The sequence below is a fragment of the Crinia signifera genome, chromosome 4 (assembly GCF_055691185.1).
Source record: "Crinia signifera chromosome 4, ASM5569118v1, whole genome shotgun sequence".
Classification (NCBI taxonomy): domain Eukaryota; kingdom Metazoa; phylum Chordata; class Amphibia; order Anura; family Myobatrachidae; genus Crinia; species Crinia signifera.
In genome coordinates this window covers 182,564,053-182,703,623 of record NC_139220.1, presented here as the reverse complement: position 1 = coordinate 182,703,623, position 139,571 = coordinate 182,564,053, and the positions used below count along the sequence as shown (strand labels likewise).

The following is a 139,571-nucleotide window of genomic DNA, read 5'->3' as shown; positions in this document are numbered from 1 at the left end:
GTTCCCCCCCCCCCCCCCCGCTCCGCATCACCTAGCAAGCCGCCCACTCCCCCCTTCCTGGTGAGCATCGCGTCACATCCCAGCGACCCGCATCACCCACCAAGTTCTCCCCCCCCCCGGAACATCACAGCGCCGGACACCCCCTCCCCTCCCTGGGGAGAATCACGGCGGCCAGCGCCGCTACGCACGGCAAGAGACACCCCCACCCCCGAACGTCACGGCGCTGCATCACTGGACCCGGCAGGCGGCCCCCCCCGGGTAAGTGGTTGATCGCCAGGGCGCCCGCCCCCCTGCCTGCCTGGGGCGCTCCGGTGCCTAGAGACTCAATATAGTATAAATGGCACTATAATGGAAACTACTGAGGAAGAGAGGGATCTAGGTGTCACTATTTCAGGGGACTTAAAAGCAGGTAGGCAATGTAACAAAGCAATGAAGAAGGCAAGTCAGATGCTTGGTTGCATAGGGAGAGGTATCAGCAGTAGAAATAAAGAAGTAATAATGCCATTATATAGGTCATTGGTACGACCTCACCTAGAGTATTGTGTTCAGTTCTGGAGGCCATATCTCCAGAAGGATATAAATACATTAGAGACTGTACAAAGAAGAGCAACTAAAATGGTGCATGGCCTACATCACAAAACGTACCAGGAAAGACTAAAAGATCTTAATATGTATACTTTAGAGCAGCAAGAAAAAACAGGGGGGTTGAGCAGCGCTTAAGGAGAATTGATTTTGAAATAATGGTAAAATTTCAATGTAAAAAGGTAAATAAAAGATTGGTTGATCTAGTACAAAAAGTGATTTATTAATCTAAAAGGAATAGATATAGCCAGAGTACATCAATATTAAAAATCAACAAGGTTATAAAATTCATATCTCACCATACCAAACTGGAGGATATATATAGCCTAGAAAGTCCCATCAGTCTTGTATTGGGCGATGGGGATGAGCCCAGATGGGATAGTAGGGAGGGAGGACCAGGTGTAATGTTCAGGAGCGGCCCAGGTTGGCACGGATAGCCGACTCCCTCCGCTGGATGTATAAAGCGGGGTGGGGTCCTCAACCTCTACCTTACTTGAAGATTTGTAATCCAAATTGGGTGCACAGTGGGATGGTATTGCCACCAAATTGCAGAGAGTGTGCAGCCACGAAAATCCCACAAATCCTGATGGAGCTGGATCGGTGTCCCCGACGGGGCACTTTAGAGCAGAGAAGGGAAAGGGGGGACATGATAGAAACTTTCAAATATATCAAGGGTTTTAACAAGGTACAGGTGGGAGACATTCTTCACAGGAAGAGGAGCAACAGAACACGAGGACATGCACTGAAACTAGAGGGAGGAAGATTCAGGGGAAATGTGAGGAAGAATTACTTCACAGAAAGAGTAGTAGATAAGTGGAATAGCCTACCATCAGAGGTGGTAGACGCAAATACAGTAGTACAATTTAAACATGCTTGGGATAAGCATATTGATATCCTTACAAAAAAATAAGGATCAAATATGGTTTGAGGTAACATGTTTAAAAAAAAAGGGGCAGCCTAGATGGGCCAAGTGGTTCTTATCTGCCGTCAAATTCTATGTTTCTATGTTAGCACTGGCCCTGGCCATACCCAATCCTGATACACAGCCCTGCGATGTCGAATTCAAAGTAAAAACAGACTAATAGACTGTGCAGCACAGTCATGCATCCCACTGCGGGTAGTCTCATCATCCCTGCCTGTGGATGACATCACCAGTGGCAGTTTTTACCGATGGGCTGCAGCAGGGCTGATGTTGTTAATTACATTGGCCATGGAGGTTATTCTAATATGCACACTCCCCTGCGTGTTCGCACAGGGGAGCCATGTTTAGTTACTGTACATGCGCATGTGCAGCCTCTTTGTGCGAACGGGAGCAGCAAATTGATTATTCGCCGGCCTGTGTCCCAGGTGGGACATGGGTTGCGCCCATGCATTTCATGGGCGTTCCCATGGTAATTTGCCGGTGATGGGCAGCTAACAACACGAATGTCAGCTGCCCGCCCTCTTCCCATACAAGGGTGCCACAGATTTACGAGCGCTTCAGAAATCATTAGATGGTAGGCGATGTGAGAGGGGTATCACTGACAGATTTCTTGCACATACCATGGACTTGATGCGAGTGCTTATACTAATGATGACATTTGCAGTGTGTGGCATCACATCAATGGATGTCACCCCTCCATGGCACCAGAGCATATTGCAGAGGGCAACTCTTATAGGGACAACTGCCCTTTGCCTAGCCAGTTTTGAAGAGGAAATGTATGGTGAGAGGGAGGACGCTGGATGGAAGTGAATGCTGGGTGAAAGGGGGGGGGGGGGCACGCAGGTTTGAGAGGACGGGTATAGGTCATAGGGTTGACATGAGCCAAGGTCGACACATGGGAAGGTCAACATGGGCTTAGGTTGACATGACATTGGTCGAATGTCCAAAGGTCGACATGTTTTTTTTTTTTTTACATTTCCACCCAAATGTCAACACAGTCGACATGGACACCGTATCAGTGCACCGCTGCGCTCGCCATGCTTTGGGCAAGGTACCTTACTATTCTTGGCACACTTTTATTCTCCCAGCACACCATAGTGGGTGGTATGGAATTAAATACCGCCTGTCACAGGGTGAGAGAGGGATGCAGTGTGGGAGGAAAGGTCCTAGGTCCCCCTTTTCTTCCACATGTAAATCTCTTTCCTGGGTGCTCTCACACACTCTTTTGGCCTTCAATACTGCCTCTATGCTGACTACAAGCCTCTTGTGTATCTAGCTGCCTTGATGCGTCTCCTCCTAAATGTCTGAGCCCACTCTGAAACTAAACATGGACAAAACCAAACTTCATCTCTCCCCCATCTAGAGCCCCCAACTTCCCAAATATTCCTATCCCTATTGACAAATCTTCCCTGTAACCCAACACAGCTGCAATGGTTTCATTCCTGACTATCCTTCATCCTTCCATGTCCAATCTCTGGCTATATCTGGTCAGTCAATACAGGCAGCTCCTTTCCCAGTGTGACTAAATTTATTATCCACTCACTGGGCATCTTATGACATGACCATAGTAACATTTTCGTCACTGGTCTAACACACGCCCACCTCGCTACCCTCCAAACGGTTCTCAATACCACAGCTGGATGTCTCCTGCTCCACTTCTACCACACCCCTTCAACAAAATTTGCACTGGCTCCTGTTCCCCTACAGAACACTTCATATTCCTGCCCTTTAAAAAAATTAAAATCAATAAAAAAATTAAAATAAATGTAAAAATAGCAGCAAGAAATATATATATAATTGTTATCATTATAATATATTGATATATATTTCTTGCTGCTGTTTTTACATTTATTTTTATTAATTTTCTTATTTGTGTGTGTATATATATATATATTTTTTTTTTTTACTTTTTTTTTTATATACACATTTTTTCTGATCCCACCTTGCAGAGATATTCGTATGTATACATGTTGTTACTTTTAGATCACTGCAATGTTACTGTGTTTGATGGAATTAATTTTTAAAATAAAAAATAAAAATTTTGGTAAACCATTTCAAATTGTGGTTTATGTATGTAGTGATTTCGTTTTTTGAAGATTAGCGCAGAATTCGTAACATAGCGTCATTTTGTTGGTTCGGTATACATCCACACAGGTGTATTTTTGGTTTCTGCTGCTTGAATTCATTAGGGAAAATGGTTTTCCTTTTTATTCTACCATACTATGTTGTTTACAGATTAGTGCCTGAGTAGTAAATGTCTAATCAGTCCTTTCACTTGCACCTCATGTCCACGGTCTCTAGATTGTAAAATGCGGAGCAGTGTCCTTTTCTTTTGCACTTAAATTATAGCGCTCTCCTATTCAGCAACCCTCTATACCCACATCTTTCATCTTCCAATGACAACCCTCCCTACAACTCAGCTATTTTGTGTGGTGCTAATTGTTACTTATGCCAGTGGTTCCCAAACTGTGTGCTGTGGCTCCCTGGGGTGCCTCGGGAGACTTGGATTGGTGGTCTAGTGGCAACTGAAATTATTTATGGTCATTGTGAAAAGGCAAAAACATTGCTGGTGGGCTACCAATAATAAAATGTGGACAAAAAGAAGCTAATATTGTCCCTCACCCATAAATAAACCCATGCATGACATACAAATCAATTTACAGAATAAGAAACTTTTGGCCTAGGCGTGCCATGAAAAAAAATAGGATTTTAATACCTACCGGTAAATCCTTTTCTCAGAGTTCTTATGGGATACAGGGAAGTCGTTCAAGACGATGGGGGAAAAGAGGGTATCCGCAGGAGACAGGCACATATAAAACTTTAGGTACTTCTTTACTTTCACGGCGCCACTAGATTAGGACAGATAGGAAATCGCGGTCATCGCGGGCATTGAATGCACTAAAAAATCGGGTGCGACGCGATGCCCGCGATTTCCCATAGGGACCAATGTTAAATTTCTCAATGGACACGATTTTCTGTTCAATGCCTCAATTGACACGATTTTTCCATAGGAAACAATGTTAAATGGCCCACAGAGGCCAAATAGGCACCCTCAAGTTGTTAACGCCACCCCACGATCAACGTCAACCCGAAGCGTGGCGAGCGCAGCGAGCCCGCGAGGGGCGGCGGTACGCGTCCTCCGACCTTTTCATGCCCTACTATCCACTAGGGCGTGGAGTGAGAATAGAATAGTGTGGCGAGCGCAGCGAGCCACCGAGCCCGAAGCGTGGCGAGCGCAGCGAGCCCCGCGAGGGGACGCGGATACCTGTGAAGCCCGCGAAGGGACGCGTTTACCTGTGAAGGTATCCGCGTCCCCTCGCCACGCTTCGGGCTCGGTGGCTCGCTGCGCTCGCCACACTATTCTATTCGCACTCCACGCCCTAGTGGATAGTAGGGCATGAAAAGGTCGGAGGACGCGTACCGCCGCCCCTCGCGGGCTCGCTGCGCTCGCCACGCTTCGGGTTGACGTTGATCGTGGGGTGGCGTTAACAATTGTGGGGGTCATTTCACACTTGAGGGTGCCTATTTGGCCTCTGTGGGCCATTTAACATTGTTTCCTATGGAAAAATCGTGTCAATTGAGGCATTGAACAGAAAATCGTGTCCATTGAGAAATTTAACATTGGTCCCTATGGGAAATCGCGGGCATCGCGTCGCACCCGATTTTTAGTGCATTCAATGCCCGCGATTTCTAGTGGCGCCGTGAAAGTAAAGAAGTACCAAACTTTATACTGGGTGTTCTGGCTCCTCCCCTCTGCTCCCCTCCCATCTAGCCAGTTAATAGGAAACTGTGCCGAAGGAGAAGAACAATATGAGAGGAATATGTGTAATATTGAATGTGGTGAGATTCATCCAGCACACCCAAACATAACTTTCAACAATACAGAGGCAACTGTAGCGACCACATAACAAGTGGAGGCCTCAGTGCCCTAACAGAATATGTCAACTAACCTACAACTTTTTAAAATATTTATGTCCCAAAAGGGACATCTCAATAAAGAAACATCACCAAAGTGACAATACCCACTCGTGAGCAACTGAGAGACACGAGGTGAAAGATAAAAGGTCACCTAGGTAACCTCTACGCTTGTGACTACTGAATGAACACAGGACACTGGAAGGACACGGTAGTGGCCCACAGCTCACCTTAGTGAGACAAGCAGAAACTCCGCACAGAGGCGGGCACCCTGTATCCCATAAGAACTCAGTGGCCAAAGCGTAAAATTTGTAAAACTTTACAAAAGTATGTTGACCTGACCATGTAGCGGCCCTACACAATTGTAAGGCCGAGACTCCTCGAGCAGCTGCCCAGGAGGTCCCCACTGAACGAGTAGAATGGGCTTTCACCCCAGCAGGTGTTGGAAGCTTTGCCACCACATAAGCCTGCTTAATAGTTGCACAGATCCAGCGTGCAATAGACTGCTTAGAAGCAGGACGCCCGATTTTTTTGAGCAACATATAAGACAAAAAGTCCTTCTGTCTTACGAATTCTTGCCGTACTCCGGACATGCACACGGAGAACCTGAACTACATCCAATGATGCCGGAACCTCAGACTGAAAGCCACTAGCCGGAACCACGATTGGCTGGTTCAAGTGGAATGCCGACACCACTTTTGGAAGAAAATGCGGATTAGTGCGTAATTCCGCCCTATTTTCATAGAAGATCAGGTATGGGCTCTTGCAGGTTAACGCCCCTAGTTCAGAGACCCACCTAGCCAAGGCTAGTGCCAATAAGACCACCGTCTTCCACGTGAGATGTTTCAAATCTATTTCCTCCAACGGTTCGAACCAAGAGGATCGCAGAAACGTCAGGACGACATCCAAGTCCCATGGTGGAGTAGGAGCTACAAATGGAGGTTGTATGTGCAAGACGCCTTGAAGAAACGTCTGCACCTCAGGGATATTAGCCAGCTTTCTTTGAAAAAAGACAGACATGGCTGATACCTGCACCTTTAAGGAGCCTAAACGTAGGCCCAGATCCAAGCCAGACTGTAAAAATCTGAGGAATCTTTCAAGTTTGAACTCAGCCGGAGCAAACTTCCATTGTTCACACCATCCCACATATCTCCTCCAAATATGGTGATAATGTGCTGCCGTGACCGGCTTCCTAGCACTCATCATGGTCTTAATGACGGATGTGTGAAATCCTTTTTCCGTTAGGATCTGCCGCTCAACCTCCAGGCCATCAAACGAAGCTGCTCTAAGGCCTGGAAGACACACGGACCTTGCATGAGCAAGTCTCTTTGCAGAGGGAGAAGCCACAAGTCCCTTTGAAGACTTAGAAGATCGGGATACCACGTTCTTCTTGGCCAGTCTGGAGCCACTAGAATGACCTCAGCTCCGTCTCTCCTTATATTCCTTAGCACCCGACCCACGAGGGGAATCGGCGGGAAGATGTATATCATGCTGAACTCCCATGGTATCGAGAGGGCGTCCACCCCCTCCGCCTGTGGGTCTCTCGCCCTGGAGAAGTATCTGGACACCTTCCAATTGTGTCTCGATGCCATCATGTCTACCAGTGGGGTCCCCCACCGGGCCACCAGAGCATTGAACACCTGGTGGTATAGTCTATTCCCCGGGGTGAAGGTCGTGGCGACTGAGGAAGTCCACTTCCCAGTTGTCCACCCCGGGTATGAAAATGGCAGATAGAGCCTGACAGTGACTCTCTGCCCAGGACAAGATCTTTGTCGCTTCTCGCATGCAGGACCTGCTTTTGGTCCCACCCTGCCTGTTCAGAAAAGCCACATTTGTGGCATTGTCTGATTGGATGCGGACCGCATGCCCGCTTAGAAGAGGGGCCGGCTCCAGAAGTGCATAATACACAGCACGTAACTCCAGGTTGTTGATATGGAGACGTGTTTCCCAGAGGGTCCATTTGCTTTGGAAGGACTGACCCATCGTTACAGCACCCTATCCCAGGAAGCTTGCATCCGTGGTGACTAGGACCCAATTCTGGATGCCAATCCTCAGCCCTGCCAGCAGGTTGAGTATGTGGAGCCACAACTGGAGTGACAGTCTTGTCCGAGAAGACAACACAATCTTCCGATGCATCTGAAGATGTGAACCGGACCATTTGCTCAGGAGATCAAGCTGGGAAATCCTGCTGTGAAACCTCCCGAAATGGAGGGCCTCGAAAGAGGCCACCATCTTCCCTAGCAGTACAATGCACTGATGCACCGATACCTGGGGGCACCCCAGCAAGTCTGTGACCAGTCGTTGAATGGCCACAATCTTTTCTTGTGGAAGGAACACTCTCATGAGAACTGTGTACAACACCATCCCCAGGAACAGGAGTCTCTGAGAAGGGATCAGAGAGGACTTTGACAAATTCAGGAGCCATCCGTGACCCGACAGGGTCTGCATGGTAATCTGCAAAGCCACCTGTAAGTCCTCCGACGACCGAGCTTTTACAAGCAGGTCATCCAAGTACGGTATGACACAGATCCCTTGTTTTCTGAGAACCACCATCATCTCCGCCATCACCTTGGTTAATATGCGCGGGGCTGAGGACAGGCCGAATGGCAGTGCGCAGAACTAATAGTGATCATTCTGCAATGCAAACCTCAGGAATTTTTGATGAGGTGGTGAAATTGAGATGTGAAGGTAGGCATCCTTCACATCCAAAGATGCCAAGAACTCCCCTTCCTCCAGTGCCGCTATCACGGCCCGCAAGGACTCCATCTTGAACTTGGTTACAGTCAAGAATGGGTTCAGGGATTTTAGGTTCAGTATTGGGCGAACCGACCCGTCCGGCTTTGGGACTACAAATAAGTTTGAATAATAACCATGCCCCCTTTCTAGGGGAGGAACAGGGGTTATTACTTTGGCCTGCACCAGCTTTTGTATCGCTTGCTGCAATACCAGTCGATCCACTGGAGACGCTGGAAGGCCTGATTTGAAAAACCTGTGAGGTGGTTGTTTTGCAAACTCCAGCTTTTAGCCGTGCAAAATAAGACCCCGTACCCAAGAATTTAGGCACGAGGCCTCCCAAACATGGCCGAAGAACGCCAGTCGGGCACCCACCTCGACCAGAGCTAGTGGTGGAGCCCCACCGTCATGCTGCAGGTTTACTTGCAGCTGCCCCAGATGGCTGCTCTTTGGTGGCCGAAGCAGAAGGCTTCCTGAATTTACCTCGGGAGCCTCTGGCTGCATTGCAACCACCCCTGGCTTTTGGGCGGAATTTACCAGTCCGAAAGGACTGCTGGGTGTGAGTGGGAAAAGGACGCTTGGGCGCCTGTGGGGTCGAGGGAAGGAAGGTGGACTTACCTGCAGTAGCTTTTGAGATTAAATCATCTAAATTGCTGCCAAACAACCATTCACCTGTGAAGGGAAGGTTTTCTACACTGCGTTTGGAGTCAGCATCAGCCATCCATTGCCGGAGCCAGAGGGATCTGCGACCCGATACCGGGCCGTTAATGGCCCCTAACTCTTTCTGCGCCTCATACAGAACTTTAGCTGTGTCCTGAATGTGGTGTAATTTTTCGGACACCTGCGCCACTGTCATATCACCCAAGAGGCCCTCCTGAATCTGGGAGGCTCACGTAAATATAGACTTTGCCATATAACAACTCGCTAACACTGTACGTTGGCACGCCCCACTAGCAGTGAAAATGGACTTAAGGGTGTTCTCAACCTTTCTGTCTGTGGTGTCTTTCAGAGAGGAAGACCCTGGCACCGGGAGCACCATCTTTTTTGCTAACCGGGACATCGAGGAATCCACCGCAGGTGGCTCCTCCCACACTTTCCTTCCCGCAGGATCAAAAGGAAAGGTGGCTTTAAATCTCTTAGCAACTTTAAAGCTCATCTCTGGGTTTTTCCACGCTGACTTAAATGTATTTTCCAAGTCAGTCTGCTCAGTATAAACAACCTGCTGCTTTTTCTGAGTGGCAAAGAAAGAATCCCCTTCAGAGGACTCAGCTAAGGGAAGGTCAAGCACCTCCCTGATTGCCATAATTAATGGCTCCGTGCCCCGAAGTAGTGACTGTGAAGCATTAGGCTCCTCACCATCCTTGTCTGCTTCTTCATCCCCCCCCCCCCCCCCTCCTCTGCACCAGACTCGGGGGTTTGGGAGGGTGCACCTCTCTTACGAGACACCCCAGGAGTAGGAGTTATAATATCAACTCTAGCAGATAAGATAGCAAGCTCTCTCTGCACTCTCTGGGTCTGTGCTGTAGTAGTAGCTAACTGTGTAGTCACAGTCTTCAGCATGGATTTAATCCCTGCTGCCCAGGCAGGCTCCTGTGAGCTGTCCTGTGTGCTACTTTGCTGCCCTGTAAGCTGTGGGGGGACCCCACTACTTTGAGGGGGCATGCATGGCCCACAAGTAACTTGTGAGGAAGAAGCAGGCACAAACTTATCACTGCACACCATACAAGTAAAGGCCCCCATACACTATACGATTTTGGGACGATTTCATCCGATTTCGGCACTTTGGGCCGATAACCGGATGAAATCGCCCCAAAATCGCAGGTGTGTGATGTATGATCCGATCCGATGCGCGGTCCCGTGCGCATCGGACCGGATCAGGGAGGTCGGACGGTCAGCACATAAGATTATCCGACCTCCCTGTATGCTATGCATATGCCTGCCCACCTGTCCGGCATATGCATGCAGACACCGGGGGGCGGGGGAGCACGGCGGGCAGACACACTGACCTGGCCGGGCAGCTGTGATCACAAATAGCAGCGCTGCCGCTGCGGGACGGGACGCACAGTGGCGGCTATTAGATTTTTAAAATCCCTGTCAAATGACCGGCCGTTCTGTGATTGGCTGAGAGCTCTCTCAGCCAATCACAGAACGGCCGGTCATTTGACAGGGATTTTGAAAATCTAATAGCCGCCACTGTGCGTCCCGTCCCGTCCCGCAGCGGCAGCGCTGCTATTTGTGATCACAGCTGCCCGGCCAGGTCAGCATCACTCGCCGCCGCCCGCCCCCACTACTGCCGCCGCCCGCCCCCACTACTGCCGCTGCCCGCCCCCACTGCTCCTCACCGCCCTGCAGCTCCCCATTTGTTTTACATGTGATAAATCGCAATCGATTTATCACATGTAAAAACTGGCTCATCAAGTGCCAAATTGTATGTGAGCCTCCCGGGGAGCTGCCGGGCGGCTCACAGGAGAATTGGGTCCGACTTGTCCTAAGGACAAGTCGGCCTAATGTATGGGGGCCTTTAGTTTCCTCACCATTGTGACAAAACAATCTCCCCACAGCCACACAGAGCAAACACAGTGGATATGCAGTGTGAATAAGACACAGATAATTACTATGTGCAGTACTATCTGTAAAGTCTGTAGCTTAAAAAGCTAGTGGGGTAGTGTACAGAGGGTAATGGAGGGGACCAATACACCACAACCTTAGCTCTCCAATTGTAAGAGCTGGTAATACAGTACAGTTAAACAGTACTTTAAGTGTATGCAGGCAAGTGCACAAGGTACACAAGCGCTGAAAACCTGATGCTGTCTCTGCTGCAGATTCCCTCCGTTCCAAACCGCTGAGGAGTGTCTGGAGCAGTATAATGGCGTTTCCAGCAGCCAGAGAAGAAGCAGGAAGCAGGTTTATGGCGCCCTTACAGAGCTCTGGTCCCGCTCTGGGTAAGCTCCGGCCAGCGTAATGGCGCCGGAGCTTACCTGTATTTTTATACTGGGACTGACATTGAAAAATGTCCAACCTGTTGGTAAACTGCCCTGGCCAGTACAGAAGGCAGTACCCTGTCCCAGTGTAGGCAGGGGGTTGCGCGGTCCCTGTGCAGGGCACCGCCGATACCGCCGCCTCCATCTTGCCGCACAGTAACCCGGGGTTCCCACGGCGGGGGACCCCGGGGTAGTACTCACCACACAACGTCTTCAGACTAGGGGTGTGCGCGCCTCAGCGCAATGCCCGCGGTAACATCACCCACGCAGGACGGTGGTCGTGTGGCAGGGACAGCTCGGTACCATGAAGTGGCCTGCAGCTGAACCCTTCCCCTAGTCTCCCACAATGCAGGGCTGCTGTTAAGTCCAAAACAGCAGTCCCAAAACAATAAAGAAAATAAACAGAAGAAAAACTTTCTGGAGCTCTTCCTGGTGCGTGCTTCTCCTGAGGCACATTTTCTTAAACTGGCTAGATGGGAGGGGAGCAGAGGGCAGGAGCCAGTACACCCAGTATAAAGTTTTGGTACTCTTTACTTAGCATGGCGCCCATCGCGGGCATTGAATGCACTAAAAAATCGGGTGCGACGCGACCGACGCGATGCCCGCGATTTCCCACAGGGAACAATGTTAAATGTCTCAATTGACCCGATTTTCCTGTTCAATGCCTCAATTGACCCGATTTTTCCATAGGAAACAATGTTAAATGGCCCACAGAGGCCAAAAAGGCAGCCTGAAGTGTGAAATGGCCCCCACAATTGTTAATGCCACCCCACGATCAACGTGAACCCGAAGCGTGGCGAGCGCCAGCGGTACGCGTCCTACAACCTTTTCATACCCCCACTATCCACGTCGGCGTGGAGTTGAGAATAGAATAGTGTGGCGAGCCCCGCGAGGGGACGCGGATACCTGTGAAGCCCGCGAAGGGACGCGTTTACCTGTGAAGGTATCCGCTGCGCTCGCCACGCTTTGGGCTCGGTGGCTCGCTGCGCTCGCCACACTATTTTATTCTCAACTCCACGCCGACATGGATAGTGGGGGTATGAAAAGGTCGTAGGACGAGTACCGCTGCGCTCGCCACGCTTCGGGTTGACGTTGATCGTGGGGTGGCGTTAACAATTGTGGGGGCCATTTCACACTTCAGGGTGGCTATTTGGCCTCTGTGGGCCATTTAACATTGTTTCCTATGGAAAAATCGGGTCAATTGAGGCATTGAACATGAAAATCGGGTCAATTGAGACATTTAACATTGTTCCCTATGGGAAATCGCGGGCATCGCGTCGGTCGCGTCGCACCCGATTTTTAGTGCATTCAATGCCCGCGATTTTTTTACCTGCGATGCCCACGATCAAAATCGTGGGCGCCGTGCTAGGTAAAGAGTACCAAAGTTTTATATGTGCCTGTCTCCTGCGGATACCCTCTTTTTCCCCATCGTCTTGAACGACTTCCCTGTATCCCATAAGAATGTAAGAGAAATTCTGATACTCTAAGGTGCCGTGATTTTTAAAAAGTTTAGGAACAATTGACTTATGCTGTTTTAGTTTTCATTTACTGGAATATTAAGTTTGGTGTACCTTGTATTGTTCTGATGTGTGCCATATGTATGATGCTATGAACCACGTGACGCCTTATAAATAAAATGTAAATATAATGAGTCTGGATTCAAAACTTGGCAGACTTTATGGGCCAAATGGTTCTTCTCTGCCATCCAACTCTTTGTTTAAGACAATGAAGAGGGAAAAAAATGAATGTTCAATAAAACAATCGTTACTTGTTCAGTTTCACGGCGGCAGCTCTACCCTACATTGTCAGCGTTGCTGCCGCCGTCAAACTACACTGGGAGCAGGGTGGTGGGTGCTTGGTTTTATACTTACTGTCCCCCTCGGGCGACTGTCACTCCCGGCGGCAGCTTTCAGGTCCCCCTCCTCCGGCAGTCACTCCGCCGGCACCAGCAATGTACGTAATTCAGCGTACTGCCTCTGTGGGAGCATCACATGGTTTCCCTGCTCCCCCAGCAGCAGTACGCCAATTGCGTACATTGGGGCAGATGTATTAAGCTTTAACAAAAGATAAATGCAAGGGTGATAAAGGAGAGATAAACGCCCAGCCAATCACCTGCTAACTGCCATGTTACAGCCTATGTTTGAAAAAAGTCAGTAAGGAGCTGATTGACTGGACGTTTATCTCTCCTTATCACCCTTGCATTTATCTCTTGTTAAGGCTTAATACATCTGCCCCATTGTCCGCTGCCAGTGCCGGAGGAGTGGGACTGAACGCTGGCGCCGGGGAGTGACTGAATGCTGCCCATCGGTGGACTTGATGGACGCGGTAGCCTGGCTGGAGGAGGGCAAGTATAATGCGCAACACACACACACACACACACACATTTCCCCCACTATCCACTTTGGCGTGGAGTTGATTTTATAAAGTGTGGTGAGTGCAGCGAGCCCATATCCGCTCGCCACACTTCGGGCTTGGTGGCTCGCCACACTTTATAAAATCAACTCCACGCTGCCGTGGATACTGGGGGTATGATGTGGAGAGTGGGGATATTAACCATTGTGTAGTTTCAGGGCTCCAGAAGCACTTACGTAGGCAGCGTAGTGGTGTATTGGTATTCCAGCACTACGTAAACTACACAGTCATGTAACAAAACTTAAACGTTAACGGTTAACCACTTACAGCATTCACATCTGTCTAGCTGTCCCATTAAACATTTGTTTGCAACAAAGTTAGCGGTGAATAGAAGTCATGCGTGCTATGAATGCTATGGCTGGCTGCCAGGAGGACCACGACCCCAAGGAAGCAGATGCAGCTGGCCATAGCCTGTGAATTTTCCATAGAACCAATGTGTCTTACACCTGTATCCTGCGACCAAACTCCAGCTGAGGCAGTGGGCAGAAATGGTCTCTTGCACTAAAGATTTATTAAAGAGCTAGCCAATGGCATTCTTCCCAGGTCTTTGTGATGCTTCTAGGAAATCAGATGGCTGGTTGGGGCAGACCAGACTGTAACGGAAGTCCTTTATAATGGTAGGCTGTTTCTTAAAAGGGGAATAATGAACAGCCTTTATGGAAATATTTTTGCCTAAGTAGAATTTGGACTTTATACATTAGTTACAACTCATACATGCCTCTAATACCTGGTTTGAGGAATCTTCTTCATAGACTGCATTCACATCAGTTGATATCCTTCCTTCACCTCAAAGCCCACTACCTCCCAGAGGTACTTTCACAAATTGGGAGACAGACCTTAGTCAATTTAAACTGGGCATACTTTAGACCATCACATGCCCAATATGTTTTGGAACATGATGTTAGCCTGTCCTGGGGTCTATGGAATTGTATTAGGACTACTACCTCTGGTCAATGCTCTGGAGCCTAAACCCTGTAATTATGGTAACCTGCTGGAGGAAACGGTTAACATAGTCCATTATAAATAGGTGGTCAGCATCTGCACTGTTGTTATTATTATTGCCTGCACATGTTTATCACTCGCTCACATTGATACGACAAGTGTTCTATACTGTAGATCTTTGACTGACATTATTTTACTGTTCTCATGGTTCTCTCTCTAATGCTGGGTACACAACAAGGTGGCTGATCCAGGTAAGCCTATACACTTACTGATCGGCAGCTCAATGCGTCAGTCTTGCATCACAGCCAGGAGGGCATTTGAAGTCGCTCATCCAGCTGTGATGTCAGTCCATATAGCCATTGTTTGTACTGTTGCCAACCCAATAGCAATCAAAATTTGCTATACAAAGTCAATAAATAAAAAAAGGTTTTCCAGTTCTGTAATTTCTCATTACACACATGGCACTGGACACAGCTCACTTTAGTCTTCACACACCTGACAACTAACAGAGTTAAGTTTATTCCAAATAAAATATATTCTCAACTTCCTCATGTGATCACACACCGTATGCAACAATCATTACAGCACTTCAAGTCATAGGGGCAGTGTCAAATAATCAATGGTCAGCTCTACCCAATACAATTAGCTGCATTAATCCCAAGCACTATTTGCCAGAAGCTCCAGCATTGTATTGTGTGCTCAAACAGATTATTTTCTGCATTTTAATTAAGATTAGTTAGCAACCAGGTAAAAGCTAATTAAAATTTCCTCAAAAGGCAAAAATGTATTAAAAGGTGTGGAAATCACACAGCTAACTACTATATTTCCACTTTAAGGGACATACTCAAACAATTATCATGCAGAATTTGTAATGTGATACAGGTTGAGCATCCCTTATCCAAATTATACCGAAAACCATAGTCTCCAAAATGTACTTTTATTTATTTTTATTTTGCTAAAAACCTACTGGGGACATCTGTAACTTGCACTACTGGGGAAATAACATGTAACTGGCACTAAATATGTGCAAGGCCGTGATTGCTTGGCAGATAGTACACAAACTTTATTTCATGTTGTGAAACCTTGTTTCATGCACAAATAAAATATAGTTGTGTGTATTTTATGTGTTTGATGTGTTTATACAACATAAATGCAAGATACCTCATTCAAATATAAAAATATTCCAAAAAACCGGAATACTCCGCTATCCAAAATTCTTCTGGTCCGAGCATTCTGGATAAGGGATACTCAAACCTGTAATAGCTTTATTGTACTTTTTTTTTTTTCTTGGCTGACAGTTGGAAAATAATCTAAAGTGTTTATAAGATGACATTTTTTCTTCAACAGTCCGCATTTAGTGCTCTGTACAGTATGCCTAGGAGGGTATTCATCTATAAACCAAGAAAGTACCATAGTTTGAATAAAAAACACATGACAATACATTTAAAAAAAAATCTATGCCTGCAATAAAAGGGAAAGTGAACAGCACTGCAGCATTGCTGCTGGAAACTCCAAATACACTATGTAGACAAAAGTGATTTGACACCCCTTGTGCAAGGGAAATGGTGTGTTCCCACTACAGACACGTGTTTAAAAAAAAAAAAAGAATGATCGGGCGCTCCTAGGTAAATAATTCTCTTTCCAGCTGAACATGTAGCAAGAAATTATGTGAAGCATATATATTAACCACTTTGGTGGTATGCCCGGAATTTTTCTGAGCTGAGCTGTGCTGCAGGAGTGGGCTCTCACGTAAAATTTCCAGACATGCCATTGATAGGTAGTGGTGTGCCAGTGGTGCCTCCAGCTGTGCACCACCATCTGGGAGCACAGTTCCCCCCCGCCCAACGGTGATCGTACACATGAATGCCTGAGGACGCCAAGTGCATCCGATCCCCCAGAGCGGTTACAAACAGCTGAAGCCAGGGGAGCAGGGGCTGCTGCAGAAGAGAAGATGTTGTTGCACATGAGCCCAGCACCCCTGCCAACAGGAGCGGTAACTATTTTTTCTAATCTCCGCTTGAACTAACCGCTTTGCAGATCTATAAGGCTACTAACAGTGACTCAGTCGGTGAACGTTACTTTTAAAATATCCACGAAGTTTCAGTTTATATCTGCTCTACTTGTGATGGACAGCTATACCAATACTCAATACACTAACCATCCAAACAAAATCATCTACAAGGGCAATTCATTTAAACAAAATTGAAAACTGCAGCTTTGACAGTTTTTTTTCTTTATTCCTTTTTATAGGAAAAGTGTGTCTAAAGCATTTTATGTTTAAAAATATTGATAATTTGATGTGTTTGTTAGGTATAACTTTAGATCAGACAAAATGTTTTGGGTTTTGCATATTCCAGGAGAACAATAAATACAATAAAGCATTATGGTGTCGGTGTTATGACATGGGACTGTTTGAGCGGGATACGGTCACTAGGTCGACCCTATTTAGATCGTCATGTATTGGGTTGACCACTGATAGTCGACAGGGCTTAGGTTGACAGGACTAGGATAGGATACAAGCATTAGTTTGACAATGGGAAGGGTCAACAAGTGTTTTTCACTTTTTTTTTGAGCAGACAAGCAGTATTCCTGTGAGTGAGAATTTTGGGGCTTACATCCAGACACCTGCCTATGATATTTGTTAATTGGTTTGCATTTAAATCCTCACGAAAACATTTATATAAGGTGGTGTGTGTGTGTGTTGGGTAACTTGGGCAAACTTACGCCACTGGTTTTAAGGCTATGGCCATGGCTTAAATCAGAATGGCTGAGGTACTGTAGACTACTTATTAATTTGCCTGTACTGAATCATGATATCCCTAAACCCTAACGTGTAATGGTTCGGTTTGGGAAAGATGAGTCTGATTGGTTCAACTATTGGCCATTGCTAGACAGCACTTCCCTTATAAAAATGAATTCATTTTGACAACGGTCACATTAAACGTGAAAGCTTTGCTATGTTTCTACTGCTTCAGTATTTTACTTATCTTACATATCTGTAGTAGGTATCACAGGAATCAGTTTGCATATTTGCTAATAATAAGAGCAGTATGCTGAAAGTGAATTTGGGACCATAAATCATGTTTGAGCATTGATATTCATTATAGTTAGCAGACCATATGCTTCCAGCAGCAATGCAACACTGTCTCCCTAACCACACAGCAGCACCATCTACTGGCTGTCTAAAATAACTAATGTGAAAGAAATCTAAGCAACACATTCATTAGCTACAGCATCATTCTGCAGTAATTAACCTGCAAGGCGATGTTATTCCCTGCATGTAGGAACATTAATAAATGTATTTGTAAAATCTTATTACTAATAAAGAGAACCCCTTACATTTTTAATTACATTTCCACAATAAATAATTAGTATGTATTGGTTGACCACTGATAGTCGACAGGGCTTAGGTTGACAGGACTAGGATAGGACACAAGCATTAGTTTGACATTGGGAAGGGTCAACAAGTGTTTTTCACTTTTTTTCGAGCAGTCAAGCAGTATTCCTGTGAGTGAGAATTTTGGGGCTTACATCCAGACACCTGCCTATGATATTTGTTAATTGGTTTGCATTTAAATCCTCACGAAAACAGTTACTTGTAACCAGGAGCGGCCATTTTGGGAGCTGAACCAACAACCGTAAGGGGCCTACCAACCCCTATGGTGTGGTGGGAGAATAAAATAGTGTGTCCGAAGCATGAAGAGCGCAGCGAGTCATGGGAGGGGATGCAATACACTGACGGTATCCATGCCGACTAGGTAGACATAAAAACGTGTAAAATGAATGTCAACCTTTTGACTGTCCCTGGGCATATCTAATGCTTGTGTCTATCTTACAACCCTATCTGAGCTGGCCAGTCCATTCTGATTACCAAATATATTGTAAAACCATCCGAGAGTCCAGCTTTTAACCCTGTTGAGAACCTCTGGGATGTATAGGAGTTACAGGTACATTCTAGGCCGACTTGACCTCAGTTTTTCACTGTGGAATGAAAATACTTACCGCCTGCTGTTGCCAAGAAAAGTGTCTGTTAAAGTCCACAATGTGCAGCGATTACTGCAAACTACAGGCATCAATATAATCTTGTTGATCTATTTGCTGTCAATGTCTAATTACTTCTGTCTGCATAGTTTATTTTTCTACTCATTTCTCTAAAGATACCAACAGATGCGAGGAAAGAAAACAAGTACAGGTTGTACAAGAGCAATAAAAAAAATTAAATATTTATTTGAATAACAAGTTTGGAGTTTAAGCTGCAATGTTGGCAATGTCAATTTTCTTATTTATTAGATCACAAACTCATGCACCAAAATTAGAAAGAGAGCTATCAACTACTTAACAGCTGCTGCTTTATAAAGAAAAAAAATATATATAAAGGCATGTAATCACTATACAAAATATAAAAATGTATGAAACACTATCAACCACAGAACAGAAAGGTTATTGATTATACTTAAAAAGTGTTTTGTATTGATGTGTGCGCGCACATTTATACTGTAATTATTGAATTGACGTGATTTAGGCAATTTTTACATTTCTTTGCATGTGGTTTGTACTTCGAACACCTCTAACCACCATGCAATTTACATGTGCTATTAATAAGAAAGAACATTTGTTAATAATATGGTAAATATCAGAATTAGAGAAAACAAATCTTCTTATACAGAAGTGCTTTAAGCATAGTGCCGCTCCTAAGACCCCACAATTTAGTAGCAATGAATTTACAAGGTCAGGGAAGGCACTAAATGTAAAAGAGAAGTGGAGGGTACAAGTCCAAGCCTAATGAAGACTAATCTAAAAAAGAAAGCAGTCATGCACCCTCCTGCCAGGATCTGCAGCCAATTTATTGCCTTGCCATAATACCTTCCAAAGGCATCCAACATTGTCAGACCAATAATGATAAATACACATATATAAATGAAGACACTAACTGCTTGTTTGACACTACTAATGGCAATGTCTGTGCTGAATGAAAGCACCTTTAAAAAAAAAAAAAAGCCTATGCGGCAAGAGATAAGTGTCTATAGATTCAAAATGAATCAACAGTATCAGATAACAATTCTTCAACTTAGAAGCTGCCTCATTAATGGATGCATCTTCAGATAATGTAACAGGAAGAAGGGAAAAGAAAGATTTAAAAAGGGGGAGAAAAAAAGGCAAATGTCTTTTTACTTCTTAAATCATACCCATTCGTAAACTGACACAAGGCCACGAAATGGGCAGACACAATGATATATATTTATATATATATTTATATATATTTTTTCTTTACAATTATTTAAATTGTATGATGGTAAAGTATAAGGTCTATTTAAAAACAAAAAAAAACAAAACAAAAAAAAAGCTAGATAAACCTAGATTAAGAGGTGGCACCGGGTGTTGGATTTACATTTTGAGTAGCCACCTGTGGAGCAACTTCTATGATTCGTGGTTTATCTATAATTCTAGCGGTGCGGTTGCCTTTTTCTACAATGCCAATAATCCATGCTTGATGACCTTCTCCATACTTGGGGGACTTAATCTCTGCACAGAATCTTGCAGCCTGTTCCCGTGGCAGACAGATTAAGAGGCCTCCTGCAAAGACAAGATATTGTGCCATTTATAGAAAACTCCTTAGCATTAAGCAAGTTAGCCATCCCTAAATACATGGTTTTGAGGTTTTGCTATTATTTTTCAAACTGGCAATTGTATACTTCAAACATTAACCTTTCCTTCAAACAGTGAATTCAGCATTCCTACAGTGCCTACACTTATTATGAGGCGTTGGTGTGCCCAACTTTAATACTATTGCACCTATCAACTGGCTTCATGTGTTTTATGGCATGCTCCCCCTAGCCAAAGACTATATATGTCTATAGAAGCTACTGTATCTCTACCAGTCTATTCTCTTTATAGTCTCGTTTGGTGCTCACCTCACCACTGCGTGAAGATGATTATTTTGTTCAGAGGAAGTATTGGTGAGTGTTTACGGTAATTCTGTGTCACATAGATTTGTTACAATTTTGGCTTTTCAATTTGGCCACTAATATGCTATGAGGTGCGATAATTAGCGCACTGTGCCTTGCTTGAAACACTGAATGCTTACATACAGGGAAATCTCTTGTGATTGTATCCCTCTGATCGCATAATTAAGAAACAGAAATGATATAAAACTAGAAGCTGTATGCGATCAGAGGGATACAATCACAAGAGATTTCCCTGTATGTAAGCATTCTGCGTTTCAAGCAAGGCACAGTGCGCTAATTATTGCACCTCTTAACATATTAGTGGCCAAATTGAAAAGCCAAAATTGTAACAAATCCATGCGATACAGAATTACCGTACACACTCACCAATATTCCTCTGAACAAAATAATCATCTTCACGCATCCTTAAAGTAATACAAAAACTCAAGGAACTCTGCACAATAAAGGGAATTATACCCCATATCGATGAGATTTAAACCAGCCCAGTGGAATGTAGTATTAATTAAGAAAAAGGATACCAAACAAACTGTCACAATTCTGACACATTGTTTAAACATATGCGTAATAACTACATCATATCCAATGCTGTCCTTCATACAGATATGTCTTTCCAACAAAAACCTGCAGTATAAACTCAAAATAGAGTTTTGGGAATCTCTAAACGTATTTCTTCATTGTAGTAAACAAATGTATATAGACCTCCTAAATGCACCACCTTGTGGAATACAGCTCTAATGACACCAAAAAACTTTCAAAGTTTTAGAATAGGCAGGAAAAACAAAATAGATGTCACACGGAGCGATCCCACATACATAAAATTGACTAGTCCTTACTGAGAAGATTTCTGGGTAACTGAAACAGTTCACAGAGTCCTGATATTAATCTGAAACAACTCACAAAGTTGAATGAACTTAAATGAAGCTTAAACGCGTTTTCGGACCTGGAGGGTCCTTCCTCAGAAGCAGGTCCGAAAACGCGTTTAAGCTTCATTACACCATCTCATTTGGACTCCTTGGAATAGTCTTTGGACCCTGCTTGACCGCTATACCACCTGCTGTCTTTTGGTGGAACCGGTACCCCCATCTGGAGCGAGCAGCAAGTATTGTCCTGGGCTATTATCCATCCTCTTTCACACCCGCTGTGGTGTTTACGGGATGCGGTCATTCGTCAGACTGCATTTAGGTCTACAGTCATTAGGTCGACCCCACTAGGTCAACTTGCAGGAAGGTCGACCTGACTTAAGGTCGACATGGGCCAAGGTCGACATGACTTAAGGTCGAATTTGCATAAAGGCCGACATGAGGAAGGTCGACTGGTCATAAGGTCGACATGGATTTTTCACTGTTTTTTGAGCCGACATGTGCCGACAGGCGGTATTTCATGCCCTACCATCCACTAGGGCGTGGTGGGAGAATAAAATAGTGTGCCGAGCGCAGCGAGGCACCGTGCCCGAAGCATGGCGAGCGAAGCGAGCGATGCGAGGGTCCGATTCTCATTGCCAACTGTGTCCATGTCGACTGTGTCGACATTCGGATCAAAAAACAGTGAAAACCCATGTCGACCTTATGACCAGTCGACCTTCCTCATGTCGACCTTTATGCAAATTCGACCTTAAGTCATGTCGACATTGGCCCATGTCGACCTTGGCCCATGTCGACCTTAAGTCAGGTCGACCTTCCTGCCAGTCGACCTAATGACTGTAGACCTAAATGCAGTCTGACGAATGATCCCATTCCGGTGTTTACATGCTTGTTTTTTTATTTTAAATGTGAGTGTACACTTGTAATAAAATGTATTACTTTATCTATACAGTGTTGCACTATATGCTTTTTCTAAGTTCTAGGGATCTCCCTGAACATTATCATCTGAGCCCAGAGTGATCTTTGCAGGACTTGAGTGTCCCCATTCTGCTGTATATTTAACATCGAATATGTGAGTGGGATATCAAGACATATCTATTTTCCTCTGGTGTTTAAATCATCTGCACTATGTCCGTCTTTTTTTGAGTTGTTTCAGATTAATATCAGGACTCTGTGAACTGTTTCAGATTAATATCAGGACTCTGTGAACTGTTTCAGTTACCCAGAAATCTTCTCAGTAAGGACTAGTCGATTTTATGTATGTGATATTTCTTCATTGTGACAAACTTATCATACTACCCCCAGAGGACATATAGCTGCCAAGGAATAGTAGCCAAAAATAGAGCAGCATATACCTATATTCCCCAGGGAAATGCCATCTGACACTTTCATTGCTGCACGACCCCATTGGAGGGGATAATAGAGCAGTTTATCTGCCAATAGAACAAGTATATTGCTGTAAACTGAGGAAACTACTAATTTGGGATACTATATATCTGCAAATAGAGCAGCACATATGTGTGTGCTGCCAAAAGCAGTCTAACTCATAACAGCCCACTCGCAAATTCAGCAATATACACCGGTGCACCAATGAGACTTTTTGTCTGATGCACTATTTGTCAATATAGACACCCCCTGGCCATACAGCTGCCAAAGCAGTGTATCTGCAAATAGAGCAGCATACAACAGGGATCCGCACAAGTGTCATATGAACAAATCACCATCAGAGATACATCCAGAGTCACATAGCAGCCACAGCAGTGTACTTGCAAATAGAGTAGCACGTTATTAATACGTACAGAGTCCCACATCATCAGTGTATTATCACACTAATAGCAGGCTCATTAGTAACACTGACAGCACCTACTACTACCACAAACAGTACTGGGGTACAGTGTGGCATCCAAGCATACATTAACAACCAATATCCTGCATCATTCACACAACACGTGCCTCTCGTTTTATTGTTCAATGTTTGTCCAATGTCTTTATGTGATTCATATTTTCACCTAAATGGTTTTAAGTAAAATAATATTAAAAGGTATATTTTATATAGTATTTTTCTTCTTCTCTCCAAGTGCGCCAGCAAAAAAGACAAGCCTTTTTCTGTCCTTTTTCCTGGCTACTAGGAAATGCTGGTCACGATCTGCTGGTGGATTCTGGTAATCGGCTGCTGGTGAGTGTCTATAGTCTGTCAGGGAGGGAGAGTGCTAGTTGCCATTTTTATTCTGTTCTGTAGGCACTTTACAGGTGAAATAAAATCATCTGGAAGGTATGGCAACCATCCTCTTGACGCGTTTCTCCACTGTAGCTATTATAGCAGTTTCTGCAGAATAAAAACAACGGCAACTGGTAATCTCCCTCCCTAACAGACAACTGGATTTACCAGCAGACTATTACCGACACGTAACAGCAGCTTCTTCAGTCTTTGTAAAATGTATATCATATACATTTTGGTACTTGTGAGTTATCTGGACGCCCGATTTTTTGATTGTATGCCTTAAGTTAAGGCATACAATCAGATACGATGCGATGCGATATCGCATCGCATCGCATCGCATGCGACCATCGGATGCGATGACCCGATTTTTCCATAGGAATCAATGTTAAAATGATTCCTATGGAAAAAGGGGTCCTTTTCATACCCCTACTATCCAAGTGGGCATGGAGTTGGATATAAACCTGTGGCGAGCGTAGCGAGCCACCAAGCCCGAAGCGTGGCGAGCGAAGCGAGCCCCGCGAGGGGACGGTATTCCGTGTCCCCTCGCGGGGCTCGCTAAGCTCGCCACGCTTCGGGCTCGGTGGCTCGCTACGCTCGCCACAGGTTTATATCCAACTCCATGCCCACTTGGATAGTAGGGGTATGAAAAGGACCCCTTTTTCCCATTGAATTCCATGTTAAAATGGACTCAGTCCATTTTAACATTGATTCCTATGGAAAAATCGGGTCATCGCATCGCATCGCATCCGATGGTCGCATGCGATGCGATGCGATGTGCCCGATCCGACCCGATTTTGAAATCGGGCGTCCGGATAACTCACAAGTACCTACATTTTTCTTTTATCTAAAAACAATATTTATATTTCTAGAAATTCTGCTTTGGTAAACTCACCCGATGTCTCAGGACAAGATCCATGCATGAGGCCAAACATGTTCCCACATGCTTTGCTGACTGCAGCCATCTTGGCCAGGACAGGCAAGTTATGGATGACAAAAGAAACCTCATTTCGTTGCTGTTTGGCTAAGTTTTGTGCATGTCCTAAAATCCCGAACCCAGTTATATCAGTAGCAGCATGTGCATTAAACGTGTGCATTAGACCAGCAGCTACGAAAAGAGAAAACATGCATATATTAAGCAAAAAGAGATCAATATAAAATGTATACTGGTCAAGATTACTCACATGTAATTAGATATTTATTAACAAACAAAAACATCCATATCTTTTTGGCATGTATATATATCTTATCTTGGTGCATTCACTTGATCCATGAACAGCAGTTACAGCAAAAATGAAGTGCAACGGAGAAAGTAAGGAACACATCATGACATCTCATGCCATGCATAGAAGTGGAAGAAAATTCTTAATGTAATTAATGATACAGTACTTTAGGACGACATTTAAACATTCTTATTGATACCCTGGAAAGACTCTTGTGCAGGTAATTTTATACATAAGGAGCACTGGCAGTCCTTCTAAATAAATAAATAAATTTTCATTTTAAACACCGTAGATGGAAGAATTGCAATAAATGTGGATATAAATAGATAGTTTAGAGTTTAATGTACAAAGTTTCAGGGGTGCACACTCCCATCGTCAGGTAACATAGGCTATGCTGCTCTCCATACGCCACCTTCATCTTGCAATACATTTCTGGAGCATTATTGCCTTATGCACAAGGAAATTGGATAACAGCTCTTTGCGTTGATCTGGAGGAATCCATCGTGTATTAGACTGCGCAAAAAAAACAAACACCTACTTTCCAGAAATGAAGAAACAGGCAAAGTCCTTCCATACACATATGCTCAACTGGGAAAAATGCAAAAACATTTCACACATTTTCATGTTTTTTTTTTTTTTTTTTTTATATGAACACGCATAAAATAAGAAAAAAAAATACATGAAAATAGAGAGAATTCAATAATTACCTCAATCTATTATTATTATTATTATTAACAGTGTCTTATATAGCGCACACATTTCACAGCACTTCACAGAGAATATTTCATAAAGTTCACATCAGTCCCTGCCCCAATGGAGCTTACAGTCTATATTCCCTTCCATATGTACATGCATACACACTCTTTCTAGGGTTAAATTTTGTTGGGAGCCAATTAACCTACCAGTATATTTTTGGATTGTGGGACGGAAACCAGAGTACCCAGAGGAAACCTACGCAAGCACGGGGAGAATATACAAACTACGCACAGTTAGAGCCATGGTGGGAATCAAACCCATGACCTCAGTGCTGTGAGGCAGTAATGCTAACCATTACACCATCCGTGCTGCCAACTACATTGATAAGATTAAGAATGTATTTTTATTATACAAACTAACAAGACTAAAGGTCAACTTTCATACAGCTACCAACAGGAGAGAAAAAAACATGATTTAATGTTAATCCGTTAAATAAACAAACAAAAAAAAAAAGACAACAATCATAGACTATAGGCTCCATAATTACACTACATTCCTGGAAAACTCCATTTGTATGTGGTACACATAATGCTGATTCATGATTATTCCAATTATTTTAAAGGTTTAATCAATTGTTATATGTAAAAACTCAGGGGCAGATTTAATAAGCTCGATGAAGTGCTCAAGTGTGTGGTTTTTATCACCGGCCAATCAGCTCCTAACTGTGAAGTTACAGGCTTGGATTGAAAAAAAGACAAGTAGGAGCTGATTGGCCGGTGATAAAAACCAGTGACTTTATCACTTCACCGAGCTTAATAAATCTGCCCCTCAGATAAGCTGATCATCCACTCACTGGTCATCTCACGGCTCGACTACTGCAATGTTCTCCTCACTGGCCTCGCTCAATCCCAACTGGCTCCTCTCCAATCTGTCCTCAATACTGCAGCCAGGCTTATCTTCCTCTCCCGCCGCTCTAATTCTGCCACTCCCCTTCAACAAAATCTGCACTGGCTTCCATTCCCCTACAGAATCCTCTTCAAACACCTCACACTCACATACAGGGCCATCTCTAATTCCATTGCTCCATATATCTCTAACCTCATCTCCATCCATACACCCCTCCCGCCCTCTACGGTCGGCTGACGACTGTCGTCTCTCCTCCACCCTGATCACTGCTTCCCATGCTAGAGTACAGGACTTTGCCCGTGCTGCACCCCTTCAGTGGAACGCACTCCCTCGCTCCATTAGACTCTCCCCGACCTTCCAAAGCTTCAAACGGGCACTGAAAACTCACCTATTCATCAAAGCATACCCTTCCACTACATAAACCAGCTGGTTCTCCGACCCCTTGCCTTTTTACATCCTGCTATCTAACCACCACCCACTCGCGTGCACCTCTTGTAATCTGTCTGTCTCCCCTTCCTACTAGATTGTAAGCTCCTCTGAGCAGGGCCCTCTTCCCTCCTGTTGTCAAAGCCCACTTCTCTTCACATTTCACTCACAGCTCTCCTATACTCCAACACTCAGTGACCATCTTTGTCCGCATACTCATCTCCATCATTGGCATCTAGCCTCTAGTTGTATGTTGATTGAGTCCTCACTACTTATATTTAAGCTGTAATGTGTATTGATCTGTGGCGCTCTTTATTTGTACTGTATTTTTGTTATTTATTCAATGTTATGCCAAGCTTTGTCTCCCTGTATTGTTCCTTTGTACGGCGCTGCGAAACACTTGTGGCGCCTTATAAATAAAATTATAATAATAATAATACTTACACACAACATAAACCGTAAAGAAAAGAAAAAAGCTGCTAGCTCTGAGCAGTTCTTCCAAAACCATCACTTAAAGCCATAAAATATATCAAAAGTTGCAGCTCTACAAAGACATAAAAAGGAGCTTTGTGAATGATAAAGCAATGTAAATGATAAAGCATTTTATCATTTACAAAACTACCAGGTTTTAGATACTAGGTAGAGGGTATGGGATTAGGGTTAAAATGTTTACCAAAACCGCTTTTCCCTCAGAGGTCTGCACCAGAAGTAGCAGTTAAAGGACTAACGCAAAATGGAAGCTGCTGCAGGAACCCGAGATTGTAGGTTGACATTCTATCGCGTTGACACATCCTCTGTGTAGACATGATGAATGTTACATGCTGATATTTCTAATATCTATTGTAAAGCGCAACGGAATCTGCTGCGCTATATAAGAAACTGTAAATAAATAAATAAGATATGATGACCAGACGCATGTTGACATGATAAATGTCGACTTCATTTACCACACCCGTGATTACCATAGCAAATTATCAGACACTAGCTATCATTTATCCATTAGTCTTGCCACTTGAGTCCTGTTGGGCAAAGAGTGCTATATAAATAAAACTATTATTATTGTTATTATTATTATACTGTCTACAAAATAAAAAATCTGATTGGATCCTATTGTCAACCTTACGTATTTATTTTTTCACTGGTTTTGCAAACAGCCCGAGTGCTGCACCCTCACTCAACCTTCAGTTTATGTTAGAAAAAAAACACAACAAAAACTGTCCCTCATTCAGATCCCAGCTCTTGACATAGTAGCGATGTCTACCACTTTGCTTCCTACCTCAAAAGACCCATGTGCACACATGCAGAATGGGTCCTGTGCATTCACAATGGCAGTGATTGGCAGTCTGATGCCATTTTGGTGGCAGGGGACCTGGCCTCTTTATGAAAACAGAGGCATATTGCCAACATTTAGAGGTAGAAAAGAAGCCAGGGATCTCAGTCATTGAACAGAGATCTCCTGGCCTTTGTGATGGGCAGCCAGTGTGTCCCCATGGGTCCTGCAGCAGGAGGAGTCTACTTTTTAATAGATGCCTCCAGTTGCATTAATATACAAAACGACCATGGCTGATACTAAAGGGACAACAGCGATAGCCACTCCAACCAATCTGAATTCGCCACAATGTCATTATTCCAACAAGTCGTTCATTAACACAGGTATTGACTTGGTGTAGTGTTTAAAATATTGAATCCTACTATAAGCCTTGACTAGGAAAAAAATATGTTTTTAATGCATACTGTATTAGCCACTTAAGGCCCATACAGAATTGACGATTTTCAGCTGAAAATCGGTAGAAACTGCATCATCGCTAGGAAAGTGGTTCATCTGCTGGTTTTACCAGCAGATGTGGCGATGATGTATGGTTTTTCATCCATCATTAGTGTTCCTTCTAGGAACCAAACGTGGCAGGGCGCTGAAGGGGCGGACCAGGCACGGCGACGGCACATATGGGGGCGTGCCCGGGCCGGCGCGTCACAAATGGGGCGTGCCCGGGCCGGCGCGTCACAAATGGGGGCGTGCCCGGGCCGGCGCGTCACAAATGGGGGCATGCCCGGACCGCCGTGTCACCGAAGGAGGGGTACCCGGGCCGCCGCATCACCGTAGGGGGCTTGCCCGGCCGTGACTATGTCCCCGAGCTGCCGGGAAAGCGTCGTGCACCGCAATCTATGGAGGCGCTGGGCTTCACTGATGCACTCCGGCAGGACAGGCAGCAGGCTGTTTTAGCGGGGCACTGCTAGAGGGGCAGGGCGCATTTTGCAATTTAAAAATCGGCTAAAACAGCCTAGCGGGAACACTAATCATCACCATGTGTGTACGCCTGCCGGGCTGAAAGATTAACCACTTTGAGCGGACCGCCCCATTTCCTCGCCCTGCCCCCCCTGCCTGTCATACTCACGCAGCTGGTCCGCGCCGTGCTGCCCCGATGATCAGCTTCTGTCTGGCCAGCTGGTGGCTGCTGTTGTTCCTTCTCCCCCGTAACGTATACATTGCTGGTCTGTGCCAGCAATGCATAAATTAGCGCCAACACTGCCCACCAAGGTATATTTTGTTATTGCGCAGGCCAGTAATGTATCCATTACCGCCAACACAGCCCACCAATGTTCATATATTTATATGCCCACTGCCACCAATTTACTGTATATATGGCACCCTTTGAATTCAAACCCAGACCATTTATAATGAAAGATTTTCAGCAAAGACTTTCGCCTCCTGAAAATCTCTTGCGCTTTGGGGAAAATAGCTCACTTTGGTGAAAGATATATCTATCAAAGATTTGGCAAATTCCTTTGAAATGAAAATCTTCAAGTGTGTATGGGCCTTTATAGAATGATGGCCACTAAATTAAGGTTAGTGCATAACTAGATATCTAGAAAATCTGTGACCATTCCCAAGAACTACTGGCAAAGGTCAAACTATAAAAAAATGGGCACGGGTGAAGAATGTGAACAGATGCTTCGTCAAATAAGGAATTTATAATTTTCCGAGGAACATGTAGCGTATTAAGAACCTAAGGCTGTTCTGCTGCAATTTTCTAGGGTGCAACATCGAAATCAAAGACCGAATCTGATTGGACTGCTATGGGCAACATCACCTCTCCATTTTTAGAAGCTTTAGTAAACGTAAGTGGTGAAAGGATGGTGTAGGTGACATGGTTAACCCAACATTTAAACATGGCAATGCATTCTATGGCCACTGTCCAATGCTCCCGATTCACCGGGTTTTTTTTATATTTTTTCGATTTTCACTCCTTGCAGTGAATCTTTTTCACTGAAAATCTGATTCACCCTATTCAATGTTCACTGTTTGCAGAAAGCGAAAAGTGAATGCCGGCCAGTTCTCAGTTTCATGCTCGCTGCAATTCGCTGGTGTATTTCAATGGGGTTTTCACTGGGATTCGCCGAGAGTGTGTTCAATGATAGGATGGAGAACTGCTTTCTCCCTGATTTTTGCCAGGATTCACCGTTTTGCATTGGACATCTTTTTTTAGGTGAACTGGAAAGTGATCTTTTAAAATAAAAGTTTTTTTGTTTGTTTTTTGGTGTCAAAAAAAAAAAATCAGAATTTTTTTTCTGTGAAGGGGCATGGTATTTTTATTAATTAGCTTGAAGCACATTAATATATATATATAGTAGATTCGAGGAACCGCACTCTATCCATTTTCTATGGACAACTTTGTGGTGCTCCGCTCTAGAGGAGAATATCCCAAATATAGCAATTTTGTGGAAGCAGGCACTCACCATAGACACCAAACGTAGTTGAAGCAAGGATTTATTGCATTGTATTGGTCGACGTTTCGGTCCTCACAGGGACCTTTGTCAAGACACGAATCTGTCACATCAAAGGACCAGAAACACCAGGCAGTGTCACACTGCCTGGTGTTTCTGGTCCTTTGATGTGACAGATTCGTGTCTTGACAAAGGTCCCTGTGAGGACCGAAACGTCGACCAATACAATGCAATAAATCCTTGCTTCAACTACGTTTGGTGTCTATGGTGAGTGCCTGCTTCCACAAAATTGCTATATATATATATATATATATATATATATATATATATATATATATATATATATATATATATATATATATATATATATATATATATATATATACGTTGGTAGTGGTATTCTAGCGCAAAACTAAGTCCACCCTCAATAAATGTCACTGAATCCTTGAGTCCAATTCGACTCTATCTGTACTTTTTTAATGCACTCTCCCTCCGTTTCAGGGTGGCAGCACTTCTCCAATAGGTTTCTGTTCGTGGAACCCCTTTCAATAGTAATCTAAAAGACAAGAATTGAGATATGCGCCTCCTAGTGCAATATGTAAATGTTCGTACACTTCCCTCCACCACATAGAGGGAGACTACAGCACCCCAACAATTCAAGGAGTACCGTTGTTGGTGGTAATCCACCACTGCTTGTTGTACAAATTCAAAAATGAGTATCCACCGTCTACCAGGATAATTCTTCTCTCAATACTGGGACACTTTTTTTCACACATGCATGGGAGATAAGAGCAACAGAGAAGGAGACAATAGTGTAATAAAATTTACACCGTTTTTATTCCCAACACAAAACAATATCTCCGTACAATAAAAACATTCTTTCCAGCTTATCTGATATAAGATGAAGTCAGTCCATCACCAATATGGCAGAACCAGTCACCTTGACGCGTTTCGTCCTTGCCCTTCCGGCTGGACTTCCTCAGGAGTGTGACTGCTTCACGCCAAAGCCCTGTTTAAATAGGCTATGTCAAACCCATTTCCTGTTCAAAATTCCCGCCATTCGCGGGTACATACTTCCGGGATAAACACGTTTTTGCTTAGTGGAATGCAAAAACCTAATTTCCGGAAGTCCCAGTGGAACGCAAAGGACTTCCGGTTCTTTAGAAATTATCAAACTTTTAAAACTTCAAAATCCGTAATCGCGGTAATCCACCGGCACTCTATTTTTGTGCCCCCCTGAATCTAAACAGGCTCACGTGTCTTTAGGCGCGGGTGAGAGTCGTGATACGGCTTCTCACTTCCGCGTCTCTGACACGCAGGTTCTTCCGGAGTGCGCGGCAACTTCTCCATGGTAACGTCCATCACCATGGTTGCACACGCTCACTACTAGATAGTTTGCCGGAGGCTTTATTACTACACCTCCGGTCACCCAGACTGTCCTTTGAGGTACATAGGTCTTCCGGTTACACAAAACAATACAATCTTTATAAGGGAATGCATTTCTACGAAATTCATAAAAAATTACAAAGAGTAGTTTTTTCTAGTGGCAGACATGAAATAGTGAAAAGGGGTAGCGGATTTGTTTGGTCACAGTGCCATTCCGCAGCCCCTCCCACCATAAACGGCTGTCACGATCAAAGTGCAATGCAGGGGAAAGAACATTAATAAATATAGGACCACAATTCATGAATACATAGAAGTATAAAAAAATGTATATATATATAAAAACATATAAATATATAAAATCACAACGCAAGAAATAGCAGCAAAAGAGTGGATATTATCATAAGAATGGTGCCAATTCATAATTGTCATTAAGGCCATTCGGTACCAAGGTGCCCAATTGATGTATCCAGTACATTTCACGCCTTGATAATACATTTTCCCTGTCTCCCCCTCTGGGGCCAAGGGTTACATGTTCTAACACTCTAAATTTAAAATCGTCCGTGCTGCTATTATGGTATCTCTTAAAATGTCTGAGGATAGTATGGCTTTCAACCTTGTTTCTTATTCCTCTGATATGTTCCTGCATTCTAATTTTCAAATTCCGTTTGGTTTTTCCTACATACTTGAGGCCACAACTGCACTCAAGCATGTAGACCACCCAGCAAGTATTGCAGTTGACCAGACTTTTTAGTTTAAAAGACAATGTGCCACTAGAATTTTTAAAAGTTTTTCCATCTGGATGTGCAAATTGGCAAATATTGCACTTGTTGCATTTATAAAACCCTGTCACTTGAGCCCATGGGTTGATGGCTCCAACCTTTCTTTTCGTCAACAGGCTTGGTGCCAGATTATCTTTAAGGTTTTTGGCTTTTTTAACAACAATGTCTGGTCTGGGCGGAAGAATTTTTGTCAGAACTGGGTCTGTATGCAGGATATCCCAATGTTTGGTTAGGATTTTCCTAAAACTCTGCTCTTGATCATTAAAAGTGGTTATAAAATTGATCCTATCATTTCTAACAGTCTTATTTTTATATTGTAATAAGTCCTTTCTATCCATCTGTTTTACGCTCTCCATTGCCTCTTCTAAAACTGTTTCCGGGTATTCTCTCTCCTTAAAACGGTTTCTATATACTTCCATTTGTCACTCACAGTCCGGTCCTTCCGTACAGTTTCTTTTTATCCTTGAAAACTGTGAGAGGGGGGTGTTGGTTTTCCACTGCTTTTTGTGGTTACTTTTAAAATGAACATAAGAATTAGCATCCAGTAATAAAGCCTCCGGCAAACTATCTAGTAGTGAGCGTGTGCAACCATGGTGATGGACGTTACCATGGAGAAGTTGCCGCGCACTCCGGAAGAACCTGCGTGTCAGAGACGCGGAAGTGAGAAGCCGTATCACTACTCTCACCTGCGCCTAAAGACACGTGAGCCTGTTTAGATTCATGATAGATGCGTTCATCTAAGCAAAAACGTGTTTATCCCGGAAGTATGTACCCGCGAATGGCGGGAATTTTGAACAGGAAATTGGTTTGACATAGCCAGAGGCGTAACTAATATTGTGGCGCCCCCCCCCCCCCCGCCAAAAAATTACCTTACCCCTCCACATGCCACCGCCGCCGCCGGCCCCGCATTCAGTCCAGCACCGCAGATAGCCTCCGGGCTCCGTCTCCTGCAGTAATGAAAAATGACACGACAAAACGGCTGCCTCCGTACAGCAGACAGTTTTTTTAGGGATGTTAGAGGAGGCGGCGGCCTCCTCTAGCATCCTTAAAAACTGTCTGCTATTAGGGGGCAGCCATTTTGTCGTGTCATTTTTCATTACTGCAGGAGACGGAGCCCGGAGGCTATCTGCGGTGCCGGACTGAATGCGGTGGCATGCGGAGGGGTAAGGGGGGGTCGGGGTCTGACCAGAGTGCCCGGGCACCAGGGGCGCCCCGCTGGCGCTTGTTCCCCCAAGCAGCCGCGGTGGCTGCCTTACGGTAGCTACGCCTCTGGACATAGCCTATTTAAACAGGGCTTTGGAGTGAAGCAGTCACACTCCTGAGGAAGTCCAGCCGGAAGGGCAAGGACGAAACGCGTTGAGGTGACTGGTTCTGCCATATTGGTGATGGACTGACTATCAGATAAGCTCAAAATAATGTTTTTATTGTACGGAGATATTGTTTTGTGTTGGGAATAAAAACGGTGTAAATTTTATTACACTATTGTCTCCTTCTCTGTTGCTCTCATCTCCCATGCATGTGTGAAAAAAAGTGTCCCAGTATTGAGAGAAGAATTATCCTGGTAGACGGTGGATACTCATTTTTGAATTTGTACAACAAGCAGTGGTGGATTACCACCAACAACGGTACTCCTTGAATTGTTGGGGTGCTGTAGTCTCCCTCTATGTGGTGGAGGGAAGTGTACGAACATTTACATATTGCACTAGGAGGCGCATATCTCACTTTGTCATATATATATATATATATATATATATATATATATATATATATAAATAACATTTTTATTTTGAATAGGGTGAATCAGATTTTCAGTGAAAAAGAGTCACTGCAAGGAGTGAAAACAGCCCAATTCGCCGGAAAAAAACCCCGGTGAATCGGGAGCATTGAATACTGGCCTTTGTGTTTTTACAAGCGTACAGTATGTAGGAGGAAACATCTGTAGGAGGAAGCAGGGCCATGAACTATCCCCCCCCCCCCCCCCCCCAAAAAAAAATGGTGTATGATTTTTTTTCTCTGCAACTGTTTATTTGTTCTCCGACTTAATTTCAGAATTCACTGCGACAATAAATAAAAATCAAAGAAATGGGGATGTATAAAACCTTTTACCTGCAGGTTTGTGTTGGAAAGGTATATGGTTGTTAGGTCAACACATTAAATGTAGACGTACACTGGGGTGACATGGGCTAGGTCGACACAAGCACTAGCTTGACAGTGTCTAAGTCATCAATCAAATGGTCGACACAGGTTTTTCATTTTTTTTTTTTTTGTGCTGGCAGGCAGTATTTCATGCCCTACCATCCACTAGGGTGTGGAGGGAGAACACACTCTGGTGTCTTAGCTATGCGTGTTCCCTGTACAGTAACAGGGTGGGCAGCTGACATCTGGTGATGTCAGCTGCCCATCCCCCTGGGATTCGTGTCGCTGCCTAATTTCCATGGGAACGCCCATGAAATGATGGGCATTTCCGTGAGCCCCACACCCACACGTAGGTGCGAACGGAACGGCAGACTAGCAGTTCACTTTGACCGTTCGCACATGTGCAGAAATGCGCAGACGCATTAGTAAAACATTGCTCCCCTGTGCAGACACTTGGGGGAGCAAGTAAACTAGAATAACCTCCTAAAGGTGTGCAGTGAATAATAAGTAAAAGAAAATGGTAATGGGATTCGCATTAGATCACTTCACTTGGATTATCCAACAAGGCTGCAGCTATGTTCCAAGTCTACCAAATCACATCTAAAAATCACATTTAGCATACAAGAGTCAGCAATGAACTATAAACAATGTTCAGCTATTTCTAGAAGATCGATTTCCTAGCAGTTTTCTTGGTTTTAGTTCACTGAGATTACTTCGGCACCTAAGCAGCGTTCCAAACATTTACAGGACCACATTGATGAACTCAGGGAAGGGGTATATTACAAAAGCTACGACAATCTTCAATGAATGAACAAACTGTGAAACGGACAATTCCAAGGTCAGGAAATTATATGCTAGTTAATGACTGGACAAGTACAAATCTTATTAGGGAGCCCATCAGGAGGCCTGTGGTAATATTAACCCCTTTGTTTGCAGAGGAGTCCTACTCTGCATTTACACTTTACAACTGCAGACAAGTGGTACTTGGTACTTGCTTTGATTGAATGGATTTGTTTGGTGGGTAGCTACAGGGAATTCCTTGGATTGTGCGGTCAGCTTGCATAGAGTTACTGACAACACTGTAGTCTATAAAAAATAAACGGGTGGGGGGGCGTAGAATCTCTCTCATACAGGCTTCCATAAAATCAGGGGCACCCATATTTGAAAGAGGGTGTAGTTATCACCTGCACTACAGCAATGTGTGTGAAGGGGTACTAACCACCTCATAAGGATGTCTGCACAAATAGGAGCTGCAAAATTGCATTGACTGCCTGCAAAATAGAGCTTCTCTCTCCAAGGTATCAGTACATTTGTCCACATCAATCTATATATTACATATACATCTTGTTTAGGTGGGAGTCCGTGCCACATATTCATTTTACTGCATAGTCATTGGAGATTGGAAAAAAAATAAACATAAAAAAAATAAATGAAACCATAAGTACTGTAGTGTTTGCATAGATATGCCTATATTGGGAAACAGCATATAAATATGTAGCATTTCCAGTACCAGTTCTGTTTAGTCGAGCCATGTTCATCATTGCCTCTTGGTACGCCAACTCCACATCTTCTTGGGTGACCACCAGTTTTATTTTATTCCATTTTTCTGGCTGATGGTGTTAAAATGACAAAAATTACAATGAGAAAGTACAAAATTCTAATTTTTCCATTAAAATATTTATTTACAACACAAGGATGTCAGTCAAAAATGATGCTACCATCAATGAGGAATTGACTACTAACAGTACTTTGTACACTAGGCAAGTTAATCTGATGGACCATACAAGTCATTCCCCCTCCCTTCACCAGGGTACTGAACCTTACAGCTACTTTTCTTGTATTTCCCATGCCGATAACCTTTTACATTTCAATGCTCTGTCACTTCGGCACTTCGGTGACATGGAATTCTCGCTCTTACAATTTGTATTGACGTTTGACTTATTTGTTTAAGCTAGTAATGTACCAAATCCACTATTTTAGTATAATGAACTGAATAGGAATCCTCATGAAAGTTATTTAGTTGCTTTTAAGATCCTATAACAAAAATAAAAGGGAAAGACTAATGTATGGCACAATATAAAAAAAGCAATGATCATCATTTTTCTAAACATCAAAATAACAATGCACAAAAAAATAGAATCTGTACAAACCACATATTGCACCCTTTTCCCATCACACTTAATACAAACTGCACAGAAATAACACCCATTGTCTCTTTCCCAGTTAGGCTTAATAAAATGATTTCCCCCCTATGCTGGAGATGCAAAAACTCAGATGGCACATTTCTGCATATCTGGTGGGACTGCCCTTTTTGGCCCCTCTTTGGCAGGAGCTGGCAGATCTAGCTAATTCTATTTTATCTTGAGAATTCCTTTTAAGGCTGGCTATTTTCTCCTCTCTATGGATATCCCAGAAGCATATCGCGCTCAGAATAAATTGTTCACTCACATGGTTCTGGCGGCCAGAGCCTGTATAGCGGGTCACTGGAGATCTTCAGCTATTCCGCCACTGGCCGAGGTCACTGCTACGATCTGGCATATCCATTAGATGGAGTAAATCACTAGTATCTTAAAATGCTCTTCCACAAAATGTATGAAGGTCTTGGAACCCTGGACCACGTATTTTAATGTACCACCAGCCTTCCACTAAAAACAAGGGTTCTGACCCCTTAACACCCTTTTTGATTTCCTGGTGAGTTGGTCAGGGCCAGTCGGGTAGGACCTCTCCCTTTCCAGTCTCCCCCTCCCCTTCATCTTCCTCATTTTCCACCTCTTCAGCTTTTCCCTCTCCCTCCTTTACTCTTTCACTCTTTATCATCAGGGTTTCCATTTTGTTGTAGTTTTTCATAATATTTTCTTTATTTTTCTCAGCTCTTTAGCACTATCGTTCTACTATTTTTCAATATATTATCACTCTCAAAAACAAAAGAGATGCCTCTGTATTGTGTTGATTGTGCATATTTGAATCCTGTTTTGGAACCTCTGCGTAGGCTCTTCAATATGTTTTTCACTCTTGTTTCTATGGCATCTCATTAATAAAATTTATAGTTTAAAAAAAAAACCACCCTTCAACTTTCAGACACCTAATGCATAGCAATCTACTCCTAACCACGTAACATAAAGTGCCCTTCTCCTAATAAACTGCGGTGCACAAAAAACACCATAATCTATGTGAGCCACATGCTGATTATAGACACACACCTCCTAATTAACTAAAAGCCACAATAAGTACATAGGTGATTTTAAGGGGGGTTTAGATGAGGTTCTGATAGCACCTGATGCACAGAGAAAGCAGCATTATATTCGACTAGCAGTGTCCTGTTGCAGAGAATTCCCCAATTTACCTGACAACCATCTCTTCCAGAGAAGCACTCCTCTTCTTAAAAATTGATAGGCACTTGTTAAAGAGAAACGCCCCTTTTCACCTAAATTCAAGGTCCTACCTGGGTTTTTAAACACATTGCCTAAGGGATCAGTATAAAATCCTGGCGTCCGGAATCCCAACCGCCGCAATGCCAACAAGGGGGGCTGTGGATGCCCCCCCCCCCCCCCCCCAGGAGCTCGCCACGCAGCGGGCCCGGTGCCTCGATACTCTCGGCACACTATTTTGTCCACGACACAGGAGATTTCAAAGTGTGGCATCAAAAGAATGAAGCCTAAAGCTAGGCACACACCTACAGATTAAACTTTCCAATCTGTCTGGTGGGAACAAAAATGTATATGAGCAAATTACAATCAACATTGCCTCCCAAATGAAAAACAGTCAAAAACAATTGCTTGGATACATTTCTTAAATTGAATTATTGTTAACAGTTTGCATGACCAACCATTGTCTGTTTTCTAATGTTTGTGAGTAAATTTTTGCTCTTTTGCAAATCATTTGCTCCTATACATTTCCAGATTTTTGCTCTCACCATACAGATGTAGGTGTGTACCCAGCTTTAGGACACCATCATGACCCTTAGTTGCAAGGTTTTCAGGCAGCGCTCAACATATATAAGCTGAAGTTTATTTGGATAAAAAGACACTAGGGTCCAATAAGTCTGTGTCTGAAAATGCAAACCATGGACTTATCATGCCTACAAGGTGGGGGTGACATGCCCGGATTTTAAAGAACTGTGCCAGTCGCTGGTTTGTGCGACATCTCAAGACCCATTCTGCGTATGCACAAAACCGGTCTTACTCCGCAACCATCAGATTTGTATAAAACTATTGGATTTATGTATAAATCTGAATTGGGCGCATAGCGCCAACCCAGGTCAGACCCAGTTCACCCATAGCTGTGCCCTAGCTTAAAACGGGTTTATACTATAACTGTCTGCAGTCTTTTTGTTCTGCCTATGCTTGGAGTGGACATCATCTCCAAGCACCAGTGATTCAACTCTCCATAGGAGTTTAACTGGACTTGGGTCACCCATATACACCACAGCATTACAAGGGTCTGACCCTGGTCAGATTCCACAGTAACTGGACTCGTTTCCTCTCATACTACAAAAATATAGTGATAGTTTACTTGGCTACAGACAAAAACCAATATGAACTCTAGTGTGTGTGTGTATGATGACCATGGTGGTGTGCAGCGTTACACAGAGTTGAGGGCAAGTGAGGCATCAACAGACAGTCAGTGTGCACATTCTTTGGATTTGTGCAATGTATAACTGTGGCACTTAAGTAGAAGCTTTACTGGATTTAGTTCAGTGCTGGAGGATTGTGTATTTAGCGACAACACCAACACAAATCCTGGATTTGGTACATATCTAGTTTAAAACAGTCAACATAAAATACAAGCTGCTCAAGATGTTAAAAGATGAATAGTTACACATGCTAGATAGATAGATAGAGATAGATAGATAGTGAAGCACTCAGATAAAATATCGTTTTAATGGATTAAGGATGTTCATTTTTAATCACTGAAATTCTGATTGCAATAGCTGCTGTAGCTGAGGGACTTTTGCATGTATAAAAAATAATCCACGATCGACACTCCCTGCAGTGATGGTGATCAGAAGTGCCCTCCAACAAAGTACAGACATATAGAAATATACAGACAATGCAAATCTTGGTGAGAAAAATGCTTAGACAGGAATACATTTTCCAATATTTCAGACAGATTCACATCATTAGGTCCTTGATGAATAACAAAGGGGATGGAAAAATTGGAAAATGAATTCGGAACTTTAAACAGTGTTATTTATCAGAGAGCCACCAGGTTTTGCATTGTACATAGATACACATATATTATATACACATTTACATACACTACCGTTCAAAAGTTTGGGGACACCCAGGCAATTTCGTGTTTTAAATTAAAACTGACTTGTTTATCAAATGGAGGTGAACAATGAAAAGAATATGTAGTCAAGACATTAACAAGGTTAAAAATAATGATTTTTATTTGAAATAATACATTTTGTCCCTCACACTTGGCTGTAAAAGGAGCATTCTTTGACAAAAGCAATTACAGCATTGCAGACCTTTGGCAGTAGTCTAGCTGTTAATTTGTTGAGGTAATCTGAAGAAATTTCACCCCATGCTTCCTGAAGCACCGTCCACAAGTTGGATTGGTTGGATAGGCACTTCTTGTGTACCATACGGTCAAGATCTGGTGACTGCGCTGTCGACTCCATTACAGACAGAAGCAGCTGCTTACTTCTTCCATAAATAGTTCTTGCAGAATTTGGAGGTGTGCTTTGGGTCATTGTCCTGTTTTAGGAGGAAGTTGGCTCCAATCAAGCGCTGTCCGCGGGGTATGGCATGGCCTTGCACAAAGGAGTGATAGCCTTCCTTATTCAAAATCTCTTTTACCTTGTACAAAACTCCCACTTCATCAGCACCAAAGCAGCCCCAGACCATCACATTACCTCCACCATGCTTGAAAGATGGCGTCAGGCAACCAGCATCTTTTCACTTGTTCTGTATCTCACAGATGTTCTTCTGTGTGATCCAAACACATAACCCTGGTTTTAATCTTCCTCTGTCCAATGTCTGTTCTTTTGCCTATATTAATATTTTTCTTTTATTGGCCAGTCTCAGATATGGATTTTTCTTTGCCACTCTGCCTAGAAGGACAGCATTCCTGGGCCACCTCTTCATGACATTGACACTGGCATTTTCCGGGTACCATTTAACGAAGCTACCAGCTGGGGAACTGTGAGGCATCTATTTTCCAAACTAGAGACTCTAATGTACTTGTCTTCTTGCTCAGTTGTGCACTGGGGGCCTCCGACTCTTTTTACTCTGGTTAGAGCTGGCTTGTGCTGTTCTCTGAAGGGACTAGTACACACTGTTTCAGTTTCTTGGCAATGTCTCGCATGGTATAGCCTTCATTTTGAAGAACAAGAATAGACTATAGAGTGTCAAATGAATGTTTTCTTTTTTTGGCCATTTTGAGAGTATAATTGAACCAACAAACTAGCAGACCCATTTTCAGCTGTGCTAACATTATTTTCCAAGGGTTTTCTAATTACCCATTAGTCTTCTAATGCGATTGGCAAACACAATTTACCATTAGAACGCTGGAGTAATGGTTGCTGGAAATGGTCCTCTATACACCTATGTAGATATTCTTTTAAAAACCAGACATTTGCAGCTAGTATAGTATTTACAACATTAACACTGTATAGAGTGTATTTGATTAATTTAATGTTATCTTCATCGAAAAAAACCCCAGTGCTTTTCTTTAAAAAAATAAAGACATTTCTAAGTGATCCCAAACATTTGAACAGCAGTGTACATACATAGGGCGTAAGTTCATCTCAATCGCCCTGAGGCAAAGTGGAGTTTGGTGCCCCCACCCCAAATATGTTGTGTCAACATTCACCTGTGCATATCATCTCAGTGTCCAGCAGCATTGCTTGCTGCAACACAGGCTGAGTATTACCAGACAGGAGCTACCCTGTCCCCTATTGCAGATGTTAGCAGGGTTCCATTTTTAGAGCCAATTAACTATAGGTGCGCCCCACATGTGCTGCTTTACATACAAGTGCCCCTTTAGGGCTTGCAGACTAGAGGTTGGAGCCACCATTGCCTCTGGGAGTTACACCCCTGTAAACATACATACATTCTTTAGGATAGAAGCACTTTATTTTCATTGGGTGTAGATCAGTAGATCAATAATAGGTCGATCGATAGCCATTGGGGAGTGGGGCACCTCTTATTGCTCTGGCTGGGCAGCGTCAGGGGCATTATCATTGAACATTTATATCATTCCATGTTTGTTAATGTAACACTTTCACACATCTATTTTTCACTTTTTGAACACTTCTAACACTGAGCCGCTACTTTTATTTACTTAACACTTTGGGGAGTATTCAATGATTTTTTTTCTCCATGTGCAGCGAATCCTGTTTAGGATTCGCTGCACATTCACAGGGTTACGGAGGGCTGCAGCATTCGCTGCCAGCCCTCCCTGTCACCCTATTTAATGCAGCAGGGGCTCGCTGCCCCTGCTGGCGAATTTTAACCCCAAGCCGGGGACGCAGACAGGCAGGGAGATGTAAGCCTTCCTGCCTGCCCCCCGGGAATTCTAGCACGAGACAGGGGTAGGGAGCCGCTCCTCTGGTCCTGCACGTAACAAGCCGGGACCAGAGTGAAGTCCCTGCTGGTGAAAAGTGTAAAAAAATAAAATAAAAATTAAATATATATTAATGTGCTTCAAGCACATGAATAAAAACAGCATGCCCCTTCACAGAAAAAAAAAAATCTGATTTTTTTTTACACCAAAAAAATAAAAAAAAACTTTTTAAAACTATTTTAAAAGATAACTTTCCAGTTCACCTTAAAAAGATATTGAATGCAAAATGGTGAATCATGGCAAAAATCATGATGAAAGCAGTTCTCCATCCTAGCATTGAACACACTCTCGGCGAATCCCAGTGAAAACCCCATTAAAATACACCATCGACTTGCAGCGAGCATGAAACTGAGAACTGGCCAGCATTCACTGTTCGCTTTCGGCAAACAGTGAACATTGAATAGGGTGAATCACATTTTCAGTGCAAGGAGTGCAAACAGCCCGATTTGCCAAAAAAAAACCCGGTGAATTGGGAGCATTGAATACTGGCCTTTGAGTAAATAGGTATGTGCCTAAGCCAAACCACACTACACTACAATAAATAAAAATGGATGTGATAAAACCTCCATCGCACAGTTTTGGAAACAACCGATCCCTCCCCCTGTGGACCTTATCAAAACTAAGCTTTCCTACAATTACACTATGGAAACCACTTTTTGCCAGTACTCCCCTTCCCATACCTCATTGCTCAAGAAATGGTCAGGTTGGCAGGAGTTTATCTCTAGAGGCTCATGATGACCTCCGACGCATGTACAGTTGTGATTTCCCTATGTTTTTCCAATAGAACTTGGCTTTATCATTCTACTGTTCATTCCTGCAAATTCCACCTATTATTGATTATTGTTGAATATACGCTTGTACTGTTATTTATACCCTGTGCCCCTCCCCCTTCTTCCCCCTTTTTTTCTGTATCCCCTCCCTCTATTTTGAAAACCCAATAAAAATTATTCTGCAAAAAAAAAATGGATGTGATATACTGTATAAAACTAAGAACTAAACAACAATCCTGACCCACTGTCTGGGTAATACACATGGAATGCATACTGGCTAATTAATGCACTTTAGGCAAGGAGGCACTGCATCAATGCCATCTCATTTTAAATGGTTCAAAACTTAGACTGGATACACACCTAAAGATTTATCTGTCCAATCTTTCTGTTGGGAACATATATCTGAAACTGTATTGGAGCAAATGACAATCAACATTTGCTCCTAAATACTGGAAAACAGACAAAACACTATTGTTTGGATACGTTTGTTAAATCAAATTGATTTAACCAATTTGTCTGACCAACCATTGTCTGCTTTCCAGTGTTTGAGAGTAAATTTTTGATTGTCATTTGCTCCCATACATTACCAGATTTTTGTTCCCACATATTGGACAGATACACCTTTAGCTGTGTACCCAGCTTAGGTGTTACATTCCCTAATATTACTTTTCAGATGCAATTCAACAACTAAATAACTCCATTGTGAGAAAACAACATGTGCATTAATATTGTATGCAGCTTTACTTACAATATCTAGCCATTGATGAACTGCTACTGCAACTTGGGTCCCTAAAGGCTTGGTCAAAACAAGGACATCCCCAGGTACGGCATTGTCGGGCCTGTGTGGACACAAAGATTTAGTATAGCACACAAGCATTTATCACATTAATATAATTATATATTTGTTATAGATGTTGTAATTATAAATTTTGTCAGAAGTTTCTATAAACTATTATGGTGGCCTTAAAACTTTTTACATAATATTTCTTCTGACCAATTTAACTATTATCTGTAGTTTTTATTATTCATTAGTTTAAAAATATTAAATTTCTCCAATTATGCTGTATCCTTGTGGAACCTTTTTACATATTGTGGTATTTATGCACTATACTGTTTCATAAAATCTCAGCATGTCGTCTTGTATATTTATATATATATACCACCAATAGTGTCATCAGCGTCCCCAACAAGCAATGTCCATATAACAGTTAAAATAAAATGAATACACTTGTAGCTTTTCTTTTTTGAAATAATTTTTTATTTTTATTTTCAAAAAACGTGACCAGTACCCAACGTGTTTCGTCTCTTAGAGACTTCCTCAGGGTTTACTGATCTTATATGAAATATTAGTACCCATCTGGGTCGAGAAATAGAGAACCACGATTTAATGAATAGGTATTTCAATGTCTAGATTCCGATTTGATACTTCTGATAGATGATTGAATTCATATGAGAGAAACCTTCTTTCAATTGGTATAGTATATAACTTTAAATTCCCTTAGAAGGAAGTGTATTAGATAGCATCGAGGTTAGATTCCTAATTGGTTGGACTCCTAGGTGAACACATATCTCCCACTCACTGAGAATAATTTCACTATCTGGTGATTATATATTACCACATAATGTGTTTGTTGGTTATTCACCAAATTATAACCAATTAGGAATCTAACCTCAATGTTACCTAATACACTTCCTTCTAAGTGAATTTAAAGTTATATACTATACAAATTGAAAGAAGATTTCTCAAATGAATTCAATCATCTATCAGAAGTATAAAATCGGAATCTAGACATTGAAATACCTATTGATTAAATTGTGGTTCTCTATTTCTCGACCCAGATGGGTACTAATATTTCATATAAGATCATGAACTCCTGAGGAAGTCTCTAAGAGACGAAACGCATTAGGTACTGGTCACTTTTTTGAAAATAAAAAGAAAAAAAACTTTCAAAAAGAAAAACTACAAGTGTATTAATTTTATTTTAACTGTTATATGGACATTACTTGTTGGGGGCAGTGATGACACTATTGGTGGTGTGTTTTGGTGTTTTCAGTTCCAACTAGTAGGAGACTGAGTGTCAACAGCGGCCACTTAATTTGTATTTTAAGAGTGCAATTTTAGAGATTTTTGTGTTGTATTTCCATATATAGGTTTTTAAATATAACAATTTATTATAATAATGTGACATTTTCAAAAACATGTTGTAATATATAATTCTATAATTTATTGGGTTTGATTTCCAAGGCACATATGAGAAGGCATGCTGCGACATGTAACAAGTCTTTTATATTCATGTTTGTGTAATCAAATCTCAAAATGTTGAATAAGAGAACCTCTACTATCTGGAGATTCCATTTTGTGTGCAGTGTATCAATAAATGCAAACTTGCAAACTAACTTATTCTTTGTCTATTTAATGAGATAGTGGCTTGCCCAGCTAATAAAGCAATAATCAGATGACTACTTAAGACTGCAAGAAAGTCTTTTGACTTATGAAAAGGGCTAATGGCCTTATTCAGATCTGAGCTCAGTACACATTTGTTTGGAAAATGGGCAAAACCATGTGCACTGCAGGTGGGGCAGATGTAACATGTATAGAGAGAGTTAGATTTGTGTGTGTTATTTTGTTTCTGTGCAGGGTAAATACTGGCTGCATTATTTTTACACTGCAATTTAGATTTCAGTTTCAGCACACCCCACCCAAATGTAACTCTCTTTGCACAGGTTACATCTGCTCCACCTGCAGTGCACATGGTTTTGCCCATTTTCCAAACAAATCTGTACTGAGCTCAGATCTGAATAAGGCCCTAAGTGTACCTTTCTTGAAAACAATCTGACTCTAGGGGCACCACCAACCTGCAAATTAGGATTTCTCAATAATAGGGATTACATTTGATTAATTTGGTTCCCAATAAAATATCACACCTCCCAGAGTCTCTATTGTCTCTATTGTCCCGTACACACGGGGCGATTTCAGTCAAAATCGCTGGGGATATGGTCGCCGAGTGACCATATCCCATGCGTAGAGAGCGATGGTCGCCGGGGGATTCAGTATTGAATCCCGGCGGTCGGGATCCCGGCGTTCAGAATCCCGACGCCGGAATCCCGACAGCCGAAATGCCAACAAGGGGGGGGACGTGGATCGCCCCCCCTTGCGGGCTCGCTGCGCTCGCCACGCAGCGGGCCCGGTGCCTCGCTACGCTCGGCACACTAATTTATTCTCCCTCCAGGGGTGTCGTGGACACCCCAGGAGGGAGAAAGTGTCGGCATTTCGGCGGTCGGGATTCCGGCGTCGGGATTCTGAACGCCGGGATCCCGACCGCCGGGATCGTAACTGCATCCCGTCGCCGGGACCACATTCCCGCGACCAGTGTCTTCCCCGGCAGAGTGTCTCATTTTCATCAGTGACCAATCACTCCATGTCTAATGGACATGGAGGGACCAATCATGTGTACGAAGCTTAATAGGCCCCATATATCAGAAATTAATTGTGACAATCCTCTGTTCTGGAGATGATTGCCACAATTAATCTTTAATGTGTGGGCTCCCCCTTTTGGCAATCCCAATCAAAAATTAATAGGGATCGCCAATCGATTGCTGAATCAGATTTTTAAACATGTTTAAAAATCTGGTTTTATTGGAGTTTCATTTTTGTATGTGTGGCATTCTAACAGGAAAAATCTGCTGATCACTGAAACAAATCTGTAGTGTGTGGCCAAGTCCAATAGATTGAAGAAACCATTTATTTGGGCGGGGGGGGGGGGGAGCAATTAATTGTGATCGCAGGTGTTATTTTGTGCTGGCTCCATCTGTATAAACATCTTGTTTTCAAGGACAACAGCTTTTCATCTTGTGATCAACAGGAATGTGACACATACAGTCCCATTCTCTGCCTTTTCTGGGTCTACAACTTCTGCCAGCTACTGTACAGTAGGCAACAAAGACGGTGTTTAACACAAAGCGCCCAATGTATAACCTTTGAGAGAAAATTTATAATAAAACCATATTTCACTGTATGGACACTGGGGAGTCCTAATAACACATAACGCGTTTCAGATGATCCTTCATCAGGAGTGTATAATGAAATGGACAGCTAGTCCCATTTTTATAGCTACTGTACAGGGCTTGGTCCAGGACAGTGACAACTGGGGGGTGTCAACTGAGACCATTCAGAATTTGTGCAGGATGTGGGTGGAGTAAGGATGGTTACTAAAGGTAAGAGGAAATCCCCATTTGTTTTAAGTCCTGGGAAACCCAAAACAATATCTGTGCAGACAGCGAGAGTGCATCCTGTCACAAGCCCCAATTAAACACTTTAAAATTGCAAAGTTTGGGGGTGGTATAGGCTACCTACACATCTAAAGCTGTGTAGACACACACACAAAGATTTACCTGTCCAATCTGTCTGGTGGGAACAAAAAGCTGGAAATGTGTATGAGCAAATTACAATCAATATTTTCTCCCAAATGCTGAAAAACCGACAAAACAGTTGCATGGAGAAATTAGTTTTATCAGATGGATCTAAACAGTTTGTCTGACTGACCATTGTCTGTTTTCCAGCATTTGGGAGCAAATCTTTGAGTGTCCATTGCTCCCATATATTTCCAAGTTTTTATTCCCACCAGATAGATTGGACAGATATATGTGTAGGTGTGTATCCAGCTTTATTCCAAATACTATCACAAATCTAGATTCAATCAGCTAATTGCCTGCCATTCTCCCAGGGGATCAAAGAGGAGGATCAATTTGGAATAAAAAAAAAAAAAGCCTGGTTTATTTTCCAGTACAAACCCATCTCAGCTTTGTCATTACACACAGATGCTCTCTATATGGGATTCTCTTGCTGTCAACTTCTCTCACTATACATATCCCTCTCCTTAAACTCCCTTGTGGCACAATCCCTCTTTTCCACCTGGTCACTCTTCACATGTAGAATGTGTAGAATATTGGCCAAACTCTGACTTTTTTTTTTAAAGGGCAATCATTTATATGCATGGTTTTGCATTTAATCAACTGCCCCTTTTAAGAAAAACTCCATGTTCAGCTGGCATCACGCATGGCCGCAAACCTCGGAGGCTATTACATTTGGCTAATGGTCTCTATCTGGTCTGCCATTGGCATCACCTGTTTTATCCACATCTCTGGTAGCATTCTATTAGAGACTTCCAGAAGCAGCATTTACTACCTCACTCTCTTGATCAATAGCTTAAAATTCTGAATTGTCTCTTCTTCTATTACAAATCCTAGTTCTTACAGAATCCCCGCCCCAATGGAAAGACTATGTATATACCGACCCATGTCCAAAAGAAGATATTGCTTAACTGTATCATTCTATTCTTGTGCTTCGCACCTCTCCTATGTAAGACCTCAAAATTGTTTGGGAAGTAGATGTAGGGTCACACCAATCTCTAAATGCTCTATTAGTAAATCTGTCAAGGAGACTTCAGACAAAAAGTTTACACCAATTGGTACCTAGTCCCACATGTCTGCATAGGACATATACTTCCGCCTCAAATATGTGTGGTGACCATGCAGTGACATGAGAGCTTTTCTACACATCCATTGGACTGGCCTGCCTATCAAACCATTCTCGGCAATGGTAAAATCCCTTCCCCTGATGGTACTTCCTTTGTGTCCACCCCTCACCCTTTTATAATATTTCAATTATAGGGGATATTCAATGTGCCACTGCTATTCCCGACTGGGGAAATAGCGGCAGCTCCCAATTTAATGTGATCTTTAGCGACAGCATTTAAGCGGGATCATGGCAGAATGATCCTGACTAAGAAGCTGTCGAGCCTGTTCTGCCGATAACGGCCGTGGATTGTCGCGATCACAGCCGGTTTCGCGGCCACGCCTCCTTTGCACTGATCAGCAGGCGAGACATTCAATCCCGCCTGTAGTTCACATGTCGATCAAAACGCAAACGGGCAATCTTGCATTATAAACTTCTCTCCCTATAAATCGACTTAATGTTTTTTTCCCTTCTTATTTCACCATATGAAAGGAGTTCCACCACCTCTACAGGACCACTTTAAGCCCAGAAAAAGTGTGCCTTTATACTTACTTCTTTCAATAAAAGTATATGATTGAAATAAAAAAATGCTTTAAAATGATTTCAATTAATGTTCTTCAGTCATGTCTTTGTCTTCTTGTTTTAGTATTATGAGATCACAGAAGTCTGCTCTGTATAAAATTCTATCAAATGTAGAGAAAGCTATGATGTATCCCAAAATAATAATAATACAATAAGAAATAACACCAACAAATACATAGCAAAACAATAAAAGAAAAAAGTTTCAGTGAGCCAAGTAGAAGAAAAGTTAATTTAACTAATCACATCATTCACAGTCTCTTTAGCAGGTTTTTGTTCTTAACTTTTTTACTCTTCTATATGGAAGTTTCAAACATTTATTTTTGCAGGTGTTACTCTGCCCCCTGCTGGATTATTGTGTAATATACAGACTACTTTGCATACAACAATTCTGTAAATAACTAGTCTTCGCTCACCATGCACATCAATGAGCCTTGATTGCTCATGACCAGGGCGACAGTTTTTCTTCCTTGGACAACTTTTGACAGACACTAACCACTGCATTGGAAGAACACCCCACAGGACCTGCCATCTTAGAAATGCTCTGAGTCATCTAGCCAGGACCATTTGTCCAGATTCCAGAGCTTACCAATTTCTCCAAGTTCTCTTGTTTTCATTTCATCTGGATTTAAAAATCAGCCACAGAACCTATGCAAATCACATGTAGCTTAAATGGATATTGTGGCAAGCCTATGCATATAGGGAGTTCTAAAACGTCCCTCCACAGTGACTATGTACTAAGCAAATCTCCCCACAGAGAATTCAATACTTTACTTCCATAAAATGAAAGCTTTAGCACTTATCTACATTAAGTGTTGTCCCATTCTGGCCTTGCATGGCTGTAGAGGAGATCTGCAGCCAGATGGTGGTAGGACTTTTTGAATTTCATGTATGTACACACACACACACACACTGTCAATTGAAAGGAGAGGTATAACACTTCAATCACCCCTCCATAAATACTGGATATTATTTTAAATAACCAGCAAAATTTAGGACCAGAGTGGTCCATTCTCCAATATCGTGATGGGGCTGTACATCTATATAACTGTGGTAGTATGAGAGGTGTCTAATTTTTTTGGGCACGTGCATAAAGATATTTGCATACATTGAAGCCATACCCATCCACTGCAGGTAGTATCCCCTTAAGAATAAGTAACAGTTGGACAAGACTGTATGTACTTAATTTTTGCATACACAAATATTTTAACCCCTTCATGACAGAGCCAGTTTGTGCCTTCATGACAGAGCCCTTTTTTTCAAATCTGACATGTCTCACTTAAGTGGGGATAACTTTTTTTTGCTTTTACTTATCCCAGTGATTTTGAGATTGTTTTCTCGTGACACATTGTACTTCAAGTTAGTGGTAAATTTTGGTCGATACAGTCTGTGTTTTTTTGTGAAAAATACCAAAATATCGTGAAAAAATGGAAAATTTAGCAATATGCAAAATGTTAAATTTTCTGCTTGTGAGACAAATAATCATACCACTCAAAATAGTTAATAACTAACATAGACCATATGTCTACTTTATGTTGCCATCATTATTTCAACCCCCTTTTCATTTTTTTGGACACTAGGAGGCTTCAAATATGACTAGCAAATTCTCAAATTTTCAAGAAAATTTCAAACACTGATTTTTTTAGGGACCAGTTCAGTTCTGATGTGACTTTGAGGGACTTGTATGTGAGACACCCTTATAAATGATGCCATTTCAAAAACTGCACCCCTCACAGTATTCAAAACAGCATTTTGGAAGTTTGTTAACCCTTTAGGTGTTTCACAGGAATTAAAACAAAGTGTAGGTGAAATTTCAAAATTTCTTTTTTTTTGCAGAGTTTCAATTTTAATACATTTTTCTAACAAATACAGTAGATTTTACTAGAGAAATGTGACTAAAAATTGATTCCCCCAATTCTTGTGTTTTCAAAAATATCCTATATGTGGCCCTAGTGTGCACGTTGACCAAACCACAGGCTTCATAATAGAAGGAGCACCTACTTGATTTTGGAGCCTCCTTTTTATGAGATTTTTTTTTAGGCACCATGTAGGTTTCTAGGCACCATAAGTGCTAAAAGTTAGGAACCTTCCCCACAAGTCACCCCATTTTGCAATCTACACCCCTCAGGGAATTCATCTAGGGGTATAGTGTACATTTCAAACCCCCAGGGGTTTCACCAATTTTGGTACAACTGGGATGTGAAAATGGAAAATTACATTTTTTTACACAAACATGCAGTTCTGGCTCAAAATTTTTCATTTTCACAAGGAATGAAGGAGACAAAGCACCCCAAAATCTGTGCCCCAATTTCTCCCGAGTACGGCAATGCCTCACATGTGACCAAAAAATACCAGTGGGGCGCATAGCAGGACTCAGAAGGGAAGGAGTGATTTTTGGATTTGGCAGCACAGATTTTGGTGGAATGAATGGTGGGTGCCATGTTGCATTAGCAAGACTCCCAAAGCACCAATACAGTGGAACCCCCCCACAAGTCACCCCATTTTGCAAAGTACACCCCTCAGGGAATTCATCTAGGGGTATAGTGTACATTTCAAACCCCCAGGGGTTTCACCAATTTTGATACAACTGGGATGTGAAAATGGAAAATTACATTTTTTTACACAAACATGCAGTTATGGCTCAAAATTTTTCATTTTCACAAGGAATGAAGGAGACAAAGCACCCCAAAATCTGTGCCCCAATTTCTCCCGAGTACGGCAATGCCTCACATGTGACCAAAAAATACCAGTTGGGTGCATGGCAGGACTCAGAAGGGAAGGAGTGATTTTTGGATTTTGCAGCACAGATTTTGGTGGAATGAATGGTGGGTGCTATGTTGCACCAATACAGTGGAACCCCCCCACAAGTCACCCCATTTTGCAAAGTACACCCCTCAGGGAATTCATCTAGGGGTATAGTGTACATTTCAAACCCCCAGGGGTTTCACCAATTTTGGTACAACTGGGATGTGAAAATGGAAAATTACATTTTTTTACACAAACATGCAGTTCTGGCTCAAAATTTTTCATTTTCACAAGGAATGAAGGAGACAAAGCACCCCAAAATCTGTGCCCCAATTTCTCCCGAGTACGGCAATGCCTCACATGTGACCAAAAAATACCAGTGGGGCGCATGGCAGGACTCAGAAGGGAAGGAGTGATTTTTGGATTTGGCAGCACAGATTTTGGTGGAATGAATGGTGGGTGCCATGTTGCATTAGCAAGACTCCCAAAGCACCAATACAGTGGAACCCCCCCACAAGTCACCCCATTTTGCAAAGTACACCCCTCAGGGAATTCATCTAGGGGTATAGTGTACATTTCAAACCCCCAGGGGTTTCACCAATTTTGATACAACTGGGCAGTGAAAATGAAAAATTACATTTTTTTACACAAAAATGCAGTTCTGGCTCAAAATTTTTCATTTTCACAAGGAATGAAGGAGACAAAGCACCCCAAAATCTGTGCCCCAATTTCTCCCGAGTACGGCAATGCCTCACATGTGACCAAAAAATACCAGTGGGGCGCATGGCAGGACTCAGAAGGGAAGGAGTGATTTTTGGATTTGGCAGCACAGATTTTGGTGGAATGAATGGTGGGTGCCATGTTGCATTAGCAAGACTCCCAAAGCACCAATACAGTGGAACCCCCCCACAAGTCACCCCATTTTGCAAAGTACACCCCTCAGGGAATTCATCTAGGGGTATAGTGTACATTTCAAAACCCCAGGGGTTTCACCAATTTTGATACAACTGGGCAGTGAAAATGAAAAATTACATTTTTTTACACAAAAATGCAGTTCTGGCTCAAAATTTTTCATTTTCACAAGGAATGAAGGAGACAAAGCACCCCAAAATCTGTGCCCCAATTTTTCCCGAGTACGGCAATGCCTCACATGTGACCAAAAAATACCAGTTGGGCGCATGGCAGGACTCAGAAGGGAAGGAGTGATTTTTGGATTTGGCAGCACAGATTTTGGTGGAATGAATGGTGGGTGCCATGTTGCATTAGCAAGACTCCCAAAGCACCAATAGAGTGGAACCCCCCCACAAGTCACCCCATTTTGCAAAGTACACCCCTCAGGGAATTCATCTAGGGGTATAGTGTACATTTCAAACCCCCAGGGGTTTCACCAATTTTGATACAACTGGGCAGTGAAAATGAAAAATTACATTTTTTTACACAAAAATGCAGTTCTGGCTCAAAATTTTTCATTTTCACAAGGAATGAAGGAGACAAAGCACCCCAAAATCTGTGCCCCAATTTCTCCCGAGTACGGCAATGCCTCACATGTGACCAAAAAATACCAGTTGGGCGCATGGCAGGACTCAGAAGGGAAGGAGTGATTTTTGGATTTGGCAGCACAGATTTTGGTGGAATGAATGGTGGGTGCCATGTTGCATTAGCAAGACTCCCAAAGCACCAATAGAGTGGAACCCCCCCACAAGTCACCCCATTTTGCAAAGTACACCCCTCAGGGAATTCATCTAGGGGTATAGTGTACATTTCAAACCCCCAGGGGTTTCACCAATTTTGATACAACTGGGCAGTGAAAATGAAAAATTACATTTTTTTACACAAAAATGCAGTTCTGGCTCAAAATTTTTCATTTTCACAAGGAATGAAGGAGACAAAGCACCCCAAAATCTGTGCCCCAATTTCTCCCGAGTACGGCAATGCCTCACATGTGACCAAAAAATACCAGTTGGGAGCATGGCAGGACTCAGAAGGGAAGGAGTGATTTTTGGATTTGGCAGCACAGATTTTGGTGGAATGAATGGTGGGTGCTATGTTGCATTACCAATACAGTGGAACCCCCCCACAAGTGACCCCATTTTGCAAACTACACCCCTCAGGGAATTCATCTAGGGGTATAGTGTACATTTCAAACCCCCAGGGGTTTCACCAATTTTGGTACAACTGGGCTGTGAAAATGAAAAATTACATTTTTTTACACAAAAATGCAGTTCTGGCTCAAAATTTTTCATTTTCACAAGGAATGAAGGAGACAAAGCACCCCAAAATCTGTGCCCCAATTTCTCCCGAGTACGGCAATGCCTCACATGTGACCAAAAAATACCAGTTGGGCGCATGGCAGGACTCAGAAGGGAAGGAGTGATTTTTGGATTTTGCAGCACAGATTTTGGTGGAATGAATGGTGGGTGCTATGTTGCATTACCAATACAGTGGAACCCCCCCACAAGTGACCCCATTTTGCAAACTACACCCCTCAGGGAATTCATCTAGGGGTATAGTGTACATTTCAAACCCCCAGGGGTTTCACCAATTTTGGTACAACTGGGCTGTGAAAATGAAAAATTACATTTTTTTACACAAAAATGTACTTCTGGCTCAAAATTTTTAATTTTCACAAGGAATGAAGGAGACAAAGCACCCCAAAATCTGTGCCCCCATTTCTCCAGAGTACGGCAATGCCTCACATGTGACCAAAAAATACCAGTTGGGTGCATGGCAGGACTCAGAAGGGAAGGAGTGATTTTTGGATTTTGCAGCTCAGATTCTGGTGGAATGAATGGTGGGTGCTATGTGGCATTAGCAAGACCCCCGATGCACGGTGAAATGATGAACCTAATAATCCATCGATGTGTGGTATATTTTGAAACACTCCTTTATACATAGGCCGGGTTTGTCGGGGCAAGTTTCACAGTGGAAAATAGTTTCCTTTCTTATTCCCTTTTTATAGCAAACTTTGCACCTTTTTTGTGTCCTGCCCTTTCTTGCAGTGGAGGGGATTTCGTTGGGAAAATGCTGCCCTGGTACAATACGGGGGCCAGTACTAGAAGTACTGGGGCCCTCTGCCTGCTGGTTCCCAAATATTAGGCCCTTTATGACTTCCTCTTGAAAGTGCATAAATGTCCCCCTCTGGCCGGTAGAACGGAATAGCACGTAAGCGTTATACAGTGCCATCTGGATGATATACACGGCCAGCTTCTTGTACCAGATATTTGTTTTCCGCAGGGCACTGTACGGCTTCAGTACCTGATCTGAAAGATCCACTCCGCCCATGTACTTATTGTAATCTAGGATACAATTTGGTTTTGAGGTGTGGGTACTGGTACCTCGTACAGGGATGGAGGTGGTACTGTCTCCATGAATTGTTGTCAGTATAAGGACATCCCTCTTGTCCTTATATTTGACCAACAACATATTTTCGGTGCATATTCCCCTGCTTTCACCCCTTCTCATTACTTGGGCAATGTGCGTTTTGGGGAGGCCTCTTTGGTTCTTGCGCACAGTACCGCAAGCTGCTGTACCTCTTGAACCAAGGGCCTTAAACAGGGGGATGCTGGTGTAAAAGTTATCCACATAGAGGTGATAACCCTTATCCAGGAAGGGGTGCATTAAATCCCAGACAATTTTGCCACTAACACCTACGAGGGAGGGGGGGCATTCTGGCGGTTCAATTCTTGAATCCTTCCCTTCATATACCCTAAACTTGTGGGTGTACCCTGTGGTGCTTTCACACAGCTTATACATTTTTATGCCATACCTTGCCCTCTTACTGGGAAGGTACTGGCGGAATTTAACCCTTCCTTTAAAATGTATAAGGGACTCGTCAATACAAATAAATTTTTCAGGGATGTATAGCTCTGCAAATTTGGCACTGAAATGATCAATGACCGGCCTGACTTTGAATAGCCGGTCAAAGGTGGGATCATCTCTGGGTGGGCACTGTGCATTATCGGTGTAATGTATAAATTTATGGATTGCCTCAAAACGAGTCCGAGTCATGGCCATACGGTAAAATGGGGTGCTGTACAGAACATCTGTACTCCAATATTGCCTAATTTGTGGCTTTTTTACTATGCCCATATGAAACACCAGACCCCAAAACGTCATCATCTCTACTGCATCTACAGGGGTCCACCTAGCAAATGATGACGTGGGGTTTTGAGCAATAAACTGCTGGGCATATAAATTAGTTTGGTCCACCATTAAATTTATAAAATCATCAGAGAAAAATAATTTGAAAAAGTCAATTTCTCTGAGACCTGTGGAATCAAATTGGATTCCTGGCATGGCCAAAAACTCAGGAACCTGGGGCTCAAAATTGTCTGGTGGTGGGGTCCATACGAGATCAATTATTGGGGGGGGGGTCTCAGCTGCTCTACGGGGGCGTCTTTGAGGGGGTCCCTCATCACCAGAGGAGGAAGAGGAGCTTAAGACGAATCCTTCAAATTCCCCGCTTGCCTCACTGGCTGTGTCAGAATCAGAGGCAAGCATGGCATATGCCTCCTCCACTGAATACATTCTTCTGGATGACTGGGATGACATTTGGGATGACATTTGGGATGACATTTTTATTTTTGTGTTACTGGTAGTGAAATGTTTCAACACGTGTATAGTGTAGGGGGGGGTACAAACTTTATTTCAACCCGGGGGGTATGTAGTGTGTTGTGTGTATGTAGTGCAGAACAAAAAAAATACTTTATACAAAAAAAAAAAAATGAAGGGGTTAAAAAAAAAAAAAATTGAAGGGGTTAAAAAAAAAAAATTGAAGGGGTTAAAAAAACAAAAAAAAAGGTCCTGCACCAAAAATTGAGCACAGATGTTGGTCAGTAACGTCTGTCACTGAACAGCGCTCAAAGGCAACAGGAATTTGATCAAAAAAAAAAAAAAAATAGATCAACCCTGTGCCGAAAAAGCTGATCAGTGATGTACGTCACTGATCAGCGCACAGTGGCCACAGGACACCCACAAAATCACAGTGTGTGTAAAAAAAAAATTAAAAAAAGACCACACAGCACCCACAAAAAAAAAAAAAAAGGTGATCAGTGATGCGACACTGATTACCAGTGAGGGGCAGCAGGTGCACAACCTTTGGTGCAACTGGCAGCAACTGACAGGTATATATAAAAAAAAAAAACCTCTGCACCCCCAAAAAGTTGCTGATCACCTCAGATATAGTGATCAGCACAAAAGGCGGGGGTAGCAGACACAAAATATACACTCTCTATCACTCTCTGTCACTATCTCTCTCTATCTCTCACTATCTATCACTATCTATCACTATCTATCACACTGCAGCAGCAGCACTGACAGTTATATGTATAAAAAAAAACTGCACCCCCAAAAAGGGGGGGTAGCAGACACAAAATATACACTCTCTATCACTCTCTGTCACTATCTCTCTCTATCTCTCTATCTCTCACTATCTATCACTATCTATCACTATGACACTGCAGCAGCAGCACTGACAGTTATATATATAAAAAAAAAACCTGCACCCCCAAAAAAGGGGGGGTAGCAGACACAAATCTCTCTATCTCTCACTATCTATTACTATCTATCACTATCTCTCACTATCTATCACTATCTATCACTATGACACTGCAGCAGCAGCGACAGTTATTTATATATAAAAAAACCCTGCACCCCCAAAAAGGGGGGGTAGCAGACACAAAATATAGCTCTCTCTGTCACTATCTCTCTATCTCTCTCTATCTCTCTCTCTCTCTATCTCTCTATCTCTCTATCTCTCTATCACACTGCAGCAGCAGCAGCAGGAAGTCTCAGGAAGATCCAGGAAGCGTCCAGCATGCTACAAGCAGTGATCAAGTGATCAGGTAAGGTATTTGCAAGGATCAGGTAAGTATTAGCAAGGATCAGGTCAGTATCACGGCAGATAGGCACGGTGACCGCTCTGCACGCTACTCCAGACCGGAATGGCGTCTGCAGCGCAGTCACCGTTAGTTTAAATGTCGCGCCTTGGCTGTGATTGGTCCGTGGGTCCCACGGACCAATCACAGCCTTGGGGGCAGGTGGGGTGAGGGTGGGGTGAGGTGTCATCGTCACCGATGACCCCCTCATGCCCCCTGACGCCCGGCGGTGATTGACACCTGTGTTACCAAGCGTCTGATTCGCTGGTAACACAGGAAAACGCTGTGAATGGCTGTTCACACTGAACAGCCAATCACAGCGATCGCCGACGGGGGGGCGACATCGCAGCCCCCCCTGGGCATGCAGGGACATGTCTGCTGTCAGGGACAGCAGACATCGTCCCTCTGTCACTGCGTCTCGAGACGCAGTGACAGTTTAAAGTCATGACGTATATATACGTCATGTGTCGGGAAGTACTTCCCGGCCATGACGTATATATACGTCAAATGTCGTGAAGGGGTTAATATGGTAAATTACCAAAGACATCTACCATACAGGGTAAAAATGTACAGAGGTCCTTAAGATGCCAGGTGAGAATGCAGACAGTAAAGATGGGTACACACTATGCAATTTGCAGCAGTGTTTCCGGACAAACGATATATACGGCATACATAATGAACAATATAGTTAACAATATCATTCAGTGATGTAACCCGGCTCCCTGCTGAACATGCAGTCATTCACGATATAAGCAGATTGACTGCCTATTCAGTTGTTAATGAGGAGCGTGCATAATTAACGATAGAGTGTGTACACACTAGATGCTATGCACGATAATATTCTGCATATAGTTAAAGAAATTTTTTTTTTCACATAGTGTGTACGTACCTTTAAATATTGCCTTTTGTCACCTATTTTAATCAGAGAACCTCAGAATTTGAATCATCAATGAAACAACTGTAGGTAGGTGTTTGTAGTTAATAGTAGCCACTCTCCAGAACACTGTTAAGATCTAAAATGAGGATGGAACACAGAACCCCACCCTGGTACCCCATATGAGACTCCCATAACGGCACGTAATCCTTAACTGCCCCAGTGATGAACAAGAAAGGCAACTATATAACACATAGCATGCAAATCCATTATTATTAGAGACTACACTTTCCCATTACAAACTGGAATATCATTTTAAAATACAAGTGCCTGAGCTGTTATCTATGGCTCAGTAGCTTACTGTAGGTTGGCAAGACTGCACACTCTCTATGGAAGAGCATGGCCCTCCGTTGCTCAACTATCAAGAAGACCATCACTGTGGAAATGAGCAATCAACCAGTTGCAAACTAAAAGTACCATATCAACACACTGAAACACCTGCCCATGGTGGTGACAGTCCAACCTGTTACTTAGACTGGAAACATACCGGATTTTCAAATACAACTCAATGGCCTTGCCCACCACAAACCTCAGTAACCAGTGGTGTTTTTCACATACATTAAAGAAAAAGATACATAATCCCTGATCACACAAGACACTGTAACATAGGAACCCACAGGTACAAATTTAGGAGTTCGAGATTCATAACTAGACAGAAAGACAAATCCGGATTTTTTACCAGGACCAGGTAACCGATGTTAATATTCTTTTTGGACTGGACAATTATTCTTGACTACAGTAGCAACTGAATGGCTTCTTTTAAGTTCAAATACCGGACCTTGTCCTTTCGATGAGGTGAGGAACAGTACGGTTGGAATGAAGATCCATAAATTCTATAATATAGCCTCTTCTAGTTTACATCTTACCCACCAATCTAAGGAAGAAGGCAACTACAGATTCTAGGCAGTTTGCTTGTTGGCAGGCTTAGGACAGGGAGCCTGCTCCTCTCAAATGGTCTAGCCACTTTGTGAGCGCCACAAAGAATTAAAGGAAGCGTTCACGGTTTGCTAGGAGACCCGAAAGGACAGAAACAGCTGCCCATTTGTTTCTATAGACTTATACGCTAGGACAGCATTCTTTCATGCCTGAAATCAGCTGACAGTACCTATTCTTTACAAACCTTATCAGAATCTGCATTCACCTACCAGCATTTAAGAGTGGAGAGAGATCCAGGTCAAGAAAAGCTCTGCATCTATAAGTGAATCATCCCTATAGGCCTGGAGATCCTTGGTAGGGTTCAAATAAGTACCTAACCATTTCACCCATTTAAAACAATTAACTTCCACCCCAAATACCTCTCATCTAAACTGTGCTTTAGGGACGCTTAATTAGGAATGGTAGAGGCCTTTTGTGCCTACCTTGGGAGAAATTTTTTATCTACTCATATAGTCACCTGTAATCAGGGCCGGATTATAATGGAGGCACAAGGGGTCAGTGCCCCTGGGCCCCCCACTAGCTAGGGGCCCCCTGTGGTTGGCATGTTTTTAGCTAAAGGTTTTGTGCATGGGAGTGGGAGTGGGGTAGTGCTGCAGCTTCACCTATCTGCCAATGTGACAATGATTAATGGTGCTGAGCATCAGGAGCCAAGGCACACTGATTGCACAAGTGTGCAGTGCATTCCTGGGAGTTGTCTAAGTCCCATGACACTTTAAACCAGAGGGCAGAGGCTGAGATTATTGTGCTGAGCTCTAATTGGTGGAGCTCATTACATGCCCATGGAGAACAGCAGCAGCAGCAGCAGCTTAGACATGGGAGGGTTTTTAATCAAAGGCAGCACTAGGACTGTGAGGTCTCCTACAGAGTAAGGTGCAGAGGGACAAACACAGGCTTTTCATATGGTATGTATTTATGTGTATATATATGTGTGTGTGTGTGTGTGTGTGTGTGTGTGTGTGTGTGTGTGTGTGTGTGTGTGTGTGTGTGTGTGTGTGTGTGTATATATATATATATATATATATATATATATATATATATATATATATATATATATATATATATATATATATATATATATATATATATATATATATATATATATATATATATATATATATATATATATATGCAGTTACCCATTGACCAAGTTTATACTGCCTTTACTCTGTGTTTTGACAGTGTAATATTCTCCCATGCAGTGTGCGGCCAGTAATGACAAGTGCAAGGGGGCCCCCCTGGCTAAAGTACCCCGGGCCCCCCGAAGGCTTAATCTGGCACTGCCTGTAATGCATCTAAAGCATTCCATCAGGCGTCAAATGGATGGCAAGACGACAGCCTGTTTTTTTAGTCCACTTTAGAAGAGAGCCTAAAAGAACATCTGGTTCACAGAGGTCCTTAAAGACAAAGATCTGATGGAGGGGTAACAACAAATTCTACATGTTATTTCTACTGGGAGAAAAATCTTACCAACTCTCTGGGTCCTCCAAGTCAGAACCCCAGAATCTCTCCCGCCTCCACCAGGGAAAACCTGCAGCTGAATTCAAGATGATGCCCAGCTGCAAGAGCACAACCTCCCCCCCCCCCCCAAAAATTTTTTTTTATATAGATATATATAGATATATATCTATATATATCTATATATATCTATATAGATATATATTATAATATAATTATAATATAATATATCTCAAAACCACACACACAGATCCTATTGGCACCCATGTTTTGATGTAATATAAACGGGAGGAGATATACTTAAAACATGGTTTTGTTTCTTTTTGGATCTGCTTTTGGTTTGGCACCTTCTACATCCCCATGGTTTATCCAGGATACAGAGGGATGTAAAAAAAAAAAAATAACAAAAAATATAATAAACCTCGTCAGCTGATAAATCTGGTCTGATGCACTCCTCATGTCTCCAGACTAATTTCAGGTTGACAGCGAGTGTGTAGTCAAGTCCCACAGAAGTAATATGCAACAGGGTGAACAGTGGAGAGTGAACAGAAGACGTCAGGGGACCCTCACAACATAGCACATCCTATATAAATAACCTTATAGAACTTGGGAGTTATTCTACATAAAACTGCACTTTAATATGCATGCGTGAAGCTATCCTGTATAAAGGCTATATACCAAATGTTGAGTTGCATTCCTTTGTAGTACCGCAATTCATTCAGTTACTCACATGATGAATTCATTAGGCTGACAGACCGTTGTGGCAACTCCTCCTAGAACTACCCAAGGGTTTAATACAGTCTGGCCTCCTGTAACGGAAGTCCCTGCTTCTTCTGCAGCATCTTTGAAGCCCTGAATGATAAGAGGCATCACCTTGTCCCTTTCCTAGGATACAAAATTAAAACATAAGCAAATTATTAGAACAAATACAACTAAGTAACATGACAGGCATTGTGATATTCATTATGCATGTTGGAATATGCAGTAATCTTTCCTTATTGTAAGTTTTAGTTAATGGCAGCTGAATAGAGATTGACATGATCACACATTAAGACACACTGAAGCAATGTATGCTGTTGGTATAAATAGGAAAATTACAATGCTGAGGGGAAATTCCACTTGTACCAGTATCACCTTATTACAGCAAGCAACTATTTATCAAACAGTACCCCACTAATGTGGCCTAATCACCATAACAAAACCCACAATAAACCCCATATAAAGTACTTTAAAAATATCTTAAGTGCGGCCTTGATTAATCCAACTACTTGCAAATTCGGTTATAGAAACCCCATTCATGAGACATGTAGCTTTATTCATAAACACAAAATTGATAAATTCAGCTTCCAGAATTAAACTCTAGATTTTCACAATTTTATTACAAGTTGTGGACATCCTACGGGTATTTTTACATAAATATGGTACAAGTATGACAAATTTTTTCAACTGAGCACATTTATTAACCAATAAATAGAATCAGCAAGTGGGCAATGAACATGGTAACTAATTACAATAGGTTTGCTACTCTTACTACAAGGTTTTATAAAATGTATAAATGGTCAAAACACCACAATTTGGAATGTCTATACTTGGCTCAATATTGGAATTGGGAGATGACACAAGGCATACTTTTTTGTAGAACCTTTAACTAATTTAAAACCCAAATCTACTATCCAGTGGAGTCCAGGGGACCACATCTTGAGTTGTTCTCAGACTTAGTCAAAAAGGACATTGACAATATGAAAATAAATAGAAGTAGCAAAAAGAACCTCACAAAAAAGGCATTTGACGCTTAAAAAATTCTGTCAGCAGATACTGAGATTGTTATCAAAAGTGCAGCCAAAAGTGTGTGTGTGTGGGGGGGGGGGTTCGTCATACTGGAACGGGAGTACTATGTGGGAGAAGCACATAGACTTCTGGGCGAAAACATCTCATACCGTAAGCTGGATGCCGACCCCACCCCCCAATATATAATTAACCTTGAAAATCTCCTCAAAAGAGGTTTAGAACAAAAGGTATTAATTATCTTTGGAAGAATTTAAATATCTGTTTAACTCCACCCCTAATTTGGCCACCTTTTATCACCTTCTGAAGATCCATAAAGGGCTTGAAAAGCCCCCTGGCCGCCCTATAGTGTCCAGAGTGGGCTCCCTGACTTCTAGAGTATCTGAATTTGTGGACTCAGTAATTAAACATTATGTTCCTAAACTTAACACCTATGTGAGAGATTCCACCCATATGCTGCAGTTGGTCAGCACTATTGCATGGGAGAATGGCTTGAACTGGGCATCTATTGATGTCCAGTCACTCTATACAGCCATCCCCCATGAGGGTGGTATTGCGGCTGTGAGAACGGTCCTGACCCGGGATCCATCTATATCATCGACAGCAACAGATTTTATGTGTGAGTGCTTGAGGTTTGTATCCACACATAATTACTTTGAATTTTTGGGAGATTGGTATGACCAGCTGTGGGGCACGGCAATGGGGACGATCTGTGCCCCAGTTTGGCCAATCTTTACATGGGGAATGGGAGTGTTTTGGGAGAATTGCTTAAAGGCATATGGGCCCCTAAAATTCACTTCTTTCATCGTTATATGGATGACATAATTATGGTGTGGAAGGGTGATGAAATAGAATTTAATCAATTCATGACAGAACTAAATATTAATAAATTAAATTGAAAATTGACATCTAACTTCCAGACTGCTAAAATTGAATTCCTTGATTTGGTGCTCAGTGTTGAGAACTACCCTTGAATACCTAATGTTGAGACTTGTACATTTTTAAAAGCGTGGGCAGTAACAGCTACCTCGAATATGAGAGCTGTCATTCAAAGCCTTGGAAAAATAATATCCTGTTTTCTCAGTTCCTGCGTTTGCGCAGGAACTACACTAACATGGAAACCTTTGATGATCAGGCACTCATTTATACACAGAGATTCAAAGAAAGGGGTTATCCCATGAAAGAGTCAGCACTTATTAAAGCCAGAGATTCTGTTTGTGAAGAGGTATTACAGTATAAATTAAAGATATAATGAAGATAAAAAATTACTGTTTATCACCAAGTACAACGATTGTGAAAAACAAATCTCTAATATCTTAAGAAAGAACTGGCATATTCTGAAGTGTGGATAATGCCCCAAAAATTGTTTTTACGATGGCAAAGACCATCAGTGCCTGGACATCAAAGAGCCAATTGGACGTGGTGACCCCTCTATCTATGCCCAATATTTCATCATCCTTCCTGTCTTTAAAAGGTTATTTTCCTTGTGGCAGCTGTAAAAAGGTTCTTCATTTATGTCACATGACGGTACAACAATTAGAATAAGTCAAAATATTAACTGTAACTCGGCTTATGTTGTGTACTTATTAACTTGCCCTTGCGGTTCTAATTGCATTGGAAAGACCAAACGTTCACTTATATTCACGTATATTAGAACACTTAAGGAATATCAAACATGGTGTTACAAACCATAGTGTTCCCAGGAACTATAAGAACAGCAACAATTGTAACCCAATTTCTTAAGATAAAAGGGCTAGAAATAGTTCCTGTTAATAAAAGAGGCAGCGACAGGGATCGCACCCTGTTGAGACGCGAAACATTCTGGATACTCACCCTCAATAGCCGTACACATTCACGGCTAAACGAGGGTTATGAGATCACCCCCTTTATTAATCGTTAAGTTTCCTTTATTTGATAATTAATCCTTGTTTTTATGCATTCTATTTTTTATCTGGTTTCATAATCCTCATGGTCCTTTATAGGTATTTATGTGTTCCGGGAGAACCTTTTGCATAGTACTGCAGGTTCATATGATGGTTTTTTTCCCCCCATTATATATTAGTGGTTTTTATATCGTAATTTAGATGACCTGTCTCCATGTACGGTTCGGTCTCTTTAAATAGATTCAGCTTGTGTATATGTATTGTTAGTATATATTTTTATATATTTTTTTACAGTTTACCTCATCTAATATGTGAAATGTCCTGTATTACCACTCTATATATATGGATCATTTGTTATATGTTAATGTGCAATATGGCAATTAATGCCGCTGCATCATAGAAACGTGATTGGTCATTGTGCATTTTTAAACAATGAGCTATCTGACGCCAACCACACCCTCTGACGACGTTTGATACGAAACGCGTTAGCGAGGGGTTGGTGACGTCAGCTCTACCTGTGCCCGGCTCTCCTCGCCGCGTCCTCTGCTTTTTTCTAACAGATCTTTTAACCCTGTAAGTCCGGAGTCCCCTTTGGAGGAAGCGGCAATCCGGACTTGGACTTAGTGTCTATTTAGCAAATAACTTTCTTGATAACATCAGCTGGTTGGCGCCTGTAGTGCAGATTCATCTAAATTCTCTTTCCATGGCTCAATATTGGTAAATAAAAAATTAAAACATACTGTACATTCAGAACATAAAGTGCAACTCAAAATGATCAACTACAAATTGGTACATTAAAAACAAAAAAATGCTAAAACGAGTAGCCTCTACTGAGCCTCTGAAACTCACCAGAAATATGTTCAAATTTATGAGCAACATTTATTGGCAATAAATAACATTCAAGATTAGTTAAGGAATTACTCAGAACATGGTTCATCATCACCTGTGTAATGAAAGATGGAGATCAGCTTTATAAATGGGGGTATTTCATCTTTAGATCTACTTCCAGATCAAAGGTCCTCATACATTACTGAAGCAGTCATGCTATAGAGCCCCTTTTGGCGCATCAGGTCCCGCATGATCCAAAAAAATTAATTTTAGTCGCAATGTAATGTCACTAGGACACCCCGGGACACTGATCGGATTTATTTTATATTTAACACTTGTAATGGAGTTTTAATCAGTATATTAATAGCTACAATGCAGCTTTTGTGGCGTTTTGCCCATGACAAATACTAATTTGCATATGGATATATAAAAGTGTAGTATGCAAGTGCATTTCATTACGACGCATTTTTAAGTAAAAAGATGCAAATAAGACACAATATGGATGCTGCAGTAGCACGAGACCAGGTGGTTCACTCATATCAGGTGTCCGGTCATTGAGCTTGTTGTATGAGGACACATCGGTAATGAGTCTGGAAAAATATCATTTGAAAGATTTGCATTTATTTAGAAACCTTAAAATTTAAGAGAGTTTTGTGGCAATAATGAGGTACTCTTTACCTAGAACGGCGCCCATCGCGACCATCGAATGCACTAAAAAACGGGTGCGATGCGATGCCCGCGATTTCCCATAGGGATCAATGTTAAAAGTGAGATTGGACGCGATTTTAGTGTTCAATGCCTCAATGCCCGCAATTTTTACATAGGAAACAATGTTAAATGGGCCACAGAGCCCTAATAGTCCCCCTGAAGTCTTAAATGGCCCCCATAATTTTTAACGCCACCCCACGATCAACGTGAACCTGAAGCGTGGCGAGCGCAGCGAGCCCGCGAGGGGCGGCGGTACGCGTCCTCCGACCTTTTCATACCCCCACTATCCACGTTGGCGTGGAGTTGAGAATAGAATAGTGTGGCGAGCGCAGCGAGCCACCGAGCCCGAAGCGTGGCGAGCGCAGCGTGGCGAGCACAGCGAGCCCCGCGAGGGGACGCGGATACCTTCACAGGTAAACGCGTCCATTCGCGGGCTTCACAGGTATCTGCGTCCCCTCGCCACGCTTCGTGCACGGTGGCTCGCTGCGCTCGCCACACTATTCTATTCTTAACTCCACGCCGACGTGGATAGTGGGGGTATGAAAAGGTCGGAGGACGCGTACCGCCGCCCCTCGCGGGCTCGCTGCGCTCGCCACGCTTCGGGTTCACGTTGATCGTGGGGTGGCGTTAAAAATTGGGGGGGCCATTTAAGACTTCAGGGGGACTATTAGGGCTCTGTGGCCCATTTAACATTGTTTCCTATGTAAAAATCGTGGGCATTGAGGCATTTAACACTAAAATCGCGTCCAATCTAACTTTTAACATTGATCCCTATGGGAAAATCGCAGGCATCGCGTCGCACCCGTTTTTTATGTGCATGCGATGGCCGCGATGCCCGCGATTTTTTACCCCCGACGCCCGCGATGCCAATCGCGGGCGCCGTTCTAGGTAAAGAGTACCAAATAAATCAAACTTTTTTGGTAATGTAATCACTTTTACTGTTGTATATTTTCATCTAACCATATCATAGAGAGATAATTATGTATGGCTGTTAAATGGTCTCATTACCATTATATTAACCCAGATATTGCGTTATTATGTGATACTTGAATCGAACACCTACATTTTCATTGCTTTATATGTAAGTGAATGAAAGCCTACCCATAATATTGTTTTCATTCAGTAAACACTGGTAGTTTCTTTTAGTACTAGATCACAAATCAAAATGATTATCCTCAATTAGCAATATAGAGCATTTAAGTGATGCAATAATGGTAACATCTTGACTTTTAATGTTTTAGGCTCTATGTTCATATTTACAGCAGTATGGATGGTGTAATGGTTAGCATTACTGCCTCACAGCACTAAGGTCATGGGTTCGATTCCCACCATGGCCCTAACTGTGCAGAGTTTTTATATTCTACCCGTACTTGCGTGGGTTTCCACAGGGTACTCCTGTTTCCAAGTTATCACAGAGTGGGGGGCGCAGGAAATGAGCCGCTTTATCAAGAGCTGCTGTGTACTAAAAAATGGGTTGTCAGACCCACAAAAGATAAACAGAAATGGATGGGAGGTGTACACAGGACCCCCCACTAAACGGGAATACATAAAGGACATCTCGGAAGGCATCCTCAGGAACGGATCTCACCCCTTTCTCCATAAAATACGGTACCGTATGGACTGACCCACTTATTTCTCCATTCCCTCCAAGAAGCTTCCAATTCACCCATTGCCATTCATTGTGGTTATCTTTGTTTACCTAATTTGTATTGCTTTTTAGAAATCTTGTCTATTGTCTATTAATAAATTGTAATTATTTGAATATCATTGGCACCCACTTATTATATTAACTTAACTGTAACATATATATTTAATTAGTAGCGCAGTGTACACCTCCCATCCATTTCTGTACTCCTGTTTCCACCCACAATCCCAAAAAATATACTGGTAGGTTAATTGGCTCCCAGCAAATTAACCCTAGAATGTCTGTGTGTGCATGTACATGTGGTAGGGAATATAGATTATAAGCTCCACTGGGGCAGGGACCGATGTGAATGTTCAAATATTCACTGTAAAGCGCTGCGGAATATGTGTGCGCTATATAAGAAACTGTTAATAAATAAAATAATAAAATATTTCCATGTAAGTTCCCAGATACAACTTGCTCTCAATGTCAAGTGGATATGTACACAATTTGCTCCCTTAAAAGATACTTTTTCAAAAATCAATGACAGGCTGGTATATTGGATTCTTTACTCCTAACATCCCTGCATAGTGATTTTATCTGCTGTAACAAAATCCTGCTGGTAAATTGGATAGTGAAAAACTTACATCTGTAATTGTTTAGTCTGTATTTGGGCAGGAAAGGACATTGTATTGGGTGTGTGGGGGGGGGGGGTGTATTGGACTTTCCCTATTCACACTTAGCAGGAAACCTTTTGCTGTGGATGGATCTATCAATTAAGGCCAAGACACAGGTCTGAGATACCTCTATTAAATCTGAACGGCTGTTTGCCGTGTGTGGCTGTGTTGTGTGTAGTGTAAAGTGTGCAGAAATATTAATAAGAATACTGGAGATAAACAGGAGAGGATAGGAGGACTTCCATCTACCTTCTAATGTCACCCAAACAGACTGCTATCAACATACAACAGTGAGCTAAGGACTTCACCACCTCCAACACATACTAAATGCACAGCCTGGACAGCCCTCACTGAGCTCCCTGCCTGCAGGTTTCTAAGACCTACGCTCATAGCCAGTACCTTCCCTCTACACCTGCTTCTCACACTACATACCCTAACTCTGTACTTATCCTTTCTGAACTACACTGTTGTACCAGAGCCATGGTTCCTCAATCCTGTGATATACCTATTCACTCTGCATGCTTTCTGCCCCCTAGCAGGGTGTGTTGTGGCATGGGCCACAGTGCAGGGCTTCTAGTGGTCAAATGTGCAGGTGGAGGGAGGGGGGGGGGGAGAGGAGGAGGAAGATGACTACTTTGTCCATTCTCTCCCCCTGCTGCCTCATTTCCTGACCCTCCCTGCCATGCTCACTTCTTGCCTTCAGGTCTCCGTACCTGCACCTCATGTCACCAGTCTGTCTCCCCCTCCTTGTAGATTGTAAGCTCCTTAGAGCAGGGTCCTCTTCCCTCCTGTTCTCACAGCACCCTTCTTGCATTTCAACTACAGCTCTCTTACTCACCTACAATCTATACCTGCATCTCTTCTCACTCACGTCCCTATATCTCAGCTGTATTGCGTACTAAGAATTGTGCTGTTAATTGTGCTCTGTTTTTGATATTCTGTTATTTCTAGTTCTGTTTACCCTGTACTCTTCTATTGTGTTCTATATGTACGGCGCTGCGTACCACTTGTGGTGCCTTATAAATAAAAATATAATAATAATAATAAGGCGAAGAATACACTGAAACAGCTTTATATAAATATATAGAAAAATAAAAAAACAAAACAATAATAGCTGGGTACACAATAGACAATATTTTGAACGATTGCGCAGATTCTGCCAGCTGGAACGACTAAACCATTCAAATAATCCAGTGTGTACTTGCTATTCTGCGTGCTCACATGCTTCCTCAACGACATCCTCCTTCCTTCCTATATGTAGGACAATATCGCTAGCTAGGGCCATGCTGTGGAAAACAGGTTACTTGTTTCCTAGCAGGGCGCCCACTAAGCTATTTGCTTAGTGGGCTATTCTGCGTAGTGAAATCGTATCGCATCGCATGGCTTTTTGTGCAATGCGATCTCAGTAGTTAATTTTTTCACTGCATCCTGAGTGAAATCGCATCGCAGATGAGATCAGAGGAGATGAGATCTCAGTAGTTCATATGGTAAAACACCTAAAACAGCACCACTCTTCATGTCACCCCGAAGCGTGGCGAGCACAGTGGAACGCATCCTCCGGCCTTTTCATAACCCCCATTATCCACGTCAGCGTGGAGTTGATTTTATAAAGTGTGGTGAGCGCAGCGAGCCACCGAGCCCGAAGCGTAGTGAGCGTACGCGGATTACTTTACATGTATTCCGCGGGGCTCGCCACACTATATAAAATCAACTCCACGCCGACCTGGATAGTGGGGGTATGAAAAGGTCGGAGGATGCGTTCCCCCGCCCCTCGTGGGGCTCGCCACGCTTCGGGGTGACGTGGAGAGTGGTGCTGTTTTACCATATGAACTACTGAGATCTCATCTCATCTCACATCTCACGCCACAAAAAAGGGCCATGCAATGCGATTTCAGGGTGCAGTGAATAAATTAACAAAAATTAACTACTGAGCGTACGTAGGAAATCTGGGTGCCCTGCTAGGAAACAAGTACCGAAAGCAGCATTGCTGCCACCAGGGGTTAAGGTTGCTGCCAGCACTGGCAGGTGTGTATGCACCTTCTGATGCCTGTTCTCGTTGGCTGCGATGTTGCGGAGTAGAGACATTGCCTAGTGTGCACCCACCTTACGTTAAGGTCACTGTTTAAACATGCATACTTAAGAGGCCTCAGGTAGTCAGGCTGGTTAGCGCTTCTTAAAAAGTCACATGAGTGCCAGTGCGTTTTCAGCTACCATAGAGACTAGTATTTGTCTAGCCCTGCCCTAAAATAGTAGGGCCAGCTTGCAAAGACATTATTACTTAAAGTCATGAAACATTTTATTTTATTACTTTAGAACAGTCTTGGAAGTATAAATTTGTCTGATGTAGTGTTAGGTGCAAATATAGCTACTGGAATGTAAAAGAGGAGTATAAAAAAAAAAAAGCTACATGCGAAACATTTCAATTGCACAACCTGATTTTGAGCATAGTGTAATCTAGAGTACCTGTAGGATGTAAACGCATGTAGTATTTGCCCCATGTACTCTTTGTAGATAGTGGGTGAAATTTAATAGGATGAGAGATTCAGAAATTGAGAGATTTTGGTAAGAAAGCTGCAGGGTTTTTTTAAGCAGCAATCATTTACACTGCAAATTCAAACTAGTGTAAATGATTGCCGTTTTTAAAAAAACCCTGGAGATTTCTTACCAAATCTCTCACTTTCGGAATCTCTCATCCTATTAAATTTCCCCCATAGTGTTTTAAAATATAAATGCATTAGTAGATATATTACAGAAGTGGGTAAGAAAGGAAAAAAACACTACGATAAATGAAGTGTAAAAAAGTTAGGATCATCTATACCAGACAGATTTAACATACTACTCATATGGCTAGCTGAGGTGCTATGCTTTTCTGAAGCTGCCTCGCTTTCAATTGTTCTTATTTTTTTTTTTAAACAACAGTATCAAATGTGCAGATTGAAACAACTAGAATTGTCTGCTTATTGCAACAGAAAACGGAAACATTTGCATTCAATTTTAAATGTGAGGTCCAGGAGACCATGTTGACACATGATACAATTGAAACCTGATCCATTCGCCCCAGATTGATGTGGTTCACTGAAAAGTTATAGTAGAAAAGAGTATAGGGCCATACACACAGGGCAATTTCATCCACAATTCTAAGCGATCTGACTAGCTCGCTTAGAAATGGAGCACTGATCACTCCATGTGTACGTTCTTTAGGAATAGAATGTGCCGTCCCGTGCGACGATATCGCTCACAGGGAAGGCCAGTGCTTGCACTGGCATTCCTGCTGATCACAATAAGCACACAGCATTGTCAGGCGCATTGTGGGGGTACCGCGATGTGTGCTGAGCAATCGTGCTTAAGCCCGTCCCTCAGGAGCAGCCATTAAGGGAAGATTCACATGAGGATTTAACAGATGCCTTACAAGTGGTGTGGACCTCCCCTATTCACCATAGCTAACTATGGTGATTATAAAGATTATTTTTGTTCCTGTATTAAAATAAAACTATATCAAGTGGATATCCACTGTGAACTGTGCTTAATCCGCTTAGTACTGTTTCACAAATGTAAATCACCTACCCGATCAGTCAGTTTATTACTGACACCAAGGAGCATCAGCATGTTGTCACATTCAGTTACACCCATTGCATACAGGTCACTTAATACATTTGCACAGGCTATCCTTCCCTAGAAAAGAAAGAAAATAATATTACACATAGTGGTTCAGACATGCAGCAGTTATATGAACAATACCGATAGAGTTTTTATTATCAAAATATCATCCTATATGGGTTGCAAGCTTAAATAGTAACCAAAACATTAAAAAAATACAAAGAGTATGGGCAGTATTCAATGAGAATACTGACGACGTGCAGCGAATCCTGTTTAGGATTCGCTGCACATTCGCCACTGCTCGCTGCGTTCCGGAGCCTCGCCGACTCCAGTATTCAACGAGTCAGGGGCTCGCTGCCCCTGACTGGCGAATTTTAACTCCTGCGGCGATGCCGCAGGGAGCCCGAGGACGGCGGCAGGCAGGGAGATGGAAGTCTCCCTGCCTGCCCCAGAACGTATGTGGGGGGGAGGTGGGCTCCCCGGGTGCCAGGCAGCACAGGCTGCCCCCCGGGGGTGCCAGCAGGGGACCGGGTATATTCACTACACCCGATCATGCATATGTAATGATCGGGTGCAATGAATATATGAATATCTAATGAGCGGCTCGGCTCCAGCCCCCTGCTGGCTGGTCGGTGTAAAAAAAAAAAAAAAAATATATATATATATATATATATATATATATATATATATATATATATATATATATATATATATATATATATTTTTTTTATTATTATTATTTTTTTAAATATATATTCATGTGCTTACAGCACATGAATAAAAATAGCATGCCCCTCCTCAGAATAAAATTCCTGATTTTTTGACACCAAATGTAAAAAACAAAACACTTTATTTTAAAAGTTCACATTCCACTTCACCATAAAAAGATAGCGATTGCTACTCGGTGAATCATGGCGAAAAAAACCTTGAAATGTATTCGCCATCTGGTCATTGAATAGGGTGATTCATCATTTTAGTCAAAAATTCGCCTTACAGCAAAAAAAAAATTGCCATAAAAACATGGCGAATCAGCCTCATTGAATACCGCCCTATGTATGTATGTATGTGTGTATGTGTTGTTTCTTTCCTGTCCTATGGGAATGTTGGGGGAGAAGCTTGATGCTAGGCAGATTTAGCACCTCTTATCTGATTTACCTCCCTATATATTTGTTGTGTGTATGATTTACTGCATTGGTTCAGCTTACTTAAATGAAAACCACAAGCAACAAGAATGTGGAATAATAATACCAGGGATTCTCTTACAATAGGCTTTGTAGTCTGTTAAAAAAAAAAAAAAAAACATTTGGTTTAAACCAGCCAACCCTGATTAGGAGCATTGCTCTACATTATAATGGGCATTTAATACATTTCCTGTCTCCCACATTTGCAAATATGAATATAGTCCATCAATTCATAATTTGCCACAGTAAGGACACGGTCGCTGAATATTCTCAGTAGGAACACAGCCATTTTTATTGCTACTTACCATCATATAAGGGTCATCTACAATGGGATAAATGTAGTCTGTAGTTTGAACTAGAGAAAGGCCACCATGTCTTAAGGGAATAACGCATGTGTCCATACCAATACCTATGTGGAAAAAATATAAAAAAAAAATATATATATGATAAGCACTGTAACCATAGGGCAAATACCCATCAGCAAAAAAGACAAAATGTCCATACTACGAAGTCTTAGGAGTATGAAATCTACCTTTTCTTTATTTACGGACAAATAAAAACAATGGAGGCAGCTTTAAAAGATTAGAAAATAAAACCAGATATGAACTCAAAAACAGAGGGGTGCTTGCATTGGCAAGTGCATACACAATTGCTGTTGCAGACAGCAATGGAGGACATCGATAACAACCCATATCTTTAACGATATAGTGCATACAAATTAGACTGTATGCACGGAAATATCATGAACGATCGTCGTTATTGTGCATATCATTAAATATGGCATACTGTGTACACACATTAAGGTGTGTGCCATCTTAGCCGCTCAGGCCACTCCCTTCTATAATAAATGTGTTTTTCTGGCATGAACAGGTGGTTAGTAGGGAGGGCAAATATTGAGCTTTAATAAAATCCCTTAAAACCAAAAGTAATTGGTACGCTGTGCCAATAATGTGGGATCAAATGCACCGAAATCCCGGAACCAGCAACCCGGCAATCTGACCGGAGTTAAAAGAAGGGTTTAACCCAGGTCAGATCTGGGTTGCTGGGCAGTATAAATGGACAACCCTGGTAACCAGTGTGAACTGATAACCCGACGCACCGCCTTCCCCTCCCAATGAGGTCAGAGACCGGGCTTATTGCCGGGTCGCTGTGGGAACTTTACCACGCAAATGCCGGGTTGCTCCAGGGACAGCCCGTGTCCAAATCTGGCATTTGTGATGTGAAAGGGGTAATAGGTTCTGAAAGGGAGAAAACAGATAATCTCTACCATACAGCATTGTATAGGTCCATAGGTGAATCATAGTAAACCAACAGCAAATCTGTAAGAATAATACACTAACGACCCATTAATACATTTAAATACCATAACATTTATTAATTACCTTTAAAATAGGGCAGCAAAATATTAAGATACCCATGTGAACGAAGTGTAAGTGAATTAAAATATTAGCCACTGTAATTGGCTATACCTACTCAATAATATGGTTTGACAAATCACAGTTTACATTGAATATTAATGTCTGTTCGATGTCCTAAGCAAATGCATTAATAAGGGGAGAATATATGGTTGTGCTTAGCCATAAATAATCCTGCATTACTGTATAATAAAAATTGCACTTGGCCTCCTACAAAAGGATAGCCCTTCTTAACCCTTTGAGTGCCAACATGTGTGAGGTGTGCAAAACATCCACTAAAAATGTTATGCTGGGTACATACCAGGATGACTAGGGCCCGATCCCCTCAATCTAGATCCAATTCCGACCAATTGGATGTAGATTGTGTGGTGATTGGGCCCTTTTCTGTCCTGGTGTGGACCAATATCGATCCGATGTGCGGTCCCGCGGGTCGGTCGGTCGTTATTGAGATCCTACCTGCTGCAGGTAGGATCTCAATGACGACCATACAGCCGGGTGCGGGTCGCCATCGGATCGGACCCGCTCATGGTGCACATCGTGAGCGGGTCGGGCCCCCCCGTGTCACCGTGAGCGGGTCGGACGAGACACTGACGACCCGCTCACGATGTGCATCGTGAGCGGGTCGCCCTGGTGTGTACCCTACATTAGCGTTCTTCAAAAATCGCTTGCCAATTTTCACACTTTTGACAAATTCACTTGGGTTAACAGTCTTTGCGCATTAATTCCCCAAATATCCTTCAGGTGAGCTGAGCATCACATATATTGCTAATAGGCCCCTGGTCTGCTGATTACCAAACTTAGCATGTAATGTCTGACTTAATGTATATTAATAATAGATACAATTCAGAAGGCATTTGAATGATGATCACTGAAACGGTGGCTCAGCTGTAGACGGACATGAGAGGTTATTCAGGTCGATTCGCAAGGCGATTCGATTGCACCAAACCCCGAATTGTCGCCACCCATTTGCAAGGCAAATTCGCACACAGAGCCTAAAATCTATTAAAATCCGTAAAATCCATTTGCAGCCCGCTGGGATCGGCCCCCATCATTCGATGGTCGTCAACCATCGAAAGATGGCAAAGGCTCATGTACATGTAAGGTTGCCCCAGAGCATCCATGGGAACATCCATGAAAAGCTGGGCGTTACCTTATGGTAATGGGTGAGCCAGCTGCCCCACGCCCCTCTCTGCCCAGCAAATAATCTGTTCACGTGGAAGCACACTACAAGCGCAATCAAAAAAAAATAGTTCCCTGTGCAAAGGAGCGGCTATTGCGAATGGACCTGAATAAGGTCCATGGTTAGGTAGGTGTCAGTGGATTCAGTGATAGAGGTGGAGGACACCAATCATTACCCTGTAGGTGGCTAGTGTGGATCTGAGGAGCGACTGCTCCCTTGGCCAGTTGTATGTTCCCTGTTCCAGAGTCAGCTCCTCTGACAGCCTGGCCATTATCTAACCTGAAGGAAAAAAAAGACTAAAAATTTAGTTAATCAGGAAGTCCTTCAAAATGAAAGTTAAAATGCATGGAATTACTTGAAATGCCATAGCAAAGCAAAATGTAATTAACTATTATTGCTATAAGCTTTTTTGGAAATGCATTCTTAATGATATTGAGTCAATCCAAGAAGGTGTGAGATTACAGATTGTTTTATGAAACTCACAGATGATTGCGTGCACCCCAGAATTCTTCAATCAATATAAAAATGCCTATTTGTGAGTTATGGCCCAGCAGAGAGGCGGGCAGGGCGGAGCTGGGCTGACTTCCTTAAAAAAGGGCAGTGTGGCCAGTCCTCTTGGAAGCAGTCCATCCAGCCCCGTCCTGATTACCAGCTGCGGGTGAACGCGCTGGCCTGGCTTCCCTGTGTTACCTTGCAACCCCCGAGCAAGGGAAGTAACGGGCGCCGCTGTGTACTGGTGTCCTCGGTTCCCGGGCAACCGCAGAAGCCTCCGGCGGAAGGCGCACCCGGCCGCTCTGTCTCCCAGCGTCCCTTGTGTCTGAGCGACTGGCCCAGGAGACGCTGGTACAGAGGGAAGGAGACACTGGGCGCTGCTGCAGCCCCGGGACCTGCGCCTGAAAAACCTCTTTGATCAGGAGTTTTGTCGCCTCCCAGGGTAGGTTGGTTTATGCGCAGGCACTATATTGGTACAGGTACCATTCTAAAGACAACCACAAAAGCAGCTTCAAGTCAACAACAATAAGGGCCTAGACCAGACCCTGCAAAAAAAAAAAAGCCCCATCCCATTATCCCTACTCCAAACAACAGTTGGCATAATGCAGTCAGACAGACAAACAACATTCTATTTGCGTTTTTCAGCCACTTGGCCATGGAAAGCCATTCCATTAAGCTCCTGACAGTTCAATATGGGCAAAAGAACACAGGCACTGGACAGAGGAAGACTGGGAAAAAGGGTTATGGACAGACGAATCGAAGTTTGAGGTGTTTGGATCACACAGAAGAACATTTGTGAGAAGATGCTAGAAGAGTGCCAGATGCCATCTGTCAAGCATGGTGGAGTTAATGTGATGGTCTGGGGAGGCTTTGGTGCTGGTAAAATGGGAGATTTGTAGAAGGTAAAAGGGATTTTGATTAAGGAAGGCTATCACTCGGAGGTAACATGTTACATTATTTTATTAAAAGCTGTAACACTGAGGGGCGTGGTCACAGCAACATGTAGGTGAGGAGGATGTCCCGGCTCTCCTGCACCTGAATGGTTCCACCGCTTCACCGCGTCCTCTACCTCATCTCCCTGCCGGTCTGAGTGAGCTGAATGGCGGCATATGTGTGTGCCGTTTGAGTCACCCCAATACCCACCTTCCGCCTGTTGAGTGCTTTCTCCGGCGTCCTGGCCGTGCTTCCAATCCTTAAGGGGTCTGCAGACCACGAGCTAATGGGACAGCGTCGATATCAGCTGCAGGAGATGCTCGCCGCCTGAACTTCTCGGCAGCTGTGTGTGCCGCCCTCTCTTGTAGTGGCTGGCTGCTGGAGTCTAGAGTGGGAAGACGGCAGTCCAGTACACGTCTCCATATACCCGCCCGCTATATCCTTCCCGTGCTCCATCTGCAGTGTGCTGTCTGGTCGCACCAGGGAGTCGGAGAACAGGGAGAGAAATCTGCAGCTCTGCACACCCGCCCGCCGTATCCCACCTGCATTTCATTTACAGCCCCAGTGATCGGGGGTGTCGATTTGCAACTGCCCGTTTACCTGGGCTCACTATTCTGTGGAAGGGGACTGGTCCTCCTGCCCCCCTACATTCCTGCTCTCCTGTGGACCGGGATTGAGCGGGTGCGGGTGTTTGGGCTGTCCCAGCTATATGAAAGCCAGGGGTTAAAACCCCCTACATATGCTGAAAATCCCCTGCTGAATTTAAAAAAGGAGCAAATGGATTAACCCAATCGGCTGTCTACTGTGAGAAAAAAATAATTATATATATATATATATATATAAAAAAGGCTGACTGTATTCTTGTTGGGGTTTTCCTATTCTGATAAAGTGAACATTATCCCCTTGCTGGGGTATTCTCTATCAGCTTCTATTTTTGCTCTGCCCCTGGGGGCTAAAGTGTGTGGGTGCATTGAGGAGTATCAAGGTATATTGTACAACAGCTCTTTAACATACTCCCAATTATGGGGTAAACAGGTCAAAATACAGCTGCGGCTCGTTTGGAGAAATATGCTAGGTCCCAGAACCAGACTGCAAATAATTCACAGGCCAGTACTCCCCACACTCAGTGGTGTAGCTAGGTGCCACAGTGCCCGGAGCAAGGGCATGTCTCGCGCCCCCCCCCCCACCCCCCTCCCCCCAGATTTGTAGTACAAGTTGAGTATCCCGTATCCAAAATGCTCGGGACCAGGAGAATTTTGGATAACGGATTATTCCGTATTTCGGAATATTTTAATATTTCAATTATGTATTTTGAAGTATCTTGCATGTATGCTGTATAAACACATAAAATACACACAAATATATTTTATTACCACATAAAATACACACAAATATATTTTATTTGTTCAAAAAACAAGGTTTCAAAACATGAAACAAAATTTGTGTACTATCTCAGATATTGAATTTGAATGCCAAGCAATAATTTTCTTGCACATATATAATGGCAGTTACATATCATGTCCCCAGTGATGCTGTTACAAATGTCCCCAGTGAGTTCTTAGCAAAAAAAATATTTTTTTTTCACTTTCTGGAATGTATGGTTTTCGGGAATAATTCGGATAACGGATACTCGGATACGGGATACTCAACCTGTAGTCTCTTGTGCAGCGAAAATGGGGCGTGGCTTAACATTATACCTCAAACCGTAATGCCCATTGCACATCTTGGCGAACTTTGTAATACCCATTACACATAAAGCCACATGCCATAATGCCAATTACACATAAGGCCACACATGATGCCCATTACATACTATATAACAAACTGTAATGTCCATTACACATTTGTCACATAAGTGCCACTTCCCTAGATGCTCATTGCTAGGAGCTTTCACTGTGCATGCGCCAGCTAGGGATGCCGGTGCCAGGGATGCGGTGCCATGACGTGACCGCCACATCCCTGGCACCCGCATCCCAAACCAGCGCATGCTCAGTGAGAGCGCTCGCCCAGGTTTTTGCTGAACGAAGGACTCCATATGCCCATACAGAGCACACTAATCAGGAATACCAAAGACACGGGACTTTGTAAAAACCGGACCGGACTAAACCCCGGACTGCCGGAAAGGACATCAAAATCTGCAGCCCAGAGCTTGTAGGGTCCGGTCCGTGTCCTGTCCGGGGGGTGTCTTGTCCTGGGGGGTCCCTGTGATAGCTATCACCAGGGACATGGGGAAGGGGAGATTACAGCCTCCCCGGGTGGTCCGGACCGTCCGTTTTTTGCTACATGCCCGGACCATACAGGGAGGCTTTATTCTACCCCCCCTCCTCTACCTGGTGACAGGTGTGACAGGCAGCCCCCCCGGACAGGACACCCCCCGGACCGGAGGCTACAAGCTACAAAATGCAGAGTTTGATGTCCGGTCCGGCGGTCCGGAGGTTTTGTGTTGGTCCGGTTTTCACCCATACCCCAAAGACACCAAGAAAGCCAACCTTCAGCTGTAGGATGGCCGCGAAAAGAGATGGCAGTGGCTAGCACACCACCAAGTGCATACAGGAGGCTGACAGCAAGAAGAACACCCAGTATTAGGTTACTGCGCCAATTGTGTTCAGGAGATGGGGGACCTCGGGACTCCAAGAATAATATTATTCCAAAGGATTGGACAACCTGGCTACATATAGGGTTTCTAGCACATAATGGAGGGTGTCTGGCCAGCAGTAAAGATTACCTTGTGCACAAGCAATGTCTTCCAGTGTGCAGTGTAATAAAGCAGTTCCCCAGATAATGCAGGAGACAGCCAGACAGGAAGAGCAGGGGTTCCCAGTGTGAGGACACAGGCTGTATCATTACATTCACCCCACTAAGGATAGAGGTGATCTTGCTCCAGCTCAGCACTGTGTGTCCCCTGCCCGAGGGAGGCAGAGATGCGGAGCCACTCACAGGGGCACCGGAGAAGAAGAGGCTGCAGCGCAGGCTGGAGGCTGCAGGAATCTGCGCCGATGGAGCCCTCCAAGATTGCGCCGCCGAGAGGCAGGGCAGAAGGAGAAACAGGCTGCACACCCCACCCATCGCTCCACACCTCCCGCCGGCCAGGCCACGCCCCCTCGCCGGGTTTTTATGGCGGTACAGGGGTACTGATGACGGGCACAGCGGGCGAGCAGGGCGGGGGAGCCGGCGGCAGAGTGCATGGCTCCGGCGCCAGGTGACATACCTGCGCCCGGAGCGTGTGCTCCGCCGGCGCCGCCCTAGCTACGCCTCTGCCCACACTACTCCACCAAAGGGCTCAACTGAATCACGGGCCCCCGACGTTACATTACAAAAGGTCCTGGAGGCAGTTAGCACCTGCGAACTCCGTCTGATGGAGCAGATAAATAAAGTTCAATCAGACATTACGCTGCTCAGGAATGATGCCTAAAAATTCAGGAAAGAATTACTGAAACAGAATCTCGGATTTCTACAGTCGAGGACATAGTTATTCCATTGCAGTCTCAGGTTAAAACGCTGTCTGGGCAAATGGCCGACATGCGTCATAAAATGAAAAGATATTGAGGGGAGACTCCACCGCAATAACGTTCGGTTTGTGGGGTTTGAAGAAAGGGTGGAAGGCGGTGTTCCAGAAAAATTCCTGGAGGACTGGCTAATACAGTCATTTGGGAAAGATGCTTTCTCTTCTCAATTCACCATAGAAAGAGCCCACCGTGTTCCCACCCGCCCTCTCCCTCCCGGGGGTCCCTCTCACACGATAATTGCAAAAATTTTGCACTTTAAAGACCGCAACACTATTCTTCGCTTAGCTCGGGAAAGGAAAGACTTTGGATACAATGGTAAAAAGATCTCAGCCTTCCCGGACTTTCCGATGGAGATTCAGCGTGAGAGAGCTAAATTTAGAGACATTAAGTCCAGGCTCAGAGAGGTCAATTTAAAGTACTCAATGTTATACCCCGCCAAATTGAGGGTTGAGGCGGATGGGATAATTAATTTTTTTCTCCCCAGGTGATGCGGCCAGTTGGCTTGATAGTTCTTATCCGGGCAGGAAACAAATGTCCTCTTAGGATGGCTTGATGGCCGGGTCAAAGGAGGGGGGCGACATGATACTGAGTGATGTTTTGATTAACCATTGGGTCTGCTGTTTCTTTTTTCTTTCTATGTCCAGCTGGCGGGGGGGGGATCATCCTGGAATAATGGTGCCGGAGAGACGGTCATGTATTGGTGGCCATTAAAACTTTAGCCCTGTAAGGGATATATTCGGGGGGGAAGGTATGCCTAGGGTTATAGGTTATACAGGGAGGGGGAGGGGGGAGGGGGGGGTAAGTATGTATGTGTGAGTGTGTGCAAGATGTTCCATCAAATGTAATGTTACAACTAAGAGTTCCCAGTGAGATCAATGGAAAGAGTAGGCAAGCATGGTTAATTTCCAGAGGTCTCAACAATAAACTAAAAAGATCTCTGGTGTTGAATCATTGTAAAAATCTTGAAGCAGACATTATGGGCGAAATGTAATAGGTTGCGATTTTTGGACGAGTTCCAAACTCGCCAGAAATCGCACCTTTAAAAAATCAAGTTTTTTGCCGCGAATTCGCATATGTAATGAGATGCGAATTAGCGGCAAAAAATGTGATTTGCCGCGATTTCGGGCGATTTTCAGTCATGAAAATGTGCGCATTTTTCAGTCATGAAAATGTGCGCATTTTCATATATGCGATTTTGGGTAAAAAAAATAAAATAAAATAAAAGGGTGTGGGGTCCCCCCCTCCTGAGCATAACCAGCCCCGGGCTCAAAGAGCCGGTGCTGGTATCAAAAATTAAAGGAACAATCAAGTTGGGGTTCCCTGGATTTTATAAAACCAGCACCAGGCTCAAGGGCCGGTCCTGGTTCCCAAAATATGGGGGACAAAATGACTGGGGGGTCCCCCGTATTTCAAGAACCAGCACCGGGCCCAACCAGCCAGCAGGGTAATGCCACAGCCGGGGGGAGACTTTTTATACAAGTCCCCCCGGCCAAAGCATTCAGCCCTCTGACCGGTCAGCATGGGCAGGGGCCCTGGGGGAGTGGGGACCCCCCCAAAGAAGGGGTCCCCCCCTCCAGAACTTACCTGCCCATGCTGAAGACCGGGGCTGTCCTCGATGCCCCTGGGCTGTGGGCATCGAGCTGATTAATGGTGTAAAAAAATAGATAAAATCCTATTGTGTATTGCTGTGGAACTATGAGTCCCAGCAAGCCTGCACCACATGCAGGGACTTGGAGAACCACAAGTCCCAGCATGTGGGGCAATGAAGGGCCCGCTGGGACTAGTAGTCCCACAGTACTACAAATAGTTAAATAAAAACACACACACACACACACAGACAGTACAACTTTAATACACACCAAGCCCATTCATCCAATACTCACCTATGTTGACACGAAGCTTCGGTCCCCTTGTCCAGTAGAATCCAGAGGGGAGGCTGTGGAGAGAAATCATACTCACCACAGACGTCTTCAGCGCTTCCCCGGGAGCCCTGCAGCATTTTTCCCACGATCACCGTCCTCCGGTCTTCTGTTTACATCTGGGGCTCCGCCCCCCCGACCGTGACTTAGGCCCGCCCATCAGCCAATCATGACCCGGCATGCTGGTTTTCAAGGACGATTGGTTGATGGGCGGGCCTAAGTCCTGGTCGGGGGGCGGAGCCCCAGATGTAAACAGAAGACCGGAGGACGGTGATCGTGGGAAAAATGCTGCAGGGCTCCCGGGGAAGCGCTGAAGACGTCTTTTGGTAAGGTCCCATATGCGACTTTAGAACTCGCATCCTATTACATATGCGAGTTCTATAGTTTACAATGGGAAAACATCTGGATGCGATTTTCAGTGTGACTGAAAAGCGCATCTTTAAAATGTGCGCATTCGCGGGAAAAAAATGCGATTTTTCCCGCGACTCGCACCATATTACATGTGCGATTTTTAGAAAAAATGCGATTTTGGCCGATTTTAACCAAAAATCGCAAAAGTCTAAAAATCGCACCCTATTACATTTCGCCCTATATGTCTACAGGAGACACATATGAACAGAGACCGGCTGGGATCTCTTAAACGTCCTTGGGTAAGCCAAGCTTTCCATGCCCCTTTCTCCTCCCTGGCTAGAGGGGTTTCCATTTTGATCAAAAAAAAAAAAAAAAAAAAAAAATCGGTAAATTTTGTTTCCCAGACAGTAAAGATCGATCAAGGGGGCAGATTCATCTTTATGAACTGCAGTGTAAATCACAGTCGAATATGTCTAATGGTGGTCTATATCCCTCCCTCCTTTTCCTATGAGATATTAAAAGCAGCTGTTGAATTTGCAGCAACTTACCCCAAAAGCCAGGTGATCTGCTTGGGGGATTTCAACCAGATATTTTCACTTCAGCTAGATAGGTGGAGTAAAAAAGGAAAAAAAAAAAAAAGGTGGCGGAGATGGGAAGGGATTTGCTAATTTTATAGAGGATTTTCAAGGATAGATTTTATTTTGGTGTCAGAAAAAATATTAAATATGGTCACTCAAATTGAATATAAGGCGCGTGGCATATCGGACCATTCCCCACTGTTAATGCAGCTAAATCTAGAGGCTCCACTTGGGTTCAGAAGCTGGAAATTACAGCCATTTTGGCTTCCCCAGCTACCTCAGGATGAAATGGAGGGTGAAATGGCCGAGTTCTTTGATCTTAATTAAAAATCAGCTTTTATGTATGGGATACTGCCAAAGCATATATATGCGAGGGTTGTTTATATAAAAAATTATAATAAAAAAAAGGTACTTGTGTATTTTGGCGGCGCCCATCGCATCGCATACCATAACGCATACGATGGTATGCGTTGCGACGCGATATTGTACGATAGTGCACGATGGCATACAATTTTGAAATTGTATGCCATTGTACATGGCATACAATGCGATGCGATTAAACATTGTATAAGCACCCTAATGGGTGCTTATACAATGTTAAGCACCCAAATTGGTGCTTACAATGTTAAATGCACCCCCACGCCACCCCCCCACTATAAACGTGAACCCGAAGCGTGGCGAGCGCAGCGAGCCCGCGAGGGGCGGCGGTACGCGTCCTACGACCTTTTCATACCCCCACTATCCACGTCGGCGTGGAGTTGAGAATAGAATAGTGTGGCGAGCGCAGCGAGCCACCGAGCCCGAAGCGTGGCGAGCGCAGCGAGCCCCGCGAGGGGACGCGGATACCTGTGAAGCCCGCGAAGGGACGCGTTTACCTGTGAAGGTATCCGCGTGCGCTCGCCAAACTTCGGGCTCGGTGGCTCGCTGCGCTCGCCACACTATTCTCAACTCCACGCCGACGTGGATAGTGGGGGTATGAAAAGGTCGTAGGACGCGTACCGCCGCCCCTCGCCGGCTCGCTGCGCTCGCCACGCTTCGGGTTCACGTTTATAGTGGGGGGGGGTGGCATGGGGGTGCATTTAACATTGTAAGCACCCATTTGGGTGCTCAAAAGCACCCTTTAGGGTGCTTATACGATTTTTGGTCGTATAGGGGGTCAAAATCGCGTCGCATCGCATCGTATGCCATCGGGTGCATGGCATGCGATGCGATCTGATCGTCGTACGACGGACATCGGGGGCGCTGCCAAAATACACAAGTACCAAAAAAAAAATCGCTTTCCTCAAGAAGGAACATCGGAAGAAAGCAATGGAGTTAGAGGATAGTATGATGAAAAAGGAACTAACGTACTTAACTTCAGGTGAGGAATCAGAAAAAAAAGATTGGCACAGGGCTAAGGTGAATTGGGTAGAACACTTGCAGGATGTGAAAGGCGGAGACTCCTGGCCAGTTCACATCAATACTATGCCCATGGGGACAAAGCTGGTAAATTCTTAGCATACCTGTTAAAACAGGATAGACCTGCTAATCTTATATCAACGATAGTGCTAGGGTCAGGTGAAATAGTGACCTCCACACCAGCTATAGTAGAAGAGTTCTATAACTTCTTCAAGGAACTTTATCAATCCAAATTGAAAGTTGGGGAGGAAGATATAAAGTGATATTTGAGGGCAATAAATCCTCCTAAATTATCGGGTGAAGCCCAAGCTCTCCTTGATGCCCCTATTACCCTGGAAGAAGTAGAAAATGTAATTAGCTCACTCTAGATGGAGAAGGCCCGGGTCTAAATGGCCTTCCAGGGGAAGTATATAAAAAAGTACAGGAGTATTCTGGCCCCCAGGTTAGTGACATTATTTCACGACATGATGGAGGAGGGTGTTCTACCCCATCTATGTCTGAGGCTTCAATCGTGGTCATCTTGAAAAATGGGAAAGATCCCACCTTGGTGGATTCATATAGACCAATTTCGCTACTTCAAACTGATGTTTAAATATTCGCCAAAGTTTTGGTGATTAGACTGGGGAAAGTGATTCAGGAAATAGTTCACCCTGACCAAACAGGGTTTGTTAGCGGGAAATCCACTTTGATAAATATTCGGAGGGTCTTCTCATTTATTCAGTGGTCCTCTGTGAATGGCACTAAGGCGGCAATCGCCTCATTTGATGCTAATAAAGCATTTGATTCCGAAGAATGGGAATACCTTTGGGCCACCCTACGGGAATTTGGGCTTGGGCTGGGATTTGTAAAGAACCTTGGCATGCTTTATAAAAATCCCATGGCTCGGATGTCCATAAATGGATATAGATCTGCTTCATTTCCATTATATAGAGGAACCAATCAGGGTTGCCCTCTCTCCCCTTTTATTTTTGCGGTAGCCATGGAACCCCTTGCCTGCTTATTGAGAACAAGGCTGGGTGGTCCCGACAAGAGGGAAACTATATCTCATCACTTAATTTCCCTGTATGCTGACGATCTCCTGGTTGGCCTATCCAATCCGGTATCAATGGTAACTGATATAATCAACTAGTTTGGGGGCTTTTCAGGGCTTACAGTAAATTGGGATAAATCTCATCTCCTGAGGCTAGGTGGGGATTCCAGGGAGGAAACAGGATCCCAGTCCTCAATAATTAGATCGGACAGATTTAAATATCTGGGATCTAGATTTCTGGACTGGCAAGTGATTATGTCCAGGATAATATCACCTCCATGATTAAAGAATTGAAGATTAAGGCCCTTATTCTAGTTCACACTTAGAGGCAAATTCCTTCTTAGATGGACAAAACCATGTGCACTGCAGGTGGGGCAGATGAAACATGTGCAGAGAGAATTAGATTTGGGTGAGTTATTTTGTTTCTGTGCAGGGTAAATACGAACTGCTTTATTTTTACATGGCAATATAGATCTTGCTTTGAAGTAAAACCCCACCCAAATCTAACTCTCTCTGCACAAGTAACATCTGCCCCACCTGCAGTGCACATGGTTTTGTCCATCTAAGAAGGATTTTATCAGAAAGAGTTAACTAAAATAACCCCCTAAGTGTAGAAGCTGGTCTAAACTTCCTCTTTCCCTTATAGGCTGAATTAATCTGATCAAAATGGTAATTCTTCCGAAATTTTTATACATACGCCAACAGTCCCCCATTCATATAAAGGATGAAATATTCAGGTTAGTTAACAGTGTTATTACCGCCTTCATTTGGGGCAATAAACGTTCTAGAGTAAAATTAACCGCGTTGTGGAGGGGTCGAGAAAGTTGAGGACTGGCCCTACCTAACTTTAAAATGTATTACTTGGCGGCCCAAGGGGTCCATTTGTGTGCATGGGTTAACGAGGGGGAGGCCTCTATTGAATTGTGGAGGCTTGCGGCTGCTGCTAAGACAGGTCTTACTCCTCTGCAAATAGTATTAACAAATAAAAGTAATCTGGCCTTTCCACCCATTATGAAGCAAGCTATCAGGGTGTGGCACGGGATTAATAAAATAAGCGAATATGTGGGCATTGATCCAGATACAGCTATATTCTCTCTGCAGTCTCTGTCACAAATTAAGAAACATCAAGGCGAGAAAATCTGGGCACACTATGGGATAAGCTCTCTGGGACAATTGTATTTAGACCAAATACTAAAGCCCTGCTCAGCTACAGAGAGAATATAATATCCAGAGTACTATGTTTTATTGATTCCTGCAGTTAAGATGTGCCCTGGTCGAATACAGCAGGGTAGGAAGGGGTTTCTTGGTGGAATCTCTGATTAAGATGTTCATCAGGAAACTATCTCCCGGGAAACGGTTATCTAAGGTATATAAATATATGACTTCTATAGGATCTGATGACGTTCTACCGCAACTTCAGGCTAAATGGGCCATGGATGACCCTGCCCTTGATGAAGATAGATGGAAAAAGGCCCTTGCGATGCCGGGGGGGGGGGGGGTGCCACCAGTTCCATAGGCATACAGCAGGTCCAATTCAACATACTCCACAGAACGTACTTAACCCCTGTAAGATTGAAAAAATTAGCTGGGGAGGGTTATGCCCTAGCGGTGGGGAGCAGGACGGCACCTTCTGGCATTTGCTGTGGGAGTATAGACCAGTGCGAAAATTTTGGGTAGAAGTTATTGGGGTGATGAGGAATATAGGTATCCAGGCGGAGGCATTCACGGGGTTAAATATGATCTTGGGTATATGGAATGACGAAGCAGTTCAGCACGGGCTGAGATCGATAGCAGTAATTCTCACAGCCCTCGCTAAGGTAATAGTGGCTTGCCACTGGATGGCCCAGAAGGGTCCCGAAATCAAGGAATGGATTAATTTGGTTAATATCACTTATGTGCACGAGAAGTATGTATATGCCTCTAGGGGCCGAATGTTGTATCTCAGTATAGTTTTTCTCAGTATAAAAAGAAATTATAGGGCACTGTATTCTACTTTTCTATTTTTTGGTGTCCCTAGGCACAAAGGAATGATTATTGTTAATGTAATCGGTTTCAATCACATTTTTGTTTGTTTTTTCACTATGCACTTCACAAACTGTATTTTATTTATTATTATTACTTTTTCTTTGTTTAGGTACAACTACCTCGAGGCCCTAAATAGTCTTGTTACTCAAAAAAAAAAAGGCGTGGTTTGAATCAAAATACTTTTTACTTGCATTTTGGAATAGAATGTATTGTTTGTATTGGTTACAATGATCCCTCTGACAATGTGGATAATATTTTTAACTTCTCCTGAAATTATATTTAACGCAGGGTTGACAGAAATAGTCCACCTTGCTTTAAATTTGGGCACTCCGGGCTAGAGCCAGTTGGCAGCTGGATATTTAAATTACATCTAAATTGTATGGACTTGCTCCTGTGCTGCCCGGGGTTAAGATTTGCAAGTCTCTCTCCTGAATAAGGTCACAACTTCTGATAAACTGGCAGCTAAAATACATGAACTATGTTCCCCACTTGAGGGTAATTTGGAATATCAAATCCAGGGGGGGAATACCTAGCAGCAGGAGCCTTGCAAATGATGAGAGTGGGGGCACGGTTGAGTTGATTTTATATAGTGTGGCGAGCGCAGCGAGCCACCGAGCCCAAAGCGTGGCGAGCCTCGCGAGGGGACACGGATTATTTTACACGTATTCCGCGTCCCCTCGCCACGCTTCGGGCTCGTATTCCGCGTCCGCTCGCCACACTATCTAAAAACAACTCCAAGCCGACGTGGATAGTGGGGGTATGTAAAGGTCGGAGGCTGCGTATCGCCGCCGCTCGCCACGCTTTGGGTTGGTGTTGATAGTGGGGGTGGCGTTGACAATGAGGGTGCATTTTACAATGTAAGCAGCCATCAGGGTGCTTGTACAATTAAAAATCGCATCGCATGCCATTTGCTGGCATGCAATGCTATGCGATATTTCATTGTACAAGCACTCCTGTAAATTTAACGGGATTATCGCATCGCACACCACTAAATACGGTATGCGATGGGCGCCGTGCTAGGAAACAAGTACCGCTTTTCTAAATAAAGACTCAATTAAAAAAAGGAAGGTTATCACTCCTTTGTGCAACACATGCCATACCCTGTAGACAAAGCTTGATTGGAGCCAATTTCTTTCTCCAACAGGACCCAAAGCACACCTCCAAATTATGCAATAACTATTTAAGAAAGAAGCAGGCAGCTGGTATTCTGTCTGTAATGGAGTGGCCAGCACAGTAGCCAGATCTCAACCCCATTGAGCTGCTGTGGGAGCAGCTTGACCATATGGTACGCAAGAAGTGCCCATTAAGCCAATCCAACTTGTGGGAGGTGCTTCAGGAAGCGCGGGGTCAAATTTCTTCAGATTACCTCAACAAATTAACAGCTAGTATGCCAAAGGTCTGCAATGCTGTAATTGCTGCAAATGGATCATTCTTTGACAAAAGCAAAGTTTGAAGGACAAAATTATTATTTATAACCTTGCTAATGTCTTGTCTATATGTTTTATTCATTTGCAACTAATTTGATAAATAAAAGTCAGTTTTAATGTAAAAAACACAAAATTGTCTGGGTGACCCCAAACTTTTGAACAGTAGTGTATGTAGATAGACAACACTTGTGAGTTATGCAAATGGTATGGACTAGCGAGCTAAAATTTCCAAATAATTAAGTCCGATGACTAGTTGTATTTGAACAAACTCATATAATGAACCCCTTCAACAAATAAGAATTTTGACATTTCAGTTTAGGATTAAGTTTCCTGCTTATTCCTTGGAATTTGGTTTGTAACAGATAAATAGTGGGCATGTCATGTGCTAGCTTTTTGAATTGCAAGCTCAATATGAATATATTAACTAGGTTTTTATAATTCACTTTTTTCTTGGAACATGAAGTAAACTTGTGTGGACAAGCAGTTATTTCCTTTTCAATAGTGTGAATGTAACAATTTCAACAATCATGATCTAGCACAATTCAGGGTTCACAGAAATATAGGGAACAATTCAATAGATTGTCATATCCCCTGCTGGACGCATACACATATGAGAGCCCAACAAAGCAATTTAATTGTTTCTTTGTTTGGGTACCCATTAGTATTGGTACTCCCACATGCAATGGGTAGGGTGCCTAAACCAGACGTCACACACGTTTCAGGTGGCTGTAAGATTAAATGTGTCTCACAAGGCCAATGGGTGCGAGAACAGAGCAACAATATATAGTTCTCTGTCGGACGCATCCGTGCATACGTTTTTTCCCTTCTCTTTTTTTTGTTTGTTCTTTTCTGACTTTATAAAAAAAAAAAAATTAATAATCTTTCACAGATAATGACATATATTTGTATTATAATTTACAAATTAGCCAATTTAAGAGGGAACAATTACATTTCTTAAACTTAAAGCGGTACAAAAATGTAGAACTGGATCACAAATAATACGTAGAATAATCATGCAACATAAATATATGGTATGGATCAGCTAACCATATTTTATCTTTTGCATGATGAAATATAACACACCTAACAGATCAACAAACTACCAGGCCTACTATCCATGCCTATGGCCAATAAAGCCAAAACCGTATACAAATCTTTCATTAAATGGGCATTATAAAGTTGTCCTCTGAACAAAATGATCACAAGTAGTAAAGAAAAAATCCGAGCACATTTAATTTTGGTTTAGAGCAAACAGGCTAGTATGTCCACATAAATACCAAGCAGGTCTTTATACAGCAGCCAAATGAAGGTTCTTACAGTATACCTTTGTCTCTGAGCATATGTACTTGTTGTATACAGATGAACAGGTTCTGTAATCCGCATCAGATTGCTTTAACCTCTTGGCATGAAGCCACAAATATCCTGTTTCTTTGTCAGATTGCTTTTACAGGTAATCTTTACTTTGTTTGCACCACTGTGCAAATACCTCAGAGAAAAGGTCTGAGCAGCACAAAGTCCCTGCATAGACAGATGGTTCATCCATGTGATCTCTGCAGAGAAAGCCAAACATGGCAAAATTGAAAGAAACAAAAAAGGAAGACCAACAGGAGTAAAACAAAACATATCCCCCACGATACCTTTAAGCATCCATACACTTGTCCAATCCACACTTCAGACACAAATTTCCCTTATACTTCATCGACAGCTACCTGGAAGTCCTCACATCCCGATCTGGTACTTGATGTGTCATTTTTTTATTTTTGTTTTAACATGCAATAAAAATCGATTTATTGCATGTAAAAAAGACTCACTAGGAGCTGCTGAGGAAGTTAAAGGGAAAAGCGGATGCTAATAAGCTTCCGCGATGTGCAGCTGGTGGGCCAGAAAGTTAAACCTCTGGATACAAGGATGGGCATGAGACAGTGCTTCGGATAGGATCAGGTGACAAACCCCTGGGATTTTCACTTGTCATCCGATTTCTCGACCCAAAATTGGAATTCCAACTGTTAAATGCCCGACTTCCAGGGACTATTCTAACTTGTGGGGTTCCACAAGCCCCATAGAGGGAGAAAAGCACCTATGGCGAGCGCAGCAAGCCACCTAGCCCGCAGTGTGACAAGCCCACAAGGGGCTCCGATATGCTCGGCTTCCCTGTCAGAGTACAGGCAGTCAGGACTGCTATACCACACCCCTAGCAATACTGTAGGGCTAGCTTTAGAACATTGTGTACTTGTGTAATATCTGGGTGCCAATTTGCCCTGATGGCTGATTACAATGTTAAATGCCCCCCCAGACCCCAAATTTTAATTGTATACCCACCCTGATGGGTAATTACTAGGTCAAATGCCCCCCCCCCCCATTGTTAATGCCACCTCATGATCAAAGCCAACCCAAAGCGCTAGGGGCGGCGGTACGCGTTCTCCAACCTTTTCATACCCCCACTATCCACGTCGGCGTGGAGTTGATTTTATATAGTTTGGCAAGCGCAGCGAGCCACTGATCTCGAAGCGAGGCCCGCGAGGGGACGCGCATTACTTCACACGTATTACACTGCGCTCGCCACACTTCGGGCTCGGTGGCTCGCCACACTATATAAAATCAACTCCACGCCGACATGGATAGTGGGGGTATGAAAAGGTCGGAGGACACGTACCACCGCCCCTAGCGGGCTCGCTGCGCTCGCCACGCTTCAGGTTGGCGTTGATCGTGGGGTGGCATTAACAATGGGGGTGCATTTGACCTCATAATTACCCTACAGGGTGGGTATACAATCAAAAATTGTCTGGGGGGCATTTAACATTTGGTCCAATGTTAAATAGGGTCTGAGGGACCATTTAACATTGGTTCCAATGTAAAAATCGGGTCGGTCGCATCGCATGGCATTATAATGCCATGCAATGCGACCGATTTTTACATTGTACCAGGAACGTCCAAAACCCCCGAAAATCGGGTCCAATCGCGTCGCATCGCATGCCTTAAGTACAGGCATGCATTAATAAAAAAATGGCTGCCCAGATATTACACAAGTACCGAATATTGTTCTGAGAATATTTAAAGAGGCATATCCATGACAAATGCACTCTAATTAATTAAATACATTCATCCACAACAGTTGTCCAACACTCAAAGTGTTTTTCTAATTTAGTTGCTGCAACCGCAGTGGACCCAAATGTATGTAGAGGGAAAAAAGGCGGCACTCCTCAGCATGGCAAATGTTTAAAAGTAAAAGTCCTTTACAGGAGACATTCACTTACTTGAAAGACACATCTTCCCTCTTTGGCAAGTTAAAGAATTATAATACAGAATACTGAACAAGTTTTCGAAATTTAGAAAAAATCCTTAGCGCTACTATGATTGGAGTTCGCCTGTCCCGGGTAATGGGATATATTCCCCTTAGTTAACAAATATGATTTTGGGTAGTGTACTCGGGATTTGGGCGCTCTCCTCACAGGCTCAGGGGATTCCTACTTAGGTTTTCTTGTAAATATATATATATATATATATATATATATATATATATATATATATATATATATATATATATATGAGTAGCAGTTGTGGGTTGGCGCCCTTTAGTAAGATCTTAAATGATTAGATCTATGAAGCCTTAAGTTGGAATTCCATACACATACAAGTAAAGTCCAAAATTCATATATAAATTTATTAAAATGTCTCTGGATCCACACTCCAATGGTGGTTAAATTAGATCATAAAAAGTTCAGTGGTACAGTTCATATCGGTACAGTAAAACGATATATATATATATTATTCTGCTTTATAGAATATATGAAAGGTATACTCCCCTTCTAGTAGCTCTTTGTTTTTTTCCTTCTCCAAAAGGTGTTCACTTTTATCTCTCCTGGACATCAGGCTCCGGGGGCCACTCGGTATTAATGAGCAGATCGTATAAAATATTCTCCTCAGTGCTCTCGCAGTCACTGGGCAGTATTCAATGAAAATTTTTTTCTGTGCATGGCGAGAGATTTTTTCTCTCGCCATGCACTCTCCCTGTTCCGGAGCCTCCTGCTCCCACTATTCAATGTATTTAAGACTCGCCGCCACTCGCGGTGAGTCTTAACCCCTGCAGCGGACGAGCGTCCGCGGCAGGGAGCTTTCAGGGAGCCGGGGGACGGAAGCAGCCAGAGAGATTAAAGTCTCCCTGGCTGCTCCAGAGGAATGTGGAGGGGAGGAGGGCTCCCCGGGACCCAGGCAGTACAGGCTGCCCCCCCTATAGCCAGCGGGGGACCCAGTATTCACTGCACCCGATCGTGCATATTAACGATCGGGTGCAGTGAATATATGAATATCTAATGAGCGGCTCGAGCGCTCCGGCCCCCTGCTGGCTGCACTGTGTAAAAAAAAAAAAAAATTAACATTTTTTTTTTAAATTAAATATATATTCATGTGCTATAAAAGCACATGAATAAAAATAACATGCCCCTTCACAGAAAAAAAAAAAAAAAACAGATTTTAAAAAAAAATTAAAAAAAAAAACCTTTTAGTTTAAAAGTTCACATTCCAGCTCTCCATCAAAAGATGGATAATTTCTACACGGAGAGAGACAGTGAAAATCACTTAGAAAGACGGCGAATATTTCACATTGAATAGGGTGGTTCACTTTTGGAGAGCAAAATGCTCCGTCCAAGGCGAAAAAAAAGCAAAAATTCTCCATAAAACACGGAGAATTTTTCTCATTGAATACTGCCCACTGACTTTTTTATTCAAATAGTGTGTTGCGCAATGCCAATGCTTTTATGTTTACAGTTGAACAAAAGCTATTTTTTTAGTACATCACATTTTAGTAATAAAATGTATTATTATTACCGGCATATAAATGATCTGCCATTGTTTTGGACAGGTGAGGATTAAGAGCGGATTGATACAAATACATAACAACTCCACCCATCCAGCTAAATTAACACTGGTGGTCAGTAAGTAAAGCTGGCCATACACTGTGTGTGATTTGGACACTTTTCATCCAATTCCGACGGATCGGGCCGAAAATTGGGATGAAAAGAGGAAAATCGTAAGTGTTTTGGTCTCAGATTCGGATCCGATGTGCAGTTCCATGTGTATCGGATCGAAGTCACAGACAGGAGGTGCTGCACATAAGATCGGTCAGATCGGACAGTCTCTGGCAGTGGTGAATGGGATCACATACGATATATCGTATGCATAATGACAGCATAGGATAGATCTTATGTGATACAGCTGCATGGGAGCTCACAGGCAGTTCAAAGGGGATTGGCTGTGACTTCTTCCATTGGAGAAGGTGTAGAAGAGTATGGGGTTATAACTACACTATCAACTACAATAACAACAGTTTCCACTCCAAATCTACAAACAAGGGTTTACGGTACTTATGTAGTATCTGGGCTGCCGATTTTGTGATTGTATGCCTTACCTTAAGGCATACAATCAGATGCGATGCGATGCAATTTTGCATAGGATTCAATGTTAAGAAGGTCCTGTTCATTTCCCCACTATCCAAGTGGGCATAGAGTTGATATTATATAGCGTGGCGAGCGCAGCGAGCCACCGAGCCCGAAGCGTGGCGAGCGAAGCGAGCCCCGCGAGGGGCCGCATATTTCTTAAAAAGTATTCTGTGTCCCCTCGCAGGGCTCGCTACGCTCGCCACGCTTCGGGCTCGGTGGCTCGCTACGCTCGCCACAGGTTTATATCCAACTCCATGCCCACTTGGATAGTGGGGAAAGGAAAATGACCCCTTTTTTCCCATTGAATTCTCTGTTAAAATGGACTCAGACCATTTTAACATTGAATCCTATGGAAAAATCTTGACCATCGCATCGCATACGATTTGGTCGGATGCGATGCGATCCGATTTCTAAATCGGACGCCCAGATACTACATAAGTACCGGGTTTACCTTACTCATACTTTATTAAAGTATGTCACATTAACAGCAATCCCCATAAAAAAAAAAAAAGAGGCAAATGGACCATCGCGGTTCAGAAATTTGTAGAGAGACATGCCTTTGAAAAAGCTGTTGAGAGCTACAGAGAAAGCATCAAAGAGGACTACTGAGGATTTGTTGAAATAAAAAGTGTCAAAAACAATGAAGAATACACTTGGGTAAGCAGTTGACCAAATAAGTCATCATACATGTAAAAAAAAAAAAAAAAAAAAAGAAGACGACGACGACCAAAGATCTATTGCGAATTATTACCACAAACCCGGTGTTGAAATGATTGGAAGACTAGAAAGCCCAGTTTTTCCTGGGGACTTAGTATAAAGACATCTAGTGGTCAAAACATATAAAATGGGGAAGGGCAAGGTTAATACCCATTTCCTGAGCAGAAAAGGTGGAGGTACAGAGATACCTGTACATGAATGTACATGGTGTGTCACTTGCAATTATTTGGCAACTGGTGACAAATTCACTAATTCTTACTCAAAAAGGTTTATACCATCGCTAAGTTGTACTAAGCTTGCAGTCTACCTCCTGTCTTGCCCATGTGGGTTATACAACATGGACAAGACAGGGAATTTAAGGAAAGGATGGCACAGCATAGGGCAGCCATACATGCTTGTCTTCAGGTACTAGTGACCAAGAGGTAGCAACAAGACACTTTTTAGAGGCTAAGCACTATAAAGCGATGCTCTGCTGATTGATAAATGCAAAAATTTGCTTCAATTAGAAAGCACATGTATTTTCATGTGCAGTACTGCCATTCCGCATAGGCTGAAGGAATCATTAAAATTAAGGCTGTTACACATTTTTGTATATATGGATACATTAACTATGGGATCTGTCATGACCTTGGTAGAGATTTATAAAAAGTTATTAGATTGTGAGGTCAACTATGTATTTAGATAACATTCTGTGGAGTACTGGATTAGTTTCAAAAGGGGTTGCTCCATATAGGAACAAATTAGTGGGACAAAGGTCAAACATGAGTTTCTGATGTGTATATTTCTACGTTACTGTAGTATGAATTATATTTTACTATAACATTATAACAGCTGCTTTTGCCCAAGATTATATATAGTTTCATGGGTTATAGGAGATGTGTAGCCTAATGTTTGCTGATTGGGCTTATGGGATTTGCATATTGTACATTTTGGTGGAGCATTCTGTTCCTGACTGAAAGTGGACACTGCTGGTGGGCAGGATGTAGGCAAGAGTTCTGAAATTATATATATATATATATATATATATATATATATATATATATATATATATATATAGATAGATAGATAGATAGATAGATAGATAGATATATTATACCTTAGCAGAGGTGCGGCACTTGGATGAAGATAAAGTAGAGACAATACAGTGTCTTTAGGTGAATCAACGTTTCAGTGCTTTTATTTCCGCACTATTATCAGGAAGTTAGGAAATAAAAGCACTGAAACATTGATTCACCTAAAGACACTGTATTGTCTCTACTTCATTCAAGTGCCGCACCTCTGCTAAAGGTATACATATATATATATATATATATATATATATATATATATATATTCATTCATTCTAGTCCAATGGGCCTAGGCACACATACTTAAAGGTCAAATTTGCCATGGGGCGTGGCTACGGCGGCGAGCAGCTAGGACGCGCGACTCCGGAGCTCTCCGGTCACCCATCCTGATCTAAGATCCTGCAGTCGGGCAACACACGGAGACACCCGCTCAAGGCTCCCCTGATACCTGCCGCATCCCACCCCCCCACGTACCCGGTGTCGGGGGCCTCCTCCGAGCCGCCTGGACCGAGCGGGGACCCGCGGCCTGTCTCTCGTGCTGAGGCGGGGACTTCCGGCTGGGCGCACCTCCTCTCACACCATCGGGAGGCTGGGTGAGTGCTGCGGCGCCTGGGACATCTAACCCGGCGCTGCCATTGTGCTGGGCGGCGGCCCCCTCCGCTAGCGAGCGGCTCCCTGGGCTCCGGTAGGCGCGGTGATCTGCCTCAGTACTGAGATCCCGTGCCCCGGCGGCCATATTGGAAGCCCATCGCAGCGCAGAGGGAACATCCTGCTCTCCCTCCGTCCTAAAGTGCCCTGCTGATTTCTCACAGCCCACCGCTGCCTATACCAGCCATTACACTGGGGTCAGGAGCCCTGCACCCCAGCAGCCATACTAATACCGGCTTCAGTGCTCCCCCTCTGCCCTGCTGTCTCCTGCTCTGGCGGCCATATTGGGAGACCTGCCGCAGTACAGAGCCTGCAGCTGTTCTTCTTCTGCCCTATTATCCTACACTGAACATACCCTGAAGGGCTCTACAGGCTCCTCACAGACCTCCGCTGCCGATTCCAGCCTCCACATTAGGGCTGCGAATCCTATACCCCACTGGCCATACTGACATTAGCCTTAGTGCTCTTCACCTGCCCTGCTGCCCCGTGCTCCGGTGGCCATTTTGGGAGACCGGTCATAGTGCAGGGGGACCTTCTTTGTACTTGCTGCTGCTCTCCCTATGCCCTATTGCCCTCTATAGTACACCCTACTGACTCTCATCCACTGTCACAGCTACCCCATCGGGGGCCCCGAGCCAGGGCAGCTCGCCTGACGTCACAGTGACTGGTCATCCATAAAGCCACGGTCAAAATCTACCCTGTTACCCTGAGAGTACGGACAGCTGTATAACCCCGTGCAGACCTGTACTCCCTAATCATGGTGAAACAGCACCACAACACTCCCGCAGCCAAACTGGCCAAATATGCCAGGGGCACTGATACACAGGGCCAGCAGGCGTCAAATGTGGAAGAAACACCAGACCCTGACAACCCAAGTGGCTCCAAGACCTCCCCAAATGAGACATTGCCTGAACCTCTCTCCCTACAACAAGTCCTCGACGCCATTGCTGGTAGCGAAAAAAGGCTCTCAGATAAAATAGAAAAAGTCCAGTGCGACCTCTCCCTACTTAGGCAGGATGTACAACGCATTAGGGAGCGAGTTGGCGAAGTGGAGACGCGGGTCTCTACGGTAGAAGATGCAGTTGATCCCCTAAAAAACGCCGTCACTACCTTGACACAGCAGGTCACAGGTATACAGAATAAACTCATAGACATGGAGGGCCGCTTGAGGAGGAACAATGTCAGATTCGTTGGACTACCAGAGAGGGAGGAGGGCTCGTCACCAGAATCCTTCCTGGAGACCTGGCTAATTGACCTATATGGAAAGGAATCCTTTACCCCTCAATTCGCTGTCGAGAGGGCTCACAGAATCCCCACCCGTCCGCTTCCTCCGGGGGCTCCTCCTAGGACACTCATAGCCAAGTTCCTCCACTACAAAGATCGTGACGCGGTCCTACGGCTAAACCGCACCAAAGGCCCCATGGTCAGGAATGGGGTGACTGTTTCTACGTTTCCTGATTTCGCCATTGACGTACAGAAGGAGAGGGCCCTGTTCACACCGGTGAAGCGAAGGTTACGTGACCTAAACCTTCCCTACTCTATGTTATTCCCGGCCCGGTTACGGGTGGTGGCAGAGGGAGAAACAAAATTCTTCAGTAATCCTCGGGAGGCGGCGGCTTGGCTTGATCGATATGCACCTGCTGTGAGGCAGCTGGCCCCGCCCTGATCTTTCATATCTGACAAGTGGCGGCAGTGGACTACATATTTGTGGACAAGCTGCGCCATTCTCTATCGCTCCCTGGAGATCATCCTGGGCCTAGATGCTCAAGAAACGCAATGCTCAAGAAGCGTAAATATTAATATAGATATGTCATAGTTACTATGCTCATATTGCACTCCTGGGGGAGCGCTTATACTGTTTATACTATATTTCCTACTATAGATGTGGTACAACTAACTGTAATGTTACTTATCATGCTTTCTGCTGGTGGGGGGGGGGGGAACTATAACTATGCACTATATCTCCTTACATATGTGTTGCTTTAGACAAGTTATAGGCCTACTATATGGCCGGGGGGCCCCGATGCTCGCATTGGTAGTTATTAGTCGATTGCCCTCAAGTTACCTAGGTAGTTACCGACCCTTTTGGTCTCAATAGTTACTAGGTTAGGGATATAAGTATGCCACAGTTCGGGGAGGTATACAGGGAGGGGGTGTATTTTGTTGGGATTGTTTTTCTATGTCTCTCTATTTCTCTTTGTTTTTCTCTCTCTCTTTCTTCTAATTATCATGCAGTGTTTACCAATTTACTAAGCCTTAAACAGAAGGGTTTGGCGCTATTTGATGCAATGATTGTGGTACATGTAATTCTACGAGGTGGCAGTACAGGTATGACAGCTCCTAGTATCCCACATTCTCTAATCCAATATGACGCACCTTAATGTCCTCACCTGGAATGTCCGGGGGATAAATGATAGAGTTAAACGCTCCCTAGTTCTCAAAATGGTTAAGCAATACGGCTCGGACATCACCTGCCTGGTCGAGACCCACCTAGAGGGCAATAGATTAATGTCCCTACGCAGACCATGGGTGGGCTGGGCATATCATGCCTCCCACACTACTCACTCTAGGGGAGTTTCAATACTGATCAATAAATCGGTGCAATTTGTCCTGCTTGCTGTTAAGACAGACCCACTGGGTAGATACGTCTTCCTACATTGCAGGCTGTATTCCCAGCCTTTCTTTATCCTAGCGGTATATATCCCCCCTCCCTTTAATTATGATGTCCTAAAACACGCGGCCACTTATGTGGCTCAATCCCCCGACACACCTGTCATATGCCTGGGGGATTTTAATAAGCTAATGAATCATGCTTTGGACAAGTGGTGGCCTCCTGGCTCCGCACCCACTGACGACCGTCCCACGGGTTTTTCAAATTATATAGACTCAATTGGTTTAAAGGACGCCTGGCGACAGAGACACCCTGCTGATGCTCAGTACTCCTGCTTCTCTAAGACTCACCACTCCTTTTCACGTATAGATCTGGCCTTGGTCTCTCCCTCGCTACTGCCTAGACTCCAAACCGTCTGTTACAAATCAAGGGGTGTCTCAGACCACTCTCCCTTACTGCTGGCGGTGGATATGGAGTGCCAGAGAGGACAGTCATTTTGGAAATTACACCCCTCCTGGTTACTGCAAATTGGTGACTCCTCGAGTCTACAGGCTCTATGGGATGGTTATTTTGGTGATAACATAGGCACGGCCTCCACCCCGGTAGTATGGGATGCATTCAAGGCATATTTGAGGGGTACTCTAATATCTAAAATAGCCTCTATTAAACGAACACACAGGGCTAAGGGAGCAGAATTGGAGGATGAGTGTCGGCGGACAGAGATTCTGCACCTGGATGATGGCTCGGAGGAGTCTGGGGCTAGGTGGGAGTTGGCACGGGCCGCCTGGGTCTCCCACTTGGAGGAGCGCAACGCTCGCAACCTGCTATTTAATTCCCATAAACTTTACATGAACGCCGATAAGACGGGCAGTCTCCTGGCCCATCTGGTGCACTCAGATCACCCAACTAATTCTGTTGCCCAGATATATGGTACTGATGGGGTACTGAGGACATCCACTAGGGAAATAGCAGATGTGTTTCTTACATTTTACCAGGAGCTCTACCGCTCACGCCTGGGATGCCCACAGGGAGAACTCTCTGACTATCTAGACCACATTGACTTACCCGAACTGTCTGAGGAGGCTAGGTCCTCCCTTGAAGCACCTGTTACAATTACCGAAATAGAGACTGCAATTAGGTCCTTTCCCGGGGGGAAGGCTCCGGGCGTAGATGGGGTTCCAGTGGAGCTGTACAGATCGAACTTGGATTTGTTCGCCCCCAAACTATTGAATTTATTTAATGGCCTCTTCGAGCTCACTGCCCTACCGGACTCTATGTCCGAGGCCATCATAGTGGTCATACCCAAACCTGGGAAAGACCCCCAACTACCCTGACTCATACAGACCTATCTCCTTAATCACCACTGACGTCAAGATTTTAGCGAAGGTCCTGGCTATTCGACTGAATGGCGTGATACGGTCCATTATCCACCCAGACCAAACTGGTTTTATGCCAGGTTCGTCAACCAGTACGAATCTAAGGCGGCTGTATACACATATCCAGGCTACTCACATGGAGGAGGAGACTCACTCTGCCATCGTGTCGTTCGACGCCAATAAGGCCTTCGATTCTGTCGAGTGGTCTTATCTGTGGCAGGTAATGCGACGTATGGGCTTCGGCCCGCAATACTTAAAATGGGTGCAGCTACTATACCTCCATCCGGTGGCCAGGATTTCTGTCAACAACCATGTTTCCCTCCCTTTTGCCCTGGGCCGGGGTACCAGACAGGGGTGCCCCCTCTCCCCTGGGCTCTTTGCGGTAGCTATTGAACCGCTGGCCTGTATTCTTAGAAATCACCCAGACATCGTTGGGCTCCGGGTGGGTCAGAGGATAGACACAGTGGCACTTTACGCTGACGATTTACTTCTCTTCCTGAAGGACTATAGACTTTCTATGCCTATTGCGCTACAGCTAATGGAGGAGTTCGGTGGCTTCTCTGGACTCACTGTTAACTGGTCTAAATCCTCCATAATGCCCTTGCGTGGTCCCCCACCTTTGACTCCAGACGCCCCCCTCCCACTTAGTTGGGTATCCCAATTTAAATATCTGGGGATAATAGTAACCAATGACAGTCGGGACTTTCTTCCTGGGAACCTGCATCCACTGTTATCCGTTGTCAAAGACAAACTGTCGGTGTGGACCAAATTACCCCTAAATGTCATTGGCAGGGTTAATTTAATAAAAATGATTTTACAGCCCAAAATACTGTATGTTCTAAACCAGTCCCCGATGTATGTGCCGGCCTCGTTCTTCAGGCATTTAAACAGCTTGCTATCTTCACTGATATGGGCGAACAAGCGTCCCAGAATTAGTGTAGGCACCCTCACTAGACCACGGGCAGATGGGGGTTTGGCTTTACCGCAGTTCAGACTATATTATTATGCTGGCCAACTCTCACATCTCAGGTATTGGCTACAAGACACTGACCAAGCCCCGCTCCCGGCCGCATTCCTACACCAGATGTACCCCGACACCTCACCCTTGCAGTTGCTCTTGGGCGGGAAGATTCCTGGGGGGGCCCCCCCGCTGGTGGTTCAAGCCATTAGGATATGGCAAGAGACCCAATCCCTGATGGGTTATACGGCTATAGATCCTGAGGCTCCCCTCTGGCACTCCACTAGGTTATCCGAACTTGCTTGTCTGTCGGGCAGGAGACTGTGGTCAGGCGGGGGAGTGGTGACGATTGGGCAGCTATATGAGGCAGCTGTGCTAAAGTCCTTTCAACAGCTGAAGGAGGAGTACGGACTATCCCAGGTGTATTTCTTCAGGTACTTGCAGCTACGGCACGCTCTAAACACTCAGTTCAGTGGCGTTTCCCCGGTCCTGCTACCCTCCCCGGCAAAAATATTTCTTAATAACTTGGGACAGGTTAAAACTATCTCTCTAGCATACTCATTTTTGCTCTCCTTTATGCACAGGGATTCACTGCCCGCTCTGAGGGCTAGGTGGGAGGCCGATGTGGGTGGTTTTGAGGAGGAGGAATGGGAGGAGGCCCTGGCATCACCAAGACACGCCACGGTGTCCGCAAGATTCCAACAAGTCCAGCTATTTATTCTACATAGAACATACTTAACACCGTGTACTATGGTTAAATTTGGTGGACGAGCCTCTCCAGACTGCCCAAAAGGTAATTCCCCACAGGGAAATCTTTGGCATCTCCTCGGGGACTGCCCCCTGATTGGCGCTTTTTGGGTGGCGGTCAAATCGACAATATCATCAACTGGGATCCCTGAGCGGGTCCTGACGCCTAAATTGTGTATATTGGGAAGCAAGGAAAACGCCCCTCTGAACAATTTGGAGGGACAATATGTGACTAACTTATGCTCCCTAGCTAAAGTCGTCATAGCTAGGCATTGGATGGCAAGCTCGGGACCTCCGCTGGCGGAGTGGAGGGCTCTAGTCAAGACCACTGTACAACATGAAAGATATGTCTACATGTCTCGGGGCACCTTACCTAAATTTGAAAAGATCTGGGGCAGGTGGATAGAGTCTCCGCACTCCTCACACCCTTGACGCAACAGTATTATATGGTGATCTTATATATGGATACTAATAGTCACAATGTACACACAATGACTGCTCAACCTAAGATATTGCATAGATACGCCGCCCTGAGCGAGATGAAACCCTCTACTATGTATACCAATGCATGACTAATGTTCTTTTACTTTCTCTTTCTTGTTCCTTTTCTTTTCTATACTCTAATATATAATTCAGAAAATTGAAACACTGATAACCAGCTAGAACAGAACAGGGACATCACTATTCTTTATTGAATTGATACTTTATTTCATTCTAAATAAACATGTAACTTGATAATATTGTATGAAAACTCAATATACAATCTGGCATGTATTTCTAGACTCTACGTGACTTTTATTCTTGTATATTGCTTGAGTTAATGTTCTGCTCTGTACTTATGACCTGTATAATAAAAATACTTTATTTTAAAAAAAAAAGGTCAAATTTGCCTCCATTTTGACACTGATTCAGAAGCATCAGATTTCAACTTCAACTAAAAGAAAAAAAAACGCCCACAAAAGAATATGCTGGCACTAAATAAATGTCAAATGTTAATAATACAGAGTCAGCACCTTCAGATATTGCTCTACAATCTGATCATGCTGAAGCTCGGAGATTACTTCTTCAGCACATATACCACATACAGTATATACTTAAATGTTATATAAACTTTCATTTAATTGCACAGTCAAATTGAATGTCTAATGGATCCAATTTGTTGTATTTTAAACTTCCCACATGCATAAAGCCTTATGCCACAAATTCAAAATGTTACTATGCCAAGTACTGTAAAAGAAAAATACTTTTTATTGTGCTCAGCTAGAGGGCTCTGGTGCCGCTTGTGGAAAAAGCAGGTGCCAGTTGGGGAGGCCCAGCCACAGAAATAAGCTGCACATCCCGCACCATTAAATAACTCCTCCCTCCGCACTCACAGCCTAGACCTGACTGGCCTGACAAGCTGCTGAATAAAGACTATGAAGCTGCAAAAAGATAAAGGTATATTTTGTTTTTTTGGGGTTATTTATTTTTTGGGGGAGATATGGCACTCACAAAGGCTTGCTGTTTGACAGGGTGCTCACTGATGTTTTCTCTATTATATGGCAGTCACTGCAATGATCTGTGGTGGTTGAAGCAGTGTAGTACATTCAAAAGTCTTGGAGCATGCATACTTCTTTTAAAAGTAAGACACCCAAGAACCACAGAATAAATGCAACATTTACTGGCACCCTAACATAATTTTATTTGGACTCTCATGCAGGTTGGATTGCATATGTGATCCGAAGCTGGCCATACTAGGACAATATTGTTCCAACCAGTTGGCCCATCTTTCTGTGGGAAAAAAAAAATGTAAACCTTTTTGTAATCAAGTATTGCCCTGAGATTTTATAGTTATATCCATCCTAATCAGATCTGCTGCCAGGAAGGGAGGGTTCAGAAATAATTTCTGCCTGGTGGAATGCACAGATCTAGAACACTCACAAAGGCCACCATTATCATGACAACTAAGCCATCATATTAAATATAATAATGCGAACAACAAGACCGCCGATATCATAGGGGGTTAGCCACAATAGAGCAAAATAACCTCCTCGTAGAGGTTTGCGTTCCACCATGCATTCAATCTATCAGCCGGGGCAGCATTCCACACTAAACATATTAAACCAAAAAAAGCAGCAACTGATGGGTGCATGCAAAGTGTGCATGTCACAGGAGTGTAAACAATGCTAGGTTACAAAGGCACATGAGCACAATATATATTATAAGTATGCAATATACAGTACTCAAGAGTGGATGCAGGCATAGAAACTGGCTTAGTAATTGAAAAAATCACTACATCTGTATTAGAAAAATACTATAAAAAAAAAAATATATATATATATATATATATATATATATATATATATATATATATATATATATATTTTTTTTTTTTTATACACACACATATATATATATATACATACCTCTGAGGTATTTAGAGACCTCCGGGTTCTACAGATGCCGCTTTGCTCCCGGTCCCAGGGATGCATTGCGGGAGCCGCGTGACGTCGCCGCGCACTTCACGCGGCGGCTGCAGCAGAGCACGGAGCGCTGGCGTTGATGAGACAGAGAGGAGGAGAGGTGTGTAAAGGAGGCTACGGTACGTTCCCTCTCTTTAACTGGGGGCATGTTTACAAGGAGCACTGGGGCATGTTTACAAGGAGCACTGGGGGCATGTTTACAAGGAGCACTGGGGGCATGTTTACAAGGAGGACAGGGGCATGTGTACCACATCAAGGGGGTTTGGGGCATGTCAAAGATGGCGGTCTGGGGCCTGAGGCCTGTTTAAAAGGAGCACTGGGGCATGTTTAAAAGGTGCACTGGGGCATGTTTAAAATGAGGACAGGGGCATGTTTAAAATAAGACCTCCCCTGAAAATAAGGCCTATGGTGTTTTTTTTTGGTTTAAAAAAAATAAGACAGTGTCTTATTATCGGGGAAACACGGTATATATATATATATATATATATATATATATATATATATATATATATATATATATATATATATATATATATATATATATATATATATATATATACACACATATATACACATACATACACACACACACATTTATTTTCTATCCCAGGAGCTTTAAAAACTCACATGCAACTGAATTTACTACATTAAAATATTTAAACCGACTTGAGGCCTTTTTCTATTACATATATGTAAACAAATCAATGTCACCAGGTCAGTCACTCCCAATTCCAATATGTGTTTTGATATAACTCCTAGAGAAAAATTGATAAAGAAGTGGTTTATCAAAGTGGTCGATGTTTATAAACTATAATTGATGGATTTAAAAAGCCAACTGTAATAAATGCTAAACCAGGCTTGTTTAAATCTGCGATTACTTTGATAAATTTGATTATTTTTCATTAATATGAGTGATATCCTGCACTTGTGGATCAATTTGCTGTGTAAAATATTAAGGTTTACCATACTATCACTTTAATCTGGGAAACTTCTGAATTACACAGGTTCTGTGGCTAGCAAACTTCAAGCCAGCTTGTCACCTGGTTTTAGTAAGCCATAGAACCTGTGTAATTCATGAGTGTCCCAGTCTTTATTGATAGTATGGTAAGGCTATGTTCAGATACAATTAGCGGTATTTAATGCCACTGGCAAGGGGGTTTGTACAGCAAGGACGAGTTTTCCTTGGCAAAAATAGGCAGTCCTCGCCGTTAAACCCCCTTATTGTATTCAATGTAAGGGATGAATCCTTGCCATGAGAGGCCAGCGAGGATCCCCTTAAATGGCAAGGTTCGCCACAAATGCAGCGAGTCCACCACATTTTGTGGCAAGCTTTGCCATTTTAATGGCCACACTCGCCTCGGGAAACAAGCAATGAGGCAAATGGCGAGTGAACCAGATTCGGGGAGTACCCTGACGGCGAGCTATCGGCACTTCTATGTGCCAATAGCTTGCCCTCAGGGCATTAAATACCGCTCAGTAGATCAGCGATTGTTAACAGTGGTCAAGCACCCCCAAAAGTTTGAAGATTTTGTTCAACAGAAGCAGGTTCGATAATTACTGATCCAGCAATACAGATGAACTCACCTGTGAATGATTAATCACAATCTACTGTGTGGTATGTGATGACTGGAGAAGAAAACCACTAAAGCTGGGTACACACACAAAGATTTCTATCCAATCTGTCTGGTGGGATCAAAAAATATGGAAATGTATGGGAGAAAATGACAATTGATCAATTGCTCCCAAACACTGGAAAATGGATAAAAATTATTGTTCGGTTTAATTTGACAATTCAGCGGTTCTCAAACTGTGGGTCCTGACCCCAAACTGGGTCCCGACCTTCTCAGGATGGGGTCGCGACTCCATGTTGCTGACCATCAGGCTGATGACTTTTCTAATCTCAGTCAGTGATTCAAGGAGTCTGAAACATCTGTTGAATTGTGTTACTTCAGACTCCTCCCATCATTTTGTGCCTCCACAATGCTGCCATGTATGTGCTGTCTGCTGACCACACATGTGATGTGATAACCTTCTGCAGTAACTTTCTGGGGTCCCGTAATTATTTTTGTTGTCTGATGGGGTCCCAGAACAAAATAGTTTGAGGTCCCCTGTGATAAATTAAACGATTTTAACCAATTTATCTGAATTACTATTGTTTGGTTTCCAGCATTTGGGAGCAAACGGTTGAGTGTCATATGCTCCCATACATTGCCACATTTTTTTAACCACCAGATAGATTGGACAGATACATCTGTAGGTGTGTACCCAGCATTAGATAGGATTGTCAACTATTACAAAGGTTCTTGCCATTTTATATAAACAAATTTCATTTATAGGTATCACGGTATTTCTGCAGTCAAAAATTGAACAACAAATACATTTTCTGCAATAAATATGTAGGGCTTAATTCATAGCTAAATATACATTGAGTATCCAAATTATTATGACCACCAGCGATTTTATGCAAAGTAGATACTGCATAGATTATGCTTAAGTAGGATGTCTAGAGCATTAGCCAAATGATTGCACGGAGGGCTGCAGTTGTTGAAGTGTACACAGAGTGGACCAGCAAACAGAACACAGAGCATGAGCTCAAGGCCTATGGTCAGAAACCACTAATGCTCTCCCCGCTGCTGCGAGTGGGCACCAATCATGACACACTGAAAGCCTGTAAGTAAAGAGCATAAGAAATCATAGGAGTACAGGTACTTGTTTCCTAGAACGGCCACAATCGTGAGTGATCGTGGCTCTTAATTAAGGGACACGATCCTCACGATGTGGCCGATTTTTTACACTTTTTTGACTTTGATTGACAGAAATCGGGTCAATCGGTCGGTCGCGACCAATTAAAATCGGCCGCGATGCGACCGACCGATTGACCCGATTTTTCCATAGACTTCAATGTTAAAAAATCTTTTAACATTGAAATCGGGAGGATCTTGTCGGTCTTGTGCCATTATAATGGCACAAGATGAGATGGACTTGATTAAGTCCATCTCACATAGGGAAAATTGTTAAAAAAGGTGAAATGGGCCAATATGACCCATTTCACATTTTTTATGTGCCCGCCATGACCCCACGATAGACGTCAACCCGAAGCGTGGCGAGCGCAGCGAGCCCGCGAGGGGCGGCGGTGCGCGTCCTCCGACCTTTTCATTCCCCTACTATCCACTAGGGCGTGGAGTGAGAATAGAATAGTGTGGCGAGCGCAGCGAGCCACCGAGCCCGAAGCGTGGCGAGCGCAGCGAGCCCCGCGAGGGGACGCGTATACCTGTGAAGTTAGACGCGTCCCCTCGCGGGGCTCGCTGCGCTCGCCACGCTTCGGGCTCGGTGGCTCGCTGCGCTCGCCACACTATTCTATTCTCACTCCACGCCCTAGTGGATAGTAGGGGAATGAAAAGGTCGGAGGACGCGCACCGCCGCCCCTCGCGGGCTCGCTGCGCTCGCCACGCTTCGGGTTGACGTCTATCGTGGGGTCTAGCCCACTTAGTAACATTTGTGGGGGCAATTGAAATTAATGAGGTGAAAAAAAAAAAAAATCGGGTGAAAAATCGGTCGATCGGATCGGTCGCATCGTATGCGACCAAATCGCATGCGATGCGATCGATCCGATTTTTTATCTTACGACCACAACGATCTAAATCGTTGTGGCCGTTCTAGGAAACAAGTACCGGAGTACATTTACTAAGATGGGAGTTCTATTGATGATGGGATGTTGCCCATAGCAACCAATCTTCTTCTATAAGGTGCTAGATAAGAAGTAGAATCGGATTGGTTGCTATAGGCAAAATCTCATCTTTATTAGAACTCTCATTTTAGTAAATGTACCCAATAGAGTGTAGTTTACTTGTGTTTTAACGCTCCTACAGTGCTAAACATGCACAACCCTTCCTTTTCAAGCACACAAAAAAACACGCTCTATTCTACTTGTGCACATATGTAGTGGGACAAACTTTATGCCAGTCACATAATATGTGGTGCAAATGGAATTGTGGAAAACAGTGGGATACATGTATGAACTGTCATTATGGGGGAGAATTACGCTCCATGACAGTGTCATTATCGGCACGGCCATGATATATAGATATAGATAGACACACATATATCCCCCCTTTAGTCAGGTACCAAGTATTGGGCCTGGATAAAAACACTGTATACAGCTCTATAAATATGAAAGTTCTTAAACTGATACAAGAATTATCAATGAGAAAGAAAGCACATAAGCACTCACCTAGTCTTGGCATAACTGCTCCCAGAAACTGCTCATCTTCCTGGAAGTGGTTTTCCTGTAAGGACTCCAGCAGTTTTTGTAAAACATCTTGAGGAACTTTGCAACCTGTGCCTTTGAGTTCTGCAAAGCGCGTCAGCCGGAAACTTTTATCAAGCTCATAACTCTCTGGATTGAAGGACTCCCGGACAGACATGTTCAGCAGTTACAGTATTTTCCCAGTTTGTGTTGTTAAATTAACAAGTCCTTTTTGGATGAACCTAGACAGTGAAAGAAAGAAATTGAATTGATTACATTGATATTAAAACAAGGATTATGTTGTAAAATGGCAGAAATCTTTACAAAATTAAACCACTTTTACACCGCCGCCCGGGTCTTCAGCGGGTCAGAGGCGGTGTAAATGGGACACGCCGTGTTCCTTTACACAGGACTTCTACCCATGTCCTTGGTAGAACACGGCTAGGACCTGGGTAGGTTTAGATTTGGGAGTTATTTTGTTTCTGTGCAGGGAAAGTACGGACTGCTTTATTTTTACACTGCAATATAGATCTCACTTTGAAGTAAAACCCCACCCAAATCTAACTCTCTCTGCACAAGTAACATCTGTCCCACCTGCAGTGCACATGGTTTTGTCCATCTAAGAAGGAATTTGTCAGAAAGATTGAACCAAAATAACCCCCAATGTGTTGTTCTGGAATAGCACATCTGTCTATCCCAGGGCTGGGCAACACCGGCCCTCCAGATGTTAGTGAACTACACATCCCAGGATGCTTTGCATTAGTTTTGCTATGTGGCCATGCTGAAACTAATGCAAAGCATCCTGGGATGTGTAGTTCATTAACATCTGGAGGGCCGGTGTTGCCCAGCCCTGGTCTATCCTGTACAAGTGAAACCCCCCCCACTCCTTTATACCAATTGCGTTCCCCAACAAGTTTTAATATGAACTGCAGATTATCTTATAAATATACATATGACGTTACAATAACCAGCAAGACACTCTCCAAGTTCATCGGAATATACCGTAAGTAAACACTACAAATGTTCCTTTTACAGATATACTACTTGCATAACACAAAGTGAACAATTGGACTCTTACAGCGCTAGGTCCAAAACAACTGCCCTAAATTCCCCTATTATAATCCACCACTGGCAAGGTCAATCAGATTATGATCTGATCAGAAATAGGTGAACATTTCCACTGGTCAATAAACACAACAGCACATGCAAAGGCTCTTAATGAAAGACTTATTTGTGCCAAATATCAAATGGAATGGATATGTAATCAACATTCAGCTCAACATGCACAGTTGGTGTAATGACTAGCAGAACTGCCCCTCAGGACCAAGGATTTGGGTTAATCTCCCGCCAAGGCCTTAGCAGTGTGTAGTTTGTATTCACTAGTGTTCCTGATAGGCTGTTTTAAGGGGGTGACAAAGCTCCCTGTCCTTATGGATGCACTCTGCTTCAAGGGGAACTTGCTTCTTCCCCGCTATGCACTCTGGGGTTTATTCTGATTGACAGCGTCACATGCGAGCAAAGCATTTTTGAAATGTGCATTTCTGCACATGTGCATGCGCTAGGTACATGTAGCTACGGCAAACCTACTGTTCGCCAGGCACACGCACCCAAGACTGCGGCAGGAGGCATGGGGCAGTGGGCCAGGGATTCACCCATGGGAACACCCAATGTTTCATGGGCATTCCCATGGAAATCAGCAAGTGAAGCGGGGGCTGATGTCAGCTGCCCGTCGAGGGTGCACGCAAATCTAAGTGACTTGAGAGTGGCGTCTGGGGACTCGCAAGGCAACCAGAATAAGAGCCCATGTCACCTCTTTTCTGACGGTCTTCACTTGAATGCAGAAATATCTGCTAACATACGTTAGGGCTTGATTTTCCTCTGACCAAAGATGCAAACAAAGCCCCATGTATCTCCAGATAGCAGAATTTTAAAATATTACACTGAATAAGCAGCCCCCTATTTATAATACACCACACAGCTAAAGCATATCTCCCAACTGTGCACCTTTCAGTAGAACAGACCCACTTTTCAGGAGTGGTCCTACCTTCTCTTCTGTGGTCTGCAGCGTCCAGCCTTATCTATGCATAGTGCAGTCAGTGCCTGGAAGCAGCCCAGAACCTTCAGGAGTTAAGTCAGGAGGACACATGCTGTTGGCCAAAGAAAGGGCTTGGTCTTGTGAAATGCCCTTGGACTGATTGAAAAAGGGGGCATGTCACAGGACCATGCCCTTTTTGAGCACACAAGCCTAGGTCAGTTGTCCTGACTGAACACTAGAGAATGTGTGGAAATATGGCTATAGCATTACATCAACAGTTAATAGCCTTTATTTATTTAAGGGATCTGCAATGACCAGTTACAGTGTACATAAATAAAAAGGCAAAAACTGGGAACAGAGACTAAGGAGGCATACACACAGGGCGATTTTAACCATTTCGATAGCTATTTAGTGATCTGTCAAGATTGCTTAGAAATTAAGCATGGAGCGCTCAGTGAGCATGCCCATGAGCAACAGGGATGCACGGTTCCGCAATGTTGCCATCACCTGACTAGAACTTAACTACATTGCAGTCAAGATCTAGTCAGATTGCCAGTGTTCTAACCAAAGAACACTGGATCACCCATACACACATCGATACATGTGTAAGAGCCAACTAGCCGCCGAGAAGCACAAGGTAGATTTCCCTAGCCTGCATTGCTCAGCATGCTGGCTAGCAGAACTTGCCCCGTGTGTACAGGGCTTTACAGTTAAAAACAATATAGGACAAGAACAGGGAATGTAAACAGAGCTGCATCAGCCAACACTGAAAGTAGTATAAAGTTACCAGAAAAACTACAGGATCGTGTGTGGTCGAAGATGGTGTTTAAGTAAGAGGGGGGGAAAAAAAGCACATGATAGAAGAGGGTCCTACTCTTGAGAGCTTACTTTCTATATAAATAGCTTTCCTTTTCTGTGCACTGTAGGATACAATAAAATATTGCCAATGTATAAAATAAAAAAATAAAAATGTAAAAACAAATGAAACAGTCTATATTACTTAAATCTGCTATAGCCAGGGAGTATGTCAGCACTGACCAATTCCTGAAGAAGAAAGAAAAAAGGTCTAGTAATCATTTGCAATCATAAAATCCTGTGGATTCCGATCAATTCCCCTTCACAGCAATTCAACAGAGTAGCCTCTGGGTTTCTGTGGAAAAAAAAACGGTACTTGTTTCCTAGCACAGCGCCACCGATTTTAATTGTATGCAATCGAGTCGCAAAAATCGGGTCAATTGCATCGCATGCAACCAAATCGCATGCAATGCGACCGACCCAATTTTTTACATTGGAACCAATGTTAAATGGTCTCTGAGACCCGATTTTACATTGGCTCCAATGTTAAATGCCCCCCAGACCCCATTTTTCATTGTATGCCCCCCCATTGTAAACGCCACGATCAATGTGAACCCGAAGCGTGGCAAGCGCACGCGCATTACTTCAGACGTATTACGCGTCCCCTCGCCACACTATATAAAATCAACTCCACGCCGACGTGGATAGTGGGGGTATGAAAAGGTCAGAGGACACGTACCGCCGCCGCTCGCCACGCTTCGGGTGTGCGTTCATCGTGGGGTGGCTTTAACAAAGGGGGGGGGGGGGCATTTGACATACAAATTACCCATCTGGGTGGCTATACAATCAAAAGTCGGGTATGGGGGGGGGGGGATGTTTAACATTGGTTCCTATGTAAAATCGGGTCCATCGCATTGGTCGCATCACATGCCATTATAATGGCATGGGATGGACCCGATTTTTCCATTGTCAGGAAAGCTGGGTCCCATCGCATACCTTAAGTTAAGGTATGTGATGGGACCCAACGGGCACCCTGCTAGGAAGCAAGTACCAAAAAAACTTTAATAATTTGGTAGTAAGGTATAGAAATAACCTACACCAGCTTTTCTAAAACTTGGATGGACCAATAAAGTGTAGGCTTTTCAGCACAACTTTACTGTCCACATTCGGATTATAATGTATTGGTTTATACTCCCAAGGTTAGCTATATACATGACGGTTCTTTTTAGCTTTCTATATAATTTTTTTTTTTAAAGATATTTATATTCTCAGCCAGATTTGTTTATTTTAGTTGCCTTTAATATGAAGCAGTCCTGCAACAGCTAAACTTGTGTCCAGAGACCAGCTTTGTACTGTTTATTTTGTTATCCTGCTCATATAAGGTATGGCTTAAAAGAAAAAACGGAAACTAGAAATATTCAATATATTTATTAATAGTTGCAAGACTGTATGCCCAGTTCAAACACATTAATCAGAGGTTTGGAATTCCTTTAACCCCTTCCCGACATTTGACGTACATGTACGTCATGGCCGGGAGGTACTTCCCGACACATGGCATACATGTACGTCATGGCTTCTAACTGTCACCGCGTCTATAGACGCGGTGACAGTTTGGAGATGTATGCTGTCCCTGACAGCAGACATCCCCCCTCGCCGCCCGGGGGGGGGGGCAGGGATGCCCCCACCGGTCGGCGATCGCTGTGATTGGCTGTTCAAATGTGAACAGCCAATCACAGCTATTTCTGTGTTACCGACGGCTAAGCCGCTCGGTAACACAGGGATCGGCGGTGATCGGTGCTGGCACCGATCACCACCGATCCGCAGCTCTCCCTCCCACCCGCCCGGCAGCCGCTCTCCCTCCCTCCCACCCGCCCGGCAGCTGCTCTCCCTCCGGCAGCCGCTCTCCCTCCCTCGCTCCCTGTCAGCAAGAAGCAGCCGCAGCGCTCCCCCCCAGCTCCAACCCCCATGCATGTAAAAGTCTTAAAAAATGTATAAAATGAAATCTATCTATATATATATATATATATATATATATATATATATATATATATATATACACACATATATATATATATATATATATATATATATACACACATATATATATATATATATATATATATATATATATATATACACACATATATATATATATATATATATATATATATATATATATATATATACACACACACACACACACACACACACACACACACACATATATATATATATAGACAGATAGATATTCCAGACATATGACGTATATATACGTCATGGTCGGGAGGTACTTCCCGACCGTTGACGTATATATACGTCATGGCTTTGAACTGTCACCGCGTCTATAGACGCGGTGACAGTTTGGAGATGTCTGCTGTCCCTGACAGCAGACATCCCCCCTCGCCGCCGATCGCTGCGATTGGCTGTTCAAATGTGAACAGCCAATTGCAGCGTTTTCTGTGTCACCGGCGGCTAAGCCGCTCGGTAACACAGTGATCGGTGGTGATCGGTGCTGTTAAGTACAGCACCGATCACCACCGATCGCCAGCCCCCCCCCCCCCTCCCACCCGGCAGCCCCCCCTCCTCCCACCCACCCGGCAGCCGAAGCGCCAGCACCCCTCCCACCCCCCACCAGCCGCAGCGCCAGCCCCCCTCCCCCACCATTCATTCCACCACCAAATATCACTCCTTCCCTTCTGAGTCCTGCCATGCACCCAACTGGTATTTTTTGGTCACATATGAGGCATTGCCGTACTCGGGAGAAATTGGGGCACAGATTTTGGGGTGCTTTATCTCCTTCATTCCTTGTGAAAATGAAAACTTTTGAGCCAGATCTGCATTTTTGTGTAAAAAAATGTAATTTTTCATTTGCACAGCCCAGTTGTATCAAAATTGGTGAAACCCCTGGGGGTTTGAAATGTACACTATACCCCTAGATGAATTCCCTGAAGGGTGTAGTTTGCAAAATGGGGTCACTTGTGGGGGGGTTCCACTGTATGGGTGCTTCAGGGGTCTTGCTAATGCGACATAGCACCCACCATTCATTCCACCACCAAAAATCACTCCTTCCCTTCTGAGTCCTGCCATGCACCCAACTGGTATTTTTTGGTCACATATGAGGCATTGCCATACTCGGGAGAAATTGGGGCACAGATTTTGGGGTGCTTTTTTTCCTTCATACCTTATGAAAATGAAAAATTTTGAGCCAGAACTGCATTTTTGTGTAAAAAAATGTAATTTTTCATTTGCACAGCCCAGTTGTATCAAAATTGGTGAAACCCCTGGGGGGTTGAAATGTACACTATACCCCTAGATGAATTCCCTGAGGGGGGTAGTTTGCAAAATGGGGTCACTTGTGGGGGGCTTCCACTGTATTGGTGCTTTGGGGGTCTTGCTAATGCGACATAGCACCCACCAAAATTCCACCAGAATCTGAGCTGCAAAATCCAAAAATCACTCCTTCCCTTCTGAGTCCTGCCATGCACCCAACTGGTATTTTTTGGTCACATGTGAGGCATTGCCGTACTCGGGAGAAATTGGGGCACAGATTTTGGGGTGCTTTGTCTCCTTCATTCCTTGTGAAAATGAAAAATTTTGAGCCAGAACTGCATTTTTGTGTAAAAAATGTAATTTTTCATTTTCACTGCCCAGTTGTACCACAATTGGTGAAACCCCTGGGGGTTTGAAATGTACACTATACCCCTAGATGAATTCCCTGAGGGGTGTAGTTTGCAAAATGGGGTCACTTGTGGGGGGGTTCCTAACTTTTAGCATCTTATGGTGCCTAAAAACCTACATGGTGCCTAAAAAATAATCTCATAAAAAGGAGGCTCCAAAATCAAGTAGGTGCTCCTTCTATTATGAAGCCTGTGGTTTGGTCAACGTGCACACTAGGGCCACATATAGGATATTTATGAAAACAAAAGAATTGGGGGAATCAATTTTTAGTCACATTTCTCTCGTAAAATCTACTGTGTTCCTTAGAAAAATGTATTAAAATTGAAAATCTGCAAAAAAAATGAAATTTTGAAATTTCACCTACACTTTGTTTTAATTCCTGTGAAACACCTAAAGGGTTAACAAACTTCCAAAATGCTGTTTTGAATACTGTGAGGGGTGCAGTTTTTGAAATGGCATCATTTATGGGGGTGTCTCACATACAAGTACCTCAAAGTCACATCAGAACTGAACTGGTCCCTAAAAAAATCAGTGTTTGAAATTTTCTTGAAAATTTGAGAATTTGCTATTCATATTGTAAGCCTCCTAGTGTCCAAAAAAATTAAAAGGAAGTTGAAATAATGATGGAAACATAAAGTAGACATATGGTCTATGTTAGTTATTAACTATTTTGAGTGGTATGATTATTTGTCTCACAAGCAGAAAATTTAACATTTTGCAAATTGCTAAATTTTCCATTTTCCGACATTTTGGTATTTTTCACAAAAAAACACAGACTGTATCGACGAAAATTTACCACTAACTTGAAGTACAATGTGTCACAAAAAAACAATCTCAAAATCACTGGGATAAGTAAAAGCAAAAAAAAGTTATCCCCACTTAAGTGAGACATGTCAGATTTGAAAAAAAGGGCTCTGTCAGGAAGGCAAAAACATGCTGTGTCAGGAAGGGGTTAAAACTAAACCACCGACTTAAATAAAAATAATGTATACCAACTGTATCAATAGGATTTTATCGGATTTGTGATTTTCAGTACAGAACAGCTCCCAAATTTAGCAATAGATGCAGCAATAGTATAAAAGCAGCATGCAGTACAAATGCAAGTTATTAAGGTAGCCACACATTTGGTAAGATATTTTAAACACCATTTCCATCCAATAGGAACGACATAATGTTTAAGAACTGTCCGTGTGTATAACTATGCAATGCTCGCACCCGTGGTTTGTAGTCATGGTTGCAGAAAGATTATGACCTGTTCTACACATCATTTTGTGTGTAGGTATGATGAACCATGTCATGGCTGACAAACAATTTGGCACCATTTTGCCTGCCCGCTCCCCTCCTCCATTTTCCCCAAGTCTTTATGATGAGTTGTGCGTTTTTTTGGTACCAAAAAAAAAAAATTAACTATTTGCTGTGGCAAATGTATCATTTCTACAATACTTTCATGTGTATACACAATATCATTTGTCTGGGATTGTTCAGAAGTTCAAGGGAAATCATTAACAAGATCATATTGTTGACAACATCGTTCATGTATGGCAACCTTAAGATATTGCAATAAAAAGAGATCATCAGCTAACTGCTACCTCACTTCTCAGCCGTCTTAAGGTTTATCACAATTGTTACCACCCGTCCCCGAATCCATGCACGTATGCTAGTGGTATTCAATTGTTCTAGCAGCAGATGCGCTAACATCATTTCAGGTCTCAAAAAGTCACCTGTTTGAGCGCTTAAACAGGATTTTTTGCATCACACCCATTAGTTTGGACTGTTTTAGCAGCTAACCCCAACTATAATGGGAATGATAAAAATGATCAAATAAAAAATTATAAATATTCAACAAACCTTAAGAATTCGTATTGAATATCATGGCACCACAAGATTCTTCTTTCGCTCAAATGTATCAATTTAAAAATAACCCCGCTTAGCTGATCTTGTTAAATACTGTCCCCACATAAAAACTATGGCTACAGTTGATGCGAAGGCTGGCAGTCAAAAAGCACAAAATATCTAAGCCGGTATACTTCATTCTGCCCTAAAATATGCAGAAACAGACAATTACACATATTTTAAATGGCATAACTGACGATAAATAGGCCAATAAAAGAGTTACATGAAGCATAATTGACTCATTCTATAAATCAACACTGCTTTCAAAGTACTATGCCAGTAATGAACAGTTACCGCAACTGACACAATTAAATATGTAAATAGGAATAAGCCGTTCTTGTTAAATTATGTTCTTTGATTTTGTTATGGGAAAGAATGGCTAATTTAACAGGGGGATGAGTCAATTGTTCACCTGGCTGCCACTAAAACATTTTCCACCCATTTCATTTAAAATTTCAGCCAAAAAGTATTACTCTATAATGGGGCCTACACATGCAGCGGCCCTGCTGAGAGTTTTGAATGATGCTAGATCGCTCAGCAAGAACGTTCAGCACACAGCGGTGTGCCACCACTGTGTGCTCAGCGATCAGTCAGGGCCAGTGTTCTCTGGTAAGAACACTGGCCCTGACCCCAGCAATTAACTTGATATCACTATGCCCCTACACATGGAGCAATGTGGGGGCATTTTTTGAGTGATGAAGTGAGATCGCTCATGAAATGGCCTGACATCGCTACGTGTGTATGCCCCATAAGAACCCTGTTAGTTGCATGTGCCTTGTATTCATTCACCAGTGCAACTTTCATGTATATCTGACCAGATCATAATCTGATTGACAAAAGGTGTCATTACACTATGTATACTAGTGTTCATTCTAGCAGCCGCCATATTTGAAAACCCATGCAGTTCCTCTTCACTGCTTGGGGTGTTGCTGTCTGCTGTGGTGTTTCTAGCACTGGTCTGGTTTGCATATCAGTGCTGATATACAGACTACACTGTGCTAGAAGCACTACAGCAAACAGCGACACCCCAGGCAGGGAAGAGGGTTTTCAAATATGGCGGGTGCTAGAATGAACACTATACATTAGAACAACAGGATTTGATAAGATATTGTACACAATTTCTCTTTATACTAGGGCGATTTACATGCATTTTGGTCACTTTTTATGCGATTGCAAAGAATATTCACATGAAAAGTGTCCATATTGCATGTGACTGACAGCAGGTCAGATGTGATGCACAGTCCCAGGCACATCGTTTTGGAACCTGCAAGTTGCACCAGCAGCAGCAGAAGCAATCTGCTAGTCTGCTTTGAGCTGGGCAGGCTTGGATTTCCTGTGATATATCGCATGCAAAAGGACCACATGCAATCGTGCAGTCAAGGGCAGATCGTGGGTGACTTCTCTGAGATGACACCTAGAGTATGCCCAGCTTTATGTACACACTATACGATATCTTATGTTGCATAATTCACACTATACCAGTGGTTCCCAAACTGTGTGCCGTGGCTACTTGGGACACTTGCAGGGGTGCCCCAGGTTGGTGGTCCAGGACCAATTCAAATTATCTATGGATAATTATTATGGGCAAAACCAGTGCTGGTGACTGCCAATCATAAAATGTGTACAAGCAGAAGCAAATCCTGCCCTTTACCACATAATTGACCATAAAAATATAAACCCAACCTACTTGATTATTATTATTTTTTTTTGGGGGGGGGGGGTGCTGTGAAAAAAATTCTGATTCTCGAAGGCAGTGGTTCTCAACATTGGTCCTCAAGGACCCCCAATAGTGCCCTCATTATACCCAGACACATTTAAATGACCACAGGTGGAGCGAATTATTTCACCTGTTATTCTGTGTGGAGACCTGGAAAACATGCACTGTTGGGGGTCCTTGAGGACCGAGGTTGAGAACCACTGCTCTAAGGTGCCGTGTTTAAAGAAAAAGAAAAAAAAGGAAGGTTTGGGAACTCCTGCACTATACAATATGTGCAGAGCAACCCCCAATATCTCATCATCAAGACTGCATGCAGGACTTTCAGACGACGTCTTATAAGATGCACGGGAGTGCACATGTTATGACAAATCATGTGTAAACATTATACTATATTGTACTGAACTAAACCGTTACAATCATGTACAATATTGCATAATGTGTATGGGTCCTTAGATAAAGCAATTCAATTGTTGCTCCCGTTGGGTGTGCAAGCAGCCAGGGAAACACAATTCAGATCGAAGCCTCTTGAGCTGCAAACTGAAATGTGCAAAATAGAGGTGGTAGGGAAACATTTTAGTTTTAAAATGAAAATGCCAGGACACTGTGCAGAAAGAAACCCCCATCTCCAATGTCAAATTAGAGAATTGGAAGTTACCTAAATAGCTTAATTAGTCCAATAATTAGTTTACCACAAATGATAACTGTACTTTTATTATTAAATTTGGGGTGCATAAAGTCACAAATAGTTGATTTGGAGGCCCAATAGAAAACCAAAAACAACTATTTGTTTCTTTATGCACCCCAAGTTGAATGAGTGCTTTTTTATTTTTCCAAATGTTGAGAGGTAAATTTACTAGGATGGGATGTTGGCCATAGCAACCAATCAGATTCTAGTATCTTCTAAATCAGGCTTGTCCAAACTGCAACCCTCCAGCTGTTGTGAAACTACATATCCCAGCATGCCTTGCCATAGTTTTAGCATTCCCTAATAGCAAAACTGTGGCAAGGCATGATGGGCCTTGTAGTTTCACAACAGCTGGAGGGCCATAGTTTGGACATGCCTGTTCTAGATGGTGCAAAAAAGCAGTAGATTTATTTCATACATTTACAGTTTTCCGTTGCGCTTTATAATAGGAATCAGTGATAAAACAAACTGGGTAGTGACAAACAGACACAGGTATATATTCAATTAGGGCCGTATTTGGCCGTGTTTACATCAAAAGCAGGTGGATCTGCGGCTACTCCGCCAAGCCACCTGGTTTCTGATAGGACGTAGCATTCTGAACTCTCGGAAAAAAAGCAGCTAGCATTGAATAGATCGGAACCCCTTCCAACCTGAAACAGTCAGAAACTGCAGACAAGACGACTAATTGAATATACCCCATAGAGGTAAGAGGTAGAAGTAGATTCAGATTGGTTGCCCGCTTTTTGTGCTGACAGGAGGTATTTCATGCCCTACCATCCACTAGGGGGTGCAACATAATAGTGTGCCAAGCACATCAAATCACTGTGCCCGAACGCAAGCCATGTGAGGGCACACAGTGCACTGATGTCGACATTAGGGACAAAAAAAATCAAAGTTAAAAACCCATGTCGACCTAATGACCGTGTCAACCTAAGGCCTCTCAACCTTCCTATGGTCGACCTAATGAGCCCAGCCCCTCCAGAACTGAACACAATATTCCAGATGAGGCCGTACCAATGACCTATACAGTGGCATTATTGCCTTTTCCCCCTGCTACCGATTCTTGTGCCTATGCCACCATCTGACTTGCCTTTTGCATTTCTTCTCTACCTATCATCACAAGTCAGCCATAAGCTTTACCCTTCTCTTACTTAGACCATCTTTGATGGCACCAAATCCTGCGATTTTCTGCCTCGCTGATACTTAATTTAGTGTCCTCTATTATAATGGTGCATACACATGGGGAGATTTAAGTGATTTGACTAGATCGCTTAGCAATGAAGCATGGATCGATCCAAGTGTACACCCTATAGCATTGGCAATGCGCGGACCCGCATGTCGCCATCACCTGCAGAGAATAGACAGTGTATACACTATCCTGCTTAGATTGCAGTGTTTTGTCTAGAAGCAAAGGAAAAACACTGCTCAGCACAGATCGCACATCACAGGTGCAGCAATGTGTGCTCAGGTAGCTGGCTCAGCATCATGTACCCATCGCCCCAGTGGAAGTGTCTTAAGTCACGGTTTTACTTATTTGTTTATGTACTCTGTAATTGGGCACTGCAGATCCTTTGTGGCGACATATAAATAAAGGATAATAAATAACAACATCCCTATAAGTTATGGATTTTCAAATAATGCTTTCATTTTGGGCTTACAGTTTGCAACATAATGAAAGTATTTAGTTTATCTATTAGTTTATTATTAAGATAATTTGAATACTTAATAAATTATTTATCGCTTTAGAAACACGCTGGGTGAGATTTAATAGGATGAGAGAAAGTGAGAGATTTGGTAAGAAATCTCCATTTTTTTTTAAAGGGGCAATCATTTACACTGCTAAACCAGATTGATTTTGCAGTGTAAATGATTGTCACTTTAAAAAAACTGGATATTTCTTACCAAATCTCTCACTTTCTGAATCTCTCATCCTATGAAATCTCACCCTAAGTTTGCTTTAGACATTTAATATTGTGCACACCTCCACCACTGAAGGTCAACATGGCCTAGGTTGACATCTGAAACAGGTCGACATGGATGGAATGTCGACAAACATTAGGTCAACAGTCAAAAGTTCGACATTGGTTTTTTATTTTTTTATACTGAATGCCGACAGTCATCATGGAGACCGTCAAAGTGCACCGCTGTGCTCGCCATGCTTCAGGCGCTGTGCCTCACTACCCTTGGCACACTGTTCTCCCTCCGCACCCTAGTGGATGGCAGGGCATGAAATACCGCCTGTCGGCACATTTCAGCTTGAGAAAAAAAAAAAAAGTGAAAAAACCATGTCAACTTATTGACCTAATGCTTGTGTCAACTTTAGGCATGTCAACCTATTTCAGGTGTCGACCTTACGGCCGTATACAATCACAAACTCATCCTCCAGCTGTGAATACTAGCCCCTGCAATATTGTACCAGTTTCAGTTCAGTCAGACGGAACTTTTGCAATCATCGTTATGCACAAATGTAACAATATCTATGCAGAACCACCTGTGTGCATGAGTATGGTTTTCCTTCCAATTGCAATGCATTGCAAACAAATAAAATACGGTACTTATATGTTAGTTGGGCACCCACTAAGCTATTTGCTTCATTTTACGCATCCCCTCGTGGGGCTCGCTAAGCTCGCCACACTATACAAAATCAGCTCCACGCGGACATGGATAGTGAGGGTATGAGCCTACTAACTATAGTGGGCGCCCAACTAACATATAAGTACCTAATAAATGGATAAAAATTACTTTAAAAAAAGTGTATTTCTGAGGAAAGGTGTAATTGTATCCTGCTATGAGAGGACTACTGCGCACATTAGGATTTGTGCCATAATCAGGGACACCCTTCAATTTTCGTAAGCTTCCTGCCCTCCTACATCTATGTCGGTTTGTTTCTACCCAGTTTGTTTTATTACCGTTGTTTCCAATTGTAAAGTGCAACAGAATATGCTGCGCTATATAAGAAACTAAGTAAATAAATAAAGCAGCAAAACACAGACAATTGTAGGCGAGAGCTGGGCTAAAGAAACCAACAAAACTAGTCAATGACATATCAGATGCCACAAACCCTAACCAAACAGGTTCCGTTATTATTTTGTTTTAAACAGACACCACACGATGCCAATTTGAGCATTTACACATAAAATGTCACCAATGTTTTAGCTTTATCAACCACAGCGAATGACAGTTGTAGATGGCTATCCGCATAACTAAAAGACAATCAACATGTGGGCATCTGTGGATGTCACAGTATTTTAGCAACAGAACTCACCTATTGCAAGTGCCAATTAGCTAAATTTGTTACTACATTCAAATGTTCAACCATTTCCAAGTCATACTGTATCTTAATTTATATTAATCTTAACTACTATACAAAAAAATGCAGATATTTAAACATTGAAGCTTAGCCAAGACTAATTATATATTTGTTTTACATCATTTGTTACCCACAAAGTAAATATGAGTAGTAGAAGTTAATTTCCTCAGTAGTGGTGACCTTATGGTAACCCTAAACAAGGTTACCCCAGGTCACAGGACCCATAAATATAAACCACAAATCATATATATAGGCTAGGGGAAAACTGTCCACTAATAGGTACATTAAAGATGGTAATGTTACATTATAAGAAGCACACTTGTGAATACAACATACTGTCTATAAATAATGTCAAAGATCACTGGAACAATGCAAGAACAAAGGAAAGAAGTCTTCAATTAAGGACGCATACAATTCATTATACTGAAACATTGCTATTAATTGAGGGGGTATAGAACGGGTTAAATGCAGACATTAAACGGAGAGCACACTTTTAATAAGAGATACTGAGAAGTATACGACCCCGTTAAGGCGACAAAGGATGTAAGGAGACAGAAGTGTGTACACTGTGGGCACAGGGATAGCACTTGCATCTGCCTGAGTGACACTGTTGCTGGGATGCTGGCTGAGCACTGAGAGATCATGTTAGGAACATACAAGGTGTGCACAGGACACATGCCCGGGACCTATGGATGCTGCATGCACTGTATACAATAGGCTGCATAGCATGTACGCTCTAGCCATTTGTTATGGCTCTGGGCCCCAGGCCCCGGGCTGCTCCCTCCTCCCAACCCGTCTTAAAGGCGCAGGGAGACAGCAGGTCGGCCGGACAGGCATACCCTGTCTCCCAGGCCTTCGGTGCAGGCAAGCGGCAGTGAAGATGTCGGCAGCTGGCTTGCATTAACCCCGCCGCTGCCAGTCTTCCCGGCCCTTAAGGCGGCCAGGCCTGCTCCCCCACCCCCGGTGCCTCACCAGCCGGCCAGACGGATCACACGAGGTGGTGACGCGGCTCTACTCACCGGATCTATATTTCTTATTTAACGGTTCCCCTTTAAGCGGTGGTGGCGGGCGCCCTCCCCTGTGATTCCTCTGCTCCTCCTCCCTCCCCCTCACTTACCGGCTCTCCATCCGCCTCCCTCCGCAGCCTCCGTCCCGCACACCCACAATGCACCGCGCGGCCCGAGCCCTGCACACACACGCACACACTCACTCATGCTTTTATTATAGCACCCAGAAGCAGCGACAGCAGCATGTGCACGGGGTGGGATGGGGCGCTGCTGGCGTGTTTCCATTGTACACAGCAGCACCCCCCTCATACTGTACGTGCCACAGCCACCAGGCATCACCACCTGAGCCTCACAGCTATTAAATGTTCTTTCATTTACAAGGATATTGCCATATTTCAAATAAAGTCCCTGCTACTCAGTACTAGCTATTGGTATCGTACACCACTGGTTCTGTCTGCGTTATGTTATATTTATATATATACATACACACATGCATACATAATTATTCCTCTATAACAGGGGTCAGGGAACTTTTTTATCTTTTACCCCAAAATATATTTAGATACGCTGACATTACCCACTTCATTTGAATGGAAGGAAATCATATAATTGTAATACACACTGTACCCCCAGAAACTGATAATATATCCTGCTGGTATGGTACACAGTACAAGATTTGTACCACACACAGTAATGCATGGTAATCATCATCATCATCATCATCAATGGCTGCCAAGCTGTGTGTTGGATAGCCATTGATAATAGGGTTACCACCTTTGTGTTGAGAGATTCCTGGACAGTGGCCCGCCCCTTGACACACCCACTGCCCCGCCCCCTGCCCCTTCACCCACCTTATGTGTTTTTTTTTTTACCTTTGTGAACTCATTCTTGAGTGTGCACACCATAATGCTAGTTACATGTTACATCACACACAGTAATGCCCATTACACGTTATGCCACACCGTGATGCCCATTACACATTATGCCCATTACTCGTTATGCAAGGATTTATTTCTAAAGTAGGGATAACATGGACAGTGCGCACCGAAGACACGCGGCCAAAAAATTCACTGTAATGCCGATTACATGTCACACACCCATTACATAGTATACCACATGCTATAATGCCCATTACACATTATGCCATACACTATAATGCCCATTATATAAAGTCTATTACATATAAGTGCTGCTGTGCTTACCTACAGTCCATTGCTACGGGTTTAGTTCTTGATCCAAGGGTTTCATATTTCAAGGTTGATGTCAGGGATTGCAAGCTCTGTGCCAGGGGGGTTCGTTCACTATGCCAGGGGTTACATGCTCTGCCAGGGGTTACATGCTCCTCCAGGCAGAGGGAGCAGTGAGGCAAGGCAGGGGGAGCGGTGAGGCCAGGCAGGGGGAGCAGTGAGGCCAGGCATGGTTGAGCAGCAAGGCCAGGCAGGGGGAGTGGTGAGGCTGGCAGCCAGGCAGAGAACTGAAGAAACTATCAGCGGCAGCGCAGCCCACCCCAGCGGCTGTATCCTATAGCTGTCAGAGCATGTCTGCGCTATTTGAAATCTCGCATCAGCTCACATGGTCCGGCACTGGCAGCCAATCAGGAGCTGCCTCGAGATTTAAAATAGCCGCAGACCTGCAGTGCTCTGTGATGTTGTCGGGGCAGCGGCTATTATCGCTGCCTGCCGGAGCTTGGTCCCTGGCGACAGCAACGAGTAAGCGTGGCTGCCAGACTCTTCCTCCCTGCTCTGCGCCCGGACAATGTATAGCCCGGGAACGCCACCCGTCCAAACTCCGGAGTAATTCTGGATGGGTGGTAACCCTAAGGAAGTCACTGTAAATCACAGTGTAGCCAGCGCTGCTCACAGACTGGCTCACTGCAGTGTCAGATTAATAATCTTCACAGGGCTATATCAAGGCTGGTGGGGGCCCAGGGACATTGACTTTGTGTGGGTGCCCCCACAAGTGAAATATTTGCCAAACGCCAACCTCACATGGTCAGCCCTGCCTCCATTCCCCCAGTGACAGCCCTATCCCTGTTGCCCTTTGTGTCAGCCCTTTCCCCTTCCTCAAAGCCACCTGTTTCAGCCATTCCCCCCCTTCCCCTGTGACATATACCATTTACTGGGGTCTGCCTTTACTGCTCTCCATACCCCGCCACCCCCCCCTCCCCCCCACCATAGCATGTCACCTCCACGCTGCTCTGTTTTCCTCAGCTGGTAGATCCTAAGTTAGTCATTCACAGTGCAGCCAAGAATTAATGAGGGGAGGACTTTGTGTTGCAGCACTAACCCTAATAATCTTACCCTTCGGCTCAGAGATGAAACAGTCTCTGTTGATTTTTCAGCTCCACCCGGCCAGCAGGATTCCTGCAGGTTACTGCTGCTGCCGGGGAGCGGGCAGAGAGAGGCTGGCGGCTGACTGAGATTGGCGTGCGGCGGCTGTATGACGTCAGCGCTGGTCTAGTGATCCTCCTCACTAAGCTCCGTGTTTTATGCCCAGAGTTAGACCGGCCGGGCGGGTGAAAGAGCTGCAGCTGTTGCTGCCAGGGCTGAGTTCCCGGACATTGTATAGTCCGGGACAGCCACCCGTCCGGACTCCGGGCGCCGGTCTAATTACCAGACTGTCCGGAGTAATCCCGGACGGGTGGTAACCCTAATTGATAATGTGCCATCCAGGCAACTGGAGGTGGGTATACATTAACAGGAGCCTATAACCAGGAAAAGAAACTCAACGCCGCAGTAGCAGTACCAGACTGCACGCTGCCGAGATGGCGCAGCAACTATGAAGAAGTGGACAGACTTGGAGTCTGGGCCTGGGGCATCACACAGGGAAGAGTGTTATATATAAGGGCCTGATGCATTGTATCACATGCCGCCGCAGCGGTACATGGTGGTCATGCTACTCACCCATCCGTGTCTGCCATCGGCTAGCATGTGTCCACCGGGGGTCCAGGGTCTGCGGAAGGCAGTTGGGATCTGCGGGAATGTGAGCGGCGTCAGGGGGATGGTTGTGTTGCATTGAGTCTGACTTTGCTTGGTGGTGCTGTGAGGCCGGCGCCGCCATCTTGGTTTAGGGCAAGTGAGCTATTGGGCCAGGTCAGGGTCTTTCCTGTACGCCTGTCCTGTCAACCAATGGCAGTCATCCACTGGGTATATAGGGGATCTGCCTAGGCTGATCTGGGTCAGTGCAAAAGTCTTCTGAGCATGTTGCATCCTTTTGGGAAGACTCCTGACTCTCCTAGTATCCGTTGCTGCTCCCAGCCTAACCTGTCAGTAATCCTCTGAAGGCCTGTTCCCATTGCATTAGTCACAGCCTGGCCCAGTCCGTTTCCTCTGGTCCAGTCCAATTGGTCTCCTGTGGTTTTTGGCAGTGTTCTTCCGCTCTGGTCCCGGATCCAGTTCCAATAAAGTCCCAAAGTCTTTCAGTGTCTTTCAATGGATCCAATTATTGTCATTCAATTCACTCTTCTTTCCGTATATCATTACCCAAGGCATCCTCATTTCATCAAATAGTCACCCCAAATTTCTTTCAAGAACTTTGCTTTAATTATTATTGGCTTTTCTTTATCAAAGAAGTATTTGAGTGTTGCTCGTTTCTGTTTTATATATGAATAATTCTTTGATTAAAACAGCCTATTTTAACCCATCATCTCTTGGTCTGTCTACAGTTCCTGAGCACCACACAACTCCATCACATCCTACACCTTTGACACACTGCACTGCCTCAGGTCCTTGTACACTACAGTACTGTAACACATACAGCCAGGCATGTGTCGACCATTGCTATGTAATTTTTTGCTTGGGACGTCCTAGTGCATGTTGACTGTATGGAGTCGACCTATTGACTGTCGGCTTAGCATCCGGATACCCATAGAACATTGCGCAGGTCCATATTAGTCACTTCAATTGGATCAAAAATGATAACCACCATGTAACATGCTGAGTACTGTCACCATACTAAAAAATATTTGTTTCAAGGATTTACTATACTACCAGCTCTGCTAAAGTGCTGGACCCTGAGCCCTTTGCAAGTGCCCTGGATCCAGGGCCGGCGCTACCCGCTCAGCACAGCCTGGCCCTTGACCTGAGAGGCGCCCCCCCTCCACTGCCAAGTGTCACAGCTGTAGGAGGCACCTGTCTCCTTCATTGTCCCCCAAATTCTTTAAAAGTAGAGTCCACCACTGCCCTCCCTCCTCTACATGCAATAACAGCAGCACGGCGTCTCCCTCCTGCCTGCACACTCACTGTTTCTCACCCGGCAGCTCCTCAGTCAGACAGGCACGCTGCAGAGTGCAGCCTACAGAGTGCCGAGCCTAGGACACAGAGGGGGAGCACCCATCAGCATCAGTGTGGAGCTCCCCCTCTGTGTCCTAGGCTCGGCGCTCTGCAGGCTGCACTGTGCAGTGTGCCTGACTGAGGAGCCACCAGGTGAGAAACAGTGAGTGTGCAGGAGGTTGACAAAGTGTCGCTGTCACTGCATATGGAGGAGGGAGAGCAGCGGTGGACACTACTATTAAAGCATTTGGGGGATAATGAAGGAGACAGGTGCCCCCAATGAAAAAGACAGGTGCACAGCATAGCGGTGGCCTCACAGTATACAGTGGGGAGTTGTACCTGCTGGCAGTAACCAGCCAGGAGGATGGAGCAGGATGGAGCAGGACGTGACTCCTTGCAGAGTGCAGAAGACACATGGGAGACTGGAGGAGGAGCTGAGTGCCAGTGGCGTAACTATGAATTAGGCGCCCCCCCCCCCCCCCCCCCGCAGCCTTACCTGTCTTGCTGGTCCTGTCCCAGCTCCCTTGCTGGCTTCATTCTTCTGCTAGTGAGACGGACCAACACAAAATGTCCGCCCCCATACAGCAGACAGTTTCAGAGAACTGTCTGCTATATGGGGCGGACATTTTATTGTGGTCCGTCTCACTAGCAGAAGAATGAAGCCAGCAAGGGAGCCGGGACGGGACCAGTGAAGTCAGGTAAGGCTGCGGGTGGCGGATTGGCGGGCGGCAGATGGGCGGACGGGAGGGGGCTAACTATAGCACCACAGCCCCCCGGCGCCCACACATGCACTGCGCCCCCCCCCCCCCCCCCGCGGCCACGGGGGCTGCGGTGCTATAGTTACGCCTCTGCTGAGTGCCTAGAGGCAGGATTAGGGAGGGGGCAATCTGCACAATGAATATTGTAGAGAAGGAGGGACTGTGTATGGGGAACTACTCTTGTTATTATGGGCATTATTCTAGTTCACTCTTTCTGACAAAATCCTTCTTAGATGGACAAAACCATGTGCACTGCAGGGGGGCAGATGTAAAATGTGCAGAGATAATTAGATTTGGGTGAGTTATTTTGTTTCTGTGCAGGGTAAATACTGGCTGCTTTATTTTTACACTGCAATATAGATCTCATTTGCAGTAAAACCCCACCCAAATCTAATTCTCTCTGCACAAGTAACATCTGCCCCACCTGCAGTGCACATGGTTTTGTCCATCTAAGAAGGATTTTGTCAGAAAGAGTGAACCATAATAAGGCCCTGTGTGTATGGGGGACTACTCTGGGCATTATGTGTAAGTGTCAATACTTTGTGCATTATGTGCATGGGGCACTACTCTAGGCATTGTGTAAGTGCAACTACTCTTGGCATTATGTTCAAGGGGGCGTTTCTGTGGACATTATGTGTAACCTGCACTACTCTGGTCATTATGTGTAAGCAGCATTACTGTGGGCATTATATGTAAAAAGAACTATTACTGTTGGCATTCTAAATAAGGGGCACTACTGTGTGGCGTAATGTGTATAAGGGGTACTACTGTCTGAAGTAATATAAATAATGTGCTGTACTCTGTGTCATAATGTGAATAAGGGACACTAGTGTGTGGTGTGGTGTAATGTAATTAAGTAACCCTACATGCAATGTAATATGAATAAAGGAGCCCATACACGGTCCGTTGTGGACCGGCTCCGTTCTATACTATGTGATGCGCGCTCCCGCGCATCACATAGTACAGTACAAAAAGTATGTGCTGCACATACCCCCTTTTTTATTGTGCATGCTTCTAAGGTATGGAAGAGAGGGCGCAAATTTATAGTTTGCAGGAGTGCCCAACACCCTAGCACCGGCCCTGCCTGGATCACTTGTGCACAGGATGGTAAAGGAGCCCCCTTAATCCTCACTGCCTTACCTGGATCACTTACTCCTCCCCACTCTCTGTGTAACTAAAACAACCTTAATGCACCTTTCTTACATCAGTCCCTATACCTCTCCTACTATCTTTCAACACACTTTAAACCCTTCTGTCCCCAGCAGCTTAGTTTTTGCTCCATTTCCATTTCCTCATCACTAGCCTGTGCCTTTCTCACTGACCAACAGAACCAAACCTCACACCCATAAATGTTACTCCCTTTTCCTCTTTGACCCTGGTTCGTGCAATCACCATTAACTGCTCTTGCTCTTTGTTCCACCTAACAATTGTTTTCTATCCATACATCTTCAATGCTCTATCATCTTATTTTGCTGGATCCTCGAATACAAGCTTTCACATATTTTCATGATCGACTTTCTCCAACTTCAAATTGTCATCTGCAGACGGTACTTCCAAAGTCATAAAAAATCACTTAGAGCAAAATGTATATGTCATTTCTCAAAACTTACTTTCTTGCGCAACTTTCAATCCATTGGCTTCTGCAACACAGTTCTTTTTTGTTTTACGTTCTATCTGCCTAAATGTTCTGTACTTCTGCCATAAGCCCTTTCTAATTACACTCTTTCTTGGAGTCCCACAAGATTCTGATATAGGAGCTGTGTGCTTATCATAGTAAACCTCTTATCGACAATGGTTTAGGGGTAGATGTATGAAGCAGTGATAATGGAGGGGAAGTGATAAAGTGCCTGGTACTTTGTCACCGGCCAATCAGCTCCTGACTGTTAATTAACAGTCTGGGTTTAAAAGGGGACAGTTAGGAGCTGATTGGCAGGTGATAAAGTACCAGGCACTGTATCACTTCTCCTCCCTTATCACTTCTCTTCTTTCCTCCTAAAGGCCCCACATTTCGAATTTCACGGTCAACAACAACCCATTTCAAAGCCTGTTGAATTGGACCAGATTTAAAGAGTGATATTCTTGGTATCACTCAGTAAAAATGTTAACTGGGGCTCCAGGCAACCATCTTCTGTCATTTTCTAAACACTTGAGAGTAGGGATGGACATCATTGCCATTGCCATCGATGGTTGCCATTGATGGCAATTCTGCAAATGGGCATCGATAGTGCTTAACTATGCAATGGATGACCATCGATAGTTTTACATATCGGTGGTCGTCCACTGTATTCGATTGATTGGCGTGTGGGCCAATCAAAACACAGGAGGCGGGGCTTCGCGGGTGTCAGGGGTGGAGCTATGCTCCGTGTCTCGACACTTTAATACAAAAAACAAAAAAACTGATTTGCTATTCCATCGATGGAGGGAAACCATCTGGTTCTCTGCCATCGATGGCAAAAGCATTCAACATCGCCCATTAACCATCAATGATTTCAAATCATCGATGGACGATGGCCATCCCTACTTGAGAGTAGTTAATGGGCTGGAGAACCATTTATCGTTCGTAATGAGTGATAACCAGAATATCAATTATTAAGTCTGCCACTTGTTGTCTTCCTTGATTCAACCCTCTGATTATATATCGATGTACAAAGATATATATATATATATATATATCGATGTACAAAGATATATACGCAAATTAACGCTAAAAAAGGTTTTTGCTTAGGAAAAAGGATCAAAAACAAATTTAGAATCCACCAGCGAACCCGACATTTCCTTTAAACCGAAATCCATATTCTATCCCCAACATTGCCGTGGCCCGTTTTTAGAAAGCTTTACCACCTTGGTACTAGATGACATCACGAATTTGAATATCAAGAAAAAACAATCAAACCTCACAGGTAGAGAAAAAATTGCTATGGGTAATTAAGCAAGTGGATAAGGGGGGGGGGTCGTCATCTTAGATATTAAAAAATATGAAGCAGAGATTATGCGTCAACTAGATGATCCTGCAACCTATAAAAAACGGAGAGGCGACCCCACCCCCTAAACCACCGCTAAATTGCAGACACTTAACAAAACAGCAGTTAACACTGAAACCATTAACGAAGGAGAAGGGAAATTTCTAATGAATGAAAAACCTATTACCCCAGTAATGTATGTCCTCCCAAAGGTCCATAAAAGTCTTATCGATTAACGATTATTTCGGGGATAGATTCAATTACAGCCAACCTCTCCATGTTTATTGATCATCACCTTCAACCACTTTTAATGCTCAATAAATCACACCTTAAAGATACTGGGATTTTTTGAACCTTCTAAAGAATATAATATGGAGAGAGAATTACCTGTTGGTAACAGCTGATGTTCTCTATACGATCGATCATCAATCATGATGACAGTATAGAGAGTTCAAAATTATTTCTCGAAAAGTCGGACAAACCAGAAGGTCTAAAGAACTTCATTCTGGAGGTCATTCAATTCATCCTGCAAAATATTTTTTTCCTGTTCAATGGAGACTTTTATCTCCAAAAGACAGGTACTGCTATGGGCACCAGATTTGCTCCAAGCTATGCCAACCTATTTATGGGGGCATGGGAGCTTGAGAACATCTGGGCAAATACCCCCTTTGCAGCAAATCTGCTGTCCTAAGCAAAATATATTGACTACATCTTCTTTATTTGGGACGGTGATAGAACATCATTGGAAACTTTTTGTGAATCCCTTAATAATAATAACAAAAACATTAAATTAACAGTAGAAATCCAAAACACGAATATATTTTTTTTAGATATCACGGTTTATATAGAAGACGGCTGCCTGAAATATAAGAACTTCACTAAACCTACTGATTCAGGTGCATATATACCATACTCAAGCTGTCACCATGACCACTGGTTGAACTCGGTACCTAGAGGGCAATTCAAAAGGTTGCGTCACAATTGTTCTGATGACAACACATTTTCAGAACAAGCAACTGATATGAAAAAGAAGTTCCTAGCCTGTGGGTATAAAAAGACGCCATCCAAAAAGGTTTAGAGTTGGCACAGACAGACCAAAATTATACTGAAAAAGGAACTAATAAATTAGAAGATTTCGCCTTCGCGTTCATCCCTACATATACGGATGAACACAAAAAAATAGAACAGGTGTTTAGAAAGCATTGGAACATCATTCAAAAAGACCCAATCATTAAGGAACTCGTTCCATCTCAACCAAAGCATATCTATAGAAGGGCGCCCAATCTCCGTACGAATTTAGTGTCAAGTAATTTCACATCTAAAACTCAAACTTCACAAATTCTCTCAAAATGCTTCTATAGGTGTGGTAGCTTTTTGGGCTGCAAGAACATAAAAAGCTCAGGTAATAACAAAACAGAACAGTTCATAATTAATGATCAAACTATAAAAGTAAGAGAATTCATTACATGCAATACGAAGAATGTGGTGTATATGATACAATGTAGCTGCCACAAATTCTACATTGGGAGGACTTCTAGACCTCTCAAAATTCATTTGGGAGAACATTTACGCAATATTAAAAAGGGCTTAATAACAAATGCTCTTTCGCTACATTTTAAAGACATACATAACTGTTCCACCAAGGAAATCATTTCCTTTGGTGGACTAAAAGGGATAAAAATAAATGCAAGACAAAAAAGACTGTTCAGTTCCATTAACAAAAGCTGAAATGAATCTCATCTATACATGTAACACCTTGCTCCCTAATGGACTGAACAGTGATTTCAAACTCAAATGGTTCCTTTAGAAATTGCCTTTTATGTTTGATTGTTGCACCCGCATCCCTATATTGTATGCTTTGGGGAAGGGACAGTTCGGAGCACTTTTGTACTTATATATTCATATGGGGATGGGAAATCTCGAAGTACACGGACAGGAACATCTGGTCCCAGATGCAGGTCCGTTTAAACTTCTTGTAATATCACCAAAATACATCACCCATATAACCATCTAAGTACAATATCTATTTATGACCAATTTTCCAAATGTGAGTCTAATACGTGTTGCCTCTTATCAAAGGTCTTAGGAATGGTTACTTATTGCCATGGATACCTAAGTTAAACACTGAAATCAACCTCCGGTCCCGGTAAGTGAAACACAAGGAAGTGACTATGCGTTCCAAATTATAGAAAGATGGCTTTAACCATCCATACCACGTGACCGGCATATGAAACGCTTAGATAGAGCTTCCGCGTTCCACCTACATCCCTCCGAGATGCCGTGACATCACTTCCGGATCCGGCAGAGGAAAAAGGAGTGGAAATGATGCGTTCCACCTCGCAAAAGAGGTCCACAGCCGAAGAAATTGGCATTTAGAGATACTGCCAAATAATTGTTCCATTCTCCACATGAAGTACACTACCCCCATCGGGGGAATCAAATAGTAAAAACTTCAGTCTATGTGCAATATCCGCCCTATCGGATCCAGCGGGACAGAAAGTTGTTTTCACATCACCATGACGATTGATACTTGTTATATGTATTATTTTAAGGCTGTACCTTGCTAGGATGTATATTATTCTATTCGATTCCATTATTTTATATAGATTATCATGTTATTATACATAAATTATGTGATATAACTTTTATGGCACTTCCTGTTATGACATCACTTCCTGTAATTAAAGATTGGCTGTTCACAACATAAATATTGTTTTTATTTTTTGGATTTTAAAAATATATAGGGTTTGTGGTTTTTGAACCCCTATTTTTTAGGGGAACATTACCCCATTGTGTTTGTCAGTAAGGACCTTTTTTATCTTATTGCTGCTACTGTACTTAAGATAAATGTTTTAATTTTTACACGTGAGTGTGTAATAATTGGAGGTGGAGAAAGGAAAACTAAAGGCCCTCCTCAGATTACGGGATATCAAATAAACGATTATATGTGTAGGATCTCTATATCAAGCAGTGAGTAGGGTACGTACTTCTTCTCTAGTCCCCAATAGAAATACCCCTGCTGTTGGAGAGATATAAAGTAAACGCTACACATTGGGTACTACTCACAAATTGGTGAGTTAGGTACGCTATTCACGGCAGCCTTAAAGCTAAAGAAATCACTACAGGTGTGCCCCCCCCCCCCCTCCCTTTCTTCTAATAAAGGTGATGGGAGTAACACCATAGCTCTTATACTGAATACATACTTCTGCAATACTACACATTGTTTTTTTTTCCCCTTGTTCTTCAGTACTTATATAAACGCAACTCCCTGGGCCCTGAATAAGGAAGAATACCGAAGATATTGATAGAAATCGTGATAAGAGACTTCACCATCTGTCTAAAAGAAACTGTGATAGTAGTCCTCACCACTTGTTTACTGTGAGTTATGGTACGTCCCTCATTTGAACCCATCTTGATAAAAGAAACCTTTATGGGAGTCGTCATATATATTGATTGTGAGTTTTGGGAATTTCTCTTATAAAGATACCTTTTTAGACGTCCCTCTCCACCTTTTTGGGTGAGTGAGGTACACCATATTTTGAAGAAGAATTATAGGAATAGTCCTCCAACCTACATAAAAGGAATCTACACACTGTTGTTCTTTTACCTTTCATAACACAGGAGCATGTCCTATGAAGATTAACTTTAGAAACTTCTGAAGGCGACGAATAATCGACCCTTAGAGGATAAAAGAAACCGCTATAGGTTTGAAAACATATATCATCAGAGTGAGTTGGGGTACGCCCACTGTTGTATGAAATTCCTGAAAAGTCAAAATTCTCTCAGCCAATCACAGAACGGCCGGTCATTTGACAGGTATTTTGAAAATCTAATAGCCGCCACTGTGCGTCCCGTCCCGCAGCGGCAGCGCTGCTATTTGTGATCACAGCATGCCGGCCAGGTCAGTGTGTCTGCCCGCCGTGCTCCCCCGCCCCCCGGTGTCTGCATGCATATGCTTGACAGGTGGGCAGGCATATGCATAGCATACAGGGAGGTCGGATGATCTTATGTGCTGACCGTCCGACCTCCCTGATCCGGTCCAATGCGCACGGGACCGTGCATCGGATCGGATCATATATCACACCCCTTTCGATTTTGGGGTGAAATTATCCGGTTATCGGCCCAAAGTGCCAAAATCGGATGAAATTGTCCCAAAATCGTATAGTGTATGGGGGCCTTTACCTTCAATACCCCTTCATAACAATACCGCTTTAAAGATTACAAAGTTTTCTTAAAATACTCCTCTCATGCCATCTTTGGTCTGCCTCCATCGCCAGTGATAACTGGTCTCATTTATAGTTTTCACATCTTTAAATTCTCTCTGAAAATCAAAACTTTTTTAGAACCTATACTACTCCCATTTATAATTTAGACATTAGTACATCTTGAACTGCAATCTATTATAATCTTTCCCCCCACATCGTATACTCTGTTATGAGCATGGCCAACCTACACTTTACACAAAGGCAGCACGGATGATATACAGGTTGAGTATCCCTTATCCAAAATGCTCGGGACCAGGAGAATTTTGGATAACGGATTATTCCGTATTTCGGAATATTTTAATATTTCAATGATGTATTTTGAAATATCTTGCATTTATGCTGTATAAACACATAATATACACACAAATATATTTTATTACCACATAAAATACACACAAATATATTTTAATTGTTCAAAAAACAAGGTTTCAAAACGTGAAACAAAATGTGTGTACTATCTCAGCACTGAATTTGAATGCCAAGCAATCATTGTCTTGCACATATATAGTGCCAGTTACATATCATGTCCCCAGTGATGCTGTTACAAATGTCCCCAGTGAGTTTTTAGCAAAAAAAAAAAAAAAATTTCACTTTCTGGAATGTCCGTATTTCGGAATAATTTGGATAACGGATATTCGGATACGGGATACTCGACCTGTAATAGTAAGCATGCCATTATAATGGCATGCGATGCGACACGATTTAAATGTTAAATGCCCAGCCAGACCTGATTTTTAATTGTATCCCCACCCTGATGGGTAATAAGTATGTTAAATCCCCCCCCATTGTTAACGCCACCCCACTATCAACGCCAACCCGAAGCATGGCGATCGCAGCGAGCCCACGAGAGGCGGCAGTACGCGTCCTCCGACCTTTTCATACCCCCACTATCCACGTCGGCGTGCAGTTGATTTTATATAGTGTGGCAAGCCACCAAGCCCAAAGCGTGGCGAGCGGACGCGCATAACTTCACAAGTATTACGCGTCCCCTCACGGGGCTCGCTGCGCTCGCCATGCTTCGGGCTCGGTGGTTCGCTGCGCTTGCCACACTATATAAAATCAACTCCACGCCGACGTGGATAGTGGGGGTATGAAAAGGTCGGAGGATGCGTACCGCCACCCCTCGCGGGCTTGCTGCGCTCACCACGCTTTGGGTTGGCGTTGATAGTGTGGTGGCATTAACAATGGGGGGCCAATTCACATAGTCATTACCCATCAGGGTGGGTGTACAATCTAAAATCGGGTCTGGGGGACATTTAACATAGGAATTTTTCATCTGGATGATATAGAATGGAAAGGGTGGTGAGAAACGCAGGGGGGATAGACATAGAGGGGGACAGGTGAAGATAAGTAAAACGAGAAAGGAGATGGGGGTGGGAGTAGAGAAAAAAGAGAAGAGATGTGATCAGGAGAGAGGTGGAGGGGGAAGAGAAGTGGAGGGTGAAAGAATAGGGGCTGCAAAGGGTTAAGACGTACTCCTACTAATCCAGCCCCAATCAGCATAGCTAGCACTGTGTGTCCCCTCCCTCCCATCAGGACAGATAGCACTGTCCCCCACCCACCCTCCCCCTGTCAGGACAGGTATTGTAGCACTTTGTGTGTCACTTCCCCCATTAGTTGAAATTGCTGGGTATCTCCAGCACTGGCAGTGGGTCTTTTCTTCTGCACCGGGTATTCCGCTTACCCATGCGCAGGCAGCTGAGCTCCGGGTCACTGCAATGGCTCCATGTCTCTGGGCCAGATGTATCAAGCTTCAAAAAGTGATAAAATGGTGAGTGATAAACAACCAGTTTATCAACAATCAGCTCCTACCTGTTATTTTTCAAACACAGCCTGTGACATGACAGGTAGGAGCTGATTGGCTGGCTGTTTATCACTCTCCATTTTAACACTTTTGAAGCTTGATACATCTGGCCCACTAGTGTCTCTCCAGAGTCGGCGCACAACAGCAAGAGGGCAGCGCTTCCGTTTTTCACGCTGGGGCTGGTCACTAGACAGTGATGTCTAGTCCCGGCACCGTCAGAGAGCCCCTCAATTGTGTGTGAAAACACCGTTGCTACTGGAGGCAGCGGGACCTGGGACGGTGACAACCCCACTGCCCGTGTGCCTAGTTACGCCTCTGGTCCTTACCCATTTGACAGCCAGCCAGGTGGCAGAGATGGAAGTTGCTGCAGCTGAATACTATGGTCCCAGTGGCAGCTGTAC

The 139,571-nt window shown here is 43.5% G+C and overlaps 1 protein-coding gene across 4 annotated transcripts; it reads right to left on the bottom strand.

Moving 5' to 3' along the window:
• Window positions 1–18,694: 18,694 nt before the first annotated feature.
• On the bottom strand, window positions 18,695–125,332 carry SEPHS1 (selenophosphate synthetase 1). Of its 4 annotated transcripts, none has more exons than XM_083183119.1 (9): window positions 125,223–125,332; window positions 109,978–110,234; window positions 73,777–73,880; window positions 72,258–72,365; window positions 61,919–62,073; window positions 43,897–43,987; window positions 36,317–36,416; window positions 24,427–24,639; window positions 18,695–20,061 (listed from the first exon to the last, which is right to left on the bottom strand). In XM_083183119.1, exons 2-9 carry the CDS (start codon window positions 110,168–110,170, stop codon window positions 19,847–19,849), a joined length of 1,179 nt encoding a protein of 392 aa, XP_083039245.1. In that variant the 5' UTR covers window positions 110,171–110,234; window positions 125,223–125,332; the 3' UTR covers window positions 18,695–19,846. The 4 variants fall into 4 exon arrangements, with proteins under 4 accessions (XP_083039245.1, XP_083039244.1, XP_083039246.1 ...); XM_083183118.1 differs by having other exon boundaries at window positions 125,125–125,236; XM_083183120.1 differs by lacking the exon at window positions 125,223–125,332 and adding an exon at window positions 125,078–125,110.
• Window positions 125,333–139,571: the final 14,239 nt, after the last annotated feature.

What these genes read in the sequence shown, in the direction of transcription:
- SEPHS1 (XM_083183119.1), bottom strand. Translation starts at nt 110,170, where the DNA reads ATGTCTGTCCGGGAGTCCTTCAATCCAGAGAGTTATGAGCTTGATAAA. An exon ending in TAGATGACCCTTATATGATG is followed by an intron (nt 72,366 to 73,776) that starts GTAAGTAGCAAT and finishes TTTCTTTTCTAG; the next exon opens with GGAAGGATAGCCTGTGCAAA. An exon ending in GGCTCGACTAAACAGAACTG is followed by an intron (nt 24,640 to 36,316) that starts GTACTGGAAATG and finishes CTCTTTTCGTAG; the next exon opens with CTGCTGGTCTAATGCACACG.